The 127,211-nt window shown below is 37.3% G+C and overlaps 1 protein-coding gene and 1 long non-coding RNA gene across 3 annotated transcripts; one reads left to right on the top strand and one right to left on the bottom strand.

Moving 5' to 3' along the window:
- Positions 1-7,451: 7,451 nt before the first annotated feature.
- LOC131068255 (uncharacterized) lies at positions 7,452-7,900 on the bottom strand. Its single transcript, XR_009111965.2, has 3 exons — positions 7,812-7,900; positions 7,620-7,712; positions 7,452-7,533 (listed from the first exon to the last, which is right to left on the bottom strand). It is a non-coding gene; the product is annotated as an uncharacterized LOC131068255 (long non-coding RNA).
- A 6,994-nt stretch (positions 7,901-14,894) lies between these two features.
- Positions 14,895-93,548, top strand: LOC131054548 (uncharacterized). Of its 2 annotated transcripts, none has more exons than XM_057989085.2 (6): positions 14,895-16,036; positions 32,395-32,683; positions 81,320-81,376; positions 81,618-81,653; positions 91,309-92,481; positions 92,622-93,548. In XM_057989085.2, the coding sequence occupies exons 1-6, from the start codon at positions 15,378-15,380 to the stop codon at positions 93,198-93,200; spliced, it is 2,793 nt and encodes a 930-aa protein (XP_057845068.2). In that variant the 5' UTR covers positions 14,895-15,377; the 3' UTR covers positions 93,201-93,548. The 2 variants fall into 2 exon arrangements, with proteins under 2 accessions (XP_057845068.2, XP_057845067.2); XM_057989084.2 differs by having other exon boundaries at positions 14,897-16,036; positions 91,309-92,496.
- Positions 93,549-127,211: the final 33,663 nt, after the last annotated feature.

The raw sequence follows: 127,211 nt of genomic DNA, 5'->3' as shown, positions 1-127,211 counted from the left end.
TTGTTTCCCTCTAATGTCCACTGTTGTATGATGTTCGTCTTTGCATGAGTACTGTATGACAATGGCTAGTTGATGGTTGATTGAAAAAAATGTTTCATTACCTTTGTGGTCAATTACTTTCCCTTTAGAACTTTCTAGTCAAAAGTTTCACCTTTTCTGCTTTCTAGTTAAAAGCATACCCTGAAAAACCCCAAATTTACATCATAAGAGGGAGTTGTACCTCTAAAATTCAAAGGAAAGTTTGAAAACATATGCAACTTCTTCAACTGTTGTTAATAGTTTGTTCCCTGGTCTAGGGCTAGGAGTCAATTTGTTATATTTTTAAAAGGGAACAAAATCTATTAACCAACACTCTTTAGATTTCCACTTCAAGACGCTAACAAAAAATCAACAAAGACAATGGAAATTCACAACATATATATGTCTAAATATACATATACATATGTATATGTATACATAGATATATATGTCCATAAGTATAGCCACAATGAAAATGCAGACAATGCAAAACCAAAATTAATTGTGAACATCATTTTTGGGGATGGAAGGGACAAAGACAATGGCCAAGGGCACCAAACACGCTTAAGGACAACCACATATTTGGAAATACATATATGTTACTTGTATGTTTACACACACACACACACACACACACACACACACACACACACACACACACACACACACACACACACACACACACACACACACATATATACACACACATATATATATACATATATATATACACACATATATATATATGTGTATATATATATATATTTATTTTTATTTTTAATTTTCTAGGGGTGGAAGGGATTGACACAATGACCAAGGGCACTAAACATGCTTAACGCCAGTTGAATCTTTAGTAATACATATATATTAGTTATATGTCTAAATTTAGATATACAAATGTATATGTATACATAGGTATATATGTCCATAAAGCTAGGCACAATGAAAATGCAAACAGTGGTGAAGGATACCAAACACGCTCAAGGGTAGACAAATTTGTAGCCACATTAAATACAACATGTTCATGTCACCGCCCAACACATCAACATGTAATATGCATGGTGTCCATGACCAGTGTATATGTCACTCCATCACTTCAACACTGTCCAACACATCGATGGAAAATGTGTTTATTGTCCTTGCCTAGTGTGCTTGTCATCAACAAAACACGTCGTTGCTGAAAAGTAGAGACTGATTTCAAAGTGGCGGAAGACTGGTGATTACTAGAAGGTTGACACTTTCACGGGCAAAAGCCTGCATAGATAGCCTATCGACTAAATATAGTGTTTGTATACAAGGGAGACAAACCTTTTTCATTTTTGCTTCAAAATGCAGAGAGAAACTGATGCACACAATCAAAACCAGATGTGCATACATCCTTGTCTGATGAACTTATAAGGAATTGAGAGGGGGGGGGGGTGAATCAGTGATAGTAAAAACAATACAAAACTAAATATCAATTTCACCAACTTAAAACTCGATAGACATGTAAGAAATAGCACCAAGTATGCAATCACCACATAAAGCATAAACCGCATGACACAAGAGTTTATACGTGAAAAACCCAAATGGGAAAAACCATGGTGGGAGTTAGTACCCACAAGATCCACTATTTGCAGTATAAAGATCTGACTGGTTAAGGTCTACAACACCTGGTTAGGGTCACACTCTGTTAGAAGTGTCTAAGCATGGTTAAGAGCTTTACAAAAAGGCCCGCGAGGAACAACCCTGTTAGGAGCTACCCAAGTGATGAGAATTTGCAAACACAAGTTAATGTGTCACTTGGTTAGAGGATTTAATGATCATAACTGTTAGGATATGACTACACCATGTTAGGAGTGACATTGTAAGATGATTTTCTTGCTGCAACTGTTAGGGAGACAACAAGTACAAATGATCTCAATATAACACCTTTTGTGTTTGATAAGATCCGCTTCAGAACATTACAACATCACAAAGACTTCATCTCTCAACTCCTCTGATCTTCGCATTATCAGAAATACAAAATTCTCTCATCACATATCAAGCTCATATATATATATATATATATATATATATATATATATATATATATATATATATATATATATATCATACCTCATCACACAATTAAAAATATCATAAGGTTGGCTAGAACCTTACTACAATTCCCTAGGTTCAATGCATCTAGACAATCTTGCATTGTATACTTTAGTTATGTTGGCCACCGACATAACAAATCCAATTCTGTGTCGTTTTATTGATCTGAGTGATTTTCATCACTACCGGTTAGGTCTCCATCAACTAATCTGTTTTGTCAAACAAATCTCGTTCACTTGAACGGTTCAACATGTGCGGTCACAAACATATCTTCATCTGATAGTCTTCAATGCTGTTGAAAAACCACATCATCTCAATCTTCATGATTTTCATGTATCGGTTGTCAGAATGTAACATTGTCTGTCATTTCCTGGTTGAAGTCCTAACTACCGGTTCTGATAAAAATTGTCTCTGCTTTACTGGTTAAATCTAGCCGGTTGAACTGTAGGACTAAGATGACTCAAAGAAACATAGTTGCCATCAATGACAACATACAAAATAGTCATCATACATAAATCTAATCTCTATGCACAACAAACATATATCGGTTGCATCAAGCAAACACACATTACCGGTTTAGTACAAATGATCAAATGCCAACACTTGTCCACTTTTATTTTTGTTCTTTCAGACACATATACGAACATGGCTAAATGTGTGTGTATGTGTATGCCTATGTGCATGTTTCAACTTTTTTATTTCACTATGCTTATAAGCATGGCTATGTACATGTGAATGTGAATGCCTAACATGTATTTATCTATGTATATGCAGAAGCATAAAAAATAAAAATATTCACACACACATATAACTATACACATGCAAATTCTTTCCTTTATGCCCAGCAGAACACATAAATGCATGACTTTCCTTATCATTGCAAAAAAAAACATATTGGTATGCATCCTACAAAGATAGTAGAGGACATACTGTGTTTTTTTTTCTTGATTTCAATAGATTTATTACCATGGGTATATGTATGTATTTGTGTATGGCTAACATGTATATATCTATATGTATGTATAAGCATACAAACAAATAGACTCACACACATTCATATAGCTATATTTGAAGAGCTGATAAATGACTTGCAAGACCAAGACAAAGCAATGTTTCAACTTATAGAACCGGCTCCAAGACAAAAATCTACACACACACACACATATAGCTATACACAAATACATATATGCATGGCTTTCCTTAGCGGAGCCCCATCACCGTCCAACCCATCGGTAGAAAACACGTTTAGCATCCTTGCCCAGTGTGCCTTTCATCGATAGAACATGCCATTGCCTTAAAAATGGACACTGATCAGAAAGTGGCCACAGTTCTGACATCTCCCAAAAGGCAGACACTTGCACAAGCAAACATACATGTGCTTGTATGTATGTATATGTATGTTTATAAATATATTGTTTGTATACAAGGGAGACACATTTTTTTTTGTTTGCTTAATAATACAAAGAGAAACTGACACACACAATAAAAGCCAAACATGTATACATCATTGTCATTTTTTTTCTTGATTCAAATACATATATGAACATGGCTATATGTATGTGTATGTGTGTATGCATATGCCTATGTGCACGTTTTCATTGTGAATGTGTATGCCTAACATGTATTTATCTATGCATATGCAAAAGCATAAAAATAAAAAGACTCTCTCTCTCTCTCTCTCTCTCTCTCTCTCTCTCTCTCTCACACACACACACACACACACACACACACACACACACACACACACACACACACAGAGCTATACCCACGTACATTTATGCATTGCTTTCCTTATTGTTGCAAAAGAAAACATATTGGTATGCATCCTACAAAGATAGTAGAGGGTAGAATATGTGATTTTTTTTTCTTAATACATTTATGAGTATGACTATATGTATGTATTTGTGTATGGTTAACATGTATTTATCTGTGTATATGCATAAGCATACAAACAAACAAATTCACACACGTGTTCATATAATTATATTTGAAGAACCTAAAAATAACTTGCAAGATCCAAGGAAAGGCAATATATTAACTTACAGAATCGACTATAGGAAGTTGTTGCAAAGCACCTACAGAGCTTGTGGTGGTTGACATAGCACTAAGTATTCTCTAAACTAGAGCGATTAAATTTTGTTTAAAAATTGGAACAATGCAAGCTCTATGTCACAATAACAAAGAAGATTTTTTTCCCAAAGCTGTTACCAACAAACATTCCACACAAAATACAAGAGCAAACCATAAAAAAAATAAGTAAGGAAGATGTCACAGTTTCCACTTTATGAATGACATTTTGATTTAAGCATAGAAAAAAACATGGTAATTTTATTAGAAAATCAGCAAAGACCTTTTCCAAATTGAAATGTAGAGAACAAGGCGAGAGACATGATGAAAATGCACACAATGGAAAGCCATATTTAACTGCGAACTTCGATTCCCCGGATGGTAGAGACAGAGTAGCCAACACACACAATGAAAATGCAGAAAATGAAACACCAAAATATAATTTTGTAACATTTTTATCACTAGGATTTTTGTAATTTTATAACCCACAAAACCCTCAAGCCATCAACTATATAAAGGCACAAAGCAAATATTCTTACAAAATCCACACAACCACAACAATGCATCCAAAACATGAAAGATAGAATTACCTTGTTTCTCCACCAACACATTTTACCTGCAAGCTTGTCAGTCTAAACCAAAACGAAGATAGAGAACCAACAAAGACCTCACACAAAATGAAAATACATGCAATAAAAGACCCTAAATTAATTAAGTGATAGACTAGCCGAGACAAGGAATGAAAACCCTAAATTAATTAAATGATAGAGTAGCCGAGACACACAATGAAAATGCAAATAATGAAAACCTCTAAATTAATTAAGCGATAGAGTAGTTAAGACATATAATGAAAACGTGCAAACATTGAAAACCCCACATTAATTAAATGATAGAGTAGCCGAAACACACAGTGAAAACACAGAGAATGAAAACCTCTAAATTAATTAAGTGATAGAGCAATTGAGACACAAAATGAAAACATAGACAATGAAAGCCTCAATTAATTAAGTGACATAGTAATTGAGATACACAATGAAAAAATGCAAACAATGAGACCCCAAAATTTAATTTTATAACTTTTTATCACCACGATTGTTTAAATTTTATAACCCACAAAACCTTTAAGCCATCAACTTTAAACCAAATATTCTTAGAAAGTCTCCATAGCCACAACAATGCATAAAAAACATGAAAGATAGAATTACCTTGCTTCTCCAACAACACATTTTACCTACAAGCTTGTGGTCCTAAACCAAAATGTAAACAAAGAACGAAGAGAGAACTTTCCCAAATTGAAGCATAGAGAACAAGGTGACAAACACAATGGAAACACAAATATTGAAAAACAGATCTTTCCCAAATCGAAACACAAAAAACAAAGCGAGAGGCACAATGAAAACCTAAAACTAATTGTGAGCTTCATTTTGGGTGATGGAAGTGACAATCACACCGTCGAAGGACACCAAACACGCTTAAGCACAATCAAATGTTTAGCCACATTAAATGCAACATGTTCACGCCACTGCCCAATATATCGGTATAAAATCTTCTTGGTGTCCTTGCCCAACGTGTATATCATTTTATCACGGCACTGGCTATCCAGGGGAAAATTTGCACTGCCTGGATAGCCGTGCTTCCTCGGTCCGTGCCCCTCCGCGTTCGTGTCTGCCCGCCTGCGTGAAAGGTGCCCGTGAAAGGACGTCGCCTCAAACCGCTCGCCACACCTCTGCCGGTCCGGATTTCCCTTTTTCCTGCGGATTCCGGTTCCCTTTTGACACTGCGTTTTGATGCCACCGAACTGCAAGTGATAAATATCATAAATGCTGCAACTACGGACTCCTTTCCGTGCCGAATTTCGCTTCCATTGAAACTAAATGCATCCAACAACTGCAAAACTCCCGCCCGCTTGCAATATTTTAAATGATATTATATATTAATAATGATATTTATAATTTAACTCTTTTAATAATTACGTCGAAGGCATCTTATTTGAAAGAGATGACCTCGGTTTTTCATTGAACGGTGGATAATGTTGTAGAAGAGAAGCAAGACCATCGAAACGATCTTTTGGGTTCAATTTTATCAGTATTATTTAACATGTCATTGATTTGTATTTGTCCGATACTTTAGTATAACACTATACTTTGTTTCTTTTTGGTAAAATGCACTCTCGCACATTCATTTTTAAAAAAATTTATTCCCACGTGTTTGTACATGGCCTTAGACAAATATTGGCATAAATTGCAAGTAAAAAAAAATCCCCTAACATAGATATGTTAGAGAGACATTAATGTGCATCACAATGAGGTGTCAAAAATATATGAAACCTACAAAACATGAAAGCAACTTCCCCTATAAAGGTCAAATGCGTATGTAAAGATAGATATTGTTTGAATGTCAAATTCCCCTATACCCTTGAAAACTTCATTTATGATCAACTTTCAAATGGATCAATAAATTCCCTAGGAAGGCTCAAATAAGTGTGGTAGGAAACAATGAAATTCTAACCTTTGTGAAACGAATCTACACCTTCTACATGTTAAATTTGTCCTCTAATTTGAAATCTTTTCAAGACCTTATGAGATTTAGTAAGCAACATCATTAATATAGCTGAAATATGGAAGAGCCAAATATTTTTTGTTAGAGAATAAGAATAAGAAGAAGTTTTAACAAATTGGTTATTTTTTAATTTATATATATAAATTTTTTATTCATAATTTATATGCCTAATTTTTAAAATATCTTTATTGTCCATTTTTCAAACATAGATAAATAAAATTCATACCTAGATAATCTTCAAATATAAATACCACCCCTTACAGAATACAATAGATTGAATGATGAGACAATGTTGAATGGGAAGTGGGAGACAACATAAATACACCAAGATGATGAATAGATATAATATAGAAATGAAAATATAAAGCATGATAGAGCTACCACCATGATTGGAAATCAAATCCATTGGAAATGCACATATCATTCATATCAGTTATAGTCACAATATGAGAGAACTCACACTACCAAATTTGTTGTCAAATATAAGCATAGGAGATATATCATTGCAACTTTGTATTATATATATAATAATAAATGTGACCATTGTGGAAGTGAGTAAGTCACTACACATAAATTTCACAAAAGCTTACAAAAGGATGAGCCAATTTTTCACATATACAATAGTAGTCTAACTCAAAAGTACAATATACAAATAATGTCTTTATCTTAATTCCACAATCCACTCCCTCCAAGCTCTAATTTTAAAATAGAGTTAAAGTACTTAACAATTAATACATTGGAGAATAATACACTATAGTGATTAACCAAAAAAGTGTTGATCATGATCCTCCATATGAATATCATCAACACCTGAAAATACATATGAGGACATTATAAGATTAATTTTCAAATTGAAGACTCAAATTTGATTGAAGTTCATTTCATAATTTACTTACCGTTTCCGCTTTGCATTGTGTCCATTATTGTCATCATTTGATTAAGATCAATAGAAAATGGTTGCATGTTTTTTTGAGAGTTTTGTTGGCCATCTAAAGTTGCAATAACATTCACATTAATATATCACGTATAAAATTAATTTATATATTAAAGACTGAAAATTAATGAAGTTCACTTCACAATTTCATTACCATCTCTAGCTTGCATGGCATCAACTATTGTTGTTGTTGTCTTCTCAGGATCAACAGAAATCGGTACCATATATTCTTGATTTTTTTGATGATCTTCTAATGCTGCAATAACAAGAACATTCAACACATCAGCTTAGATAAAATTAATTACAAACTAAAGACACAAAATTGATTGTTTTTATTTAATAATTTTGTGACCATATCTAGTTTGTATTGCATCCATTGTCATTGATGTCTGGTTAAGATCAATAGAAAAGGGCAGCATATGTTGTTGATCTTTTTCTTTATCACCTGAAATTGCATTGAAGTACACATGTAACACATCAACTTAGATAAAATGCTCAAGTATAAAATCACATTACGTAATTAATCTAAACAATATTAAAATTCATAATTACCTGCAACAGTTTGTTGAAATGTTTGAGCTGAAATAATACTAAGCATTGATGGTTGATCTCTAGAAATTGTATCTTTTTGTTTAATTAAGTACAAAAAAATGGTTAGAGATAGGAATTGAGTATTTTTCAATAAAAATTAATAAAAATGTTTAATATTGACTAACTTACTATCTACAGCTTGTATTTCATCTGTTAGCATTTGGTTTAGATCAATGGAGAAAGGCAATCGACGTCGTCGAGTACTTTCTTGATCATTCAAACCTATAATAAACATATGTTTAACATATGAAATAAAAATAAGAAGTATTGATATGTGAATTACTCAAATACCTATGAATAAATGTACTCACCTTGCTGCATGATAATATCTCTTTCTTCTTGTATTGCTATGCCTGAGCGATTGGTGACCTTTTTTTTCTTTTGCTTTCTACATCTTGTAGAGGGGAATAGAAAAGTTTCATGCTCCTCAACTCTTTCATTTAAGTTTTCAGATATGGCATTACGTCTTTGATGAATAGAATGACGTTTGTGCATTTTGGTTGGACTAAACCATGGTGATATTCGTCTAATAGACATGTTCTCTGAGCCAAGGATTGATCTAAATTTGGAAGATGAAGCAAGAGATGCATTGATATCTTTTCTAAACCTCTCAACACACTGACTAAAAATGTTTTTTTCATCTTCACTGGTCGGTAAATTTTGGAGCAATGAATTTAAATAATCAATGGAACTTTGAAATCCATCATTAGAAGTATTAGATGATATCCAACCATCTGTAATAGAAATAATAGTGATTAAGTCAAAAAATATTTAAAAACAACGCATATTTCATTATAAAATGATGCTTTTAAGAATTACCAGTTCTTTGAGCTTCACCAACGACAACCCCATGCACATCTTGATCTTCTGAGGGTATGCAACCATCTACAATTGAAATAAGAATTAATCAATGATATGAATCAAAAAATCATTTTATACTTAATTATAAACATCATATCAACATTACCAATGATGTCAATTTCATGACTAGAATTCCCTCTAACTTCATCAATATCATCAACCAGTGGAGTAACATCATCTACAATTCAATAAGATTAATTTAGTTAGTATTGAAAAAAAATTATAATAATTAAAAATATAAATATTAAACTTAAATATGAAATGACACTTACCAACAACCTGGTCTTGCTCATTTGGTTTGTTTCTTTTTAGAATATCTAAGACCTTCAACACATGTTTGCATGTGTTTCCTCTTTTTGCCCAATCACAATCACACACATGCAAATTTGGTTCAAATTTCCTAACAAAATACCATTTTGTTGGAATTGTTTGGCTTCTTATCCTATATGTGTTAGGGAGGAGATCATATAGAAAACAATCTGCATCTGCTATATTTTTTGATCTCTCTAGAGCAGTTATGTAATATCTTTCCTTTTTGAAGTTTGTGAGGAATCCAGATAACTGCAAATATCTTTTATTTTTGTAGAATGGTTCTACTCTATGAAGAAGTGTATGAATAAGCCAATCCATTCTCCTTGTGCATTTCTTAGAACGATCACTTAAATAGTGACTCTTAATGTGGGAGTGGTATGACTCTATAGAAGCATTGGTTTCTTGATTTGCATGAGAGAAGTTTCGAAAATGTTTTGCCCACATTGCTATACAAACAAACATAATGAAGTCTTAGCATATACAAAAAACAACTTAAATTATGAAAATGTATACAAACAATAATTGATAACTTGATTATCTTACCAATACGACTCTCATCATGACACCAAGTATTTTGAAAGTAATCAATAAATTTCTTCTCTTCTTTGAATTCCTCCATAAAATTTTTGATCGATTGAGTAGTGATGCCTTGATCATCACTTATTTCATACATTATCTCACCCAATCTATCAAATATATGTGTTGCAACATCCTTATTACTAACATACCTGGATTACATAATAGAAGATCAAATTATGAAGTTGACGCGTGTAATTTACCATATGTTTTAATTAAAGATTGACTTACCTATACACATTCTTCAACCATGCCCTACGTACATGCCAAATGCATAACAATACTTGACAATCAAAGGATAACCTACAAGTTACATCATCAAAGTTTATAAGTGGGATTTTAACAAAATTAATTGTTAAATTGAAACTAGTTAATGTTGAAAATTAGGGAATATAAATTTTGATAAACTAAATATTAAGAAATTACAATCTCATAAACATAAACTAAGACTAATAAAACCTGATTGCTTCAATCTCTGCACTAGCATCATCTGTCATGAATGCATTGACATGCCAATCTTCTTTATCTTGTTTCCCTCTCTTGTAAACCTCCATCAACCATTCATTTATATCTTCAACTTTATTTCTTGAAGATATGGCCCATGCAACAAGCACACCAGCCTCTTGTTCATCAAATACGAGCAAGGAATATAATTGATACTACACATGAATAAACCATTGATAAGTAATTTTTTAGATAAAATAGACCACTAACTAAATTAAGATCCACAAATACAATTAATATGGTTCTACTTACCCCATATTTGTTTGTTGAAAATGTGGAATCCATTGCAATAATTGAGTTATGTGAATGTTTCACCATCATCTCCCGCATCCATGGTGTTTGAATGCCTATGATAAATGGAACATTTTCCTCATTGTTTGGTGTTTTATAGTAGAAGAAGTTATCTTTCTCCTCTTCATGCCACAAACATACACTTTTTGCATCATCTTCATTTTTTTGTGATCGAAGAGAGCGTACTCTTTTCCATGCATTCAATACATCCTTCCTCAACAAGCATGTGTCCCTCTTATTCATCAACTTTGTCAAACCACGATCCAAATAGTGTTGTTCACATATTGTGTCAATTGACACACCCATCAACAATAAGGATTCAATATATGATTTGCATTCATTTGATAATCTTGGTGCAACACTACTTCTTGGATCACCAGAAGGGTCATCCTTTCCATGACAAAATTCACCATTAGCATCTTGATGGCTAAACTCATTATATGTGATGATTGCAACATTTGGTCGACCATACATAACCTTAACATAAAAGTGGGCTTGACAACCCCTTTTTTGAGTAAACCTTCGTATCCTTTGCATTTTTTCAAGATTGTTTTCAGGTTTATTTCTTCTATCCTCAGGCCCATAAGCACAATGATAACTGTTTATACATGTACAAAATATATATTAATTGATATAATTAATGACAAATATAAAAGGTGATGTGCTTAATTAATTTATTATATCTAAACAAACCTTAAATACATCTTGGTGGCGTGGTCATTAGGTTCTGTCAAATTGTACACTTTATGCTTTTTAATTACAAATTGTGTCTCAGTGTCATCCAATAAACCTTCTCCTTGGACAAAGTGAGAGAGTCTCTCAAAAGGGATAGCAGCACATAAGTCTATATGTCGGTTATTATCATCTCCAATTGGTGTCCATTCAAGGTCTTCACTTGAGAAATTATTTCCCTCGTTGGAGATGTCTTGCACATCTAGCTTGATAAGTGATTCCCATTTATTCTTTCTACCCATTCTGGATAATATTAATATGGTTAGTGGCCCTCTAGCTTGTTCAAATATCTAGTAACAACTACATTGATACCATTTTATTTGTATCAATATCCTCAACAATATATTTTACTAATACCAAAATCATATGAAAACCATCATATCATTAATAAAATAGAATGCCACATCTCATGGTTGAGACACCTAAACCTATATTGGAAATCAGACACCTAAGCTTTAACAAGATAATTTGAATCTAAGAAAACAAAAACATGACCTTTTTATTCTCTAATAATGATTCTCTTATATTTTAATTTTTTTGAGTACTTACACTATAAAGGAGACAAAATATAATAAGAAAACATACAAAATAAGACATCAAAATTTTAAAAAAACTAAACTATTATATCCAGTACAAAATTTTGAACATTTAAAAGAGAAGTTAGTATGCAAAATTTAATCTAGTTTAACGATTGTTGACAAATATTATACAACAAGAAACACACTCTAGACAAATTTACCTGAATTTTGGTGTGCAATATGAGGAAAAATCTTGGTCCACTACGTGTCCTTTGAACTAGTTTTCAAATGCCTACAAATAATTTAAAAAGTGATTAATTAGTGGTTTGAAATTTGTTCACATTTTCATGCAAACAAATTCTTAAGCATTCATATATATGAAATCCAAATTTGATTAAATCTTAATTATATCCAAAAATAGAAAAGTGTTATGGAAGTGTGAATATAAGTATGACATTTAGGAAGAGTGAAACATTTTTTGGGTGTGCAAATATTGAGTTTACTTCGATGATGCTCATCACTATCCAAAAGATAAAATGATGGCTTTGAGCTCTTAACTCAAGTATTAAGACATGGTCAAAATTTCACAAAATCGTGATTTACTATTAAGAAGCTTGACAAAATCTACACATATGTACACACACATACATATATATACATATACATACATATATGTATGTATATATATGTATATATGTATGAATGCATATATATATATATATATATATATATATATATATATATATATATGTACATATGTATATGCGTACATATATATATGTACAGACACACACACACACACACACAGACACACACATATTTGTACATATATATATATATATATATATATATATATATATATATATATATATATATATATATATATATATATATATATAGCGTGTGTGTGTGTGATGAAGACCTCAATTTTGTAGAAAAATGTATAAATTTTTTGTCAGTCAAGAATGAATTAATTAATGAGAATAGAATGAATCTCTTGAAAATTCACAAAGAGTTGCATGCAAATTATACAAATTTTGAAAAATTTATCATGCAATCGATAGACCTTGACCTCTTCTTTAACAATAAACATGGGTTAAAAACTCTAAATGTTATACAAATAACTTGGAAGAAAAAGATGGAATTAGATTTAAGTATTTCCCTAGGTGTGAATGAAAGTATACTAGATATGCATATGTACATCAAAGTAGACTTGAAATCATTGAAAGAGGATCTTTAGAAATTGGATAAATGTGTCTAACCCACAATGTTTCTTTGAAATTGCTAAGAAGTTGAAGAAGGTTCACCCCACAATTTTCACTAATCATGAGACCTTATTGAAAGACTTTTGGGCCAATTTGCATGAAAATTTTGAAGTCAGGAAGAGGTGATATTGTAGATTAATTTCTTATCAATTAAAAGATTTTAGAATAAGAGATGACATTCCAAAATATCTCTCAAATAATGGAGATATTTTATATATTGTATATAAGGTAAAAAATATAGTTACTAAATAATTAGACCTTATTAATTCATTTGAAAAGGAAGGAGTGTCATTTAATGATTTTTTTAGAACATACTAGGTATAAGCAACAATACCTAAATAAAACTTAAAATAAAGAGTTATCAAACAAGCGTAAAGAGAAAGACACAAAGATCCATTGAAGTATCTTTATCTTCTATTCCACAAGATTAGAAGATATATATATATATATATATATATATATATATGTATATGTATATATGTATATATATACATATACATACATATACATATATATATGCATATTTATACATATATACATATACATGTACATACATACATACATACATAGATATGCATTGCACCTACTTGTTAATGAGTGAGGCCAGAATGTGATTTTGAATGGGGAAGAAACTAGTGGCTCACTGTTGTAATTCTGATCAATCCCTTCTGTGCTGCCTACACAAAAAAAAATGGTATATTGGCATTGGTATGTAGAACAAGAATTTTTTTGGGAAAAACGTGGCTAACCTGTACACACACAGCGGCTGCATGAGAAAGAAGAAGATTATGCGTCACGATATATTGAAAAAACATACACAGCGAAGGCGAAACGTAGAGAAAGAAGATGAGAAAAATCATTTCGGCGAGTGTTATATTGCAAGCGGGCGGGAGTTTTGCAGTTGTTGGATGCATTTAGTTTCAATGGAAGCGAAATTCGGCGCGGAAAGGAGTCCCCAGTTGCAACATTTATGATATTTATCACTTGCAGTTCGGTGGCGTCAAAACGCAGTGTCAAAACGGAACCGGAATCCGCAGGAAAAAGGGAAATCCGGACCGGCAGAGGTGTGGCGAGCGGTTTGAGGCGACGTCCTTTCATGGGCACCTTTCACGCAGGCGGGCAGACACGAACGCGGAGGGGCACGGACCGAGGAAGCACGACTATCCAGGCGGTGCAAATTTTCCCCTGGATAGCCAGTGCCTTGCTCACTGTGCCTGTCATTGGTAGAATACGTCATCGCCTGTAAAATGCAGAATGACCACAATGTGGCTAGATGTCTGGCGATTAACAGTTTGGTGTCCTTGTCTAGTGTCCCTGCCATAGACAAGAACATGTCATCGTCTAAAAAACAGAAACTGACCGTAAAATGGCCGGAAGGCCGGTGACACTTTCACGGACAAAAGCCTGCAAAGATAACCTATTGACTAATTATAAATAATATTATTAATATTAACAGTAATTAGTTTTTTTTAATTTCTATTGCAAAAGTTCAATTTTTATAAAATGAAAAGAAAGAAAGAAGGTAAAGAGAAGAGAGAATAAGAGTTTAAAAATTCACGTCATTACAACCAGTGGATAAATTCGCGAGGATGGTAGTCGGCGGAATAAAGGTGTGAGTTTCTTTGTTTTTAATGGCCCAAAGAATTATGATTATGAATGGATCTAAAAGAAAAACTGTTTACTTACAACGGCCAGAAAATTTGATATTGGCTTGAAAAACTTTGAAAATTGTTCCAGAGAGGAAGGTGAAAGGAAAGAAATCACATACACTGGTCCCTCCACATCTTCGCATTTCATTCTTATGCCCACTTAAGCAGGGACCCAGTTTGGCTTCGAATAGTACTTGCACTTGGGTCTTAATTTTTGTCTAATTCTTTTTTAGTCAAATTGGCATATGCGCTTCCTCTCGAAGCAAAACAGGACTTGCGCCGAAACTTGGTTTCCACAGTAGGGGTAGAAAGTAACGATTTTAAGATTTATTTGGGGCTGGGCATTTGTAAAGCTGCTTTTGTTGTTTGGCAATGCTTTCTGAGACTCTACTTTTGAAAACGCAGGAGTCAAGGTTTTCTCATGGAGTTATCAGGAAATTCAGGTTCCTCTTTTAATCAGCACAAGGATGCTTCTGAAAATGGTTTGCTTCCAATAAAAAATGAAATGTTTTCATTTGGGGATGGTGAAGTTAGTTCTCCAAATCTAAAAACTATCCAATTTATTGCACCATCTTCTTCAGCAGGACTCGAAGCGCCAGCTTCTGATAATTGTATTGAGGCCCAAGATGAACGGGGAAATCTGACAAGTCCTGCCCAAGAAATCTTCGATTCATCCAGAGAGATTGAGGAAACCGACAATCGAATATTGACTAGCTCATTGGAGGAACTGAATACTTCAGTTCTCGTTAGAGGGAAGCAGATAGCTTCAGCTGATTATAATGAAAATGGCGCTTGTTGCGATAAGGATATTCTTAGAAACGATGATATGCTGAGTGGTGAATATGGAGGTCAAGAATTTGGTGAAGAAGAGATCAAATCAGAGGCTTCATCATGTAATGATAAGGGTTTTACCAATGCTTGCGAGTCTGTGGGGCAGGATGGATTTGGGTCACATTCGAGAATGGAGATATTTGACCGTGGAGTGGGTCCTGCTCAGGAGGCAGTAGTAGAACCCAAGACGGCTAGCGTGGCGAATTTAGATTCTACTCCTACCGATAAGTTTTCAAGTTCCCGTCTAAGGTCTCTCTCTCTCTCTCTCTCTCTCTCTCTCTCAAGTCCTCATCGAAGGCCTTTCTCATCAATATGAATCCTCTTGATGAGTGCTTATTAAAGAACATTTGTGTTTGTATGCTTGGAGATCGATGATTGTTTCAATTCTAATTTCTTAACTTATTCCCTCACCCTTCCATGATTAAATTCAGGTATTAATGTAAATCAGTCCATTGCAAGGAATTGCATTATGAGATATGCAATGGTACTGTACTGTTGTTTAAGACTGATTATTGATTAACTTTAGTACCTATTTCATGATTCTTGCAGTCCTGAGAATTTCAAAATATTCTGCTACAAATTTTGCTAAATCTGGAAGATCTTATAAGTAGAAATTTGTCTGGACTAGTACCATATTTAACAACGAGGCTAATGTTGTATTGTGACTATTTTTGTTAGCCCATTGAATAAGTCCCGTTAAAAAATAATCTTTGCACACTTCTAAGTCTTAATTGCATTAGGGCAGGATAGAATGAGGTCCAATGAGTCTAACTGGCACAACATTACCATGCAAGATGTATTATCACTAAGAGGATCTCATTAGCACTAGAAATAAAATACTGGTAATGATATTAGTTGTTACCTTGCATACTTCCCAAAGAACAGGGAATCCTTTATCTTGCCACGACTTTGATGTAATGTAATTCTGCAAGTGTTACAAGCTTGAGTACTTGAGATTCTTGCCTTTGACTATTTAAGCAAAAATGGTCTTCACCGTGAGCTTCATGCCGAGGGAATATTAAATTGTGATTGACTAGAAGCTTTGGATATAGATCATCATATTTTTGTTTCTTTGTTCAATGATTACCTTATGAGGGAAACACCTCAGTTCAGATGGTACGTTGACAATCTCTCCTTCCTCATACCACACCTTTGATCTATATCAAAATAATTATAAACCTCTGATGTGCTCAATGAACAGTTTTTACCTGACATGAAATTAAAGTCTCACACAGTTAACATTCTATTAAATAACTGCTGACTGAAAACTTATTTTAACAGGTACAATAAGTGGTTCGATTGTTGTAAAGTCTGTTATACATGTATGGAGATAAATTCACTTGCATCAAAGTTCTTAGTGTAGTTAGGGACTGTGCTATCCCACTAAAAAGGTTACTTTTTTAGCGAGACAATTCTTGGAGAAGTTGTGTAGCCCGCTTAAATCTGAATGACAAACATTACCTTTTGAGGAGGTCTCATATGATATACCCAAGACTCTAGTAATGCTAATTTGTAGAATGACTGCCAGGACACTGTGGTACAACTCAGATGTCAGAACTGCATTGACAAAACCAGCATTTAGGGGTCTGTCCTACTATGAGATAAAAGTGTAGTTCCATTATGTCTATAAGAGAGGATGTTATCAGTCTTTATAGCATTACCATTCTCTTGATGACCAGCTGATCTTCAATTTGAATAAAGGAATTTTCTTGTTATATAAATTCAGCGTGCAATTGATTACCCTGGTCTAGTCTCAGCGGTTCTGTGGTTTCGATACAGTTTTAGTAGAATGAACCAAAAGAGCATGTAAAAGGTTGTTATTGAACTGGGTAAAGAAACTCGACCCTTTATGATGCTAACAAAAGATTTGCTATGCCCCCAAATGAGTGAGTGTCTTCTAGCTATGGTTTAGGTCAATAGTGTCTAGCCCAGCTCTACATTTCTTATACAGTTATATTAGACTGTGTGCGCTAGACTATTAAATCCTTGTTCACCTGGCCCTCATAAACTTGTTTTCTTGTTAAGGACACTACCTATTTAGTGTACCAAACTTAGGGTCAAGGACATTACTCCCAGCTTGAAAGAGAAATGATTACACTTATGCAGGCAGAGTTATGATGAATCCTAACGGCATATGAGGGGTATCACCATGATGGTATAAAGTTACTTATTAGCTTGTAACAGCCCTCTATTCGGGTCCCATGTGATCAGTTCATTTAAGAGAGTTATCACGTTCTTAGGTGAATTGTGATATAGAGGACTGCTTGTATAGGACCAGACCTTTGTTTGGCGAAGTGGGGATTTACATTCTGAGTGCAGTGTTTTTTTGGTGGGTGGGCATGACCAAGGAAAATCACTCAGCCACCCACTCATCCACACAACACACAGCTACTCAATCATCCACTTGAAATAGTTTATTTTTGCCTGTAATGTGGCTTTTCCAAAGTGGAGTAGAAATATTAAGCTTGTGACATTCCTCCAATTGGGTTCTTTGAGATCAATTTATTTAATAGAGTTATCATGTTTTGAGGCTACACAGGGAACTGCTTGTGTGGTTTCTTTTAGTGGGTGGGGGAATAGGCCACTCAACTACCTTAATTAAATGCAAGATGTCACCTACCTAAGTAAGCTTATTCTAAGCTGCATATAAAAGCAATAAAAATAAGCTAAATGCAAAAATGATAAAATGCATTAACACATACACACATAGTCTTTCACTGAAATATAGTCTTCTACCTTTGGAAATGAATTAGTTTTCAGTTGATTTTTACGTTGTTGTATTCTACCAATTGGGCAGCACTGCATCACATCATTTGAGAGAGTTGCAAATAACCTGTAGACCACACAGGGAACTGCCAATCAATATAACTATTAACAATTGATTTGAACACATTTTTCATTTGGACAAGTAGGGAGTCACATAGGAAATCTAGACTTTTTTTTTTTGGAGTGGAAGGAGCATGAAGAAGAACTTTTTAAGTATAGAATATTTGGCTTTACCGATTGGGAAATTCTAGTTATTGAACAAATGCTAAAAAATTAGCTTTTGAACATTATACTTTAACTTGCTCATTGGTATGTACTATGAACGATGGTGCCAAACTGTAGTCACAAACTGTACTATTGTGTAGCAATCAACCTTTATCATCGGATGCAAGCTTGTCTTTGCCCTTGGAAAATGGTGGGGACCTAGGATGAATATTAGATGCATAGGAAATATATGAACAATTGGTGATTAGAGTGCTGTAGCTCAGATTCCTTGCTAAAATCAATAGTTATATGTTCCAACAACCTTGAAACGGAGATGTGAATCCATTAGCAAGCTTCAATGAACAACCTGAAAATTCAAACAAGTGTTCTAATCAGCACAATTGCAATTCTTGCTAGAATTGCCAAGTATGAGGTGAGGGATTTTGTCCTAACCTTGGAGGATGCAGTCGAGGGTTTTTATCCCTAGGTGCCTGCTCAAACTTGAACTCAAATGAACAATGAAAAACATTAAAATTGGATGCCAAAATGAGTGGTATGACTTGTAGAAATACCCCATTTGAATAGGACCCATAAGACCTATTTTTGGGTGACCAAATTTGAAATTGTCTTATTTTATATTTATTACTTCGTATTCATATTATATAATATCAGGTTAGAAAACAAATATTTTCAATTAATAATAATAATAATATCATTGGCGGGAAAAAGGGGACATGACATAAAGGTCCCTAAATTATTTATAAAATGGTTAAAAATTAGCCCTAAAGTTTTTACCTACTAATTTTCCTTGCATGTTGAAATTTGATGTAGAGTAATGTCCATTCTTGTCTCCCTTAGATTATTTCATGAGATATGCCACTTCATGCCTTTTCATTTTATGAAGTGGATGGAGTTTGAGTTAGTTAATTTGTAGCATCCTAGGTATTGGGTAGCATTATGTTTGTTCATTTGAGCGAGTTCTTATGTTTATAGGCCACATACTCAACTGCAAATCAGATATATTGTTTCCATAGATACATAATCTCTAAACAAAGAAGCAAGTATTGACATGCGGACCATAGTCATTATTGATATTCACATGGGGAAATTAGTCTTTATTGGTGGATACAAATGCATATACACACTCGTAGAAACACACACATGCATTCTTTTTTTTTTGATCGGTAAGTATTTATATTTATATTAATAATTATAAGAAATATTACAAAAAGAACTTCCCAGCAGTGGCTCAACCCACAGATCAGCATGGAAATCCAAACAAAAGGCATAGAACGAGTCTCCCAACAGAAGCTAAACCATAGATCATCTAGAATATCAACAAAATCCTACTTACTATCAAGCTATTTGTATACCTCTACCACAGTTCCATAAAATATTGTCCAACCCATACATAGACAGCTATAATAACAGAAATACCCATTCTAAAATAGTCTAGCCTGCTGAAATTCAAACAAAACAGAGAAGTTACTGGTCTTGAGCTTGTTCTTTTGCCTTCCCACAGGTGAACCAGTAATCCCCCTTCTTAAAAACAATCTGCTTCTTGACTTTCTTGGAATCCTCCGATCCCTTGGCTTGAGGCTCCTGCACCCGGCTTCTCATATAATTCTTAATGTGCTCCCAGCCTCTCTACACCTCCGCTCGCCTTACTTCCCTATCCATATCTGCACCCCACAAGAGGAACAACCGAAGTGGTGGAATAAATTTGGCATAATGCATCCACTCGCCGCACTTGGTCACAAAACCTTCTCCAGGTTTGGCCATGGCCATGAAAACATCCATCCTATTCTTCCATTCTTCTTTCACACATTCCCCTATGACCCACTAGACGTCTTCCTTTGTGCCCAGCTCCAACCCCAAAGCAAAAAAATATTGATGCCAAATCGACAATGGTTCGATACCTAAACTCTGAATCCATCTACTCCTTGCCAAGGAATAAATCCACCATATGAAGAAAGTGCAGATCCTCTATCTTAGACACATTGCCATAGTTACCAGGAGACTCGTCTCCTACCCTTGGAGACGCGTCTCGGAGATGGATATGCATCTTTGGTACCGGAGATGTCTCTAGATACTTCTTGACGCATAGGGTGCTTTTGGCTGCCGTCTCCTGTCGTCGCTTGTAATGTCCCCTTTTTGGGATCACCTTCTACTTTGCCCTAAATTCACAAATCTAGAATGAGACAAGGGCAAACATAGTTAGGGATATAATCTTCATTTAAGAATAAGATGAGATAAGCCTATTTTTCGAAACCCGCAATGAGATTAGACAACAATGTAGATATAATTCATGAAATACATCCAATTCTAGGGTTAGGATATGTTTTTATTAATCTACACAACCAATAACAACAATTAGATGGAAACTCAACCATAACAAGGGTTGGGTTGGAAGACATGATGAGGTACCCCAAGTATCCTCTACCCTAGGCCCAACATCAAGACCTCATCCTCTGTGGTCTCATGTGGTCCTTAACCAATGTTCCTTAACAATAAGGTGCCTTTGATCCTTATCTAGTCATCATCCTAATACCTTAACGATTTTACTTCTTTTATTTGTGAGCCATGGTGGAGGGGAAAGATTGTGGAGATTGAGAGTGCCCTAGAAACCATCTCTTCCTAGTCCCAAAGATCGTAACCTTTGTACTCCTTTGGCCTCTATGGGCTCATCTTGTCCCACTTCGAGGTGGTGTATCTAGAAGGATGCTCATACGCTGCACCCCTCCCACAATATGTTCACCATTTCCTTCACCATGTCCACAAACGCTTATTAAAGTGAAGAGTCAAAATACATATATATTTGTATTCATTATAATATTATTGAATTATTTGTTAAATCCTTTTAATAATTAATTGTATTGGATATTGTTTATTATCAGCTCATATTATCTTATCATTTATGCTGTAACATCAGCAATATTGACAGTGTAATATTCCATATGATATTAGCACTATTGTGTGTTAGTAATATTGACTCATATTAAACACTTTTTGTCGTATTAGTAATGTTAGTTTCATATATTTTCTTATTTCCTATCAGCAACATTATTGAATCAGATTTACTTTATAATCTTATGTCTGATATGAATTTAAGAATGATTGTTAATGACTGTTGTATTAGTTTTTATTCATCATATTAACAATATTAAATCTTATTATCAATATTAATTGTATTAATAATATCAAATTGTATTAATTATATTAAATTATATTAACAATATTGAATTGTATTAAGTTATTAACCATATCAAGTTGTATTAGTAATATTAATTTATATTAACAATACTAAATTGTACTAGCAGCATTATACAATGTTAGCAATCCTATATCCTTGTATCCATACCCGTAAGGATTTGCTTGTGACCGCTGACGTTTCTATTTTGGTCTTGCCTTATTTCCTCCCTACCTTTTCTTCCATATTCTCCTTGTCTTACTTTCCCGTGATCCTATATTAAATGTCTCAACGGGTTTGTCCTTTCCCAAGAGATGTGTATAACAGTATGACCTTTGACCGTAGTCTTTGTAGATTAAAACAAGCATCGGTCAACATGAAACTTATCAATACTATTTAATAACTTATTATTTAAAAGCAAGTATTATTGATTGTAATTATAAGTGTAATTAATATTTCTTGTAAATATTATTGTTTATAATCATAAATATAATTAATATTTCTTGTGACTATTAATAATTAGTGTGAATATTATTATTTGTAATTATAAATGTAATTAATATTTATTGTGTCTATTTAATAATTATTGTGAATATTGGTTAATAATAAATTTAGATTGTGACCATAATGCAAATCAATATTTATTTAGTAATTATTGTGAATAATAGTTAATAGTAATATATATGAACAAATAGTTTAGATCCTCTTCAAATAGAATGTAAATACTCAAAATATAAGGGATATTACATCGCTGAAGTCTTCCTACCAAAAATTGATGTCTCCTACTAGAAAAGTAAGGGCAAAATGCACTAAAAAGGCAAAAATGTAAAGCAAATAAATAAGATGAGCTTGCAGCAAAGCAAAGTTGTAGGGAAATGACTAATAAGGAAACCATTTTGCAGGAAGACAAAAATCCATGCAAAGTTATAATGATTGGATCTATTGACAGTGTAGACTTTTTGAGAGGACCGATTTCTTGTCATTGTAATAGTCTAAAGAGAAATTGCCTTTACTATTTAGCCAATACTATTGAGTGTGCTAACACCTATATTATCTTACTTTCACTAAACAATTTAGACTGGCTATGGTATCAACAATATAAGCAATTTTAATTTCAATTTTTGTTCAATTTTAAAGTTAATTTTAAACTTTACCTTTGTTTTTGTTTTCAAAGTTCTCTATCATGATATTTTTTGGAAATTATTAAATTACATCAAAAAAAAATTGGCGTCTCCAAGTACCCCATTCTCCTATTTTTGAAAATTAGTTGTACCAATACCGATACTAGTCTCTAGAATCTCCAAGTACCCTCGTCCCCTAGTAACCTTGAACATTGCGCATATGTTCTTCTAACATAGCACCCATGAAAGCTAACTGTTGTTTGTATGCAACCAAAGAAAAATTTGGCTCCATTGAAACCATCCAAGACCACCTACACCGCCTACATTTGGAAATCTGAAAATGCAAGTGCGAAAGCTTTTCAATGAAGTCTTAACCCACCATGTCACATCTCGCATCATTATCATCTACCTCTACATAATTGCTCGCACCTAGGAACAACCTCTTTAAATGCGGAAATCTCTTCAATCTTTCGTGAGGCAGCGGTGGCATACCTTATGCAAATATGGATGCCAAGGGTGATAATACGACGGCCCTAACGGCAAGGCCATCCCAAGCACTTTGATTATGTCAAATCAGGACACCTACCTGTTGTGACTTAATCACACATCACCCCATTCCAAATGGGGATCACCTACATATTTGTCCACTTGGTCTTTTGGTTGTGGTCTTTTGGGTAGTTTGGCAGCAGTTTCTTCGATCTCCTCAAGTCCGCAAGTGTTTTGAACAAATTTGGCCAAATTTGGAAGCTTGTATTGTCTATTTTAGGATTTTTATCTTTTAGACAAAATTAGAGTCAGTAGCCTAGGGTTTTGCGAAATCTGAGCGAAGCATTGAAATGAGAACCCTACAAGGAAGCTACCAATGAAATTTGAGCGAATTTTGAGGACTTACTATTTTGTAGTAAGTTTCATTGCTGCCCGGATTGACCTAATTTTGTGTTTAAACAAACTTACTATTTTTAGCAGTGTCTTTGTGTCTCAGTTTGCCCTAATTTGGTGTTTGGAAGAAATGATTTTTATTAAGTATATTTTTGGGAAGTCTATCTTTGGCAACTGGCAGGGCATTGATGGCAGAACATTCTTGAATATCCACTTCTAAATCCGGAAAAGTTGAAAAGTAGGTAGATGATCATAGTTTTGGCTAAGTCTGGAATCCTTCCCTGAAATGACAAGGGCATGAAAAGTCTGTTGTTGGGCACAATTTCCAAGAACAGGAGGAATCTTTCAAAACTCAAAAAATCCTCCACCTCAAAAGTGCACTCAAGATAGGAGATAGGGCACAATTCCCTAGGCATGGAGGAATTCATCCTCCACCCAAAATTCCTCCACTAGCTCAAAAATGCACTCAATGCAGGTAGGAGGGCACCAAATTTATGTCAATGAGGATTTTTCCTCTTGAAAGAAATTCCTCCACTACCCCTCAAATGCGCTCAAAGCCAAGTGGAGGGCGCAAAACACAAGCAAGGAAGGAATTTTCCATTTTCTGGAAAATTCTCCACTTCACCCCAAGTGTGCGGTAGGTAGGAGGGCACCAAATTTATGTCAATGAGGATTTTTCCTCTTGAAAGAAATTCCTCCACTACCCCTCAAATGCGCTCAAAGCCAGCTGGAGGGCGCAAAACACAAGCAAGGAAGGAATTCTGGAAAATTCTCCACTTCACCCGAAGTGTGCGGCAGGTAGGAGGGCACCAAATTTATGTCAATGCGGATTTTTCCTCTTGAAAGAAATTCCTCCACTACCCCTCAAATGCGCTCAAAGCCAGGTGGAGGGCGCAAAACACAAGCAAGGAAGGAATTTTCCATTTTCTGGAAAATTCTCCACTTCACCCCAAGTGTGCCCAAGACTAGGTAGAGGGTGCAAATACATAGTTGAGGAGGATTGTTTTTCCTCCCAGACCAAATTCCTCCTTCCATGCCAAAATGCTCCCAAGTATGCAAAATTCTTGGAAAGTGAAAAATTGTCCAAGTGTTGAAAATTCCTCTCCTTTGGCCTTCGGACTCTAGACAGGACAAAATTCCTTGAAAACGAAAAAAGTGGTTGTGTCAAAAAATTCTTCCTTCAGGACAAAGCACGCATGAGCATTCACAAAACATGTAATGGCAAATTTTCACAAGGAAAGGAATCTTCCTTCTCCAAGATTGATAGGCGTTCAAGAATTCTTTAGAAATGGAAAACAATCATAAAATTCCTCCAAGGCAAGAAAATCCTCCAAAATATCCCTTGTACACCCAAGATAGAAAGAATCTTGGGCAAGATGAGTTGGCAACATGCATAATGGAATATTCCGCATTAATGGAGCATAACTTAAGAGACTATGGAAGTTCCTATTTTTGAACTCAAGAATGACAACAGGGTCGACCGGGATGGCAAGTTGTCTCTTCCTCATTCAGGAAACATGAAGCGTGATTGGAATAAATTAATGCAGATGCTAAAATTATCACATCACCAACTTAGTAGTTTGGTGGACATTTTCTATTTAAACAAGGATTTGGAAGTCAATCTTCACAACACGTTTTGGAGAAATTGAAGCAAGAGCAAGGGTGAAGAATAGCTAGGGTGAGATTTTTATTATTATTATCTAGAAGTTTTTATTTTTGAGGTTTTTATTTATTCCAAGTCTGGAATTGACAGCGTGGAATTCTTCCCTCGGTAGATTTCTAGAATTCTCTTGTCAAGAATTTGATGTTAATTATTTTAGTTTGCAGGAATGCGGAATCCAGCAAGGTGGCAAATACTTCCCGCCAAGCATAGATTAAGAACAAGCAAAGAGGATTCCTCTAGAGAAATTATTTCAAAATGGAGAGGAGTCAGTGATACCAACTTGGGAACTTTCAAGTTGGGAGAATTTAGAAAGAGAGTATTTGGAATAGACGAACATCCTCCATTAGCCACCGCCAATAAGATAGTCAGAAGTGGAATTATAGCAGCTATCGGCTTCCCTCTTGCCATCCAGTGCCCAGAGCTGATCATGGAATTTGCAAAGCATTATGATGCTGAAAGAAGAGCATTTTTGGCACCCGATGGCAAGCTCTTGGCAAATCTCTTCTTAATCATTTGGTGAAGCTTTTGGAATATCAACATTCCAGTCCATGATGTATAAGACCAAGGAAAGAGCAACTTTTATTTATGATTCTGGCTTTGAGAGATGCGCTGGAATCATCAATAGAACATGGATGTGGAAGCCAAAGCCTCACATTTCAAAGATGCCCAAGCAACTCACCAACATGGACTTCAAGCAAGAATATGCTGTTCTTGTGCTGATGATGAGTTGGGCTATGGGATGTGCACAAGCCTACATCTTCGTATCTTGGATGCTTTACTTCAATGACGAAGTAATGGATGGCATAAAGGTGGTAGATTGGACAAGAATAATTAGCAACAACTTGGACGAGCAGCTGAGGAATTTAAAGCAATTCCAATCTTTCTACATGAGCTCGTATGTTGTCTACATGTTGGCTAAAATGGGCAAATTCAATGGGCTACCAGGCAAAGGACCCATGGGATGCGGTTCAAGACAGCTAAAGGTCCATGAGTGCTATCCACAATTGCACTTATACGACCCTACTTCTTTCAAGAAAGCAAGCGACACCTTCACTATACATATTGCTAGATCTTTGCAAGGATGAGTTCACACAAGGTTGTCGCAAGAGGCAAGGAAGTTGGCAAAGAAGTATGGGGTCTGGTACATTCAATTTCCAAAATTTACTTACATCTAGGTCCAAGGATTCTCTGCTCAGCCATATAAACTCCCAAGATATCCAACAAACAAGATGATGCTTTTGGAAGTAACTAGACAACTAACTGCCTATGACAAGATTTAGAAGAAGAAGAAGATTGGGCTCAAATTTCCAATTGTCATGGGCGATTATGATGAAATGTGTCCATCATTGGCGGCTGTGGAAAAGTCAGCAGATGAATTGATATTCTACCACCTAGCACCTCATACCGCAAGGACATTCTTTGATCCGTATGATAAGTTAAGGATGTTAGCTAGTGTTAAGCATAGGCACAAGATTCAGTTGGAGGATTATTGGGCTAATGCCAAGGATGACTACGAAATCGGAAAGAGGATGTTTTGCAGGTTGCCTCTTAAGCTGATAAGAATTTGTGGAATCATACAAATGTCGGACCAGATAGAAGAAGATGTGAATACTGTTCAGCCAAATTATGAAAAGGAGAAGGATATGCCAATTTAGACGCCTAACTGGTCAGAACCAGAAGTTGATGATTTAGATGTTTTGAGCAGACCAGTTATGAAGTTCACTAGGCATTGGGTTGAATGACACATCGCTAAATTGAAATCAAAGAATGTCCGCTTGACTTACAATCTGATGGGAGACTTGGAATCCTAGGATGAGGCCATTGAAGGGTCATCAAGAGCTTAGGTTCAAGAAGAAGCAATTCCACAGGAAAGGATAGAGTGTGGAAAGGAGAGAAGTGTTCCTTGATAGGCAAGGAAAAAGAAAGAAGTTCCAAGGGAGGAACCGTAACAGAAGAGGCCAAGGTTGGAAGAAGCACAATCGTTTTGTTAGCTCCTCAAGCGTGCATGAAGTTGATATGTTCACAGGAGAAGTAGCAGGAAATCAACCATAGGGGGAAGATCATGACATTTCACAAGCACAGGATATTCTCAGTGTCAGTGCCTCCCAAAGACCTATTCAACAGAGAAATCAAGAACACGAACTTTCTCCAAATCAAGAACAACAGGTCCAAGATTGTTTTAGGGAAATAAACATGAGAGACTTAGGACCTTTTGAGGAAGTTTCACAAGAACAAGTACAACTGGGGATGCAGGATCAACAAGCAACCGCTAGATTGGCTGAAGGAAAGAATGAGGAAAGAGCCAGAGGAAGAGATGGATATTACACTTGAGATTGAAGAATTTCTGAACAACATAAGCAAGCCAGTAGAAAAGAAGGTAGTGAAGAAATTCTCCAAAGTTACAAAAGATGAATCAGGATCTAGGACTTTGCGTATAGCTGTGCCCAGGGTCAACAAAGATAGAAACAAAATCACTCCTGATGAGTACGATGTTGCATTAGTTGACTTGGGACGTGCCTCTAAGTCACAAGTAATAGATGAGTTTGATTAGTCTTCCTTAGCATTGAAGGAGCGGATGAAGAAAGCAAAAGAGAAAAACAGGAAGTTGAAGAGTGAAAACAAAGCCTTATGTGAGTATGTGCAATGCTTGATGCGTCCATTCAGAGAGGAAGATTAGACTTTTGTTCCTCCCTTTTCTCTTCCGAAGGAATTCATGGATGGGCTTGAAGAAATAAGAAAAATGGCTCAATGTTCTAAGGAGTGGGTGGAAGACATCTTCACTACAACTTGCAAGTTTGTTGGAGGACTTGGCTCATTTCTATTGGAGGATCTTGGTTATCCTTGGCAGATTGGAAAGCGTGGACAATTCATGGGAGGATGCACATATTTATCAAGACTTGACAATTCCACACCTTGAGGCACTAATGGAAACTTCTAGGGAAAATGAAGCATATGATTTCCCTCGATGGTTCTATGCAGTAAGCACTGGAAAAGAATTCTTTGAAAGGTCCAACAGGAAATTAGAATTATTGAGGACATCGGTCAAAAAGGTTCAAGAGGAAATCCTCAATGCTGTCGAGGCTTTATTTGCAAGAAGATTAACTGATGAGGAGTTGACAGTAGACAACTCGAAGGATAGGCTGCTTGAATTTTTCTTTGTGGAATCCTTCTCGAAGGAACATTTGGAAAATGTTTCTTTGTTCTCAAGCAGAATGCGCAAGACTTAGGGGGCTGTGCCAAGATGGGAGAAGTTTTTCTCCAAGTGTGAGAAGGATACTGCCATGCTGGAATTCGAACTGGAGACTTTGCCAAGTGTCTCCGTAGGAGAGCTCGAGGCCATCGTGACTAGATATATCGCATTTGCCATCAAAGAAAGGGATAATGGTCTTCCTATTTTGGATGAGAATCTATTAAATGCATGAAGGCATGATGAATCATTTATTTCATGGTGGATGCCATATTTAGGAGTTAGTGGGCATTTAATGCGAAGTGGGTGAGATTCTTCATTTATGACCATAGCCACTACTTGGCGCTATATTTGGTCATTCCTAGTCAAACCCTAATTTGGGTTTTTCATGGGCAAATCTTAGCCGTAGATCTTATTGTAATCTGGGGTGTCCATTTTCATTTTGGGGCCTATAAAAGGGGTTCACCCCTTCATTTGTAAATGAGGGAGAATTTGTAAGAAATTGTTGCTTAAGGCTATCAAGATAATATGACTGATTTATTGATTTTGGTGATTACTTGATTTGTTTTGAAGTTGCATGGTTTCTCTTCCTCACTTAGATTATATTTGTTTTCAAGCACTTAGATGAATGAGAGTGATAGCATTGTTTTATAGTGAAATCATACGCTCATACCTTTTGTAAGTAGATGATTTTTACTTGTAGTGCAAGGTTGGATTGGGCCTTTGGAATGTGTTTGTTTAACTTCAATCCTTGAAAGGATATTGTTTGTTCGTCTTGATAGTATTCATTGGCGATATGAAAATCTTATGCACAACCTTTGAAGATTGCACCTCTCTTTGCGTAGTTGTCTAATGTTGGTGAAACAAAGGTTGGTCGATTTCGCTTAAGCCTTTGTTATCTTTTGAGTTCCTTAGATTAGATTAGAATCTCTCTAAATCTTTCCTATTTACTTTCCGCATCTTTATTGAGAAAAGTTCCAAAAAAGAGCTATCTATTACGAAACTATTCCCAAAATCTCCTTGAAATCTAGGTTTGTTCAAGTCCTTTTCACTTCACATAAGCCCCCCTTGGATTACTAGCAAAACACAAGCCAAACGAGCTCATATCCAACGTAAAGTCGCAAGTACGCAATAGGAACCTTGGAGTCGCCTCTATGATCTTCGCAATCTTAGCATACGAGGGGTCTTTGATCAAGAGAGGATAGATTGACTGTTGGAAACTTTATTTTGTGTTGGTGTGGTCATAAAACACCCGTCAAAACTACCCACTTCAACCACATCGTACACTTGATGCCACGTGGGTGCCCACACAGCTGTCCTCATCATCCACCTCCCACTACATTTTCTACCACCTGCATGTCATGAAGATCCTCTCACCATTCCTCCCCTTGATCTTCCTTAAAGGCACAGCCCTAGTTTGAAAGTAAATCTGCCTCTCAATTGCCTTCTCTTCGTATATGAGAGACCGTGAAATTTTGAAAGGAATTTAACCTTTGGTTAATTAGTTTGATAAACTTGTTTATCTTCCAATTCTGCGCCTCACCCTTTGAAATTGCATCCAGTATAATCTGAGAGTTACCTTCTAGACGCAAATTTGATATTGTAAGTCTACTTGCTAGTCTAATTGCAAGGAGTGCTGTTTGTACTTCTGCTTCATTATTTGTCCCTACTGGCAGTTTCTTTGCTCCCAGCGCTAAAACATTACCAAATTCATCTCTCGCAATACAACCCGCCCCTGAGGGTCTTGGGTTTCCTTACGAGGCACCATCAAAGTTAACTTTAATCCATCTTGAATTTGGACTCTGCCATTTCACCAATTCCTTGGTGTGCTTCAATGGATAAACCCTGGCCTGCCCATTAGTGGGCCAAAGCACACATGCATTCTTACACATACATGTGCACACATGAACACATCCATATGTACACATGTGCACACATGAACACATCCATATGTACACATGTGCACACACATGCTCATACACGTACATGTGCATGCACATGCACACCCCCATATGTACATGCACACCAATACATTAAGAAATAATAGAAGGTTTCGGTATTTGATTCAATTTTTTAATTTCTTATGAGTACTAATAAGCTTTTGTATTACACTTTGGCAGATGTTTTCTTAAGATATCAGAATCTAGATTTCAAAGAATTTCTAAATGAATAGTAGATTGCTAAAGATTAGTCAATAAAGCTTTCCATAGGAGTTTTCCTTTTCTGTTGATGGAGAGTGATTATGATCCTTTTTCCTTGTAAAAATGGTTTTGTTTTCCCAGATATTTGACAGTGAAAATTGTGATATAAACAATGTCTCGGCCTGTGCAATTTTTTTGATGATTTTTACCTGAAACATTTCAAAATTTGTGATAAACTTGTAGAAATATTAAAAAATTGTGAGTTTGACTGATCAATCCTGTGTTTGACCAATTTTTGACAAGTTGCGGCGTTTTTTTTGACATAAAAATGTTCCCTTTCACATTTGCATGGGATTTTTTTTAAGGGATCAGAGCATTTTGTAGTTGGGTTTGGAGAATTTTGGGACATAAAAATGTTCTCTTAATTTCTTTCTACATCTGCATGGAATATTTTGGGGGAATCAAGGCATTTTTGAGCTGGATTTGGAGATTTTTGGGGCTGTAGGATGCAAACGTTAAATTATTTTCAGAGATTTTTTTTCAAAGATTTCTCAGGTTTTCAAATTTTTAATAAAATTCTTCCCTTTTTTATGATAAAAAAATTTACAAAATATGGTCTATTTAATTAAGATTGAAAGGCCGAACCCCCAACTCTAAGCACTGATTTCTTTTCAGCAGTGTTTAGGGTTAGGGTCAGGACTAGTTCTTTTTATCCAAAAAGCCCTAACCGGAATCGTAAATGGTGAATTTTTCAATATTTTTGGTTAGGGTCAGGGCTTTTTTATATTTACTAAAAAATTGACACTATTAGTATGTAGTTATCATTTATGCATTGCAGCATGCATTGTGGAATGCAATGTAATCAGTGATATGAACATAAATGACAAAATCCATCGTCCAAAATATTTTTGGGTAAACTCTCATTTTTATTTGCTCTCTATATCTCTGTGTGATTAAAATAGCTTTTTTTAAATTAAAAAAGCAGCAGTTTTTTTTCTTTTTTTTCTGCAGTTTTTGAATATCCAAAACTTTCCTATTAAATCCTTCTTTTTTTGAAAAAAATCTTTATTGGTTTGCCAATATATTCTTGTGAATGATTTTTGTTGCTATGGTACTACTATGTCTAATGCATTCTAGAGCCTTGTTTTCCTTTGGCCCTCTTTTTTTAGGCTTTAGTTTTTTTTGCGAGGGGCCTTCATTTTACATAGTTGTTTTTATTAACTCTTTTGTATATATTTGTTTCCCTTGGTTTGCCCTGACTTGGTGCATTTTTCTCCCCAGTTTTAGATATATCTACTATAGCTTTGGTTGTTGAAGTTCTGTTTAGCGCTCATGATTGTCTATCATAACTTGCTCTAATTTTGAGCCGCATACACTACTTTGGTCATTTATGGATATTAACACATTTTCAATTTCTCTGTCTTACATTTGAGCATTTAATCTGCCTAAAATGCAGGAATAGTACTATGAACTATGTGCGCGAGGGCACAAAGTTTGCAGCTCTGTTAGTGGAGAATCTGCTTCAACTGCTCAGTATATTAAAGGGTTGGGCTTCTCAAGCATTGGTGAAACCAAGAGTTATTCCCACTTTGATAGATATGGACAAGAATGGAGCTGACAAATTTGCTTCTGGAATTGCAAGCAACATCAAGGCACAACATGAAAGAGGAAATATTTATACTGAAGACCTAGTAGGAGCTATTGGTTTTCATTTTGGCATGTCTGTAGCAACTGTTCTGGCTGAGGTAGGGCTCGACTAAATGCCTGTTGTCAATTCCTGCTTTATAGAATGCACCATAAAGTTCTTTTATATATAATGAAGCTGATGAAGATAAAGATCGATACTGTATAATGAACTTCATTTCACTGGAATTTATAAAATATCTACACATTTTACAATTTTCTCTTATTCGATTGGGTTGGAAAATGTTTTAGGTTTGAACTACAACAAAGTTATGATGAAATGTTTGATTGGCTGGAAACTGATTGACTGGGATTTTCCATGGAACAATTATTTATTAATATTGAAAATCATAGTGATAGTTCTCAATTGCTTTTATTATATACTTGAACTAATGATGCACCATAAAGTTCTTTTACATGTAATGAAGCTAATGAAGATAAAGATCGTTACTGTATGATGAACTTCATTTGATTGCAATTTATAAAATATCTACACATTTTACAATTTTCTCTTATTTGATTGGGTTGGAAAATGTTTTAGGTTTGAACTAGAACAAAGCTATGTCAAAATGTTTGATTGGCTGGAAACTGATTCACTGGGATTTTCAATGGAACAACTATTTATTAATATTTAAAATTATAGTGAAGTTCTTAATTGCTTTTATTATATACTTGAACTATTCTGTGCTGTAACTATTTGCTAAGTCGATTCTAAGTAGGATTATATATTTTGGATTTATTCATGAGTACCTTGTTCCAGAGTCTACATTTCTTTCTTGTTTGATTAGTTTAGTGTCCCCTTGCCGGGTCTCCTTCATCTTAGATGCCAGGACCAAGGGTTATCTCTTTCATTAAATTCACCTAGGACTTGCACCTGGCATCCATTGGGATATGCCATATTTAAAATTGGATCTGGTAGTTTACCCAATTTAACATTCAGTGTTTGTACATTTTAAGACATTACATGCCTTCCAGGGAAACCATAATGGTTTACCTTTTGGGCTCATCACATTTGACATTTCACCGTGTGCATTTTCATTATAGAGAAATGTATTTTGAATGTATGTTTCTGTAAGCAGCAAAGACCTTTCCAATATGGTCAAATGCATTGTACATACTTTGCTTTCAGTTTGTTTTTCTTCAATGGAGAAATATTTAGGAATTTCCAATTGATAAAGGCATCTATTTTATAGGTTAGCCATGCTTTATAATTTTGATTCTATAGTGGCAATGCTGGAAAGTCTCTTTGCATTTGATTTTTCTTGTTGAAAGGAAGATTTTATGCGATGAAATCTGGTAAGATAGACTAATAATCCAAATTGTGCTCTATTGGTGCATGTTTTATGACACACCGAACACAGAATAAAGATGCCCAAAAGACACTTTATCCTCTCTTGTATAAAATCACCGTGTATGCTAAGATTGCAAAGAGAAGATCATATGGCGATTCCAAGGTTTACGATGCGAACTAGCGACTTTAATGTTGAATATAGCTGGTTTGGCTATGTATGCTGGTAATCCAAGGGGCAATTGTAAATTTCAATGACGATGAAGACTTTCAGCTTTATATTTTTTGGATTTTCTCAATTTCAGACTTCAAAAAAGGATAAAAGGGAAAGGGTTTAGGAGTTCTACACTATTCCTAAGAACTTAAGAGACGATATAGTTAGGTGAAACCAATAACCACGCTTTGGTTCGCCACACTAAGGACAACTACACAAATTAGGTGCAATCTTCAAGGGTTGTGCTAAAGATTTTCATACTGTGAATAATACCATCAAATGAACAATATTTATCCAAAGTAGAAGTTAAAGCATCCACAAAATAAGCTCAGACTAACTTTGCATTATGAACAAAAATCATTTGTTCATAAAAAATTTGACTACTCGCTGAAAACTCGGCGAGTAGCTAAAAACTTGCGAGTTTTTCTTAAGGGCGAGTTTTTACGACTTTTACTCGCCATAAAACTCACTGAGTTCTTGGGAAACACTCGCAGAGTTTTTGGCGAGTTTTTCACAAAAACTTGATTGCTTTAAAAAAAGAGGCCCAAACATGTCAAAAAATTATCTATTTTTTGTTTTCAAGTCAGTTTCATTCTCTTCATCAGAATATATACATGAAATATAACATTTAAGTATAAGAAAGGAAAAAGACATATTCCTTTCTTATACTTTGTTATATTTCATGTATATATTGGCAGGATGTTTGAGAGTGGTTTCAGATCTCTAGGAGTTATAATGCAAATTCTAGGTTTTAGATCTTTAAAATTTTCAGACAGTCAAATTTCAGTAATGAGTATGTTCCTATCAACATTCTCTCTCTCTCTCTCTCTCTCTCTCTCGATCTCACTCACTTTATCTGCCCCAAATTTTAAACCTATCTATCTCCATATCACTCTTCCTCTATCCCCCTCTCTGCCATTCTCCATCTCACTCTCTCCTCTCTCCCCCAAGATCTAGATCTATCTCTCTACCCCTCTCTTTCTCACCCTCAGATCACCGCGAGGGGTTCTACCCTCAACCTATTTTTATTTTGCAAATGCTTGGTGGCAAAGTTGGGTTGGAAATACCCCAAATTAAAAACATTTGCCCTCAAAATCTTATGTTAACCTTGTAGTTCATTTAGTTGTGAGTGCAATTGGAGGTTGTTTGAGGCCATCCACACGAAGAAGAGGAGTAAGTTAGCTCAAAAACGCCTCAATGACCTTGTCTTTGTGCAATATAGTCTTCGGTTGCGCATAAGGAAGGTAGAGGAAGTACTAGCTGGTCCAATTGATTTGGATGATATAGATCCTTATAGTGATTTGACATCACAGGAGCAACCTCCATTGTTTACAGAGGATGACATCAATGATTTGGAGAGGCAAGCTATGTAGGAGGGGGGTGGATTTGGTTTCACACTGGATGACATTATGGAGGATGAGGAGTCATTGCCAGTGCTAGGTACAGCTAGAGGCAGAGCTACATCCGGAATGGAGGATGAGCCACAGCCTGAGCCAGTCATACTGAGCGAGGAGGCACAATCACGCCCACAATAGACTTCTAGGACTAGACCCTCTAGTTCTACCACCCCCCTAGTTTTTACTAGAGTTGGGAAAAGGAAGATGTAATTGTATTGATTTATTTACTTTTGGCTCTATAAAAACTATTTACTATTTTGCTTCCAGCCATCAACATTCCTCATAAGGATGCAATTTTGTACCCATTTTGCGTTTAAATATATCTAGACTTAGCTTGTTTCTTTTGTGTTCTCATTTATTCACTCATGGGATGCATCTTCTCATTGAATTTTGCCAAAAAAAATGCATTTCTAATTAAATTTAAGCAATTTTTTAAGTTCTCGAGTTTATTGCCGAGTACTGATCGAGTTTTTCCCGAGTTTTTTTTTCAAGCCTTGGCGAGTTTTTGGTTTTGGCGAGTATTTCAACTATGATTTCACCAATCTATACTATCAAATCTTTCATTCGTCTAACAACTTTGTAAAGCAAATCTATTCTAAGTCGAAGAAAACACAAAACCATGCAACCATGTGATAATAATAAGGTTTCAAAGAAAATGCAAATGAACTTTCATTATCAAAATTGCTCTTATCAACAATTTCATAGATCTTTCCACACCACAAAATGAGGGAAGAGGAGTTTGTATATTGTTTTGAAAACAAATGAAAGGCTGAGATCAATCAAAGATCAACGATCGAGATCAAGACACAACTACCCTAATTAGGGTTCCCGTAATAGCAACAAGAACAAATGCATGAAGGACAAGTGGCATGTGGAGCTATCTTCTAGTAATGTGTATCCTTATCCTCTTGAGTGGCAGTATGTTCCATTCCGTCCAAGTCATCTGCATACATGGCAAAAGCATTCTCCCATTTCGATTCCTGCTTTTGGAAGGCATCCCGGATGGGAAAGAATTTCAATGCCTTAGTAAAATTTTGCTTCAAGATTGGTTCAGCGACAGTAAAGAAGTTTTCCTGAGCCTTGACCTTCAGATGTTCCACCTGCATTTCATTTTCCCGAATTGTTTCCTTCTCAAGTAGATCAACGGCCACAAGGAAAATCTTGTTTTGGGTTTCTCTAATCTGTTCTTCAATTTTGATACCATTAGCCTTCACCCTTTCTAGGACTTCACTTCGTACAGTTAATGCCCAGTACCATGTGTTGAAATCATATGCAGCCCTTGCTGCAATTACCTTTCAAACAATTGATTCCTGCTTAGGAATTCCTTTCAACACCCTTAGGCATGGGATTATTCAATCTTGAGCATCAGGCAGGTCTTCCCATACTGTTGCCATGTCATGAATCCTAGAGATAAATGCAAAAGTTTGTCCATACGTTAGTATCAACTTCTCCACAAAGGTGGCCACTTCCTCATTGCTATTCGTCATCCATTATTTTGCCTCCTTAGCTGTTGTCTTCCCTTCTTCAAAATCTCCAATTGCTTCCTGAGGAAGAGTCAAAAGTGGACGAGCCACTGTATCACCTTGATCAAGAGGCTTGGTCAAGTGCTGAATATACTTTTTCAGACCCTCAATTTCTTTCTTGTATTCTCTTTTCTTACCTATTTCCTTGTCCAACCTTGCCTTGATGGAAGTGACTGAATTGTCCAGGTCTTCAACTTCTTGACCCTTGGTGGTCAGACCTAAGTTGATAGTGGTAATTTCATACTCCTGAGGAGTAATGTCTTCCTTTGCCTTATCAACTTTTGGCACCACAATCTGAACTGATCAATAGCTGGTTTCATCCCTCTGAATTGTGGAAAACCTCTTGGCTATCTTCTTTGCGACCACCTTCTCTAATTTGGCCAAGAAATCAGCCGTGTCATCTTCTTCCTAAACTTCCATAGGCGCTTTTATTTTCAATATTTCTTTCAACCGATCAGGAATTGTAGTCTGTTCAATACCTTCTTCCTGATTACTTTCTTCACACTGATTATCCTCAACCCCATGAAGAGCGAAAATCATCCCCTCTTGGAATCCCTCATCTAGGATATCCATCTCATCAATATATGACTCAAGTATTTCTGTGTTTGAAGGAGGTGGGGGGGTTCTTGATCCTCCTGCTAGATTGATTCAAGATTCTTCTCATGGATTGGAGAAGGAATCCTTATCTTGGCCAGTGATTCATCCTCAAGAATCAATATGTTGTTCAAATTCCTAGATGTAGCGGAATGGGAGGGGCTTGTTTTCTACCTCTTTTCAGTAGGTTCCTCATTCACAATTTTCTTCCCCTTTGACCTTGTAGAGTCATCAACTGCTTCCTTCCTTTTCCTTGAATTAATGCTTTCAATTGGTCCAACACTTTGAGATGCTCCTTCATTAGAAGAATATGATTCAATTACCCCCATTAAGTTATAAGTGAGAGTCATATGCTTTCGCTTCAGCTCCTGGACTTGCTAATCAACCCACCATTGTGAATACTTGACAACTAGCCACATCAAGGTGGCTAAATTTGCGAGTTTTGGTTCCAACCATCTCACAAGAGGAAGAGGCGTATTCTCATCAAAGCGTGGTTGATCGTATTCTCCATCATCCTCTAGCTGGTTAGGTACACGGAAAAGCTCAGCTGGTCTGATCAAATGTATAGGTAATCTGGACCATTGTCTTTTCCTTACATCAAATTCGTTTGCAACATTTTCCCAAAAGTCCTCAAGATCCACTCTGTGCCTGTAGTTCTCTCCATTCACCAATCCAATGTGATTGTGAGGGTCAAAATTAGCCCTAGATCGATAGAAAATGAATGGATACCACTGCATCTCCAGCCTGCACTTTCAGTTGCCTGTGGCGATGGGCAGGATTCAACCATTTTTCCAATGAAGAATGGAAAAGAAATAGCAGTCTTGTGTTTTGCTCTTTGGAAGCCATCATATGTTTCCAATTGCCTAAGAACTTCAAGCAATATCATTCGGTTGGTGGGATAAATCGGAAGTCGGTAGGGACATCCGGTAAATCCTTGGACTCTCACATATGTGAATCTTGGATATTGGATAAACCAAGATCCATACTTGCTTATCAAGTCCTTGGCTTCCTGAGTTCCCCTCTGATGAGTTCCCCTCTGCATTATCCTAGTGATGTACATAAAAAATGCATCATTCACTGTAATGCCCCTTCCTTAGGCATCTTAGACTTGAGCGGAGGTTGGCCTACTATTAGGGTCCCGTAGGTCAGCAGTGTGGTTTGGGGACCCAACCGGGGGTTGTGGAACTCAACCAAGAGCTTTTCGAGCCTTTCAGATTGGAGTTTTGGGGTTGAATCCATGGTTAAAATTGAAATAATAAAGTTGGCCTTATGTGAATAGTAAAAAGTGAATAGTAACAGAGAAACATAAGATGAATAGTAAAAAGTGCCCCACATCCTAGTAACTTAAGTTGTTTTTTAAAAAGGGGCCAAGTTCACAATGAGAAATTAGACCCTCAAGGATATTTTATGATTTAGGGCCAAATAGTAACCCCAAAATAGATAAAAAGGCATTTTGCCTATCATTTGGATTCATTTTTACTTCTCCATTTTCAGATCAGCAGCTTGCATGAGGGTTTCAACAACTTAGGGCTTTTAGGAACGCCAACTTCTGGAATATTTGGGGGATTTGGACGAAAACCCATCTCTCCGGGTATCATTTTCCATCAGAATACAACTTCAGTGTGCATATGACAGCCTTCTTTGAGGATTTATGAGCAGATCTATTAGTTTGAGGGCAGATTTTCTACAATTGGTTACAGGGCAGACCTTATAGAGGTCATTACTATCCATTTCCAGCTCTATTTTAGTCAACCGTTACATTGTGGGATGAAGGATTTCAAACTCTAGAATATATTTAGGGTTTTACCATTATTTGGAGCTGATTTCTATAATTTTATTGGCTGGAATTTTACATCAGATCTATGAGCACATGTGATTGGTATGTTCATTGTTCTTTTAAGCAAAAATGAAAGTTCTTGATTATCTTCCTTCTGTGTTATGCATTTTGTTAAGTTAAATCAACAATCTCTTTTACATAATATTCAAGAATCTTGCTTAAACTTCAAACCCAATCAAAACAAAAACAAAAACCAGTCAAACCCCATCCAAATTTACGCTGGCCAAAGACTTATCAGCAAACAAGCAATGCACATAACTTCATAATTTGGATCAGATTGGGTAAAAATTGGGTTGGGGATCTTTCATTCACTCGCTTGAAATGGGATTTCTCATGAAGCTGCAGTTGTGGATAACGGTCATAAGCTTTGAACTTATTCTCGCCATTACCTACTACACCTTTGCAAATCAGTCCTATGTATCTGTAGTTTCTTGTTAGTAGGTAAATAATGTAGGAGCTCATGTAGACCTTGTCCTTTCCAAATTTCTCAGTTGTTCATCTAGGTTGTTACTGACTATTTGAGACCAATTGAACATTTTGACCCCTGAAGTGATATCGTCAATAAAGTAATAAATCCAAGTCTCAAAAGGTGCACCCTGAGGGCTGCCCATTACTCTATTCAACAACAAAATAATGTCCCCATAATCCTCCTTGAAATCAGTGCGAAGCAACTTCTTTGGCACCTTTTTGAGGGTGGGCCTTGGCTTCTCCAGCCACAACTTATTGATAGTTGTCGTGCAAGGCTCAAGCTGGTCCTCATAAATTCTTTTGGTTTCCTCCTTGGTTTTGAATGAAGTTTGGTTGTAACTTGGAATCCCGAATCTTCTTGGATGGCCAATTTTCCGAGATAAGACAACACTCTCCCGTCTGGCGCAATGATCTGCCTTTCTTGGGCATTATAGTGCATAGCACATTCAACTTTAACTCAACACATTTGATAGCTGGTGGAAATCCAGCCGCCTAGACAAGGCCATTTCTCATCATTCATTGAGCAATTGGTGTAGGTAAGAATCCATCGTGCCTGTACATAATTTTTTTGAAACCCTTGAAATCTACATGACCAGGGTTGGCGTCTCCAACCTTTTTCCACTTGGAATTGATTTTGGATTTAGGCTGCAACCCTTTGCTAGCGAACTTCATCTAGACTTTTCTTGAAAGCCCTCCTTGAGTGGTCATCAACCTGCAAGAAACATGAAAAATTAATTTTTTTTAAAGTAAACTTCAAAGTTTTAACCCTGGTTTTGAACTCTTTTGCCTTGGAATTTCACCTTCAGTCTGTCATTAGATTAAAAATCTGTGAAAAAACAGACTATAAAAGTGAAAAAAAACTGTCCAAAACTTACGAAAATTGATGAAATAAGCGTTTTGGACAGAAAAAGAACGAAATAAATCAGTCAAAACTCATATTTTGAACTTTTGAAATTTTTACTTTAGACTGATTCCTGGTGAAAAAACCTGTCCTCTACTTCTGAAAATTCTTGATAAATTCTTCCTTGCTCAGAAAATTCACTTTTATCTTAAAAAATCCTCCTTCGAAAATCTACCTTCCTTGACCTTGAGAGAGAGAGATCTTCAACTTTCAAACTTGAGAAAGAATGAAGTGAAAACGACAAGTTAAAGCTGATATAAGGTTGAAGAATTCGACCATTTTAGCAACTTCATGTTTTACCTTGGATTCATCGAACCTAGTCTCTTTCTCATTTTCTCCAATATGGTAACTTAATCTCTTCGAAAGCTTTTCAAAGAAAGTTTCTATTTTCATTCTTGGCACCACTTCACACTTTAACGTCATCTTGTCCATGTGTTGGCAAGGAATCTTCTAGATTCTTCATTGTTTTAAGAAATTTCTCTAAGTGTTGGGCGTATTTTCCATATATGTTGAAGTTTTTTCTTAGTGTTGGATAAATTTTCTGACTTCCAAACTCGATTAAACCTTCATTCAAGGAGGACTTTGCCATGGGTTGTGCCATTTCACATTTCTCTTTGGCAAATTTACTACTTTGTCATGCCATTTTTTCTCTCTTCTTGGTGAACTTTGCCATGTTTAATGCCAAACCTTCCTCATGCTTGGCGGACTTTAAGTGGTCGGTGCCATGCTTCTCTTTGGCGGGCTTGATGATGTGTTAGGATTTTTTGTTTTAGCCTTGGCGGACCTCACCTTCGGCAAGCCAAACTTAATCTCCCCTAGGCAGAGTAGGCCTTGTGTTGTGCCATTTTCATGCTATCATGGGTGGAGTTCATCATAGGTTGGCCATCTTCCTTCATTTCTCCTTAGGCAGACTTGGCACATCCATAAGCCATTCTTGGCGGAGCTGGCACCTGATTTCAACTTTCTTTCAATCCACCAACACTTAGCTGAATTTTTCCTTCATCTTCCTTGGGCGGATTTGCTTCTTGCTTAGGGAATTTCCTTGACACAACCAAATTTTGACATTTTATTCTCCAAGGTATCAACACTTGCTAGTTTTTTGAATTTTTTTCCCCAAGGTATCAACACTTAGCCAATTTTCTTATCCTCTCCTTGGGCGGACTTTAGCATGTCTCAGGACGTTGTTCTCTCCATGATGGGTAGAGTTTGCGTACTGTTAGGACATTCCTCTTATGATGCATGGCAGACTTTGCACTTGTCCAAGAAATGGCCATCTCCCTCCTTGGCAGACTTTGCACTTGTCCAAGACCTTACCATCTCCCTCCTTGGTGGCTTTTGCACTTGTCCAAGACGTTACCATCTCCTTCCTTGCTGGAGTTGGTACTGGCTTGAGACATTGCTATCTTCATTTAGAAACTTTTCTCTGTGGCATAGACATTTAATGGATTTTCTTGCTCATCGCCATATTTGTTTGGAACTTCTGGATCAACGCCCGACCTAGATGATTTTCCCTTGCTTTTCATACTTGGAGATACAAACTTTTCATTTCAAACACAGGAATCCTAGGTCAACTTTCAAAAAAGCTGAAAAAAGCAAAAAAGCAAAAAGCAAAAATGTAGGCAAAAAAGCTGCTTCCTGGATTGGTGCCAAAATGCCAAAATTGAAAAAGCAGAATCCCACAAAAATAGGAAGTTGTCAGAATTGACCCTAAGTGGTTGCGTTTTTCGTCCTTTGGGCCTCTTCTGAGCACTTTGATGGTTTCCAAACACTGTTCTGATGATAAGTTCCTTGACTAACTTGGATGACCTCTTAAAAACTCTTAACTCCAGACTCTCAAAGATTGGCGGCTAAGAACCCTAAAAAATCAGAAACTGGGGGTCTTGTTGTGACCTTTTCACACATCGCCCTATTACAAATTGGGACCCTCCTTGTTTTTGCTTTTTAGGGTTTTGTTAGAGCCTCACAACCCTTCCCAACACCATTTTGTCAGTTTTGAAAGGTCCGAGTTTTGGAAGTCATAAGTGAGTCTATGCAAGCCATGGTAAGAACAGAGTCTAGACACCGTCGGTGTGCATAGAAAGTCCGAAGGACGAAGATTGCAATCGATTTGGGTCAATTTGGACAACTTTCTAGTTTTGGAAAGTTTTGCTTTTTCACTTTTTCCTATTTTTAGGAAGTTTCGTTTTGGCACTTTAAGCACGATCCCCGAAATGGCTATTTTTAGAAAGTTTTCCTATTTTTTAGGGATGCTTGCTCTTTTCTATTTTTGGAAAGGGGATCTAAGGTTTGCGCTGTTGGCTCTGAGTTACATTGAAAATGATCGAGAATTTCACCCAAAATTCAAATTTTGTCTGGAAAAGCTAGGTTCCTAAATTTGAGGAATCCAGAGGAATCCAAAGGCATAATGATGTGCAATTTTAAAATCTCAAGAAGATCTGAGTTAAAATGCATAAGTTATGGAGATTTCAAATCTGGTTCTCATGGAGATCATCTCTCTCCAAGTCTGCCCAGCAAAGAGGTTCATATGGTCAAGGGTCTCTTGAAGTCCGCCCTCATGGTGTATAAGAATGATTAAGTCTGCTCACACTTGGTACATAAATGTCATGAAGTCCGCTTTGGAAGGGATTTAGCTTGGTCATGGAAGCAAGGAAGTCCGCTCATGTAGAAAGGTGCAAAGACATGAGCAAGTCCGCCATGTGGTAAGAGAAAAGACATGACTAAGTCCGTCTTGAAGAAGATTGAACATGGTGCAAAGGTGTGATCGAGTCCGCCCAAAGGTTTAGGAAGACAGAAAATAAGAGGTGCAAAGAGTTAAGGAAGTCTGCCTAGAAGTGTGTGGAGATAATAAGAAAGAGGTGCAAAGAGTTAATGAAGTCCGCCCTACAAGACACTTCATCAACTTGGCTAAGGGAATGAAATGCATAAAGTCTGCCCTCGTTGGGAAAGAAATCTTGCCAAGTCTGCCCATGTTAATAGAGAATGAACCTCTTCAAGTCCACCCTAAGGAAGTAAAGAAACATGCTAAATTCGCCGTGAACAAGAAGGAAAGAAATTTGATTGAAATCTGCCTTGCTGTCAAAGAGATTTGATCAAGTTTGAACTAGGAAAGAGTTTTTAGAAAGTTTCAAAATTGGAAGAAATTAAAGATAGAGTTCGATTTGTGAACTCGAACTCAAATTAGAAACTTTCTGACTGAACTCAAAATAAAATCAGAACTTTCCTAAGGGCTAAATTCAACGAAAATAAAAAATAGAAACCTTCTCAATGAACTGAAATTGACAAGGAAATAAGATCATGAGAATAGAAACAAGATAAGTTCGATATGGGAAGGATGAATCGTGTTTCTAAATGCAGATATTGAACTCTTTGTGAGTTTGTACTTATAATGAATTGTTCATTCATTTCAAAGGTTCAAACTTGGAGAACAAAATACTTTTGGATTTCAAGAATTTTCAAAAGATTTCAGGAGACTTCAAGAACAATTCGAAAATTATCAAGAAGCCAAGGCATGATTGTGGGGTTTTCAATCCCCTTTTCAAGATTTTTGGAGTAGATTTTCGGGAAATTTTGGTCTGATTTTCACATACTTTCCAAAATTTGAATCTGATTTCAACTTTAATTCACAGATTTTGGGTACTGAGTTTTTCATTTTCAGGTTTCTTGAGGACCAATTCCAATTCCAAATTCACAAATCAGATCAAGTTCTCTGAGTATTTCCAAATTTTGAAGTGCTTACAACCTATCAAAAACTCTCAGTTACGAGGAATTGGAAAATCAGAGCACGCCTTGCCATCAAACCTTCAAAATTTACACTCAAAGATAGAACCTTAACTTAATTTCTTTTGGGTTTTGCAGATAATAGATGAGAGCTAAGGCGAGATCATCGCAGAAAACACAAATGGAGTTTCAAGCCAAATTCAGAATTGAAGACAAGTCTACATGCAAGGTTCGTCTGAGCATAGAGATGGCCAAAATTTGGCTAAGTATGAGAAATACTTCACAAAAACAAATCCAATTTCCTCCGTTATGGCGAAAGCCCATAGGAATTCTTGTCCAAATTCAAGGCACTTGAAAGAATCTCAAGGCATCAAGAAAGAAAAGTTCTCAGACTTGGTGAAAATATAGAAAAGAATTTTGGGCTTCTTGGGGGATTTCATCTACGATCCCAGACCTATGGAAGCAATTAGGACAACTTCTTGAAGGATTTCATCTCCTGAAGAATTAAAGACAAGCTCCCAATCAGAATCAAATGGTGACAAGAAGAATCAAATTTCCATACTTAGACAATTTCTTCACACAAATTGGAGAATTCAGGGAAGACATCCAACACGTTGAGGTGGCGCCTCGTCATCTTCCAACCAATCAGATTGCTCCAAGTCAACATGTCCAGGTTCAATGAACCTGACTTATCCACAAAAGCTTGTTTTGCTCCATGGGGTATGATTCCGAACATTACAGAATGCGAGCAGAACAGAATAGTACACATATGCACGAAATGTAGAGAACAAAGAACTATATATTCATTAATGCCAACATTACAATGTATCTTCAGAATGACATAACAACATCAACATAATCATAATAGTCTCCAGAGATTGGGGTACACAGATATATATACACGTGTGTCGACCGACTGCCGATGCCAACCGTCAGCAACCATCGACCAACCGCCAACCCCTAACATTTACTAACAAATACTAATTTTCTTGACAACATCATCCCCCCCAAAAAAAGAGAGTCGTCTTTGGACGACACACAACAAAATGGGGATACCATAATAACAACTACAGAAAATAAATCAAGGAGCTGGGGGCCGAGAAAGCGTCCCTGAAGAAGGTGTAGGAGGAGGGGTCAGTGTAGATGCAGCCAACTGCTCTCTCGACTGGCGAACCTGCTGCGTCCTATATTGGAGATCCCGCTCGAGTACTAGGTGCCACTCCTGCGAAGTCTTCACCATGAACACCGCCTCCATGACTTCCTTATGTTTCTTGGCCAACTCCTCCAAAACTGAAGTGAGGCGAGTCTCTACTGCTGCTCGTGTAGTCGTCTCCTATGCCAATTCCGCCTTTGCCTGGACCAACTCCTCCAATGCTGTCACCCGAGACCTCTGCCGTAGGAGCTCCTCCTCAATGCGCTGCAGCCGAGTGGCTAGCTCCTCCCGAGCAGTGATGGCTGCCACCCGCTTTGCCTCCGCCCCAGATGCCAAATGTTGTGCACGTCGGAGCACATAGTAGTCGTCTCTTAATGCCTGCTCCACTTGCAGCAACAACAAGTATGTCCCACTCTCACCAGTCGGCGCCTTGCACCTCCAGTCCTCCAACATGGCAGGCGTCTCTATTGCAGGACATCCCCTCGAATCGAAACATCTGGCAAACTCCTCTGCACATCCCCCTGTGGCAAATGCAAGCAGATCCTCCATTGCAAGCTGTCCAAGAGCCAGTTCTTGAATTGAAGCCACCATCCACCATGCACTGGCCTCCACATCTGCCAAGGCAACCATCCTCTATGCACTGGCCTCCATCTCTACCAGAAACTGCTCTACTGCACCTGCCTCACTCTGCATAGAGGATGCTATCTGTTGCTTAGGCTCAACAGCCCTATAGTCCTCTCCAAACACCTTATCCTGGAAGACATGCATAGCTGACTCCTGCTGCTGGTGAGAACTCCCCTCTAAATTTACGATCTTTGGCGACACCAATGGCTGAGGTGAAGGAGGGCGAGACCCAACCGGTTCCATGGGGGTTGCCTGGTAGTGGTCCAACCATGCATCCCATGTGTGGACCGTACTCTCCAACTCAGCCTCTTTCTCTCTAGCGGGCTCCTAACTTGCAGGCACACTCTCCAACTCGGCCCCTTTCTCTGTAGCGGGCTCCTGGCTCACAGGCACACCGTGTGCTGGTGGGGCGACACTAAACAGTGTCTGTGTTGGTGGAGGTCGTAATCGCCCGAATCCTGGCACTGGTATAGCTCCCACTGTCATCCCCGAAGTAGGGAGTGGAGTCAGTTCACCATCCACCTCCAGCAAGGCTGGAGCGTGTTGTCCTCATTTTTGTTTTAAAAAATGGACCATTACATAAAATTTTTGTCAAAAAATGAAAATTTTACTCTACAACACGCTTCCCTAGGCAAAATTTTGCTTCACCCTTGGACCGGCTTAATCCTCAGCCATCCTCGAACTACATTTTAAATTTCATCGCTTTCTGGGTTCGTTTGCTATGTCTTTCCTTCAATTTCAGGTTTTTTCTCCTTGACTGCAGGTGGGAAATTTTCCTTAAATTGCAAGTTTTAATGATTTCCTTTGTTTTAGTCTTTGTAGGGAAATTTTTAGCTAATTACAAGTGCACTTTATGAAAAAAGAACTTGTAACTTACTTTTTATTTCCCCCTTGATGCTTTTTGGCTTTTTAAGTCATAATAGGGATTTTTTGGATAAGTTACAAGTTAATTTTAAATTGCATATTTAAAAAGTCCCTTGTAATTCCTTTATAAAATTCCTATTTTAGTGTTTTTACTTGTAATGGGGATTTTATTCCCCTATTACATGTGAAGTTATTAAAACTTGTTGAAGGGATTTTATTTTCCCCTTTACAAGTTATTATAACTTGTATATCTCTCTCAAAAACCCGATTTTGCTTAGAATGGAGAAAAGTGACATTTTATAACTTGCAATTGAGTTTTAAAAACCCAATTTGCTCCATAAAGGGAAAATGAAGGCATTTTAAACTTGTTAAAAGGTTTTTAAAACCCGATTTTGCCTTGTTGAAAGAAAAGTGAAATTTTAAACTTGTAATATGAAAATAGAAACCCGATTGTCACTATTACATGTAAAATGAAACTAGTCATTCACTCCCAAGAACCTGATTTTTCTCTCCTAAAACGATTTTGCCACAAATTCTTCCCAATTTTTGTGGAGAGATTCATGGATCAAGGAGGCGATATTATTGCAAGGCGATTTTTGTGAGATTGGAAACACGTTGCATTTGATTTGGTAAACGGTTTACACTTCATTTTCTGCGTTTTACTTCTTCAAAACCGTTTTCCATGTGATTCTTCCAAGCCACATATTGGGGTTTTGGTGCCACGATTTCACTTCACCCTTGGGCGTTTGGCTTTGGGACTCTTAAACGTGGTTTCTCCTTAGCAATTTGGCCCTACTTTCTTGCATCTTCAACCACATTTTTGCTGCTAAATTCAAAAACATGGCTAGGGTTTTCAAGTTTGTTTATTGCTTACTTAAGGGGTTGTCTTCTTCAATCAAAGATTGTTCATCTTTTGAAGAGGCATTTCGAATTGAAGCAAGGTATGTTTTCTTTTCTTCTTGTTTCATTTTCTTGTTTTCTTGTTTTTCCAATCTAGTTGTAAATTTGTGTATATGTTGGTTTTGCCCCAAAAATTGGTTTTGTGAGAGAGATTTTCCCCTTTGCAAAGCAATTTGTGAATTGCATTGTTCTTCCCCATTTTCCCTCTTTACTTGTATTCGGGATTTTAAATCCCGATTACAAGTTGGATCAAAATAATTGATCTTCCCTTATGGTTATAAGAATTTAACCATCTTTTGTTGAAATCCCAAGTTGCAAAGATGAAAAACACCCATCCTTCCAAAATCGGGTTTTTAGAACCAGATTTGATGTCCAAAGTTCTTCCCATTTTCTTGAAAATGACATTTCCAAAACCTTCCCATTTTTATCCATTCATATTGCCTATATCCGTACTTTCCGGTCACGTCATTTCCCACAAGTCTAAATCTCACTTTTCACTCATCTCTCCATTTTCCGTTTTACAAGTATACTTGCGTTCGGGTTTTAAAAATCCGATTGCATGTTCGTTCTTCCCAACTTGTATACTTGTAAAACTCTCCCCAAGATCCAAAATTGGTCGAAGTCAAATTTCCACCATTCCCATTTATCTCCCATCTTTCTCTCACAAAGTTGTGAAGTGCAAAGGCTGGAATTCTTCCCATTTGAAGAAGGAAAAATGTTAGTTGCAGCTGATTATGATGTTGCCTTAACACTTTTAAGTCTTCATCGCAGTATACCAGGTTGTCCTTCAATGTCAGATTTACCATCCTCTCCTATTCCAAAGAAGATGAAGTATAAATATGACAAGTACCAGAATGAAGTTTCACCTTCGCAAGTTTCCTCTCCTTTGGATCACATTAAGGACACTGAAATAGGGCATGTGGACATGTCAGAATTCATTAAGAGAGTGGAGGATCCATAGGATAGTAATATGCAGCGGTTGTTGGACAGCCACATCCATCATGCATCTTCTTTTCCAGTGGCTGCCCTAGAACCTGAATTTGTTCTCGCTTGCGCCCATCACTTTGACAAGGAGACGAGAACCATTAGAAATGATGATGGTGAGGCAATAATCCGCCTTGATGCAGATACAATTGAGAAAGTCTTTAGAATACCACCAACACCTATTTATATGGAAATTTCAAAGGATAGTGCAGCTGAGTACTATGTCAAGAGGGAAAAGGACTGCAAACGTCATATTAACAGGTGGATTCATGAGCCACGAGCCGCCTTCACAAGGTGGGCTAAGTTGTACTGTTGTGACTTTAAGTGGGAAATTGGAGACATCATTACTCTCTTCAGCAGGATGATGGGTCTTGAACACTCTAATGTTTTTGAGCCCTGGATGTATCAGTTTACCATGTTCATAATGCAATCCCATCATATATCATGGGGAGAGATTATCAGTGATGCTTTGTGCGAGCAACTTGCAGTAGTCCCTACCACCATGACTTTCTACACGAATTCATACTTGGTGTATCTGGCAGCGTCACTCAGACATTTCCCTGGTCTTTCTACCAAGGGTGATCGCTTGCTTATACTTGTGTGGGAATATTATGATCATCTGTCTTTGAGACCCAATAGATTACATTTCAGAAGAGTTCAAGATGCATTCTTTGGTTACTTCATGTGCCAGTTTGACAAGACTCTAAAGAACAAAAGGGTGTCAGATGAAGCATGGGAAAGAGTCAATGAGTATGGGTGCTTATTTCTCCAATTCCCAACTTTCATTTATGTGAGAGTCGGATGCTACACTGGGCAGACATACATGCTCCCTAGATACCCAACCAATAAGATCATTCTTGTGGAGTTGGGAAGACAGATCATGGCTGTGCATGCTCATCAATCTATCAGACATAAGGTCGGAATGGGGATTTCTACAACAAACCCATTGAAAATTGGCCGGTATTCTCTTGTCACATTCATCAAAGCCAAAGCTATGGAGACTGAGATGCAAGAGATTAAACTCAAAAGGTTTAAGTCCAGGGTGAATTTTGATTACCGGGGTATGAAGGAAAAGATCAAAAAGTCCTTCGTGCAGATGCATCATATTGAGGATATCTGGGTAGATCTCCATACAGAAATGGAGATTCTCAAGATGGACTACTGCAGGCTTACTGTTGAGCAGGCTATTGATCTGAACCTAGTGGACATTCCACAAGGAATGATTGATGATGGGAATGTGCTAGATCCAGAGTACGTCTCACGAAGAGTTGAAGAAGCACCACTTCCTTTAATCCAATGGTCGCATAAAGAATGCATGTCCATTGTTGAAAGATTTCAGCCTATCTTGGCTAACACCAACACTTGGCTCAGAGGTAATGGTGTTAGACTAATCAAGATCAAGGTTGGGAAAGAAGATGACTCTACGGGGCCTCTTGGACGTAAGTTTGAGATTCAGATTGACACCAAGGAAGGTGCATCATCTTCGGGCACTAGGATCAAATTGCGGGTTAGTTGGGCAATAGTGCTTCCTCTCGAGGAGGCGATAGTTCGTGGAAAGGAAAAGTCTTGGCTTCATGTTCATGTGATCGATCCTGATAATCCTGAAGAAGGACAACAATCAGATGATGCTTCTAAGTCACTAGCTTCGGACTCACCTCATGATATTCCTTCCTTAGTTTCCATGGAGATGCCTCTTTCTCTTCCTGACATAATATAGGGGAAGGGTCTCCTCAGAATGCCGTTCCTATTTCAGCAGTCGAGCCACCTCTTGATCATCAACAAGAGAGTTTGCTGGAAATTCTTGAGGATACTCCTGCATGTATCCATCTGTCAGAGATTGATACCTCTACATCTGGCTTCGAAGAATTTATGAGGCAATCTTCATGCCCTTTGGTTACTAAGCAAAACTGTTCAAATGAAAACTGCTTCTCCTTCACCTTCAACAGCTACCAGAGGAGAACTAGTTGTTTTACCTCCATGCCTTAGTTTTTTTACCCCAAAGAGGAAGAAGCAGGAAATCTCTCTTGATGTCTTTGATTATCAGCAACTCAAGCAGTCTAGGCCCAAGGTTGCTAAAAAGGCCAAGACAATCTCAAGAGTAACTGTTGACAGCAATAAGATGAAAGTGGCAGAAATTGTTGAGCCCCTTGTGGATAAGCCACGTGAGGAAATGTGAGCTGCTGATTACAGGTTTACAAGGATAGAATTGGGTAAACAAACGCATGAAGTGGTCAAACATGATGCCCAACAATCCGTAGCCTCACTAGTTCAACGGTATGATGAACTTCTAGCAAAAAAAGACAAGCTAGACGAGGAGAATAGGCAACTTGTTGCAGCTGTTCATAAAATCACAAAACTTGCTGGTGAAGGGAGTAATCCTACAAGTTCTTCCGGTTCACAAGAATCAATTTGGGGAGTTGAAAGAGCTGCTCAGAAAGTACAAGCGTTGGATTCTTGGGTGGATCAACTTCATGATCTGTGTGCACAAGTGCTGAAACACATTTTCCAAATGATGTCTAAGTTGGAGACCATTGAAGAAAAATTGAATCACACCTCCGAGACTTTCAAACAGAATTTGGAAAGGGTTGAAGGTAGTTTGACAATTTGCCGCACAATGCCACAATAACAGTTGAGTGTTCTTCAGGAGTATGCCATTATTTCTTCTAGGGTCATGTACTTGGAATTTGAAGAACTTCTGGAGAATAAAGCCCTTGTTCTCAAATCCTTATTGAGGAGATTGATGATGCAATGAGATTGCGAGTTGAAGTATTCCAAGGTGTTGTTTCCCATTGTGAGAAGGCCTCTTGCAACATAATGAGTCGGAATGGAGAATTGATACCAGAAGAAGAAACGCTTGCAGATTTATAGATGAAGATACATAATGAGTGGAGAAGTGAACGATTTTCAGCTGCCTCAATTCAGGTTTTGTTGAAACATCAAATCGTTTTGCATGAAATCCAGTCCACTTTGGAGAAGAACGACTCTATGCTTCTTCGATGCCATGGCGCCATTGTGAAGACCATGGTTGTTGCTAATAATGATCATCCAAAAGTTCGAAGGATTCATGTCCTCACACGCTGCAGCTTAAGTGTTTTTCAACACTTAGTTGTATTTTTCCAGAATTTTAATCTCTTAGTTGTAGTTTTTCTTTTGACAAGTTACATGTAAAAACCTTTTGTAAATTGCAAGTCAAGTCTTTACTTGCACTTTTGTAATTACATGTAAGGCAACTACAAGTTGTGTTCAGTTAGGACTGTAGTTGGAATACGTCATAGTTAGTTATTGAATAAGTCTTGGTGGTTGAGAGAATCTCTCAAGTTAGTTAGGATCCTCCCACTTTTTTCTCAAGACTCCTCTTCTATAAATACTTGGGTCTATTTTAATCTTTATCTTTTATAAAGCAAGCAAAAAACTCTGCCAAATTTACAGCAAAGAAGTCTTTGAGCTTTCATGTGTGTATTCAAGAATTGAAAGAAATAGAAGGAAATTGCTCAAGCTTTGAGTCTTTGTGCTACATTCTTGAGTTTGTGTTCTATATTATCTTTCTTGCAAGTGTTTCTTCAAGAACTTAATCGAATTTGATTTGCAGTCTTTGTGCTGCAAGTATTTGAGGTTAATACAAATTAGAATAAATATTCTTTTGAGAGGAGCTGTAAGACTTTGTGTTTGCACTTATTCTTAAGAGAGTTTAGAAGCAGATTTTGTAAGAAATAGCTGTGAGTCTTTGAGCTCGTACTACTTCCTACTGTTTTATGTATAAAAGAATGAGATACTTCAATCTTTGAGCTGTTATAATTTGTTCTTGATAGCGTTAGTATAGAAAAGGGTAGACAGGACTTCACATAATCAAGACTTTGAGCTTGATATTGCTGTCCCGTCCCGAAGGAAGTGACGAAAGTCTTTGAGCTTTCAGGAAACTTCATTTCCTTTCTTTCATTTCATTTCAAAAAGTTGTTACTGCTGTTTTATGTTAAATTGCTATCACTTTTTTGTGAAGAGAAAAGGATATTGGCTTTCTTGAAAGAAGAAGAAAGACTGCTTTCCCATCCCATTTTATTTTTAAGTTGTAGATAGATAGGGGGAGCCTTCCCTTAATTAGGAGAGTTTTACTCACACTGTGGTTGAATCCACAATTTTGTATATTTCCCCAAGTACACAAAATTTTCAACTAACAGAGCGAAAATAAGTCGTCTAGTCTTCACCTCTCTCGAAGGTCTGATCCCCCTCGATGGTGCTACTCCAACGTACCCGTACGACTCACGGGTGCACCCATGACACCTTCTACGCGTGTACCGCCACCAACACTATCCAACGTCTCCTCTCCATGGCTCTGTCCCACTACTCCTCGACTAGCTAGACGGAAGGCATCATTGTCGCCACTGCTGCTGGAAGAGGTATCCATTGACCCTTCCCCAACATTGCTCTCCTCCTCTTCAGCCGACTCTAGCTCACTCTCCAAAGCCACCACCTGCTGCTGCATTTGCTTCCTGCTAGGTTGGACGTCCCCACTTCCTATGAAGGTATCTAGGTGAGTCCAGTAAAAGATAGGTGGTCGCGAGGGGTCCACTTGGTTTTGCGTCTTCCACACATGTCGTTCTGAGGGTACCTGTGTTCGGACGACCTCCAGAAAAAGTCCAATGGCATGAAAGGGCATCTAGAAGGCTTTATGTTTCAGCATGAGGAATTCATGAATCCTATCCGACAGTATAGACGCCCAATCATACACCATACCATTCCTTAACCCGTTCATCAAAGCTATCATGGGTACAACAATGTCTGAGGCTCGGCTAGCTCCCATAAGTCTACTCTTCATCACATGGAGCAGACGTTGCTATTCGCCTGGCACAGTGTAGAACTTCTTTAGCCCTCGCATTCAGTTGTTCCCATTCCTTTGCTGTCAAGTCATCGCGACACACTAACTGTAGAAGTTTCTACCTGTTTTCAGCTGACATCTTTGTGGCATTTTTATCAACTTTCTTGCCCTCGCTAGTAATGCCGAATACTCTGGTAAATGCTTCTGTTGTAAATGACACTGTTACTGTGCTCTGCTGGTAGGTGAATACAGATTCCCTAGCATATCTGTCATAAGCAGTAATCATCATCCTGAGACATGGCTCAAAATCTCGAATAGCAAACACAGGCATTTAAATTGCCCAATGCACTCGTGCATGCCGAAGGGAATCCTTGATGGGGTGATTGTCTGGAGTCTCTAGCCACCACGTTTTACATAGTGCCACTAAACCCTTTGAAGGTGATGGTATCTGCTGTGACCTTTGCCGACATTGTCTTCCCTTTCCCAACTTTGCCTGTATCAGTCCCGCTTGCAACCCTCACTCCTGACGGCAATGTTCTTTTCCCTTTGTCCATGGCTGCATTGCTGGATTCTGCCATTGTTGCTTTCCTGGACGGTTGTTGTTTTGAAGGTTGTAATTGCTGCAACTGTTTCCTCCAATCTCGTTTTGCCTTTCCAGAGTCCATTAATTAATCTTTCTTAATTGGTGTGGCACTTATACTTATTCACAAACCGTTATTTCTTCTTTCTCCGTTATGCCTACTCTTTTTACGATTTTTGTCCTTACAGTGCAACTTGTACTGATTTCCCCTCGCACTATGTACGACTCTCTTTGGCGATTGGCTCCTCTGCTCGACACTCCTGAGGTGTACAGATTTGTTGTACGGACTTTTCAGAGATGCACAAATTCCACCTTGCAAGTATAGTACGGGTTTCGCCTTTCGTTGTACGGATTTGGTAATCCACTGCTACACTTGATGCACAGATTTCGCATACCTCTGCCTTCTTATGTCATCGCACAGATTTGTTACTTCGCTTGCTACACCTGTCAATGTACGGATTCCTTCGAGCGATTACTCCTGAGGATTCTTTTGTACGGATGCCAATGTACCACCCCTTCACTCGACACCTTGGGGAGATGTACGGACTTCTTGCCTCCCACTGTACAAAATTCTATTCACCTGCAGCCATACAAAAATCTGCTTATTCTACCACTGTACGGATTTTGGATTGCGCTTGTTTTAATCGTACAATTCTCCCATTGTGGCCATTGCTTCATATCGTACGGAATGGTTGCATCACACAATATATATACAATTTTTTCTTTAGTCGTACGGATCAGATGGTTTACCTTCATCGTCGTACAACTTTTGGCACTTCATTCTCCTATCCATATGGTTCAATAAAACAATCGTACGTTGAGTTCTCATTTTTTTTTTTTAAACTAAAAATAAAATAATTACCTTTTCGATTTGTCTAGTTAGGCCCCGCCTCCGAACGAACTGGTTCATTTCGCTACTGCCTGCGGTTTTATACATTTTTAATTTCGACCCATTCACTGTCTCCTTGATTGGCTGGTCGTCCAACGTTGACAACTTGATTTCTCCATTCTCCGCTACTTCTCGGACTTTGTAGGGACCCAGCCATCTCACTTTAAATTTCCCAGGTTTTATCTCATTTTGGCTGTTGTACTTCAACACCCATTGGCCTGGACGAAATTCCATACGTCTAAGATGCTTATCATGCCAAAACTTCCGTCGTTGCTGAGCTGCTTCAGTGACCCATTGGGCCATCATTCTTCGTTCGTCCAGCTTACCTAGTGCGTATAGTCATTCCCGCAAACTCTCCATGTCTCCTAGTCGGTTCTCAATTGCTATCCACAAGCTAGGTACCATGAATTCTGCCGGTACAATGGCCTCCTGACCGTACATCAACTGAAAGGGTGTCTGCCCAGTTGTCACTTTGTACGTGGTCCTGTACGCTCACAGTATGGACGTTAGCTTTTCTTCCCAGTCTTCTTGTTCGACCCCGCATGATTTATAGATTACCTATACCAATATTTTGTTAGTGGCCTCTGCCTGGTTGTTGGCCTTGGGATATTACAGGCTCTACAAAGAATGAAAAATCTTGTACTCCGTCGTGAGCAATTTAACTACGTTATTTACAAAGTGCCCACCTCTATCACTTGTCAATTGGATAGGAATGCCATACCTCGTAATGGTTTGTTCATAAATGAACCTTGCAGTACTCAAAGCAGAGTTATCTGGCAGTGCCTGTGCCTCTGCCCACTTTGTCAAATATTGAGTGGCCACCACAATGTACCGACACCTTCGTGCACGGCTGGCCTTCAATGGTCCGATAAAATCTAGACCCCATCGCTCTAACAGTTCTTGGGCATGGGAAGGATTTAGGGGCATAAAGTCCCTCTTCAATGGTTTTCCTGCCCTCTGGCAAGTATCACAACCCACCACCCATTCAAGCGCATCATTATACAGGGTAGGCCACCATAGTCCAGCAAGCAACACTTTTCGCGCCGTGGTGTCTAGTCCCATGTGACCACCTGCAGGTCCTTCATGTGCTTCCCTTAGCACTCTTGGGATCTCCTCTTCCATAACACACCTTCGCAGTACTTGATTAGGGCCCAGTTTGTAAAGTAACCCATTAATCAATTGAAACGTTCTGCTTCTCAGAACCAACTTTCTTCTTTCTCCTGGTAGCATGTTTGCTGGAAATCGAGAGGTTGACAAGTACTCCCCTATGCTTCCGTACCATGATGGTAATGCAGCTATTTAAAATAAATGGGCATCGGGAAAATTGTCATTGACTCCATCGGGTGGCTCTCCGGATTTAATCCGTGATAGTTGATCAGCAATGACATGGCTCTTGTCGGGACGCACAATAATTGTGAACGTGAACTCTTGAAGTAGGAGAAGCCACCGACTGATCCTCCTTTGAATAATAGGTTTGTTCACCAGGTACATCAATGCCTGATGATCAACATAAAATGTAAACGGGGTCGCCAGCAGATAATGGCGAAATTTTTGCACAACATAAACGATCCCGAGGGCTTCCCTCTCGGTAGTACTGTAATTCTTCTCTGCCTTTGGCAGTAACCGACTAGCAAAATAAATGGGGTGGTCGAGCCCATGTCCTCCCTCCTGTGCTAATGTGGCATCAATTGCATAGTTAGAGGCATCCACATGGACGTGGAATTCTCTCTCCCAATTAGGGTAGGCAAGAATGGGTGCAGCCACCAGCCTCGTCTTTAGTTCCTCAAACGCTTCTTCCTGCACCGTCTCCCATACATATGACTTCCCCTTCCGAGTGAGTTTGTCCATGGGGTGCGAAATCTGCGCGATGTTTTTAATAAACTTCCGATAGTGCCCTATGTGGCCGAGGAAGGACTTTATTCCTGACACATCTGTTGGAGACTCCATCTCCACTATTACCCTTACCTTATCCGGGTTTGTCTTCAAACCGGCCTTACGACAATGTGGCCGAGCAATTTTCCCTGAGGCACCATAAACCTGCTTTTCTTAGGGTTCAAGGCTAGTCGGGCCCTCCAACATCGTTCCATACATTCCCGTAATGCCACCAAGTGAGTGTCCTGTCCACTATAGATGGACCAATCATCCAAGAAGGCCTTGAAATTCCCTACAAACATTTTGTCGAAAATATGGAGAACTATTCTTTGGAATGTAGCAAGAGCATTACACAATCCGAACGACATTCGGTTGTATGCATATACATCGTCTTCGACCATGAATGTGGTCTTCAGTTTGTCCTCAGTTATAGAGATTTGGTTGTATCTTGAAAAGCCGTCCAAGAATGAGTATATCTCATGTCTGGCTACCTCCTCAAGGATACTGTTTGTAAAGGGTATCGGAAACAGGTCCTTTATGGTGACCACATTGAGACACCAAAAATCCACGCAAATGAGGATTTGGTTGGCCTTCTTCAGTGATATCACGATCAGTGAGACACACTCACTTGTTTCGACCCGGAATATGATGCCTGCCTCCAACATCCGCTCAATCTCTTCGTTCACTCGGGCAACATAGTTTTTATTCGTGCGGTATAGTCTCTTCCGTACTGGTTGAGCTCTTGGTACCAATGGGATCTGATGGACATAGTTCTGGAGGAACTCCCTTCAGGTCTTTATAGGTCCATGCGAACACGTCCTTATACTACATGAAAATCTTGAAGGCCTTCAACACTTGGTCCCAGTTGTCCCCAACTAGAGTATTCTTGGGGCTTGTTTCATCCCCCAAATTTGTCTCCTTCAGGTTGGGGTCCTCGTACCTTATGGGTTTGTCTTTGGCAAATTGGTGCACCGGGGTGTCATTAACTTGAGCGACCCCTTCCTTATATTCTCTATACTCAGGTGGGAACATGTCCTTCTCCTCTGGTACTTCTTCTATTTGCAACATGTGACATGCAGGATGGAAGACTTCATAATCCTCCATCTGCCAGTGGAAAAGTCCATTCAGCGAGCCCACCTCATCTTCAGAACAACCCTTCAGCTCTAAAACACCTTCATCATCGGGCTCCATCTTTTGTTTGCCCTCATCGATCCCAGAAGGTTCTTCTTCCGATTCGGATTCTGAGGAGGATGCCAACTCCTCACGCACCATCTGCATCCTCAGGTCGATCACAAATTTCCGACCCCCACTTTCCATGGATAGCGTATTATGCTTCCAATTGTGTTTTACCCTGGCCGCGATGAGGCATCCTCTCCCAGGGATAGCATCATAACCTTTCTTTTTAAGAGGGATAAATACAAAGTCCAAAATGAAGGGCTGGGTGCCAATGGTTACCCATTGTGCCATGAGAGTCTCGATTGGCTTAATGCCGTGCTGATCAGCCCCTACCAGGTTAAATGTTGACCACCACAATGTTGGCTTCCCCAATTTCCTCCATGTTTCTTCAGGGAGCACGTTCACCGCGGATCCTCCATCGACAATGGTGTCTGTGGGGATCGTACCTAGTATTCAGGGAATACTACAGTAGGGCGTCTTCCACTGTTCACAACTAGTAGCATTGGGTCCGCCAAAGGGCTGACCGGAATCTCCGTGTGGAGTGCCGCCGTACGGATGGGCACATCTATGGCGCTGGTAATGGCCTCCTTCAGTCGTGGCATAGTGCTGAGAAGGTCCCTATTTTTTATGGACACCTTTGTTTGCAATACTTGTCTGAGGATATTTTGTTCGGATTCCGTAGAAGTGCATGTGGCCTCATTCGTTGTTTCCCTTTGCTCCTTCATCTCCCTTTCAACATTGGCCTTAGTTGCCTGTACCGTCTCCTTTTCCGTACGAGGGTCTGGGTATGTAGCCTTTTTTGCTTGCGCCCGTGTGATTGCTAGAGTCACCTCTTCCTTCGGTCTGTCGATGGTCAATAGGTTCACTCCTGACTTCGAGGAGTACCCATCATCGTGGTCACCTAGACCGCACCATCTACACAGGTGTTGCGAACTTCCTCCCTTCGGGTAATCCCTGGCAAAATGGCCCCATTTGCTACAGGCTCGACATTGAATCATTGGTCGGCCTTTGGCATCATACTGTATCCGACGGCTATTATTGTTGTTTTTTCCTCCCCTCAGTTATTTTTATAGCCACCAGATTATGTAGTTGTGTTGGTCGGTTGCTGTGGGGTGGCCGTTGTTGCGGCTGTTGATGGCTGCTCTTGGGTAAGGAGTACTTGTGCATCTTTGGCCTTCATGTTGTATGGGCACTCCTTGGTGGAGTCTCCCAACACCTGACAAATATCGTAGAAGGCCTTTTTAGGGCACGTGCCTTTAGTGTGACCTTCTTTGCAATCAACACACCATAGTTCCCCTTCATTTTTACTACTACTTCCCTTCGTAGTTGTAAATTCCTTCATCATTCGATGCATATCTTTCTGTAGGGCTTGTACCTTCTTGCTTGATTCCTCGTCGCTGCTGCTCCCCTCAGACGAGTCATCATCCGACATGTTTTTCTTTTTCCGGGATGTTTTGTCTTCGCTCTCTATATCCATGGCCCTGTTATAGGCATCTTCATAGGACGTAGGGGGAACCACCTTCATTTTCCTCTTCAAGGAGGATTTCAAACCCTCTACGAACCAACGCTTCTTCAATTGGTCGGCTGGTTGGTTTTCCATCTTCCGCAACAACTCCTTAAGCCGCCGGTTGTATGCCCTCACACTTTCATGTTTATTCTGCTTTGTACTATAAATTTCGGCTACGATCTCATTATCGTCTCGAAGCAATTTGAATTTAGCCTGAAACACTTTCTTCAGGTTAGTCCATGTACCGACCTTGGCTTTGTCAACTTCAGAGTACCAATCTATCGCTACTCCCCGTAGCGTAGTAGGAAACTGGGTCACCCACTCATCTTGGTTTGTCTGCCCATTCGCAGACCAAATTGTTTCGCACGTTCTACAATGATGTACGGGGTCCTCCGTTCCATCCCCTGTAAACTTCGACAATTTTTGCTGCTTCGACATTGTCCTAACTCCCTGTGGTAGCATGCTTTGAGTGCTCGGTCCGGTTGGAATTTGAGACCCACTCTGTCTGCTAGGTCCTGTTGGAATCTAAGACCCACTCTATCTGCTAGGCCCAGTTGGAGTTGCTCCCTGGTTCGGTGCACTAGACCCGAAAAACGTTCTGGCTACGATGCTCTAGTGTCCTCCTGACACTCTCAGCCACTCCCGTATCCCTTACGCCTCTGTCTCCGGTGTGCTCCTCACTCCGTGTCCTTCTAGCCTCGGATCCTCTTGAATCCCTTCGAAACAGTGTGTACGGTTCTACTCCGCTATCGTCGCCAATCTCTTCGAACGTGAGGGTCAGGTCCCCCAAACGACGTCGGGTGTTCTCAATCAATTCAGATACTTGGTCATCTCCGACCATCACCGCCATCACGGTCTCCTTCGGTTGCTCCTTCGGCAAGTCTCCATAACCGCTTTCTTCATTCCGCTTGCTCTTCCAACCTCAATTTTCTCTGGACAACCTCATGCTCGTCCTCTTGCCCCATCGGTACATGATTCCTATCCTTATTCAACGTTATTGGCATCAATTATTTTCTCCGTACGGGTTGAGGATCCTTTGTCGTCGATGGCTCTCGTCACGTTCCTCCTCTTCACGTCGGGTCCTTTCTTGGAATCGTTGCAGGATGTGTTGCCGACGACGTTCACTATTGGTCTCTTCCCTTTGGTCTTGGAGATCAATTAAATTTCTTGCCACCAACCTCGGGAGGCTCCCTAAAAGATCGAATACAGGTGTGTTGACGGTGAGTTCACTTCGTACAGTGTCTTCAGGAATGGCTCTCTCCCGAGCCTCCCTCTGGACGCACTGGGAGACGGAAACGTCCCACAAGTCTACCAAGTCCTTTGTCAACTGATTCTCTCGTGCTTCGGCTTGGTTTCCTCTTCGTGTGTATCACTGTCAGTAACAATCAACTGTTGATCAAATGGTCGGCCCATTAGTGCCTACCGCTCGTCCCCATTGATCTTCGACATTCGAACGTCAACAACGCCAAATGTTTTGCCCCATGGGGTATGATTCAGAACATTACAAAATGTGAGCAAAACAAAATAGTACACATATGCACAAAATGTAGAGAACTCAAAACTATATATTCATTAATGCCAACATTACAATGTATCTTCAGAATGACATAACAGCATAATCATAATCATAATACTCTCTAGAGATTGGGGTACACAGATATATATACATGGGTGTCGATCAGCTGTCGGTGCCAACCGTCAGCAACCGTCGACCAACTGCCGACCCCTAACATTTACTAACAAATACTAATTTTCTCGGCAACAAAGCTTCTAGAGGGCACACTTCACAATGCAACAACCTTCTATTTTTATTATTGGTTCATATTTAGCAAGAAGGACAAGTGTCCCCAAATGTAATTTTCTCATTGGTCAAGTGGCAGTTAGTTGTAACAAACCCTAATTAGGGTTTTGATCTTTCAATTTGGGCCCTTGATCACTGTTTGATCTCGGTCGTTTAAAACTTTTGTGTGCCTATATAAGGTTTCCTCCTCTCATTTGGAGAGTGAGGTTTTTGAAATATTGTTGGGAGAGGTCATTTTTGGATAATATATTACTTGTGTGCTTCTAGGCTTTGTAATCTCTATTATCTGAATGATTAGCAAGGTTTTCAATTTCCTCAACACAATAGTTTAGATTTTATTTCATGTATGTTAGACGAATGCAAGATCTGATAAGTATTGATTTGAGGTGAATCTCCGCTCATACTTTTGATGAACAAATGATTTTTGTTCATTGTGTAAAGTTAGTCTTAGCTTACTTTGTAGATGTTTAACCTTTGTCTAGATAAATATTGTTCAATTTGAGGGTAGTTATTCATGACGTGAAAATCATAAGCACATCCCTTGAAGATTACACCCACTTTGTGTAGTTGTCCTAAGTGTGACGAAGCAGAGTGTGGTTATTGAGTTCACCTAGTCAATACCATCTCTTGAATTCCTAGGACTATATTAGAACTTCTAAACCCTTATCTCCTTTTCAGTTTTTTCATGATCCAAATCCCAAATGATAGAGCTTCATTGTCTAAACCTTCATTGTGAATTGAACGAGCCAAGCGTAAGTTCCTTTGTGTATTACCAGCATATCACAATGCCCATTGAGCTTATCCACACGTCAAGACTTGACAAAAGAAACCTTGGAATCACGATATGATCTTCTTGCAATCTTAGCATAAGCGATGATTTTTCAAGAGAGGATAGAGTGTCTTTGGACATTTTATTCTGTGTTCGGTGATTTATAAAATGCACACCAACAGGTCCTCATTTGCAATGGGGCGAAGTGTGAAAAATGTCACATTGATGTTAGTCCATATGTTTTAGAATAGTTTGTGTTTATGACAAGGGATCGTTGATGATTTCTATTTTATTTTGTTTGTCTACAGTCCTAGTTAGTGCTATGTGTTCCTAAGTATCTTGGGAATATGTTATGTCCTCTTTATCCATAAGATTACTTGATGTTTCTTAAGCCTATATTCTATTTCCTGTAGGCTTGGGAAAATAAATCAGGGAAATGACTTTGTTATAATTTGCTGTGTACTATTGTATGTGTGCTTAAATTATTGTGCCCTTTGCGTATTATGTAATCAAGCTTTATTCCTTTATGTGTTGCTGGCCAAGGGGTGTGTGTGGGGCTGTTTGAAGGAGAAAAGAAGATTTGAATTGGAGGGAAAGTGAGTGTTCAATTGCTTATTTAAAGCTAAGTCAAAATTCAGTGACATCATCCAGTTTTTATGATATTATTCTTCAAACAATTTCGGCTTCCTATTTGTTTGTCATTGGAGATTGGAGAATGAAAGCTCTCTGATCCGCATAGCTGGCTAGTGGATGAAAGCCACTATCTAGTGTTAAGCAATGCCCGCATCTGAGCTTCATTGAATTGTTGTTTGGGCGGCTCTTGTCAAAGCCTATTTGTCTGAGTTAGGTGGCTCTCTCTTAGTGCCCATGGATTATAATCTGGTGGTGGCTTTTGTAGCACCCTCATTGCTGTGAATTTGTTATATTTCTGGTAATAATATTTCTATTGTTGTCTGGCATCTGAATTGATTTTTAGTGTGACCTTTCATTCTAATAAGAGGAATAAACGATTAGCTGTTTATTTGCAAGGGTTTACAATTCATTTCTGCTTATTTTGTTAAGTTTATTATCTATTAGGATAGATCTGATTTGAAATAAGATCCAATCATTGGTATATCCCTTGAAGTGAAATCAAATTGAAATATTGAACATCCCTAATTGGGGATATAACACGTCGTCTCATAACTGGCAATCTCTTTTATGTGGAAATCTAAGTTCTTTCCAAAATTAGGTTTGTTGCATATGGGCTCATTGGTCTTGTATGCTTTGTTCTATTCTAAAGTGAGGTTGTATGATGTGTCACCATGAAGCTTGTAAAATGATGTTCTCTCTACATAATCATTGTACCCAAACTTTTAATTGAAATTTATCTTTGACACTTGAATTCTGTATAATAAGACAATCCTCTTAAGATTTTCTAAGAGAAAAATTAGCGTGTATAACTAGAAGTCTGGAACAATGTTTCATCAAGTATTCTCAATGCAACAATTTATTTGCTCCAATTTTTTAACTTTCTCATTATTCTATTGGCACAGCACAATTTATTTTGTTTGATGCAACCATTTATCCGTTAGCTAAAGAATGATAGGTGAATGGTTTTTATTCTTGAATCTTCTCATGAATTTGATGTGAATTTTTACCATGTTCCCGGTGCAACCATGTAGTATGTCTTTTCAAATGTTGTACATTTTGATCTTTGGTGATCATCTTTAGCTTTGATCTGATGAAACATAACAACTATTATTTATTAATTTAATAGTTTGGAAATTATATACGGAATTTGATGCTTCCAGAATATGTCCTCCTACATCCATAGATATATTGCTTATTATGTGCTTGGGAAGCTAAACGATTGGTATACATTGTTTGAGTACTGTTTATATTTTTCCTTGTTAATTATCTGTATTTTGTAGTCTTAATGTTCTGAAGATTGAATGTATATTAGTATGTGAATGTATGCTCAACGTGATAGATTCATTCCCATCAATAATTTGTTTTTTATAGCAAGATCCTTGGAATTGCTTTTCCATTGACTTGCTTAAAAGTTACAGGCTTAGCAATCTTTTAAAAGCTACATCCTTAATTTTATTGTAATTTGACATATTTTTGTCATGTCTCTTTTCCTCTACAATATAATGTAGATATGATTTTGTGTAACTCTGAAATTTCAAATTCTTTGCAATCGTAGATAATTATTGAACTATTTTGAAAACAGTGATCGATATGTTAGGGCTTTGTAAAAATCTTCAAAATCCGTTGTTTTTGGGGTCCTATTGTGCTTTGATTATATGCTGGTTTGCGGAGGGCTGTTTTGTTTGTCAATCTTGTCTCCTCTATTCATGATCTTTGACCTTGGCGTGAAAAGTGAAGGAGTTGGTAAATTGTTTATCTTTGTTGGTGATTTGGTATGCTTTGAGAACCTCCCTAGGTTCTTGAAAATAGTTCGACTTGTGATGGGCTTCGCCAACAATGAAAGGAAGAAATAAAATTGATGAAGTGTCATGTTGTTGGCACTCAGGGTTGGTTTTAAAACTAGTGTCAGAGTCTACAAGGTTTCCATAAACTCGTTGGCCTTTGATGCTACTTTTTTAACCTGTTCTATGTCCAGGAGAAAAGTTTTTATTATGTTATCAGCACTTTGTTGAGGTTTTAAAACTAGTGTTAGGAGTCAACAATGTCTTCCTAACGTTGTTGGGGCTTGACATTATTTTCCTCACCTTTTCGTTTTCAAAAGAAAAGCTTACATTGTTCGTATATTGTGTCAATGATTGGAGGAGGTTGTAAAACCTGTGTTGGCTCCTAGCCAAGGTTCTCCTAACTTTGTTGGTGCTTGACATGGTTTTCCTAACTGTTGATGTGTATTTTGTACACGACCAAACACAGAATAAAATACCCAGAGGTATCTTATCCTCTCTTGAGTAAAGTCTCCGAATGCTGAAGATATCACAAAAAGGATCAATCGGAAGGACTTCAAGGTTTTGCTTTGTAGGATTTCTACTCGCGGATAAGCACCAGTGGTTGTTGTGTTTGCTGTTTCTTCAAGGGGCCTTACGTACTTTCAAAGAAAGCTTGTCCGTGCTACTATCTTTCCAAATGAGAAAACAGGATTTTCCTAATACTAACAGATTTTCAAAAAAGATCAAAAGATAAGGGTTTCGAGGAAGAGATACTTAAACTAATCCTAAGAATGACTTAATGAAGACTGGTCTTGATAAGATTCTACCAATTTCAGTATCGCCAAAGGATTACAACTCCACTGGAATTGGTGTGATCTTCTAAGGGTATTCAAATATTTTCAAATCACCAAGGAGATAGATACTATCAGGGAGATACGTACCAATACTTCCAATGATAATTGAACTCTTAATCAATTTCAATGTTTCCGGTTGACCACACAAGGCGTTCTTACCATCAGTAAGGAGCTAGTGGTTTGGAATGTGAGTCTTATCAAAGATCAGGCACAACATTCGTCCTTCAAACTTAAAATCTAAATGCTATTTCTACTAGGAGTGATTCAAGAAGATAAACAACCATGAAGATAGCCACAAGGATTGCAACAAAACACCATAACTTCAATATTTCATTGATCTCATAGCCAAATAAACAACAATTGTTGAACTTTCTCTCTTCACTACTCAATTTTGCTACTAACAAAATTAAACTTATTTTTCTCCAACTTTCTAACTTTTCTAACCTCTCTCTCTCTAACTCTCAAAATGAAATGAGTGAGGGCTTATATAGCATCCTCAAATACAATGAACGATCCGGATCAAAAGAAGATCAATGGTTGAGATTTTGACACCTAAACCCTAATTAGGGTTTGTTACAAAAAGGTCCCCATTTAGATAAACATTATTAATCCATAGCCAATAAAAATTGGCACAAATAACGAGGAGACATAGACCAATAGGAATTAAGCTGCCACATCATCTTATAACAACTTTTCATCTAGAACTTTGTTCCCTTTCCTATGCTCTTTCCTAGCATATTCAATGAATTTGGACACAATTCCCTCAATCTCAGCAATGGGAATCTCAGGAAGATTCTTCATTCATTCTTCCAAGTGAAGGACTTGATCAAAAGCAGTGAGAAGAGTCGTCTCCCACCCAGGCTCAAGTTCTTTGGTCTTCTCAATCAGGAACATAGTAGCATACATTTGATCTCGTTGCCTTTCTGTGACGATGTTCTCTTCCTTACAAAAGATGACCTTGATTCTGTCCTCCAACTCCTGGATGTCCACATCGGTCTCGATCTCAATCCGCCTGTCAAGGATAGTACACAACACCTCAAACACCTTGTCTTGAACTGGATGGATGGTGCCTTCAACTCGGCTGCGTCTGGTGTTGACGTCCTCAAAAAGAACTTCCTTCATCTGGAGCAGAGCTGACCACTGCAGGAGGCTATGGGTTCCTCCATCCATTATATTTTCTTGTGCTAGAATCCGTCTTGGTGTTTCTCTTATCACTTGTAAGACTGGGATGATAAAATCTCTAGTGTGAGTGAATGCAGCTACAGTTATCATTAGATAATGGATAATCTCAAGGACATGGATAGCTCGATGAACTGTCTTCATCATTCTTGTTGCAAATTCGATGGCTATCTTGTAAGATTCATCAATCCAAGAACTCATGAGTTGAACTAGGCTCTTCACCCTCTCTGCCTCACTTATTGATTCAAGAGGAAGTGTATGTAAAGGAGATATTGCTGGATCCTGTCGTCTCAAAGGCTGGTTAAGATGGCTAAAATAATTCCTCCAAGCACTGACCTCCTTTTCAAGCTTCTTATTCTTTTCCACTTCCTTTTTGAGTTTGTCTTTGAGTGCTTTCAGTGAATCAGTTGCTTCTTCCATAGCCTGCTCAGTGGTAAGTGGACCAAGATCAAATGTTTCTAGATCATATTCTTCTGCTAGAATCTCATCCTCATATTTGTCTACCATTGGTGTAGCTATCTGCACTTTTCTGGATCCTGTCTCATCTCTAATTACCTTTGACATCTTTGTGGCCTTCTTCTTCTCTATTACTTCATGAGAATTTCCTATAAGGCTTTCCAAGTCAAATACATGTTCTTCCTCTTCAACCACAACTACCCTTGTTAGCCTCTCTTTCAGCCAATCCGGAATGGCAGATCTCGTTTCCCTCACTTGTATTTCTTTAGGTAGAGGTCTATCTTCCCGGAAAGGAGATGTTGCTTCATCATCATTCTTTTCTTCTTGTTGCTCATTAGCACCAACTTGGGGAGATTGACTTGATGAATGCTGAGGTTTCTGTCCTTTTCCTTGTTTATCATTCTATACCATGGATTCCATATACTCATCAATTTCATACACTATCTGCCTCTGATCTTCTCCTTGACTTGCTTCCTTTTCATGCCTAGAAGATGTGCTTGGTGGGCGATCAGGATTTATTTTCTGCTTCTTTTTGGAAGGTTCTCTCTTCTCAGGTCCTTCTTTCCTCTTTGAGCCTTTGGAATGAGAAGTATTCTCACTCACACTTGCCTCTCCTTCTTCTGGTCTTGCTTCCAAGGTGAATGTCATAGATACATTTTGCTCCTTCAACTTTTGATGCTGTACATCCACCCATCTGTAGGTGCAAGATAAAACGGGAGCCATCAAAGCTCTTAGGTCTAAAACCTCGGGCTCATTCCAATCTACCTTCACTTCTTTATCTTCCTTCTCATAGGATGATTGGAGGTATCTACCACTGTCCTGGGCTTGATCGGCTACTCTATAAATTTTGCATTTCCTGATGAGATCCAAGGGTAACCTGGAATGCATCTTTCTTTTGACCTCTACATCATCTTGGACATTCATCCAAAAGTCCTCCAGCTGAAACTCATGCTTGTACTTCTTCCCGACTGTTTCTTCTATATGACCATGAGGATCAAAATTCTCTCTGGAGGCAAAGGATGTGAATGAGTATAGAGATAATTCCTTCTCTGCATCTTCCGCGGCTTGAGTATTAGGACATACTTCAATTGAGTTCCCTAGTATGATGGGTACTGGAATTCTATTTCCATGCTTGTGTCTTGATGCCTTTGCATAAGCTGCCAACTGTCTAGTCACCTCAAGTAGTACTATCCTGTCTGTAGGATATCTTGGCAACATGTAGGGAGGCGAAGGACACCCATGAACTTTGATGTATGTGAATTTTGGAAACTGAATGAACCATGCACCATGCTTCTTCACGAGCTCCTGTGCGTCCAGAGACAGTTGATTGTGAATCCCACCTTGCAATATCCTGGTAATATTCATCGTGAAGGTGTCATTGACTAGCTTGTAGTCACTTCTTGGCGGATGATGTAGTTGAACATGAGAATCACAAACTCTCATTTCTGTGGGTCCTCTTCCAACAACTCCTCTGCGAGGTAGTCCTCCATACTCAAAACCTCTGATCAAGGCATATATAACATATGAACTCATGTGAAATGACTTGGTAGGCCTTAGTCTTCTCAACTGCACGTCCAGGCTGTTGCTAATGATTCTAGCCCAATTGAGCATTCCCTTCCCTTGGACAATAAGTTGTATGAAGAAGAACATCCATTTGTTGAAGAAGAAAGCTTGAGAGGCACCCGTGACCCGATTGAGCAAGGTTATCAAATCCTTGAATTCTTCTTGGAAGTCGATTCTGTGCGGTGTACTGGGAATCTTGTTCAGGCGAGGTCTGCTCTTGAGTAGCCAATTCTTGTTAATGAAGTTCAAGCAGGAATCGGGATCATCCTCATAGATAGATCTAGCTCCTTCTAGACTTTTGTAGATCATGTCTCTATGTTCCGGGAGATGAAAAACTTCACTTATAGCTTCCTCCGAAAGATAGGCTAAGATAGTTCCATCCTCGGCTACGATCATCCTTGAGTGTGAATCATAGTGTCGGGCACACTCAATCATCAACTCATGACATTTGACTACAGGAGGGAAACCTGCAGCATTGATGATGCCACTCTCAATTATCTTCTTTGCAATAGGTGACGGCTTGCCGATGTAGGGTGCTTCCCGAAACTTCTTCACATTGAAGTTTCCTAGATTGGTGTCTCCGATATTGCTCCACTTGGACACGATCCTGGTCTCCAATTCGTCATTCCTCTGATCCTCCTTGATGAGAGCCTGTCGAGTAGTGGATCCTCCAGCCTTGGGGGTCGTCATTTGACACCTACACAAAAGCTTAAAGTTAGGGTTTGAGCATAATATCTTCATTATAGGAGATTTGAGACCTTTCAAGGAAATAACTAAATATTAATTTGAAAATAATTATAAATCTAAGAATTATGAATTTTCAAATTAAATTAAAATCAGATTGTACAAGACTTAGATTTTTCAAAGGATTACTATGGAAAATCAAACTAAATCTTGAATAAAAATTTCAAAAATCTGATTCTTCATACCTCTTCCTTGAATTTTAGCTATCAACCTTGAAAAATGAATGAAGGGAGATGAGAATTTGCTGGACAAGGACGTTTGATCTGAATTTCAGGTCCTCCTTTGGATGAATTATGCTTCAATCAGCCTTCAAAAGAATTTCGCCTTCCACTAGCCTTCAAATACCTTCCTGTTGTGCGAATCGCACACCCATCACCGTCTTGGACAGGGACCCCCCCAGTTCGTGCCTTTCTGTCCTGCCCTGAAATTTAGCTAAGTCTGGAATTTCTTGACCCTGAAATTTGGCTAACTCTGAAAACTGAGGATACCTCCAAAAACTAGAATTTGCAATATAACTCCTGGAGGTCTAAAACCACTCTCAAACATCCTGAAAGTATATATGGAATATAGCTTAAAGTATAAGAAAGGAATTTCTTATACTTAAATGTTATATTCCATTAAATGATCCTTCGGCGAGAACTTCACAAACTTGCCCAAGTGCCCAAGCTCGCACTTCTTGAGAAAACGTTTAAAATCGCCCAAAATGCCCAATTTTGGGCCTTGGGGCCAAAAAGTGAAAAAGTTGACAAAACTGGCAGGAGGTCCGAAAAAGTGAAATGTTGCAAAAGTGCCTTCAGGTCCGAATTTCACTTAAAGCACCAATTTCGGACCCTAGGGCCGAAATTCGAAGTTTCTTCTAAATTTGCAAAATGTGTTTATAGGTCCGAAATTCTTCTGAAAATTACGAAATATGTCTTATGGTCCGAAAATGCCTTTCGGCACCAAAGTGCGAAAACTCCAAAATCGCAAAGGCAGAAAGTATGCTAACACTCCGAAATCTTCAAAATCGCGAAGGACGCCTTAAGGATCCGGAGTTTGCTATAAATTGGCGAAAGTCTCCAGTTCGCTAAAACACCTTTGCTCCAAAATTTGAAATAATGGCAAATCACAAAAGAGGCGTTGAAGCTCCGAAATGTGTAAAACCCTCTATGTCTGAAATTTGCCTTAAGCCTCATTTTCGGACCTTGGGGGGAGGTAAATGGAAAGTGTATCGAGTTTATAAAGGCGCGTTTAGGTCCAAAGTTCCTTTTAAACTTCGGCAAAAATGTTCTGAGGTCCGAAATCACTTAAAATCCTCATTTTCGGACCCTAGGGGCGGAATGTGAAAACGCGAAATCTTGCAAGGCTCCTCCAGGTCCGAAGTTCGCCTTAGACACCCATTTTCGGACCCCAGCCCCAAAATTTTAAAAACCCATCAAAGTTGCAAATAGTATGAATGCTCCGAAAATATCTCCAAGGTTGCAAAACGCTGGGAGCTCCGAAATTTGTTTAAAATTCGCAAAATATGCTTCAAACCGCTGAAAGCTCCAGAAGGTAAAAATCGCGAAAAATACCTTGGGCACCAAAACGTTAAAACCTCCAAAAATCCGAACTTCAAAGATTCGCAAAAACGTTGAATGGTCCAAAACCCTGGACAAGTTGTAAAAGGCGCCTTAAGTTCCGAATTTGGCATTAAAATCACGAAATTCCAAAACGCCAGGAGGTCCGAAAATGATAAAGTTGCAAAAAGTTCAAACAATCCGAAATTTCCCAAAAAGGGTGCTTTAGGTCCGAAAATGCTTAAAAGTTTGTATGAAACCCCAAGAGCTCCGAATTTCACCCAAAACATCAATTTCGGACCATGGGGCCGAAATTTAATATTTGGAAGGTTTGTAAAAAATCCCCATAAGGCCCGAAATTCGCCTTGAGTCTGCCAATTTCGGACCTTGGGGGGCTAAATTGGAGAATATGATGAAATTTCAAAAATGTCTAAGTTCTCCAAAATTCACCAGAAAAGCATGAGTGTTAGAGTTTTAAAATCTGCAGAAGCTCTTCAAACCTCCAGAATCGCGCCATAAACCCATTTAAAACGTCCAAGACTCGAAAGGTAAAAACATGCAGAAGTAAAGACCAAGGATCAGATTTCACAATCGAAGAGAAGGAGAAGCATTTTCAAGATACATCTCACAAAGAGCTTCTCAAGCCAGACGTCGTAATTAAATTTAATGTTTGTTAAATTAAATTATTTAATTTTCCAAATTAATTTAATTAAGTGAAATTGGTTGATCGCAGGACGTCATCGAAGAACCAGGAGAAAGACCTGAAATGCAAATCGAGGAAGGATCGCAATTCAAGGCCAGGCACTGAAGATTGGAAAAGAAAAGATGCAGGAGTGCAAGAGCAACCAAGCATTGGGAACCGTGCCGTTGAACATAAATGAAGTCCACCGGCGAAACTGAAGGCAAAAAGCAAAAGAACACTCAGTCTATGCATTCTCAAGAAAGTGCATAGATGGATTTAATTCCAGGAATTCAATTCCTAAAAGCTGAAATTGCTTTATTGTAAACTGCCTATGGGTCCCGTGCAAGATATTTTTGTGGATAACTATTCCCAACCACCAAGAAGATTGGATAGACCTGAATTAAAGCCAAATAGTGGCAGGTAGTTGAGATAGTTGCTGGTTGGATAACTGAGAATTGACTAGGCATGGGTTAAAGCTGTCAGCTTCTGGAAGACAGATCAGGGCCCTTGGATGTAGTCCATCCTGGCCTCTGATTCAAAATTGTAATATCTATAAAAGGCAGAGGCCTTTCTTTTGTAAAGGGTTAGAGAGATTGTTAGAGATTGTTAGATTGTTAGATAGTGAGATGGTTAGATAGTTAGATTTTAGAGTTAGAATAGGTTAGATCTTAGTAGTAGCATAGAGATGCTGCAGAAATTGTTGTAATAGGCAGTTGAGATCAATATATAAACATTGATTTGGTGTTTATTGTCTTGTTTTCATCCTGTTTGCATGATTTCTTTCAGCATTTTAGATAGATCTTTCTATTTTGGGTGTGCAGGTATTTGATAGATTCGGGCTCATACCACTGAGGATATACTGATTGTGTATCCTTTTGTGTGGTTAACCTGAGCCTTCGATTGTGCTTAGTTCAATTGCAGGTGTCCATCTGAGTTGCGCCAGAATTGGGTGCTTAGCCGTGCGTCTCCAATCTGAAAATCTTCCAAGTTCCTTTGAAGATTGCACCGTTCCTGCAAGGTTGTGAGCTATTCTGGCCAAGTAGGAATTGGTTATGTTGAATCTGTCTACCCGCATACCCGTGTTGTTAGTTTTAGATCTCCTAACCCTTTCCTTTTGCTCTTTATTGTGTAATTCGAGAATCACAACAGACTAGCTTGTTGCAAATCGTAAGTCCCCTTGTGTTTCCAGCATAAACACATCAAGCCACTGAGAGATCCCGCAGTCAAGACCTGACAAAAGAAACCTTGAGGTTGTCTCCTTTGATCAAACTTAGAAAACAGCATTAGAGACTTCCTTATCTCAAGAGAGAGTAGGATAATCAGTCGGCTATTCTATTCTGCGTTGGCCGTATGGAGTTTGCAGCAATGCGATTTCATCCACGTCAACACTTCCAAATTCTGGAAATTTGCCTTCAACTAGCTCAATTTCGCACCTCCAAATCTGCTCTTCAAGTTCGCATGAGAGATAATGAATGAATGATTTGAATTTGTCAAAATACACCTCCCTTATATAGGGCGCTCACCTTGATTTCCTTCAAGGCTGACTTGGCAAATAGGGAATAAAATAAAATAAAACCCCTCTTAAAGGATGGTTGACTTGTTTGTAAAGGCAAAATAATGAAATATTGAGCGCTCAAGCATAATTTTTTTAATTTTTTAAAATTAATTCCAAAGCTTAAAGGTGGATTTTTCATGTATTTTAGGCTTAAAAATTAATTAATCAAATTATAAATGCCTTAATTTATGCGAACTTGTTTCAATCTCTCAAATGTGCTGTAATAGGCAAATTTAGTGAAAAATTATGGGCTAGCTTAGGAATGTTAAGGCTTGATCAAGACTTGATGAATTTTTAATTCTCCTTAGGCATTAAAAATGTTCAAAGTGATGGAGGCTTAAATTATTTCAAGGCTTAATTGGACCTCTCATCTAGGCTTGTTTGCTTCATGAATCAAAATCTTCACAACCTAGGTTTGCCATCTCCCATGCTCTTGCCCTCAAAATTTTGCAACTTGCCTTCAACTTAGCTTAAACAAGGTGAATAATAGGTGTTTTCAAGGATTTCGCCCTGGACCCTTTGGAAGGGTCAGGAGCGATTTCCCTGACTAGGCCATTAATACCATATTTTCTTCACTTCAAAATCCTCCGGAAGGCGAGCTTATGCTTGTTTTGGCCTAACAAAGTCTTGGATTTCAATTTTTTAGCTCTTCACATGAGTAAATTGGGTGAAAATAGGCATTTCGCTCTGGACCCTTTGGAAGGGTCAGGAGCGATTTTCTCTTTTTAGGTCAAAATTCACCTTTGCTTGATCATTGACCTTTTTCAAGGCAATCTCCAGGGTCTATTCATCTCAACCACTGACTTGGCTCAACAATATTTTGAAGGAAACATTGCATTTTTGGGAATTTCGCTCTGGACCCTTTGGAAGGGTAAGGAGCGAAATTCACTCTTCAGGCCAATTTTCCAATCTCTTTCACTTCAATTCATCAAAATTCCTTCAGTTTGAATCCACTTCTCAACTTGCTAGCATTGGTTTGATCTTCACAAGGCGAAAAAGGTCAATTTTGCTCAAAAACCTAGCCAGGGACAGGACCTATCCAGAATTTCGCTCTAGACCCTTTGGAAGGGTCAAGAGCGAAATTCTCAGTTGAGCTCAAAATTCACATTTTTTGAAGGTCATAATTTCTTCAAGGCATTCTAAATAGTCTCTTTCACCTTTGTTTAGGCCTGGTTTAACTCAAATCTTGAAGGAAAAGGTGACTTTAGGGTTTTTCGCTCTGGACCCTTTGGAAGGGTCAGGAGCAAATTTCTTTGATTGTAGCTCATTTTTCATCATTCCAACTTCAATCCACCTCACAAGGCTAGGAAATAGTTCTCTTCTTTCACCCAATCCAAGTTTGATTTGATTTTGCAAGGCAAAATAGGAGTTTTTAGGATTTTCGCCCTGGACCCTTTGGAAGGGTCAAGAGCGATTTTCCTCCTCTGGCCTAGAATCATCACTTTTGGAGACAAACATCAACTCAAAGGCAATCTCAAGGGCATCCTTTACCATGGTCTAGGCATAGCTTAGCATAAATTTGAAAGGAATAAGTAGATTTTAGGATTTTTCGCTCTGGACCCTTTGGAAGGGTCAGGAGCAAAAATCCTGTTTTAGGGCTATTTTGCCATCCTTTCAACTTCAAATCTCCTCCAAGGCATAGAACATCTTGTCTCACTCCTCTCTAGGGTATAAAAACCAAAATCTTGTCTTGATTTGCAAGGAAAAAGGGGCATCTTAGAAATCTTGCTCTGGACCCTTTGGAAGGGTCAGGAGCGAAATTCTCACTAGGCTTCAAAATTTTCATTCTTGGCAACCAAAATCCACTCTAAGGCAATCCAAATGCCTTCTCACCCCCTTGTCCAAGCTTGGCTTTGCTCAAAATTTGGAAGAAAAGATGATTTTAACGATTTTCGCTCTGGACCCTTTGGAAGGGTCAGAAGCGAAAATCACTTCGAGGCTCAATTCCTTCATCTCTCATGGTTTCTAGCAACTCAAAGTCACTCTTAGGGGCAACTTCCTCTTGATTTTACCTTATCCCACACTTGACCTAGCAAAAATTTGATAGCAAAAAGAGGTTTTGAGAAAATTCACTCTGGACCCTTTGGAAGGGTCAGGAGCGAAATTTTCATTCTTGACCAAAAATCATCATTTTTTCAACTTGAAACTTCTTTGCAAGGTAGGATTTCATCCTTCATTGTCGTAGGAACAAGGTTTCATGTCCAAGAAAGGTCGAAAGGTAGGTTAATAAGGAATTTCGCTCTGGACCCTTTGGAAGGGTCAGGAGCAAAATTTCCTTTCCTGGCTAGAATCCTTCATTTTCACAACTTCCAAATACTCTCAAAGGCTAGATCATGTTCATTCTTCATCTCATCATGCCTTGGACATCAAGTTTTGGCCAAATAAGGCAAGAAATGTCTCTTAGAGAGATTTTCGCTCTGGACCCTTTGGAAGGGTCAGGAGCGAAAATCTTTACTTGGGCTAGATTCTTCATTTCTCCCTTTCAAAACGACCTCAAGAGGCAAAGACAAGTTATTTCACTTCCATCCACGTCATAACAAATCAAAAACTTGACCTTCTTCATTGCAAAAATAAGAGCTTTTTGAAATTTCGCTTTGGACCCTTTGGAAGGGTCAGGAGCAAAAATCCTGTTTTAGTCCAAAATCCTTCATTTTCATATGCTTTCAAACCTTCAAAGGCAACAAGGATGTCCCACCTTCCTTCCAAGATACCCTGCAAATCAAAATTTAGTCAAACAAGGAAAGAAAATGAGCTTCAAGAAGATTTTCGCTCTGGACCCTTTGGAAGGGTCAGGAGCGAAAATCTCATTCCAGGCTAGATTGCTCACTTTTCAAACTTCAAACCACTTCAAGAGGCAAGATTGAATCATTTTCCAACATTAGGAACAATGCTTCTAACCCATTCAAGGCAACAAACAAGGTGTATGATGAATTTCGCTCTGGACCCTTTGGAAGGGTCAGGAGCGAAATTTTCCTTTAGGCCTAAAATCTTGTTCTTCAAAATCAATCAACTCCATCTCCAAGCAAAAACATATCAATTTATCCTCAAACATACCTTAGAAAAGAAAACTTAGCCAAAACTGAGAAGAAAATGAAAGCAACAAGGATTTTCGCTCTGGACCCTTTGGAAGGGTCAAGAGCGAAAATCATGTTTTGGGTTTGATCCTTGACCTTTTGAACTTCAATTCTCTTCAAGAGGCAAACATAGACCATTCTTCACGCATCCCCATCAAGATCTTGCCTTTAGCCAAGTAAAAATGAGAGCTTTCAAGAATTTCGCTCTGGACCCTTTGGAAGGGTCAGGAGCAAAAATCTCCTCATAGACTAGCTTTCTTCATTTCAAAGCCTAAAAACTCTCCTTCAAGGCAAAAATGTATCAACTTTCTCAATTATGCCTCAAAAGTCAACAATCTTGGTCATATTCTTCCAAAACTCCTTCAATCATCATCAGGTGCCTTTGCTCATCAATTTCTGAAATCACCACTTCGATCTCCTTCTGATCACTGACTCTGCTCAATCAACTCAGACCTGGAAGCAAACAAGACTCTAACAAGAAAACCATCAAACTAGACCTACCCTGACCTTAGACCTATTCACCCTCTTCTTCAATCTCACCATCCTGATTCTCCTGAAAGGAAATACTTCATTAAGGCAAACTTAAGGTTCCAGGCAGACAACTAATGACCTCTCAAAACTAGGCCAGACTCAGCTAGAAGGAAACCCTAAAACGAGCCTTCAGAGAGTAGCCCTAATCTAGCCAGCCCAGGCAACCACTCACTCACTCAAACCCAAGCAAGCAGAGAGAAAAACTAACTAAGGGAAAGCAAAACCCTAAGAAAAAGAGGGGGTCCCCATTCTGATAGGGCGATGTGTGAAATGGTCACAACACTAACCTACATATTTTGAAAGGAAAACTTTTCAAGGAGTGTTGGCGAGTTCGGCAGGTTCTGAAACATGCGTTAGATGTTGACAAAGTTTTTAGTGAGGCATAGCGTTTTTCAAGAGGTGAAGAGCATAGTGTTTGTTAGAACTTTGTGGTAGTTTTGAAAACACCACAAATTTTCGATATTGGTTTTAGCATTGATGTCAGGTGTTGACACACAAAAGAGCTTAGGCAAATGAGGGGTGGTTAGTTTCGGTGGAGATTTGTCATAGTTCTATAATCACAGGGAATTAACCAATAGGGCATGAAATGCCACCATTCATGTAGTATGCCATGGAAAGAGTATTGATACACGATGGAAAAAGTGTAAGACTAGTAGTATATTGTATGCTTAGGCTTGGCATCTCAAATTATTTTATGGTTGTGACGTCATTAGAGGATGCTTGAGTATAACATGTAAAGTGGCTTGATGATAGTGTAATGTGAAGGCATTTTAAACATTGCTTTGAGTGCCAAATATAATGGCGCCTAATTTCTTTATTTAAACCTAATCATCATTATTGCAAAGTGGCTCTCCAAGCTACCTTGTGAAACTCTTGGTTTCTTTCTCACATCCAAGGCTTCTATTATCAACATGAATGCACCAGGGACTTCAGTTTTAGGTTACTTCAATATTGCAGATTAGCAGATGCCTGATTGGGTATATAGATAAGTTTTTGGTCATTCTCAAAGGAGTTGGGTCTTTTGTGGGGTCTCTAGACATTTGAAGGTTGCTAGTGTGGTGAAGGGTAACTAGAAATTCCATTCTAGTTTGTTTTGTAGGGTACAAGCCAATGGAATTAAGAAGATCAATATTGCAAGTGATTTTGTAGTAGAATGTCCCTGTGGCCTTACGTATATCTATAGGAGGATTTCTGAGTTGCAGCTTGGATTCTCCTTTGTCACATTTGTTAGCACAAGTGTTATGTTCGGTTAGATGAATGTAATAGCATTCTGAAAACATTGCAAGCCTTGTAATGATCTTTCTCATTTGATCAATCTCACACCATCAAAACAAATGCAAGCATTAAGCAGTAGTTTAATAATAAATCAATCCTTTCTGTGCACCCATGACCATCAATCTAACTAGGGAATCATTCTTAAGTGAACATTTAGTAGATCTATTTCATGTGGGTTATGATTGTGCACAGTATATATAGGGGGTTTGAGATGGCTAGTTGTTCTTGGTTTAGTAACAAGCTTTGGGGCCAAGTCAATGGTTGGGTTTGGTTGTCTATTTTGTTTAATTTTAATACTTGTTCAGGTGTACCCTTGAGAATACCCTCTTGAGTCTATGCTAAGCTTGAAGAGTAGGAGATGAAATTCACTCTCATAGAGTTGGCCTTCAACCCTTCATGATTTGTTGATGAACTGATTTCACTTGCATGATGTGTATTTTGATCTAGGAAGTGGAGCTGTAGTTTTGGGACTCAACACAATATGCTTGTAATATTTTTTTTCTAGCATGTAGTTTAAAAAAGTGGAATTTCTAGTTAATGTATTATTTCAATTGTTCATAGTACTACTAGATTTTCTGTCATGAAGATTTAGTGCTAGGACAGTTTCCTTTTTCTTTTTCTTGTTAATGTATTACCCTATGTTGCTTGATGGCACAAATATAGTGTAAGGTTGTAGATAAAATTTTAGTTAATGCATGTTTTGAATATTATTAGCACATATTCATCTTAACATGGATCTGACATGTTTTTCGATGGATTCATGAATACTTGCCAGAATCTTGACTGTTGAGTTTCAAAGAAGTTACTTGCTGGCCACATATAGCTTGTGAGTACTCGTGAGTTGTGCAAGTTTAGAAACTATTGTCTCAAATCTGTCACTTGTAGTACATTAATGGGCAATATTTTTTTGTGGATTTCGAGTTAGCTTCTGACTGTTTAATAAATGAATATTTTTTACTACACTTCAAAGTTCTTGTAAAATTTTTTTTACTACCTTGATGCTAGCTTATTTTTTGTTAAATGTGAAAACATTCATGGAACTTAATGAAAGAATGAAATAAATTAGTGTCTACATTAAGTGACCAATGTAGATTAATGCAACTCAACAAATACATTATAGCATGTTGGAGAGCCCCCAAAAAAGCTCCAAAATCATACAACACCAAAAGACCTAACCAGACAGAAAAACTCTATCTGCCATGGGCGGACCATGAAAGGTACCCCTACATGCCAAAGTAAATTATAGATTGTCAAAAATATGAAAAATGTTACAAATATTATGATTGGCCACGTGAAAGGAACTTCTGTCACCATAGATGTTGATCAAGTTGAGAAAGCAAGTGGGGGTGGGAATTGGGGCCCTTGCAGGTCTACTTGCGAATCTGAGTGTGGAATAGAAGGAATAATGCTGACATCAACCACCATGAAGGAGCCACTACATGACCTGTTAATGTTGTGGCACCTGTCTCATACTAGACTTCTCTAAATATTATTGAAGCATATAATATAGTATATGTTTGCATTTCTAGGTTGATGCCTATTTTCCATTGAATAATATACTAATATATTGCTTAAAGATATTGTGATATCTAGGAAGTACATTCTAATTTTGTGGAGCACTTTTTACAGTAGAAAAGGCCACAATAAAAGACATACTAATTTTCATGTAATCATACCCTTTTGAAGATGACCTGCCTGTAGAGAACTGCTTCCTGTCTCTCCATTTATGAGTTGAATTTCCATATTGACCATAAATGTATGCAATATTTTTAAATTTATGCACTATAGAGTATAGACTATAATTAGTGATAATGGGGAATATTTGAATATTACCTTGGATAACATATTTATTTTGCTTTGTTGTGCTTTCATATACAGCTCTTACTTAGCATTCTATTTAACAACAGGTCTTTTATGAAGTTGATGCCTACAACTACCAGGGAGAAAATTGAATAAAATACTTAATGATTTTTTATGCATTATGTAGCTTTAGCACAAATAATTTTTTATGCATTATGTTGCTTTAGCACAAATAATTTTTTATGCATTATGTTGCTTTAGCACAACTTGTAGCTAACATATCATTTTTTTAATAATTCATGTGAAGCCTAGCTACCATTATTGTTATGAGTAATCGCAAGATTTAACGTTGAAGCTGTAGTTGAAAAATAATGAAATGGGATTGCTTTGGATTTCTACGAGTGACTGTCTCATTATATGTTATGAAAACATTGGAGTTTCAAATTTAGGTAAATTAATGTGTGAATTTGTCATCTTATTTACTGATTTGTGCTCACTAGGAGACAGATCAATGAGACTATTGTTATTTTAGTGAGTGCCTTCTCCCTGCCTTCATACCGTGCTACAAGATGATGATGCACAATACTAGTTTTTTCATTGCTAAGAGAGGTTCATTTGCCTTGGTGTTAGGAGACACTCTAGAAGGAGGACTCAGGAGTCTCCTAGGAATGGTCAGCTAGGCCCCCTGAGGCTTTAACATTATGATTTTTCTCGGGCTCTTTTGTGATGATAGATGGAGATAATATTGTTTCTTCAGGTTTGAGTCTGACTGCCAAAGTGGGACATCATTAGTCTCCTTTCAAGTTCCCCTGCTTGATCTTCATCGACTCTGTGTGTCTTTGAGGATTCCTTCCCTCACAGGACATTTATATTGTTGCCGTGTCTTATGTCTGCGGTCTTTAACCACTTTAGTTTTACCATCTCTTGCCTTGGTCTTTACTTTCTGTGTACATTTTATTGAGTTATTTTACCTTTTTACCTTAGTATTTCCCTTCTATAGCTGATTGTATTTATGTGTTTCAACTTTCAATGGTCACTATCCATGAACATTAACATCATTTGTTTCTTTCTTTCTGAATCATTCTGCAATAATATGCATATCATTATATTTCATTCATTTAAGACTTGGGAGAATACACTTACATATCACTCACATTATTAGCATTGTATTGCCGTACAGATTCTGGCAAGCAATTATTGTTTGAAACAGAACTTCTCAGCAGAAGAGATATCAGAGGTACCAGTTTTTTAAGCATATTCCATTGTAACATTACTCCTGGAAAATAAGTCCTGGATGTTAATAAATATTCTTTGGCAGTTTAATTTCTCTTAAGGTTTCCCTAATTATGGTTTAAAAGTTTTCTCTCTGAAATACGTTTTCTCTCAGTTTGCATGTTTGCTCTATCTATAAGTTTTCTAAGAGTTGTTTCGTTTAGTTCAGTAGAATTTTCATTAATTATACTGATCTTTTTTTGCAGCTTTTGGGTTTTGCAATAAAGGAATCTCTAAACAAGGTTAGTATATCATTCAAAATAGGCTTCAAAAACAAAATTTGTTCTAAAGAGCTACTTGCTTCACTTGAATTTTTCCCCTTAAAGTAACCAAAAAATCTTGAATTGAGAAAGATCAACTAAAAGTTTAAATCTCAATCATAAATCTCATTTTTCTATCTCCAAATATCCATCTTATATTCTGCTCTATAAAATATAAGCATGTTCAGTTAGTACTATACATTTAACTATTTAAGTGATATAAATGTAAACAGCAATTTAAAAGATTTTATGTTGTATTGCATTTGTGAGCTGAAAATTGGATTCAAATGGTAGAACTTCTTAATTCAACAAAGACAAAGTTGAGATATATATCTGGTGATGGAACCAAAACCTTGACTTCACCACACTTAACAATATGTAAAATATTGAAAAAATGGCATGAAGAGACTTCTGAAGGTAAAATTTGAAGACAGATTCTTGTGGCATAGTTAATTGAAACTCTCTTTGAACAGATGAAAACATGGGAAAAGTGGTGGATCCACTTAACAATAATAACACAGGCAATTACTTATCATACAGAGTTGCATCATGATCACCATAATTTTGAATTTGGATCCTGAATTTGAAGTTGTCGAGATTGGATTCCCCTTGCTGACTTAATAATCCAACACATCTACGTGGGCTGTAAAAGTATCCTACTTAGGTCACAAAAGCAGTTACTGAAACTAGAAATATAGTCTTGTTATAGAAACAACTAGAAGAATCACCACAGTTTCAAATGGTAGAAACTTGTAGCCTACTAAAATTATTAAAAGTCTCATACATGTTATGACTGTGCCCCTGACTAGGTAGCCTGCTAAACCTGCAAGACACATTTAAACAATTGGCCATTATAAAGCTACCTGGCTGTCCATTACTCAAACACAATCAGCTTGAAGATGCAGGCCATGCTCTAGAAAATGATATGCATGAGCAGGAACTGTTTCCAAGCCTGCAAATTGCAAGGAACACCATTCCATCCACCAGCTTTATGGTAACCAGGGCCCTCTAAAATGTAATACCTGGTCAATTAGAAGGATGCTTAACTGCAAGGGCCATGCAGTTGGAAATGTTTAGCCTTGATTCTTCTTTGTTACCTTATCAGGACTCTCATTCATTCATAGTGTCTTTCAAGGAGTTGAAAATACCTGAAAAGGATTGCCCTGCCTGGTTTCTACTGACTAAGATTTCTTCCTGAAGAGATCATAGGTTCAGGACATGGACTTCCATTATTCTGTGTTTTCACTTCCTTAGATTGGACGTAGTTTCTAATCTCCATGATCTTTTCCTGAGTGTTTTTTTGGAGGTCCCAATTTTGGCCCTTAAAGTGTAATGGGTCTTCCTCCAAGCTTTTCAGTTTAACAATGACCGCCATAAATGCCAACCATCCTTCATCTTGCATTTTTGCTGAAGGAACAGTGCTTATAGGAAAGCCTTTTGATTGCCCAGCAAATTCAGTATAACGCAGTGTTCCATGGGGACGTGGAAGGGATGTACCCTCCAACTCCCCCTTTTGCTTAGATTTTTTCATATCCTAGGAATGCCCTAATCTCCCATGTCAACTGTTCAAAAAAAGGAGAAAAAAACATCTTTTGTGGAAAAAAAATCGGGCCATTTTCAAACATTATATTCATAATCTTTGAAAATATGACAAGCGATTATTCATACGATTTCATATTCATATTTCAACATTTCAGTGAAGTTTGAGTCTCAATTTTAAATGGTCAGAATCAGATGTAAAGTTTTCAATGTCCAATGTTATAGATATTATTTTTTGAGTTTTATCTGTTTAGAATGTTTAACATGTTTAGCGGTTTAATTACACCATTTTCAAACATTATATTCATAATCTTTGAAAATATGACAAGCGGTTATTCATACGATTTCATATTCATATTTCAACATTTCAGTGAAGTTTGAGTCTCAATTTTAAATGGTCAGAATCAGATGTAAAGTTTTCAATGTCCAATGTTATAGATATTATTTTTTGAGTTTTATCTGTTTAGAATGTTTAACATGTTTAGCGGTTTAATTACAAAATTTTCAATCTATAAATATATAGAATTTTTGCGCTCCCTGCTGTCTCCACTGCCTCCAAACTTTCGGAGTTTTTTCGCTTTTCCAGAATGCACTTTCACATTCCCCTGTACCTGTTCTAAAAACTTGGACAAACATTTGTAAAACTAGAAGCAATACTGATAGCTTTTTTGACAGACTGGTCAGGATTTGAGGATCTCATAATCCTTGAAAATATGACAATCGGTTATTCATACAATTTCATATTCATATTTCTACATTTCAGTGAAGTTTGAGTTTCAATTTTAAATGGTCAGAATCAGATGTAGAGTTTTCAATGTCAAATGTTATAGATATTTTTTTGAGTTTCATCTATTTAGAATGTTTAACATGTTTAGTGGTTTGATTACAAAATTTTTAATCTATAAACATATAGAATTTTTGCTCTCCCTGCTGTCTCCACTGTCCCCAAACTTTGGGAGTTTTTTCACTTTTCCAAAATGCACTTTCACATTCCCCTGTACCCGTTCTAAAAACTTGGATAAACATTTGTAAAACTAGAAGCAATACTGATAGCTTTTTTGACAGACTGGTCAGGATTTGAGGATCTCTCACCTCAAGCATTCACTATACTTATTGCCGGGACTGAGTGTGGTGAGAGCAGGGATTTTGACAATCTCCTCACAGGAGCTCTGAAACGCAACAGTGTTCAAGGATGCTATGGTCTTGTTACTCTGTTCAGTTAAATACACATAATTACCTTCCCAAAATATCAACATGAGCTTATTCTGTACCTCGATTTTCCTATACAAGTTCTTAATCCCAATAGAAATGATTATGGCAGCCTCATTGGTGTTGGCGGGCTTTGATAAAACCATTGCTATGGCAATAGGTGGTGTCAGCATCCTCTTAAGTTTTCTCACTGCATTTCCAAGGCCACCTTACTGTCACATTCAGCTTTCTATTTTCGCATTTTCTCCAAAATTTCTGATGTTTCCATGTATCTATTGTTGTGTTTGGCCGTCTAGATTCTATCCCAAATTTTCTTCTTTTTTTTCTACAGTGACTTGGGCTGTTTAGAAATAGATCCACATGTTATAGCTGGTGACATCACCCCTAAATCTTTTCAGTCCGTTGCTTCTAAGGCCAGCTCACTGTTAGATTTAGCCCTCTAGATCAAATATCATAGCTGATTGAGGGCATAGAAAACCATGGTAAAAATACAGATTGAAAGTGGATCCAACAGATCAGAACAGAGATGAAATTTCAGAGAAATTGACTGATAATACAGAGGAAGGTGAGATAGCAATGTAAAGAAAGAAATTGATGCTCAGAATGCTTGATTCTCTTAGATGTGAGAATATAAGTAGAGGAATTACCCTTAATCTTGTCATAAAAAATTACCTGCTATAAGATAATCATTGAATACTTAGAGTGCCTTGAGAAGACAATGGACGGTCTGATTACAGTGTAGGATTGGCTATTTCATGTGTAATTGCATTCAAATATATCTTGTTTTACTGCCTCTGACACAGAAATCTGAAAGAGATTAGTATGATCTGTATTAGACTCTGCTTTTGCGATCTCCTAAACTGCCACCATAAGTGTGGAGCACATATTTGAATTTAAGGTAGTGACCTGAACTAGGATAAAATAAGAAATTGGACGTCTGAACCGTAGATTTAGATAACCACACAAAAAAAAAATGAGGAAAATTTAGATCTTGTTCCTGGCTAGTTCCTGAATAACTTAGAAGCAAAGGCATTGTTGTGGAGTTCAGCAACTATCAGAGCCTTAAGTGGACAAAACCTTGCAATTAAATTTAAGGCAGGTGACCTGGATTGGGATAGAAATTGGATGGCTGAACTGTAAACTTCTTAATTCTTATATTAGCACATGCATTGTTGGAGCTATAATGAGACACCTGTAATACATTTTGAAAACTTTTTCTCAAAATTGAAGCCTATTTATCATTCTACAAAGGCCTTTTTTAGTGTTTATACATGTTACACTAATGACATCCTTATGCTTTACGTCTGTCTAAAATAGCATTAACTTATTTTGTTGAACTTCTCACTGGAATCCTCAAGTCTATTTTAACTAGGCAATCATCCTTTCTTGTCGTTTGGTTATCTCTTTTCACTTGTTATCATTGAAGAGGTGGTATATCCAGTGAGTGTTTCTTCACTCTGTCTAAAGAGAACGTTAACATTTCAATTTGTTATTTGGGACAATCCAAAACAGAATAGTGTGTGAGATATAACCTTTCTTTTGATTAGAGAGGGGAAACCTAAATTAAAAGCCTAGAACTCTGACTATGGAAATGACCTTTAGCTTTTGTAGTACACACAAATCAAATTCTGGGTTTTCAGCATGTAATGACAACAGACTAAAGAAACTACCCATCTTTTAGTTCTTCAGTATAAGAACAAGGCCAACGACACACAAGGGAAAGATTTTATGTCTTTATGATCAATACAGATAATCTACACTATAACAGCTGAATACACACACACCCTTTCTGTTAAAATAAGCAGACACCAGAAACAGCGTGTACACAATGATATGATTTGAAACAAATACAAAATTCTGCTAATCAAATGATAGATAATTGCATACAAAGAAACAGCAGCTGTGATAACGAAAACTACAATGCAAAGCCTGTAATAATCACCAATTTAACAATTTCCAAAGCAATTTGTCATAAAATTACTATTGGCTAAACTAAGTTCAAAAACACTTATATCTTTTTGTTCTTGGTGATGAGCAGAATTCCACAACACTTCCACACACAAGTGGAAAAGAAAGAAAGAAATTATATTAATGTCCACAGATGACCAAAAGTAGGTCAGTTTACAATAGAAAATTCTAGGAAGAGAATCCTAGACAAGCCCCGCAAAGGGGAAGAACAAAAACAAAACAAAGAAATACAAAACAATAGAGGAACACCAACACAGGTGGTCAAAAGAATAGTACTAATAGCCAAGAATGGGGAAGAAGAACCCTGAAGAGAAAAAGCTGAGTAAAATTGGAGATCATTGAGTATCATTGTTTGGGCCAGAAATGGTGAAGTTACTATTGTCATCATTGATCACTATAAAGTATAAAGGGACTGATAGATATTTAATAATGCTCATTAGGGAGCGTTCAAGGTCTGGATGGTTAAGTACTCCCTCAAGGAAAACTTTAACATCCAAGGCTGAAGTAACTCTTGCATCAATAAAAAAACTTGTCATATGCATTTGCCTATATGGTTGGGGGATGTATTGTGGGGACTAAATCTTATGCTGGTCAAAGTAATACCTATATTAAATGAAAAAGTTCATACTATGCATCTCCCCCTACGGTTGGGGGGTGGCTTGAAGTAGATCAATGTTGATGAGTCAAACCATGCTATCAATAAGTAGGACCACGATGTTGAGGGGGAACATGTTGAGGCAGAAGTTGTATCAAGGTCTAATTGTGTCTATAAGAGAAGTAGCAGTTCATTTAGAGCTGGTAGTCTCCTGGATGCGATAGAATGCGATGATCAACTAGTGGGGGCTTTAGAATCCCTAGAGATCCCATGTAAGGATCTACACAGAAGGGTGATGGCTTCTTAAAGATAAAGGGCCAAACAACACTAGTTTGGATATATAAAAAAAGTAGAGAGGTTGTTGCCAAAGTCCCTATAAATGCAATAATATCTCTCTTGGATTTCATAGCAAATGGGGCATCTGCAGTTGGCATGTTCCTTGGTCTCTACCTCTTGGAGGGATCAAAGATGGCAAATATGAGGGTGAGGAATATGATTGTCCATCTTAACTCGTAGCTGGTGAGAACAGAACTTCAACCTCAAGCCACACAACTGATGACATTGTAAAACATAGTCTAGGACTAGGGATCAAATTAAGGATGCCAATCCCATCAGCTTCTAACAACAAACCTAGTGAAGAAGAACAACACTTGGAGTTTGTTCTTCATTTAAATCAGTGTACAATGACAACAATTAGAATTTATGTCCTAGAGTTCAGATTACTACTTATCATATTGGCACTTCTTGCTAGCATATAGAATTTCAGATTTTCCCCATATGGCTGCCTTGGTAGCTTACAGTGATCAGTCTCAAGTGAAGTTACTTAAGTCACCTCATTGCCACTAGGACTTTAAAAAGTTGTCTAATTGCTATCCTGGAGACATACTACGACATTCAGAAAAGAAAACCCTTAAAAACAGTAATTCAATAATATAGGTGGAAAGTTATCAGCTGCAACATTAAAGACCTTTTCTTCCTTTCATTGCTGTTTAGTTCATCTAAGATGGTTGTATTAAGCATGTTAAAGTGGCTGATTTAAGCATCATAAAGAGGTTGAATATCTACATGGTAATTCCATATTAAGGCAACTCAATTTCAGATTTGCATACAATTTTCAGATTTTCATATTGTACTAGTTTATGCCTTGTATCTCACCAATTGGTATCATAGCATGAATGGAGCTTTGATGATCAACAATTGGATTAGAGACTGATTTTTTATCCAACAAATTTAAGGATTCATTCAGGAATATATGACCAGCTAAGTTGCCGGTTCTGGTATGGGTTCAGATACAGGTATGGGTTTCTAGTACATTTGTATGGCAAATTTTCTCTTGGATACAATACGTTTGGGGTATGACTGTATTATGTGTGTGTGTGTGTGTGTGTTTGTGATCATTAGAGCTTTTTTGCAATTGTGTACTGGAACCATTGTTGTCCTATGGTTGAGCCCATATTACACCACCACTCTTGAAAATTTGATAAGAGCTTGAGGTTTAGTGCAGCTTGAAAAAATTGTTCCTGTTGGAATGTTGGTGAGGTTTTGGACTGTTGCATGTTCGAATCTGAGAAAGTTCTATGCGTATCTATTTGTGTTTTTGTCCTTGGTTCTAAGTGGAGGATTGGATGCAGTTGTTAACTGTAATACCTATTAATCATTGTAAGTGCAGTTGGAACCCAAGGTGGAAATAGTAATTTATATCAATGTTTCACCTTTTTCTTATCAATAAGGGCATGATCAATGATTTGTTGAGAGTGAAAAGGGGTATAACTAAAGGTAAGGTGACAAGGTTTTGATCAAACAAACCCTAGCCAGTCATCAACTATAAGGTTTCAGTCTTTCAGAGTTTAAAAACCACTGTTTAAAGCTTTTTTGGGTGTGTGTTGGCTTTGCTCGCCTGTGGGAGCACTTGGGATCTTTTGGGATCACCTTGGGAGCGTCCCAGCCACTCTGGGTTCTCTGTGGGTATGTTGTGGCTGGGACACTTCCAAGCACCTCTTGCTCCCAGGCTGTTTTGGAGCGGGCATGGAGGTTCAGTGGCTTACTTTGTCATACCTTTTCTTCTTCAAATTTGTCTTGAACATAGATAATCTAACCTATAACAGCTGCACACACACACATGCTTCATGGCAATGAAAGCAGACCGCAGAAAGAGTGTGTACACAATTATAGGATTTAAAACAAAGACAATGTTTTGCAAATCAAATAATAAAAAGTTGCATATAAAGAAACAACATCCATGTTTTACCAAATCAACACAGAAGACAATACATAAGAAGCTTGAGCAATAATTTCAGCAGCATTTCATCATAAAATTACAATTGGCTATAATCTAAATGCACACAAGAAAAATCCAAGTGCATAAAACGCTGTAAGTGCTTGCAACAATTTGCATGATCATGCAATCAATAAATCTACATATTTTGCATGGTGATTGAATTTACTGCTGATAAATACAATTTCTTTTTAACTGAAGTTCTCTGCTGAAAAGAGTGTGCTTGCAAACAAAGCAAGCTCAAAATACAATTTTTTTCAAAATAGCTTATATCCAGAAAGTAAATCTACAAATGTATTTCAGCTTAAAAGTTAAAACAAAACTGAAAATAAATTCTTGCAAAAGCCTTCGCTAAACAACAACTTCCAAAAATTACTAGTCTCAGATGTCAACAGGCTCAGCAGACTCTTTATGTTTCTGAGATTTCTGGAACCTGGAAATGATCTGTTTTACTTCTGATACTTTGGGCATTGTGAAAGAACTCATCCTGATAACCTTATTGCCAAGGATGCCTTTCTCTTCATAAATAATTTCCCATTGGAGTTGTTTTTCATATATGCTTATAGGCCATAGCTTCATATCCTTCACAACATTGAGTGCTAGATAATCTTGGTGACTTGAATCTGAAATGGCTTCTTCACCCTGCTGAAAACCCTAGCTGCAAAACTCTTGGGCATGGGCTCTGAAAATGATGTTCTTCCTGCACATGAGATCCTAGACCATAAGTAGCTTTCCTGATGTTGTACATGGGGCCTTAGAAAATGATAGTATTTCTGTTCTAGATTTAGGTGCCAAAATCCCTAATTACTTCCATGCATCCTTTCTATCAACGATGAAGTAAGTCCTTGATGCTCTGAAGATTTGTGAATGTAGTAAACTCAACACCTTTTAAGCTTTCGGAATATCTTCATCTTTTCTCTAACTTTCTGTAAGTGGAGGTGATGCAATGACTGAGCAAAATTTGAAACTTGTTCTTTATAGGTAAATGCCTGTGATGGAACAGGAGCTTTTTTTTCGGCTTTATGCTTCTTTGCAAAAAATATGCCCATGCGTCCCTCCTTCACTTTTTGACACTTATATTTCTGGTAGCATGAATGATGAATTCATCACTTAGACCTTGAATCACACACAGCATGCTAATGTGCCTTCCATTATCACCTTGACAAGCTTACTTTTTAGCTTCCTTGAGCCCAATTGCACATGTTGCATGCCAATGTGACATCTTTCACCACTTTTGAGAAGTGTCAACCAGGCCCCCAATCATGTGCAATGTGCCTTTATTAGAGATTGCAGATCTTTGGCTTCTGTTGATGCTTTTCTCTCCTTAGAAATATCTTCCTAGTTTGAACTCCAACTTTTGCTTAAGTTGAAGTATTGGAAAGCTTTTGATTTTTGCTACAAGATGAAATTGGAGTTAAAAAATGCCCAGAAACAAGCAGGAGGCACAAGGATTTCACAATAAAGGGCTAGATAGGAAATGACCATTATGGGTACAATAGAACATGTGGTAGTTGATGTTAGAAATCAAATACGCACAAGCATGTTGATTTTCTCACATTTTTAGAAACTTTATAGCTTGGGACTGTTTCTATCATTATATTGGAGAAAGAAATTAGAGTATAAATAGCAACTTTAGCAACTCTATCAGAGCTACATTGTGCTTCAAAATTCTAATTTACCATATCTCAACTAGGCCTGGAATGTGGCATCCCTGGTGCTGTGACATTCAAATCTAAAACAGATAGACAACCTACTTCTTGGTCATTATAATTCTACTTCTCATCAGGTACTTTCCTCTCTGATTTCTTCTTCATAGACAACCTACAAATTCCCAGCATAGAATCATTGAGGTTGTGAAATATTTAATGTGCACAGACCTGTTCAGGGCTTTCCTGTGTTCCAAAAAAAAAGAAAAGAATTGAGCAACCGTACCAACCAATTCCCACTTTTTGTATATTTGACAAATCTGCAATCTTTTTCTATTTTCTGATAATTTGTACAAAATTTACTGAATTATTCTTGTAGTAAACATTGACTGTTTATTTGTATAGGATTTGGGCAGTCAGTGCAATCATCTTGTAAGGGACTTTAAAGCAGCATTCACAAGCACTTACAAGACAATCACAATGGTCAAGCAAGCACATTATGAGAAAAAAATGACGTCTTGTACCTCAGGAAAGAATACATTAATTTCAGATGGCCGGATGCCTGGTTCAGCTACAGAAGGTTCTGCTAAGAATACACTAGTAGAAGATGCAGATACCTTGGAAAACCCAGAAGGAAAATTCAGAGAGAATACAGATTGCAAGTGGCTTTTTAAACAAACTTCTGGCAGTTTGGGTTCTGAACAGGGGAATGGAATGAAAGGTGGAGTTCAGCAGTTTCACAAACTGAGATTTACAAAATCTGATGTGCAGATTACTTCAAATGATAAGGATGCCCTTCCTAAAGAAAAATATAGAGTAAATTGTCAAGAATGTAGCTGTATAACGGAGAGTGCCAAAGTCAAAGACCAGAATAATTTCACTTGCCAAACAAATCAGTGTCTTGGAAATGTTTCACCATCTCATTTTGGAATGGATGTTGTCAATAATGAAATTGAAGAACTTAGTCAAAAACTGGAAAATTTGATGTTTGATTCTACAGAATGTAAAGATTTTCCCATGGGAAATATCCCTTCTGTTGCAACTGATTCAACGGCTTGCACAGGTGCAAATATTGAAAAGAAAAATTCTGATTTAGAAAGTGCAATAAATGAAAATGGCATGCCATCCAGCATGTCAAGTGCTAGTCTTAATCAGCAGATTGTTTTAAATGGACAATTTGAGAGACAGCCAAGGAACACCACAAGCAGCATAGTGCCTCTTCCTGAGTGGACTCATTCAAATTCTAATGTGTTTGAGAAATCTCTTATGGAACAGGAACGGTGTAATAAACTAAGAGAAGTTGAGATTGCACTAACACTGAGGCGTTTGCGTCTCAAGGAAGAAAAGATGTATGTGGATGCAGAGTCAAATAAATTAAAGAGGCAAAGTATAGCTATCAACCAGTCCAAAGCATCATTCAGTGAGAGCAAATTCATTGATAAAAAAATGAATAGTGCATATGTAGATCTGAATAGAACATGTGCTGACCATTTGGTGGCTGGTTTGATGCTAATGCTACTTGCTCTTGCATATGGTAGCTGGAAGTACTCACATGTAAATATTTCACAGGCAGTTCAGGTGTGTCATTCAAAGGTAATGCTATTATCATGCATTAAAATTTGTCCAGGAGAGACATAGCAGCATTGCAGTTTTACTTTTTATGAATTAAGATGTATTCATCTAAATCTGAATTGTCTCTTTGATGTCACTATCTTCAGGAATCACAGAAATCTTCATGGTTCTACAACCCTGTAAATTCGGTGATGGCACACATTCAAACTCTTATATGTGAGATTATTGTGATTGGGCGCATATTGGTTGGTTTGGCAGTTATTGCACTTTTTGCTTCTTCTCTACTACACCGCACAGTTTCAAGTTCCAGTCAGAGTATGCCCACAAGCATAATCTTGATTGTTCTGGGACTAGTATGCGGATATGCTGGTAAGTTATCTGTAGATAGCTTGGGTGGAAATGGATTCTACTGGGTAGTACAGTGGGAAGTTCTTTGTTTATTGCATGCCTTTTCTGCGTACTCTCCAGCATCTGTGCTCCGTGTTCTGAATGGCCCTCCATCCACCAATGAGGAGGTCAAGGAAAAGCTACATCTGTTTCCCCTGCCTCTTCGAAAATTTATTTTTCATGCCCTTCTCTTTGTTCTTCCGGTGATGGCTGGTCTAACACCCTTTGCATCTGTAAGGGAATGGAAAAACCATTTTTCTCTAGTTATATATGATAATATTTTGGTACCTGCAAGGACAGTTGTTAGAGACAGTCTTGAGCAGTTCCTTGGTGTTTGATTCTGGAGTATATTTTTCCCGTTTTACCCTATGGAATTTTGCATATCCGAGCAATCGTTAAAGCTGACTCAAAAGTTATATTTGGCTGAAAACGGAGGTGAATAGCAGAGTTCTTTCTGAGTTATTCTCATGATATTGTTTCTTTAAAATTTTAGATTGGTCTGAATGCTATATAATCTTGTATTTGGTAGTCAGTATTTATGGTGAACATAAGGAAAATGACCATGTATTTGTATATTATAAAGTGAGAAAAGCTAATGTATATCTTCTCCGACTTCTGGTGGATAAATTTTGGATCATGAATATCCTTTTTTACAAGATAATAGCAGCTTCTAAATATTATTACTAGCAGTGCGTGAATTTCACGTCTTATGGAAATTTGCAAAATACATTTTGGAATTGCAGTATGGTTTTATTTTGGAGCTGTCAGCTAATATCATAACATATATTAAAACAGTTAGAAAAAGATTAATTACAATTTATTCAACGCGGATACAAGTATCTTCTAAAAGACAAACTACATTATTCATATCATTAAATCAGTTAGAGTAAATATAATTCTGTTCAAAATTGAATGTTACTTGCATTATATTTACTTTTAATATTTGTTAAAACAGGAACATACAAGACATCATCTAACTCAATTAAATCACCTGAATCCGTGCCAAAAGAGACAAAGCCTGATCCAATAACTATATAAGTGGCTTCATTGCCCAATTCCACCTATATGCCATCCTCTCATTCTTGAAGTCTGTTAAATGCCTTCTTGTTGAAGTTAGTCTGTCTGAATGATTCACTTTCCACATACCCTACACCAAAAACAGTCTAAGTAGATGAGCATGACACCATGAAAAAAGTTATCTCAAATTAAGATGGTTACTCATCCACTCCAGCCTAAGTTTCTGCACTCCTTGCAAAATATTGATGCGTATTCTTGGCTTTCTTCTTCTCATGATGCTAGGATGCATAGTGGCCCGGCACTTGAAACCACAGGAAAAACTTGTGAGATCTCCATAGATATTAGATTTCACATCGGAAACTGGTTTTTAATTGGAAAATTCAAGAAAAAACCATGCCTATGTCAGAATATTTCATTGACCTCATTTTTACCACCCTTTTCCCAAATCTTCCCAACATTTTAACCTATTTCACAATTTTGTCTAGTTAGCCTGATAAAATCCGATTTATTCTAAGTTTTTCCACACAAATCAAGTTTTTTGAATTTTCCATTTTTTTCACCTCATAAGCCAGAAAGCTGCAATTTATTTCACATTTTGACTGCCTACGGTTTGATTCTTTCTAAAATGAATCTGGTTTGCTGTTAGGGTTCAAAACTAAGTTGCCGATCCCGGCACAAGCTCGGGTTCAGGTTTGCTGTTTGGCCAATTTTTTTTTTGGAATATGGGGTTTGTTAGTATAAAAACACATAAAAATTAAAAATATATCCATGTATGCAGCAGTAGTTAAGTTCAAAATACACCACTATGCTAATAGTCAAATAACATAGCAAAATACACCACTGTATATTAAAGTTTTAGTTCAAAAAACATAGCGAAAATAGTAAATACACCACCATATTAATGTTTTAGCTCAAAAATAATAATATCAAGCTACAACAATCAGCCATCATTGATCAAATATCATATGGGTCATAAAAAATATCATCCTCCTCCATATGTTGTGGTAAATTAGAAGAACCACAAACAGTGCCATTGGGAGTGGCATTCACTAGCACTGGCACTATCACTGGCATTGGCACTAGCACTGGCACTATCACTGGCATTGGCACTAGCACTAGCATTGACGGTGGTACTAGCATAGTCAGGCTTATGATCACTAGGTAGCTCATGGTCATCATCAATTTCAAGTGCAACGAGGTGGGCGACTAAATCATCCAACTTGGCACGCTCTGGATCAATATCCCACTGCTTTGTCTCCCCTTCTTTGTAGGCATTTTCTTTGTGTGTGAGGAGCTGCAAGTTTGAATGGACAAAGACCAAGCCCTATGCCTTTTTGGAGTGTAGTCTATTGCGCTTTATTGAGTCGATGAAGGAGTATGTGCTTCAATTCCTCTCAGATGAAGATGAACTAGCAAACTATCAAGATTTTGAAATTAGAGAGTTAAAGAGTTATAAATAAAATTTAAATTTAAAATATAAGCAAGATAGAAGATTGTTTTTTGATAACTAAGAATTTAGAGAGACTATATTTCCAAAGTCCACTGTGATTCGTATCTTTTGCTATTGGATTCGACTGTGTAGAACTTTTTTGCATCAATGCTTGGAATCACACTCCATGATTCATCATCAGGATGAGAGAGCTGTAGGAGGAATTTTTTTTCCTCCTACAACTCTCATCTTGACGATGAATCACAGAGTGTGATTCAAATGTTCCACACAGTTGAATCTAGAAGCAAAAGATACGAAACTAAAAACTTACTTTCTATAAAATTTTGATGGCATTAGGTTGTAGGTGCTGGTATACTTCTCCATGAAAGTACCACGAGTAGGAACCCTACTCTTGTCATAAAGAGCTTCAAGACCACAATCACTTGTGCTTGAAAAACTCATGAATTTAGCCCTCACCTTGGGCCGTAGGTCTTGGGGGAAGAGTCTTTGAAGGGCTGCCTTGTACCCTTGAGCAACTTCGGAATTCCTATATGGGGCAACTCTTGTGTCAGTAAGGAGATCCTGCTGTAGAGGGATGCCATCATATACCTCACCCAAAAAAGGCTTATCCATGTCAATGTAACATATCATGCTCAATATAGGCTCAGTGAAATTCAGGAGGTACTCAACACGATCCCACCAAGAATCATCGAGTATCATTCTCTTAATGTTTGCTGCCCTTGTAGTGCTAGATTGCCTCCATATGCTACAATTAGGATTGATTACCATGCTAGCTAGTGTCGCATGAACCTTCGAAAGTTGTCTCAACACAAGTGTGTTGGAAATAAAACGGGTCGCAACAACCTATTTCAAAATCAAAATAAGAAAAAAAATAATATTAAAAAGTTTACTAAACATATTTATTATTTAACTAAATTTAAAATTAACTTTCCTTCAATAGCTCCAATCTCGAGATTGTCTAAATATGCCTTGTGACATATGGTGGCTGGTGGTAAACATTTGGATCTCCTCAGTCTCATCATACACCTATTTGATCCAATCAACTTTGTTGCCAATTTTTTGTAGTATTAGGTTGAGCGAGTGGACCAAACAAGGTGTCCAAAAAATGTGTTGTTACCCATCCTCAACCAATAACCCAACAACCCTACAATTTTTCTATTACCACGAACAACATTTCCTTAATGGATTGGTAACGAATATTAGCAATGAATCAATTGTCCTTCACTTGCCCTTCACAATCCATTGCTCTCAAACACATTACCCCTTTAGGGGGCATTGCAATAATGTTGATCAATGGGTGATTTCTTGCATCTTTCCATCCATTAGATATGATGGATACCCCTGTTTCGAACCATGAATCCTTGATGAGCTTTAAGGAGTCCTCTACATGTTTCACCTCTTTCTCCAATAAGGATGCACTCACCTTCTCATAACGTGGGTCCTTGAACCCTTTGCAACCACATTAATTGATCTCACTGTTTTTTGCCAATAAGATTGTCATGACTCTATTTTATAAATTATAAAATAATTCATACTTATTTATTTAATTATATTTCTATAAATTTTAAATAAAATAAAATAATAATTTTATTTATGTATTATAATTACTTAAAGACTTTATCAACATATTAAATATTTAATTAAAAAACTTTAATTATATATTAAAAATTATATTTTCAAAACTTAAAAAAAATATATATACATGGATTAATATAAATATATATTACATTGCATGTTCTCTTTTTCCAATAAATGTTTTAATTAAAATATAGTTTAAATAATTTAAAAGAATTAATATTTGATGAATTTATTTATTATAAAATAAAGTAAGTCTTATACTTTTTAACTTTTTGAAAAGTTAAGTCTTATTTTAAAATGGAATGTTAGTAGCAAACGTTTTATTTTGATACACAAAATGTAAACTAAAGGAAATGAAAGATTTTAATGATGCCCACGAGACTAAATAGTCTATGGGACTAAAGATGACATCCTTAATTAATCTTCAAATTCTTTTCGATGTCAAATCTTCTACTATTGATTTTGACTAGGAGGCTTGCAATTTGGTTAATTCTATCTTCCACAAATAACTGGTACATGTTGTCAATGCTCAAACCATTTTTGTAAGGGAGTGCAGATGTCCTCATAAGCTGTGCATTCTATCATGAAGTGCCATTTTGTTTCCACCACCCTTTTATTGTAGAATATGCAAGCTTTTTCCTCCCATGTTTCTTTGATAGTCTTCCACCTAAGATGGTGTGATTCTATTCTCAATTGTGCAACTAGCATCCTTGCTTTCCCTTTAATGGCCCCTAAATATTTTTTTTTACCATGGTCTTTTGCTAGGTTAAACTCTTTAATGTAGTATGCTTTCTTTTGTCCAATCTGCTTTGTCCACATGCCAATTTGAAATTTTTCATCAACATAACTTTTTATTTCACGGTTGGTGCTAGGACATTCATGCAAATGGATGTCCCACTTGTTCATCCAATTGTTGTTCTGCTTCATCCGGGTTTCTTTCTCTGGTTTATCGTCTCTTCCACAACCATTTTATGACAGTGATGTTTATCCATGTTTTCAACCTTCTTTAAATAACATATCAATCGGGTTATTGTTGATGCCTCCAATGGAAAAGTGCTTGCTTCGACTAAAAGAATTTCATACAAGACTGTTCTTTAACTTTGAGATTGCTTGTTATTAGATGTTCCCAGATTCTTTCTAATTTTCTCCATCTGCAGTTTGACATGTTGCTTCCCCACACTTACAACCATAAAGGACAACCGGTGTGACTAGTAAACCAAAAAGGGTTTTCTTGGTCTTCCAATCCCAAAGTTCCGCTTTTCTATACCTATACAAGGCGAGCATGAGAATAAGAAAGGACATGTGTAGCGAGAACACGAAGAATAGAAGAAGTCTTAGTGTGCGGTCTCATGGGGACTTAAGCTTCTATTTTTTAGGAAGAGGTCGTCTCATGGAGGAAAAAAATGTGCTGGAGGGTTATTTGGAACCTTTTCTTAAAAAAAAGCTCATACTTTTTATGAACTTTTTCTTAAAAAATAGAAGCTCCTACTTTTTAGGATTGCATATTTGAGTGGGTGAAAATGGGGTGGGGCTAGAAATTACCCCATCGGTTTAGGAATGTTATGTGCCACTTATCAAACATTTAAGTTAAAATTTTCATTAAAAATATGTTTTGAAAATAAAATAATTTTTTTTTAATTGTTTTATCCCTTAACATAGTATAGAAGACAAAGGTAATATATTCATGAGACCACCAACTTTGATAAAATGAGGATCTTAAACTTTTAAGCTGAACTCCATTACAAAATTCATAGGACCAACAACTTTAAAATTTTCTTACAAAATCTCAGCAACTCCAACTCTATTTTTTAGGAAGCCCCCCTCCATGAGACCCCAGCCTCAGAGCTCTCCGAGACCACAACAATATATGGAAACAGAATTGAGGAAGCCATAATTTGACTTTATTAAGTTAATCTATAGGTTTTAAGTGCGGTCGTCATGGAAATTGAGCATCGAGTTGGTTGAAGAGTCGACAGGAAGTGTTGTTATTTGTGTATCACTAATAAATTGTACTCAGATATGTACGAATTATGACAACTTTTGAGGTATGTCTCTTGGCTCATTCCTCTTATGAATATTAGAACATGTATCTCCCTCTGATCTGCAAACCCTTGCAACAATCTATTGACCTTGCATTCTATCCGTTTTCTTTTGCGTTCTGAGAGATTACATTGTTGGAGTCTATCTACAAAAAGTTGCCATGTTTTGTCTATGCTTCCAACTTCTGCGAACATATTCTTCAGAGCTTTTCCAATCATAATATTTGACTAAAATCCACCTTCTATTTTGCTTTGATGTATGTCAATACCCTGTTTGAAAGCCTCCATTTTGGGCACATGCAGGTTAGATGTTGGAAAGAATTTGATTTCATACCTGCCAATCACATTTGTTTGAAAGTTTGAAGGCCTTTTTAACAAATCCATTTTATGCAAATATTGCTATAAGTTGGGCGCTAATCTTGTAGGACTCCTCTTGTACAAGAGTTTAGGCATCGCCAAGGGCATTTTCTTCGCGCAGTCGAGTGGAGGAATCTATCAATGCCTTGATTTGATTTTGCATCCAAGGTCAAATGTGCTCATAATAGTTCACCCTTGCCCTTCAAACAACACTTTCAATGATTTGTTTATTACTCTTTCTAGTTTCCTAAGATGCCAATTGCTTCTTAGGGCAAGAAATCGAACGTAATGTATGCAAGTCAACTTTTATGTTTTTCACTAATCTAGATTGTCTTAACCCTTTTCACGAGCATGTCTTAAGTGCCCATCCTTGCATTATATCAACCAGCTATACTGCATTGTGCATGGCCTTTTGCCTTGGTGTCAATGGGATCATGTTTCCTTTGGGTAAGCTATCAGTTCTGTTTAGAGTTAGTGAATGACAATTGGGTTAAAAGTCTTTAGTTTAATCACTCATCATACAATTTGCTATATTGTCAAGAGTAAATGAAAAAAATAGGAGACTGATAAAGGAGAATGCTTAGTGTAGACATCTAAAATTGTCCTAGCTTAATTAAATATATATTTTATTTATTTAATTATTTTATCCTAAGCCTTCTATTAATTAAATAGATTTTTATTTATTTATTTAATTCATTAATATTCTTCTAGCCTTTTCTCATTTAAATAAGTATTTTTATTTATTTAAATTATCCTTTCCCTAAATTAAATATGTATTTTATTTATGTAATTGGTTTCAATTCTTCTATTAATTAAATAGATTTTTATTTATTTAAACCGACTCCCCCATCTATTAGAACACATTTAACTTGGTATTTATAAATTAGGACTTAAATATGAAGCAGAGCATTGTGTGTATGACTCAAGGATACATCATCTTTCTCGTAAAATGATAGATAGTGAGGTGTGGTTAAATGTCCCACCATGGTCGGGAATTGAGTGGTATCCGAATTGGTGGGTACTGTGGTATCTATTAGAGCCTTCTCTAGAATGTCTTTGTGTGCGAGTGAGATTTTGAGAAGCTCTAATATAGATATATGTGCTGGAGTCTTTTTTAATTGATCCACTATGTTGTATTGATTTGAAGGAGGAGATGCTTTGGACGTGGTACCTTTCAAAATGACTTTAGCTTGGTCTCTTGTAATCACATTTACCAGTGTGTTTTTTCATTTCTCTTTGATTTTGATAACATCTATTTATGAGTCACATACTGAAAGGTGGTTAATCACATTGTCATAGACATAGTTTACCTTGGCCCCTTTGTTGTTTGATGAAGAATATTCTCCTTTTTTCGTAATTTGGAAGAGGATCTTTAAAAGCTCCATGTGCATTGTTTGTCTTATGTCCCTCAACAGTTATGTCACCTTTTATCTCTCAAATCTTGTACCAAATATTTTAATCTTTGACAATCATTTGTTCTATGCCCCTTACTTCTATGATAATCACAATAGTTTGCATCATTCCACCATGATGGTTTGACCCTTGGTTCAAAATTGTGTGTATCAGGTAGTGTTATGAGATTATTTGCAAGGAGTTCTTTAAAAGCTTATTCAAGTGACTGCCCCAAAGGTGTGAATTACTTTCGTGGTGGATTAGGGGATGGTTTCGGTCGATTGTTCTCTTGACTGTTCGTGGGTGTGGTACTTGATAGACTTAGGATGAGATGTTTTGGTTTCATGTTGCGTGCATCAACCACACCATCATTAACAATATTTTTGTTCCTTGTCCAAAATTTTGATTTATCATTGTGAGGATTATTAGAATAGTTTGCCCCTTCTTTCAAGATCTTTATTTCCCCTTTCTTTACCAAGGCTTCTTCGATTTTGATTCCATTATCAATGAGTTTGTTGAAGCTAGGTGGACGTTGCATTTGAAGAGCATAGCTTATCTCATCGTTTAGGTTATGGATAAAAATGTCCATCTTATCTTGTTTTGGTATGGGTTGAGGATATTTAGTAGATAATTATCTCCATCTTTGTAAGAAAGTGAGGAAAGGTTCTCCACTTTTCTGTCTTACATTGCATCGATGAAGCATGGTTATTTAATGTTCAATGTTGTATGTGTTAATCCTATGAGGATCCAGTTAATACTAAGGAGGAGGAGGGGGGTGGGGGACGGGGGGGTGAATCGTTATTAACACCAATTTAAAACTTTAAACCCAAATCAAACTTCATTTACCACATATGCCAATTCATTAAATAATATCAGTAATCTCTGATAAATCTCTATAACCGGTGTATTCAGAAATAATGAATAAACTAAAGATAATCAATAACATCACATGAAAATCATTTCACACATGAACACCATATATTTGACGTGAAAACCCAAATAGGGAAAAACTACGGTGGGAGTTAGTACCTACAAAGATTTGTACTCTTTTGAAGTACGCCCTATTAGGAGCTTACAATACACCTTGTTAGGAGCAGACCCTGTTAGGATTCACCTGGTTAAGAGATTTGGATGTGTAGCCTGGTTAGGAGCTTAATGACCTGTTAGGATCAACCTCATGAGAGGATTTACCACTCTTTTTTGAGAGCTACCCTGTTAGGGGATTTACAAGATTAAGGCCTGTTAGGACCTACCTGGTTAAGGGATTTAATCTGTTGTAATTGTTAGAGAACAACACTGAAAAAGTGATCTATTACTTGCACTTCTCAGCTTGCTAAATTAGATCCAGTTATGCTTTGCTATTTGCAACTCTTAGGTAGACCTAACTCTTCTTTGGTAGGACTTCACACTCTTCTCTAAGATCAAATACACAATAAACATCAACTAAGCCAACATAAATAATGCTTTCCATTGGGTCAACCACTAAACCCTAAATTACATCATAGATTATCACAGATTTTTACAACTTATTTCAGATCATCATGTGGATCATTACAATCAATTACAAATCAATATCAGACGTTGAATGATCATAAGTTGTCACCGCAAGTCGATTTGGTACAAAGTCAAACCCTTAGCTCATTCCACTAAGCACTTTGCACATTCCCAAGAAATTCGCTCTTCAAACGTTCCAAACAATCTTTCAAACATTTCATGCGGTTTGTGTTAGACAATTCAAATAACCGAAAGACAACTGAGAGGGGGGGAAGGTGAATCAATTGTCACAGATTACCATAACCATTAGTAATTTAAACTTTAATATTGGAACCCAAAACATTAATACCAGAATAGAAGATAAACCAATTAAGCATAAACAATGATCACAAAATAAATACCATCCACATAACACCAAGATTTGTATGTGGAAAACCCAGTAAAGGGAAAAACCACGGTGGGAAGCCTACCCATAGTCAGATAATACTTCCGTAGTAAGTATGTGAATTACAATTGAGGGGCCTACACTTGCAGGAAGGCCAACTGTTAGGATTCCCACAGATACTGAGAGGGGGGGGGGGGGTGAATCAGTATCTAACCAGTTAATTGAATTTCTTAACTTAAAGCATGTAGAACATATTATAACAATGTACCGGTATGCAAGAAATAATGCAATAAACAGAATTAAAAGCATCCACATGAAAAACACACCATGACACAAGGATTTAATGAGGAAACCCGGTGTGGGAAAAACCTCGGTGGGATTTGTGACCCACAATATTCACTTACTGGCCAATAAGAGAATATTACTACTACAAGAGGGGCCTGCACATGCAGGAAAGCCAACTGCCTAGAGCTCACTACTCAAATACAAAATGGGAAGTCTCACTGACTTACAATGTGGATTATACAAATCCAATATCTTGTACTGCTTTACAATAGCATCTATAATGCCAGATCCAGTACCGGTTTCTGCTCTGTTCTTTACATAAAACTTTTAACCTATATTTTGCATAATAGGTCTGCCTAATATTTTTTTCTTATCTCTTCGCTTACCAAATGTCTACAATGATCTCTCTTATATATAAGAGTCATTTTACAACTTGCCAAGTCGGCTTACAAAGTTTTTACAATAATAAACAAAATATAATATATCAAAAATCCTGTCGGCCTCTGTGCCGGTATGCTTCCTTTCTTTGTGCCGGTGCCGATGTAGAGTCTGATCTTGCTAGTGCCGGTGAACTATCTTGCCGGTGTAAGGCCTTGCCAGTGCCATAGGATTGTAAGGTTGCCATCAATGACAAAACCTTCAATCACCTACCATGTTTCATTGGAGTGTGCATTTGCCAACAATCTCCCCCTTTGGCATTAATGGCAACACTCATGAGAAAATTCAAAAGTGTATCCAAAACTGTAATCCAAAAATGTTTCCAAAAATATGTTACCAAAAATATAAGAACTCCCCCTGAGTAGATAAGTCTTTTGCCAGTTATTTTCTCATACTACTACTCCCCCTTTGGCATCAATGACAAAGGTTGTCAAGATGTCAGTAGAGTTGTAGTCTCAACCTTGTAACTGGGTGGTTACAATTTGAAAAAGATCTCCCAAAATCAAGTTTATACTTTCCATAAACTTCTTGCTGTCCTTTATTGCTGTTTCTGTTATTTTAACTGTACCGTTGAGGTGTTGCATATGCTCTGTCGGTGTTTTTTGTCCCTGTACCAGTGCCTCAGATATTTCCTTCCATAATGATGCTAGATAGTCCAATCTTGGACTCAGTTTTAGTCTCAAATTCTTTGCCTTATTTACTATTCTCTCCTTTTCTCTTTCTAACTTAAGTAACTCTTCCTCAAAACTTGTTATCCTTTGCTCAAAAACTGATAATGTAGCAGGTGAGTTAACAAAATTATCAACAAGTTTATTGATTTCATCTTGTAACTTGCTCATTTTCTTATCTATGTCTATTGTCAAAAAGCTTGTCTTGCAGGTGTCTTTGTACAAAGTTTTGTATTCTTTTTGCTTTTCAATTTCTACCTTATTCTTCAATGTCTCTTCCTTTATTTGCTCAATAGTCACTGTGTTCCCAGTGATGTATTTACACAAAGTATCAAGTTGTTTTAAAGAATCCTTATTGTCTATGTTACAGTTATGAGCTATTACCTTCAAAATTGGGATTGTATCATCTATAGCTTTATAAGCCTGTGAACTACAATCGGTTATCCTTTTGATGGAGTCCAATAGTACTTCAGTTACATTTGTTGATTTGTGGCCTGCTGAGGAGGAACCAACATTCTGAATTCTACCGGTGGAGGAAGTAACCAAGCTTGTAGTGACCTCTTGTAGGCCAGTCTGTGTTTGCATTTCCTTAAGCAATGGTTTGTGTACTTCTCCTGTTGCCGGTTGTACTGTTTCCTCATGACTCTGTTCCTGTTCCGGAGCCTTTTGCTCTTCTTGTTTTTCTGTTTGTTTCTCTGTGTTATCATCTGCCGGTTTCTCTTGTGTTTGATCAGTTTGCTCAGTTACCGGTGGCTCATTAGCCATATATGTTTTGCCGGTTGTATCTTTGTCTATCACAATGTTGACCTTTTGTGTATCAACATCTACTATGTATAGTACCTCAGGATTAGGATTAGTATCCTTTATGTCCATACTCTCATCTATTGATTGATCTTCAGTAGTTTTTACCAATGATACAATTTGAGGCGGGGGGGATAAGTTATCTTTAACTTTGATGCTCAAAGGTCCACCAACCTTTCCTTTACCCTTGTATCTTTCCTTCTGATATACCTTTATTGGATTGAGGTTCCTGTATTCTTCCTGTTTTTCTTTCTCAACAAGAAATATGTCCCATGCATTTTCTGTTTCTTCAGTTACCTCATTAACTCTTCCAACCATTAAAGCAATATGCCCGTGTGCAGTAGAGAATACTGACCGGTTGGCTTCAGCAATTAAGTCATCTATCTCCTTAGGTGAGTTTACTGGGTAAACAACTAGTAACTTTTCAATTTTGATTTTCTTATCAAGCTCTATAACAACTTGTCTTCTTGCTTCCAGTCTTTTGAACAGTTCATCTGGTACTTCATCTATCACTTCCATCAAAAATTTCTTATACATGTCCATGTGCAAAATAACACTGTTTTCCACTTGTTCTTTTTCATCTACTGTCAAAGTGTCATAGACCTTTCCTATGTTTTTGAGTTTCCCTTCCTCTATAATTTCATTTAGCAATATGTCAAGAGGGGCCAAGTTTTGTTTTGTTCTCTTCTTCTTCTTGGGTGTCAACTTTTTCTTTGGTGTTGTCTTTCTAACTGGAGACCTCACTGCTTGTTGTTTCTGTCTAGTTCTCCTAGGTGAGGTTGTGGTTGCCAGTGAAGGATCTCTTTTCCTTACAACTCTCTTGAAAGTTGCAGGCATGTCACTCTCCGAAGAAGTGCCTACCGGTGATAGGTGAGTTTCAGGCTGTGGGGCTGCTAACTCATCCTCAGTGATGCCGGTTTGTTTCAGTATATCTTCTTTAATAGCCTTTGCCTGTCTAAAACCTCTTCTCACAACTGCCTCAACCTTTTTCACTCTCTTCTTAGATTGTATTTGACTTTCTATGGTCTCAGCACTACCAAATACTTCTTCCTTTGGTTCATTTGGGGCTTCCATAAGTGCTTTAGCATAAGTCTCAATTATATGATCATCAGTCTCATAACCCATCTCTGTTACCCGGATTGTTCTAGGGACGACTGCTTCCATCCAGATCTCATCCTTTTTTATTACAAATATATATCATCCTTGTATTTGTCAACAATCTTCTGTGATAATCTGATTCTCTTCTTCATTTTGGCCTTAAGTGCTTGAAAGTATTCATGGATATTCTTTTCCTTGTCTTCACCCATGTTATTCAATAGTTCTGTTAACTGTTTTCCTATCGGTATATCAAATCCAAGTACTTTATAACCTATACCGAGAACCTGTTTGGTTATGTGTAGCATCAAACATACAAGCAGATTACCAAACCTAAAAGTTCCTTTCTTATCTTTCTTTATCTTGCCTAAGTTGTCAATTAACTCATCTTTTAACCATTCACATATGTCAATTTTCACATTGTCTGTAACCATATCATAAGCACTCTTAATGCATAAACTTGAAACTGAGTTGAGTCTATTTGCATGAGTAGCTTTATACCCTAAAATCATGCTAACAAATCTCACATTTATATCTGTTACATCATTTACCCTCAAGGACCTTCTGTCGGATGTTGCACCATTTAAGTTCATTACTAGGTCATTGGAGACCTTTTTAGTCTTGTCTGGTCTTTTACCGGTGGAAGGTTACCCTGTGACAACTTTCACAGCTTCCTTGGTAATTTTGTGAATTGCATCTAACCAGAAAAATTCACCATGTACCCTGCTTAAGACTATCCTAATCACATCCTTGGGAAATTCAGGAATGCAGAGGATTTCAGTAAATCTTAGGGTTTTAATGATTTTATGTTCCGGTTTTACATTTTCGAAATTATCGCATATGACAAATTTATACATTGTTTTGATCTCTTCATCTCCCAATGCCTCTATGTTACAGTGAATGTAAATTCTGGGGTCTTCAGCATAAACAACTCCTTTTGGTATTTGAGAGAAAGCACCTTTATTGTCATCTTTCTTTGCTACCTCGGGAACTAGTTGAAATACGGGCCTAGGGCGTTTTATAACCTCGACTACAGTAGGGTTTGCTATATATTCAAGTGCAGAGGTGGATGCCATGGTGATAAATACTTTTTTCTGCCTTTGGATGAATTGATTGCTTGAAGTGCTTCACCTCTTTGCTCGAAATCCCTTAGCTCTGCAAATATCGCGCTCTTCGAATGTTTGAAATCTTGGTGAAGTTAAATGGAGCCAAAACCACAAATTTATAATGTTTATTTGCCATCTACCACATTCAATGCATGCCGGTTAAGTAGTCACTTAACATTGTCTGCCGATAATGAAGTAATTTCCAACTTCTCACCATTAACCGAGGGAATAATAGCACATGTGTCATTAGATTGCCAAACCCTCAAGGAAACTTTCTTCAATTTGATGAAGAACTTCCTGCCGATGGAGCACTACTCTGTCCTGCTGGTGGACTAATACTCTGTCCTGCTGGTGGAGTGTTGATTGGTTCTACCAGTGGAGGAGTATTCTCAACATTTAGATCAGCTTTTCTAATCCATTGTTTTGAGAATTTTTGTTTTACCTCTTCAACTTTTTCTTTCCCTTTCAAGCTAGGACCTTTGTTATCTGTTGGTGATCCTTTACTTCTACAGAATTTTGCAATATGCCCAATCTTGTTACATGCATAACAAGTCACATTATTCTTCTGAATAGCTTTTCCATAACCTATGTCAGTTTGTGTTCTACATTGATTAGATAAATGTCCAAATCTTCCACAAACATAACATCTCACATTCATTCTGCAATTTTCAGAGTTGTGACCAACTTTGTTGCATTTTGAACATTGACCGGTGGGTGTGTTGATATTCTGATAATTTCTAGATCTACATTCATTTGCTCTATGACCATACTTATTATAGTTAAAGCATTTTCCATTGAATTTATAAGCATTAGGTTGCCTTACCGGTTTACTATGATCCTGTGTATTTGCAGTACCGGAGCTTTCACCAGCTTCAAAGCCAATTCCAGAAGTGTCACCCTTAGGTTTTTGATTCTTCAACAAGGTGCCAAGTTCCTTTGAGCTTTTCTTGAATTTTTCTTTATGTTGATTAGCAGTTTCTAGTTCTCTTTCTAAGACTTCTTTCTGCCTCATCAGTTCATTGGAGTCATTCTGAGTGTGCATCAGATCTGTCTTCAATAAATCATTTTCATAGCTAAGTCTTGTGTTCTCATTTCCTACATCACTTAGTCTTCTAGTCAATTCTTCTTCATTCTTCTTCCCATCTTCAATTTCCTTACAGAATCTCATAGTCATATCCTGCATCTCATTCTTTGTTGTCATGTTCTCTTGTTTCAGCTTGTTTATCATATCATTAAGTGATTCCTTTTCATCATTCTCATTTTGCATCTTTTCACAAAGTTCTCTTCTCTTGTTTCTTGTAATAGTAAGATTCTCTTGAAGTGCTTGAATGATATCCTGTGCTGCCTTTAGATCATCTTCTAGTTTGATATTTTTCAATTTCTCTGCATCATAGTCTGAAAGAGCTGCTTCAAGTTGCTTCATCAGGTTTTCCATATCTACCGATGTCAAGATCTTCCTCAAGCTGTTAGGCTTTTGAAAATAGAGGACCAAGCTCTGATACCAATTATTAGGATTCCCACAGATATTGAGAGGGGGAGGGGGGGGTGAATCAGTATCTAACCAGTTAATTGAATTTCTTAACTTAAAGCATGTAGAACATATTATAACAATGTACCGGTATGCAAGAAATAATGCAATAAACAAAATTAAAAGCATCCACATGAAAAACACACCATGACACAAGGATTTAATGAGGAAACCTGGTGTGGGAAAAACCTCGGTGGGATTTGTGACCCACAAAATTCACTTACTGGCCAATAAGAGAATATTACTGCTACAAGAGGGGCCTGCACATGCAGGAAGACCAACTGCCTAGAGCTCACTGCTCAAATACAAAATGGGAAGTCTCACTGACTTACAATGTGGATTATACAAATCCAATATCTTGTACTGCTTTACAATAGCATCTATAATGCTAGATCCAATACCGGTTTCTGCTCTGTTCTTTACATAAAACCTTTAACCTATATTTCGCATAATAGGTATGCCTAATATCTTTTTCTTATCTCTTCGCTTACCAAATGTCTACAATGATCTCTCCTATATATAAGAGTCATTTTACAACTTGCCAAGTCGGCTTACAAAGTTTTTACAATAATAAACAAAATATAATATATCAAAAATCCTGTTAGCCTTTGTGTCAGTATGCTTCCTTTTTCTGTGCCGGTGCCGGTGTAGAGTTTGATCTCACTAGTGCCGGTGAACTATCTTGTCGGTGTAATGCCTTGCCGGTGCCATAGGATTGTAAGGTTGCCATCAATGACAAAACCTTCAATCACCTACAATGTCTCATTGGAGTGTGCATATGCCAACACCAACAACCTAGAGCGCACTGCTCATCACAAAAGGAGTCTCGCTGACTACATATAAATCGAAACTACAATCTGGAGAGGTGTTGAACTGCAAAAGATAACATCTCCTATGCCTGAGTACCGTTCTGATTAAACTCAATATCGGAGGACTAAATCATCTTACACAAACCCAATTCGATCTCCAATGATCGACCAACTCCTTTGCTTGAATGATATTACATTATTCGCACATTAACCATGATGATCTACAATGAGATCCTACATCTATATATACAAATCCCTCGACCATAAATAATCAGGTCGGCCACTAGATAATAAACTGATTACATAATTACAAACCATGTCGGCCTTAGGCCAAACAAATAATATCATCACAAGACATCCCGGAAATACATCAATAGGTCCTATCCACACATTACATTAAAGTCGGTCCATAACCTAGATCAATCGGGACCAAGTATAGGTCCATACGCTTCAACAATGATCTCCATCTGCCAAGTATCGAACATGATCATCAACAACATCCTGAAACTCCACCAAAATCTACACCAACACCACTTATGCAATTCATCAAAGATTTCCACCAAAGGCCCTGCCAGTGAAACCCTCGCCAGAACTAGAAAACCAATCTTCTAAGCAAGCAGGATAGCATCCGATCACCAGACTAAAACCAACTGACCAAATATGAGCATGAGTATCATGAACAAGCCAATTCCTTAACCAGACTATACTGGAGCCTACCGGATCATGTCGGATCCAAGTTAACCGGAAACCACTCAACTTACCAGGACTAGAAGGGTGCCAGTAAAACATCTAAACAACTAGTGTTGGCATCAATGACAAAACACCAATGCAACACATAATCAATTCCACCAAATGGCCAACAATATCCCCCTTTGACATTGATGGAAACACTAGATGTGAAAAATATCTAAGTACCAAGAAATGCCAAACAAGTCTCCCCCAATTGAAGACAACCAACAAACTCCCACATATAGTTCTGAATATCAATATCTCCACCTGTGAATAATATCTCTGTAAAGCTATGCATTTCTTCTTCTTTTTCACATCAATATCTCTCCCCCTTTGACATCAATGCCATAAATTTGACAAAAATATCAAAGCAAAAACATAAACCATAAAAGCTGACTACTCCCCCTGAGCAGTAGCATCCCACATTAGTGTCAAAATGAATAGTATTTCTGATAGTGCATGCCAGACTGATGCCAAACCACATCAATCAAGTCTCTATTGGAGGGACAAAAACTCCCAATCTATGTCTCAGGTACTCAAATGATTCCTTGGACAAAGTTTTAGTGAAAATATCTACAATTTGCTCTTTAGTGTTCACATAAACTAGTCTAACTTCATTTGCTTACATCTTCTCCTTCAAAAAGTTATACTTGATAGATATGTGTTTTGTTTTAGAATGAAATATCGGATTCTTTGATATATCAATAGCAACAGAGTTATCACATTGAATAACTACTGGTGCATCACAATCCACCTTTATATCTTTCAACATTTGCTTCATCCATAAAACTTGTGTGCAATTAGTAGCAGCAACAACATATTTAGCTTTAATAGTAGATAAAGAACTACATGACTATTTCTTGCTGATCCATGAAGCCAACTTCTTTCCAAGAAAGAAAGCTCCACCATAAGTACTTTTCTGGTCATCAACATCTCTAGCCCAATCAACATCTGTATATGCACATAAAGTAAAGTTATCATCCTTAGGGTACCACAAACCATATTCTGATGTACCTTGCAAGTATCTAAAAATTCTTTTCACCGCCATCTCATGATTTTCTCTAGGATCACTCTGAAATCTTGAAACAATACAAACATTATTCATAATGTTAGGCCTAGTCTGAGTCAAATAAAGAAGACCTCCAATCATAGATTTGTACCTTGTAGGATTTACTGGTGCAAAAACATATTTTCTTGTCAATTTCTCACTTGTAACCATATGAGTACTTACCGGTTTAGAATCTCCGATACCAAATTTCTTCAACAATTCCTTAGCATATTTAGTTTGACAGATGAAAATACCTTTGTCAGTCTGAGTAATCTGCAAACCTAAGGAAAATTTCGTCTCACCAATCATAGACATCTCAAATTCTTTCTCCATATTTTTAGAAAATTCTATGCATAACTTATCTTCACCTCCAAAAATAATGTCATGAACAAATACTTCAATAATCAGTATGCCATCATCAATGATCTTATAATATAAATTACTGTCAGCACTGCCCTTAGTAAAACCAAGCTTTAAAAGATATTTATCCAACCTTGCATACCAAGCTCTAGGTGCTTGTTTCAATCCATATAAAGCTTTCCTTAACCTACAAACCATGTTTGTATCATCTGATAGTGAAAAACCATCAGGTTTCTCAATATAAACTTCCTCATCAAGATCCCCATTCAAAAATTCACATTTAACATCCATCTGATAAACCTTGTAGTTCTTATAAGCAACATATGCAAGAAATAATCTTACACCTTCAATCCTAGCTACATGTGCAAAAGTCTCTCAATAATCAACTCCTTCCTTCAAAGAATATCCTTTACAAACCAATCTAGCCTTATTCCTTATAACTTGACCATCCTCATTCAATTTATTCCTAAAAACCCATTTAGTTCCAATAACATTTTTATTTTTAGGCCAGGGAACCAAGGTCTATGTGTTATTTTTCTCAATCTGATCTAATTCTTCTTCCATAGCTTTCAACCAATATTCATCTTTACATGCCTCAATTACAAATACTATTTCAACTTGTGAAATTAAACATACCTCATTAGTTGTCAATCTTCTTCTTGTCATTACTCCATTGCTCTTATCCCCAATGATCTGATCTTTTGAATGATTCAATCTCACATACCTAGGAGTCTTCTAACTTTCTGTTCCTCTTCCCTGTTCTTTAGTTACTGTAGAATTTTCTGATATTGCCGGAGTAACTGGTTCAACTCTTTGTTCTGGTAAAGGTGCTATCGGTTTAGATATAATCATTTCCATTGCCGGTTCCTTCTCATAAACTATGATTTGATTTCTCTTTAGCTCATCTACTTTGACATTAGCACTCTCCACAATTCTCTGCAATCTCTTGTTATAACATCTATATGCTTTGCTTTCATTAGAATAACTAAGAAATATGCCTTCATCACATCTAGGATCAAATTTCCCTATAATATCATCTCTCCTGATATAACATTTGCTACAAAAAATTCTGAAATACTTAATTGTAGGTGTATTGCCAAACCATAATTCATAAGGTGTCTTACCGGTTTCTCCTTTGATATGTACTCTATTGAATGTATAAACTGCTGTACTCACTGCTTCTCTCCAGTAGATATGAGGTAGACTAGCTTCCATCATCATTATTCTAGAAGCATTTAAGATAGTTTTGTTCTTCCTTTCCACAACTCCATTCTACTCAGGTGTCCGGGGAGCAGAAAATTGTCTTCTTATACCATGCTTGTCATAAAAGTTGTTAAACTCACCGGATGTGAATTCCCCACCATGATCTGATATCAAACACTTAATCTTCAATCCTATCTCAGTTTCCACTTTAGCCTTAAAGATTGTAAACTTTTCAAATGCTTCAGATTTTTCTTTCAGAAAAGTAACCTACATCATTCTAGAATTATCATCAATGATTAGCATGAAATATCTATCACCTTGAAAACTTTTAACTCTATCAGGGCCACATAAATCAGTATGAATAAGATCAAGAACATCATTTGATTTATCTTGTATACTCCTAAAAGAGGTTCTGACTTGTTTACCCATTTGACATTCATTACATACCGGACTATAGGGCTTCATAATCTTAAGTATATCCCTAACTGTCTTAGTTGAACTGATCTTCACAATGCAATCAAAATTCACATGACACAACCTTTTATGCCATAGCCAACTCTCATCAATCTGTGTAATCAAACATGTCTTCTCACCAGAGTTCAAATGAAATATATTACCTTTTGTTTGTGTACCAATTGTAATTTCCAAGTCAGAGTTGTTAATGATTTTGTATTTTCCATCCTTGAACTGTAGTTGAAATCCCTTATCTACCAATTGTCCTACACTCAAAAGATCATGCTTAAACCTTCAATATAATAAACATTGTCAGTATTGTTCTTACCATCCAGTGATATAGTTCATTTTCCTTTGATCATACATGTCTTGTCATCTCCAAATCTAACTAGACCACCATCAAATTCTTGCAAAGACAAAAAATTCCCTTTATCTCCATTCATATGATGTGAACAACCATTGTCAATTACCCATTCATCCTTGTCTTCAATTTTAGCAGAAAGTGCCTTCTCTTCAGGTACATTCTCTTCCAGTGCTAGATCATCTTCTTTGATAGCCAGGAATATCCATTCCTTCCCTTTGCCGGATCCACTAGCAGAGTCTTATGCCGGTTCATCATCAGAATTAGTAATGCCTTCCTCATCCACTAAGTAGCATGATTTGTATATGTTTTTGTTGTACTTATACTTGTTCTAATATCCAGGGTTAGGCCTAAATGATCTTCTAACTCTTTCTTGAAATCTTGAATTTCTTTCAGGACCTTTAGATGCAAAATGACCAATCTTATTACATGCAAAATATTTAAAAGGTGTTTTTCCTTCATACTTACTTCCTACCAGTCCTTTAGGTACTCTTCTATCAAATAGTGTTTCTCATCATCTTCTCTTTTCATATCTTCCAATTCCTTTGCATACAAAGCTTTCCAGTCTTTCTTACCGGTTGTAGATGTAGATGCATGAAAAACAAGTTCAGACTTCAGAGCTCCAGAAGGTCCAAGTTCTTCAAGCTCAAAAGCGGATAGTTTCCCAACCAAAACATCTCTGTTGACAAATGTATTAGCCATTATTCTTAACTCATTAATAGCAATAGCCTTCATTTTGTAAGCTAGTGGTAGGGCTCTCAGGACTTTAGAAACAATTTTATCTTCGCTCAGAGTTCCACCACAACATTGAACTCCCATAACAATCTCATTTACCCTTTCCATGAATGCAGTAATCCTTTCATCTTCTTCCATCTTCAGGTTTTCATATCTCACCCGGTAACCATCAAGTTTAACAATCTTTACTCTATTGTCCATGAATGTCACTCTGTATCCATTATCTTCCAGTGCCAATATAGAGACTAGATTCCTTTTGATGCCTGGGACATATAGTACTGCTTCAAGCCGTAAGGATATGCCTATCTTCAATTTGATGGTGCAGGTTCCCATTCCTTTGACTGGATGTGTGGAGTCATCTCTGATGGTTACTTCCTCATTACAGCTCCAAAAGAACTGGATGAACTTGAACAATCAGTCACCATAGGATCTTCCTCGAGCGGTTAGTATTTCAAAAGAGAGGACCAAAGCTCTCATACCAATTGTTAGATAGTTCAAATAACCGGAAGACAACTGAGAGAGGGGGGGTGAATTAGTTGTTACAGATTACCAGAACCATTAACAATTTAAACTTTAATACTGGAACCCAAAACATTAATACCAGAATAGCAGATAAACCAATTAAGCATAAACAATAATCATAGAATAAATACCATCCACATAACACCAAGATTTGTACGTGGAAAACCTGGTAAAGGGAAAAACCACAGTGGGAAGCTTACCCACAGTCAGATAATACTTATGTAGTAAGTATGTGAATTAAAATTGAGGATCTTGCACTTGGAGGAAGGCCAACAACCTAGAGCACACTGCTCATCACAAAAGGAGCCTCACTGACTACCTAGAAATCCATACTACAATCCAGAGAGGTGTTGAACTGCAAAAGATAACATCTCCTATGCCTGAGTACAGTTCTGATTAAGCTCAATACTGGAGGACTAAATCCTCTTACACAAACCCAATTTGATCTCCAATGATCGACCAACTCCTCCACCTGAATGATATTACATTATTTGCACATTAACAATGATGATCTACAATGAGATGTTACATCTATATATACAAATCCCTCGACCATAAACAATTAGGTTGGCCACCAGACAATAAATCGATTACATAATTACAAACCATGTCGGCCTTAGGCCAAACAAATAATATCAACACATACGACATCCCAGAAATACATCAATAGGTCCTATCCACACATTACATTAAAGACGGTCCATAACCTAGATCAACCGGGACCAAGTATAGGTCCATACACTTCAGCAATGATCTCCATCTGCCAAGTCTCAAACATGATCATCAACAACATCCTGAAACTCCACCAGTAGATGCACCAACACCACTTATGCAATTCATCAAAATCTCCACCAAAGGCTCTACCGGTGAAACTCTCGCCGGAACTAGAAAACTAATCTTCTAAGCAAGCAGGATAGCATCCAATCACCAGACCAAAACCAACTGACCAAACATGAGCATGAGTATCATGAACAAGCCAATTCCATCACCAGACTATATCAGAGCCTACCAGATCATGCCAAATCCAAGTTAACCAGAAAGCACTCAACCTACCGGGACCAAAAGAATTCCGATAAAGCATCTAAACAACTAGTGTTGGCATCAATGACAAAACACCAATGCAACACATAATCAATTCCACCAAATTGCCAACAGTTTTTGCCGCATTATCATCAACACATGAACTTGTTGTCAATCACTGCCATACCAAAAATCATTACCGGTTTGATGATTTCATCACCGGTTCTAAAACCCTTCTTAAACCTTGGCAAAACTTCATCAAAAATTAGAAACATGCCTTCCAATAGTCATCACAAGATGCGGTTCCGGTCAGATACTCATTACCATGATAAAAGCTTATATTCCAAACCACAAATCACCAATAATCACCAATCATCCGCTTCAAGTAAAACATCGCTGCATATACCGGTTAAAGTCATATTTCCCAGACTTATGTATATTGCCGGTAAACCCTGTCTCTGGTAGACTGAATCACTTAGATGACAAAATAATCACCAGGAAACATCAGTTTCCATCAATGATAACACAAATAACTGATCAATTCATCTAATCACAAAATCTCAATCTCTTCATCACAAATAGTCTTTTATCCTCTACCGGTGCAGCCATCAGTCTTTAACTGCATCACCTCATTTGTATCAGTTATGCCAATCATGCCAACAATCTCCCCCTTTGGCATTGATGACAACACCAATCAAATATACCTATCAGATTGCAACACCATCCTTGCTACTTGTTGCCGATATCAATCATCTGTCAGTCTCTTTTTGTCTTCTCCCCCTAAACCAATACTTCTTAAACTTCTCTAATCCTTTTCTTTTCTCAAATCTGATCTTGTTCTTCTCCCAGATCTGATCTTGTTCTTCTCCCCCTTTGACAACAATGCCAAAGGTGTATGTGCATCACCAATCTTCTGTCATCATCATCTCTACTAACCAAATCAGAATATTATATCCGAGTTGCTCCCCCTATGGAGTAGCTTGCACCTCATCAATCCTTAGTGAAGAATAAACATTATATCCACAAGATTGATGCATCTCCATCATTCTAGTTTTCCGTTGTAGGGGTCTAACCCCTAGTTTACCTCTAAGAAACTCAAAGGTAGTCTTCGGTAAGGGTTTAGTAAAGATATCAACTATCTGATCTTTACTCTTCACATATTCCATCTTGATCTATTTTTCTTGAACACTTTCCCTTAGAAAATGATACTTCAATTGAATGTGCTTGGTTCTAGTATGAAGTACAGGATTCTTAGAAATATTTATTGCACTTGTATTATCACAATAGATTGTCACGAGTTTAGACATATCTATTTTGAATCCTTCTAGCACATGTCTCATCCATATTGTTTACGTACAATTCATGGATGTAGCAACATACTCTGCTTCAACTGTAGATTGAGAAACACATGTTTGTTTCTTGCTCGTCCATGCCACTAATCTTCCACCAAGAAGAAAGGCTCCACCGATTCTATTTTTTCGGTCATCCACATTACCTGCCCAATCTACATCAGTAAAGACATCCAAATTAAAATCTCCTATATAAGGATACCATAAACCATAGTCTATTGTGCCTTTGAGATACCAAAAAATTCTCTCCACTGCCGCCAAATATGTCTCCTTAGGCTCTTTCCCGAAATCTGGCAACTAATCCAATAGCATGAACAATGTTCAACCTACTATGAACAACATAGTGCAACTTACCAATCATAGACCTGTACTCTTTTTCACAAACAACAAGAGAATCATCTTGTTTGGACAAGTTGCAGCCTGTCACCATCAGTGTTCCCACCGGTTTATAGTCTTCCATGCCAAATGTCTTCAACACCTCTTTGACATACATTCTCTGACAAATAAAGATACCACCATCCAGTTGCTCAACTCGTAACCCAAGAAAGAACTTTATTTCACCGATTAGAGACATTTCAAATTCCATTTTCATTATATTAGCAAAATCCATACACATATCATCATTTCCACCAAAAATTATGTGATCTACAAACACTTCTGCTATCAACATCTTGTCTCCATCAGTCTTAAAATAAATTTTGTTGTCCACACTGTTATGTTGGAATCCAATTTTGATCAGATGTGCATGTAATCTCTCATACCATGCTCTCAGTGCATTCTTTAGACCATATAGTGCTTTATGCAATTTACATACCATGCATTCATCATCAGATAGAGAAAATCCATCTAGTTGTTCAATGTAGACTTCTTCTTCTAGAATCCCATTAAAAAAGGTTGATTTGACATCCATTTGATAAACTTTGAATCCCTTATATGTAGCAAATGCTAGCAACATTCTCACTCCTTCTAATCTAGCAACAGGTGCAAAGGTCTCTCCATAATCCTCACCTTCTTCCTGTGCATACCCTTTGCAGAATAACCTCGCCTTGTTTCTTACAATTTTTCCTTCTTCATCCAACTTATTCCTAAAGACCCATTTTGTTCCAATTACATTCTTATCCTCCAGTCTAGGAACAAGTGACCATGTCCGATTCTTCTCAATTTGATCTAATTCTTCATTTATTATATTAACCCAATCATCATCTTTTAGTGCTTCCTTTACTGTTTTGGGTTCAATTGTAGATATCAAACATGAGTTTTCTCTTGTTTTCCTCCTTGTTTGCACACCATCATTCCTATCACCAGTTATATGCTCTTGTGAATGGTTTAATCTGGCATACCTGGGCAATACTGGCACTGGTTCTGTATCTTCTTCTTCTTGTTCTTCATTTTCTTCATCGTTGTCATCACTTACCGGTTGAGCACCTAATTCTCCATTTGATTCTTCATTGTTCAATGCTTCTGATTCAATAATCACAAGTTTCTTATCATCTTTTTCAGGCTCAAATCTACTGGTACCTTCTAACTTTCCAAAGAGATCATCTACCTTCACATTAGCACTTTCAATAATATTTTTAGTTTTCTTATTGTAACATTTATATGCCTTACTCTTAGTAGAGTAACCAAGAAAGATTCCTTCACTATATTTTGCATCAAATTTCTTAGTGTAAATATCTTTCTTAATAAAACATTGACCCAAATTTTTTGAAACAACTTACACAAAGATTTTTTCTATACCATATCTCATAGGGTGTTTTATTGTTACCTCTTTTTACTAGTACCCAGTTTAAAGTATATACAACAGTGTTGATTGCTTCTCTCCAAAAAATGTTAGGTACATTACCTTGTAATAGCATGGTTCTAGAAGCTTCAACTATTGTTCTGTTCATCCTTTTTGCTATGCCATTATGTTGTGGTGTCCTTGGAGCTGACATCTGTCTCTTGATACCCTGTTCATCACAATGCTTAACAAATTCATCATATGTGAATTCTCCTCCCCAGTCCGATCTTAAACACTTCAAGTTCTTACCGGTTTCATTCTCAACTAGAGCTTTAAATGATTTAAATTTACTAAATGCTTCTGATTTCTCCTTCAAAAATATCACCCACATCATTTTAGAATAGTCATCGGTGAAAATAATGAAATACCTATCATTGTAATAACTCTTTGTTCTCATAGGGCCACATAGACCAGTATGTACCAAATCTAAAATATTCTCAGAAGTACAATTCTTGCTCTTGAAAGAAATAGAGGTCATCTTACCAATTTGACAATCTTTGCATATCACACTATCCAGTTTAATAAGTTGGGGTAATCCTCTTACAACACTTGACTTGCTTATCTTAACCAAATTATCAAAATTAACATGACAACATCTTTTATGCCACAACCGTCTTCCATTCTTGCAACCAAAAAATTATTAACATTAATATTCAAATGGAATAAATTACCTCTAGTTTGCTTCCCGATAGCAATCGGTTCATCATTACCTCCAAGAATTCTGCAGACTCCACTTTTAAACTCAAGCAAATAACCTTTATCATTGAGTTGACAAACACTTAAAAGATTATGTTTTAGACCATCAACCCAAAACACATCATCAACATTACTCTTCCCATTTAGAGAAATTGAACCTTTACCTTTCACCATGTAGGGAGAGTTATTTCCAAATCTAACAACACCACCATCAAATTCATCAAGGGTTATGAACTTACTTTTATCTCCGGTCATATGGTGTGAGAAGCCACTGTCTATAATCCATTCATCACTATTTTGCATATGAGATACCAGTGCCTTTTCATCTGTCAGTTCCTCCTTCGCGACTACAAACACAATATCCTCATTGTCATCTTCATCTTCAGACTCCTCATCAGTCACACCTTCATCTACTGCAATATAACAATGTTTCTTTCCCTTTCCTTTGAATCTCCTAAAATTCTCTTTCTTATTAGTGTTAGGGCAGTTAACAACAATGTGTCCAATTTTACTACAAGAGAAACATTTCAAAGGTAGCTTTCCTTTATACTTACCGGTGCCTCTTGGAAATATTTTTGCTAACATTGCCTCAAGTTCCATCACTTGATCTTCATTGTCTTCATTTCCCCAATAAATTCCGTGACTTGACCTGTACTCATGATTTTCACATATATCTTTTCCTTTTCTAGTAGATGAACCAATAACAAAAGCTTTAAAGGCAGATTCAGTAGATTTTGTCACACAATTGTCAAAACTGTTTAATTCAAAAGATGTAAGCTTACCAATCAATGAATCAATAGTTACCTTATCCTTTGAAATAGATCTAAGTTATTGGATTGCAGATACTCTTATAGCACACTGAGGTTGAAGAGTTCTAATAATTTTACTTACTGTTGCGTCATCATCCATTTTACCTCCAACACTCTTTATGCGACCAACAACTTCTTTGATTCTCTGACCATACTGTGCAATATTTTCTCCTTCAAGCATTCTCATATCATCGGACTTTCCTCTCAACCTTTCCTCTTTGACTCTTTGTAAATGCTCATCTCCTCCATAGATTATATCTAACTTTTCCCAAACCTCACTTGCGGTTTCCAATCCTTAAACATCAATATATTCTAATTTAGATAAAGTACTAACAAATGTTATCTTGCTTCTCTTTGAGTTCATTTGGTGTCAAGGGAGTAGTACTAGGAGCAACATATTTTGTTTCAACTTTCTTCCAATATTGTGCACCAAGACCTTTGATGTAGATTTTAATTTTTTCTTTCCAGATCTTGTGGTTATCCTTGTTGAACTTAGGACCCTCTTTCTTCATCATCTTGACTTCCTCAGAATCTTTCCCTTAAGCGGTTAGGCTTTCTACACACAGAGCACCAAATCTCTGATACCAATTGTTAATCCTATGAGGATCCGGTTAATACTGAGAGGGGGGGGTGAATCAGTATTAACACCAATTTAAAACTTTAAACCCAAATCAAACTTACAACAAGTCTAACTTCATTTACCACATATGCCAATTCATTAAACAATATCGGTAATCTCTGATAAACTACTATAACTGGTGTATTCAGAAATAATGAATAAACTAAAGATAATCAATAACATCACATGAAAATAATTTCACACATGAATGCCATATTTTTGACGTGGAAACCCAAATAGGGAAAAACCACGGTGGGAGTTAGTACCCACAAAGATTTTTACTCTTTTGAAGTACACCCTGTTAGGAGCTTGCAATATGCCCTATTAGGAGCAAACTCTGTTAGGAGTCACCTGGTTAAGAGATTTCGATGTGTAGCCCAGTTAGGAGCTTAATGACCTATTAGGATTAACCTCGTGAGATGATTTAACACTCTTTTTGAGAGCCACCCTGTTAGGGGATATACAAGATTAAGGCCTATCAAGACCTACCTGGTTAAGGGATTTAATCTACTGTAATTGTTAGAGAATAATAGTGAAAAAGTGATGTGCTACTTGCACTTCTCAGCTTGCTAAATCAGATCCATTTATGCTTTGCTATCTACAACTCTCAGGAAGACCTAACTCTTCTCTTGTACGACTTCACAGTCTTCTTTAAGCTCACCAACACAATAAACATCAACTAAGCCAACATAAATAATGCTTTCCACTAGGTCAACCACTAAACCCTAAATTACATCTTATATTATCACAGATCTTTACAAATCATTTCAGATCATCATATGGATGATTACAATCAATTACAAATCAATATCATCTGTTGAATGATCATAAGTCGTCATGACAAGTCGATCTAGTACAAAGTCAAACCCTTAGCTCATTCCACTAAGCACCTTGCACATTCCCATGAAATTCGCTCTCCAAATGCGCTAAAACATCTTTCAAACATTTCATGCAATTTGTGTCCCTTTATCATCAACACGTGAACTTGTTGTCGGTCACCGCCATACCAAAAATCATTATTGGTTTGATGATTTCATCATCAGTTCTAAAACCCTTCTTAAATGCTGGAAAAAATTCATCAAAAATTAGAAACATGCCTTCTGATAGTCATCACAAGATGCGGTTCCAGTCAGATACTCATTACCATGATAAAAGCTTATATTCCAAACTGTAAATCACCAATCATCACCAATCATCCGCTTCAAGTAAAACATCTCTGCATATACCAGTTATCGATCTAAGGTAGATTGAATCAATTAGATGACAAACTAATCATCGAGAAACATCAGTTAACATTACTTAACATTAGTTGCCATCAATGACAACACAAATAACTGATCAAGTCATCTAATCACAAAATCTCAATCTCTTCATCACAAATAGTCTTCTATCCTCTACCGGTGCAATCATTAGTCTTTAACTACATCACCTTATTTGTATCAGTTATGCCAATCATGCCAACAATATGAGTAGTGAGTGACAAATTTATCTACTAATTGTGCAAATGTTTTGATATCAGGAGTATGTTTTGAGAACAATTCCATGGCTTGTCCTCCTAGGCTCTTTGGAAATAACCTCATCAAGTGTGTTTCATTGTGTCATACCTCTATGCTCGCTGCACAAAATTCTCTAACATGGTCTTGTGGATCTGTTTTGCCCCTGTATTTTTCATATTTAGGGGTTTCAAAATTAGGAGGAAATGGAATCATTTATAAGCTCCTATCAAAAGGATATGGACATATGTCTTCCAAGAAGTATGTCTTGGTTGTTCCTCTTTGTATGTCAAGCATTTGTTATTGGAGGGATTGAATTTGTTGAGTCAAGACATCTAACGAATTGTTTTCATTATTCCTCGAATCAACATCTATTTTCCTTTGATCCTCTTTTAATTTGGTTACATCAAAATCAGAGGGTAGTTTAACACCTTGATGTGCCAACATGAGGAAGTTCTTTATCAGATTGTAGAACCTTTTCCATGAATTTATGAAATTCAGGATCTTGTTGAGCTTCTTGAATCAGTTCATTAGTTATCTCCTCTACCTCTGAGTCTTGATATTTGTGAAGAGGATTCCCTTCTGTACCTTCCCTGGTTGGTTGTTTTTCTCTTTCCTTCTCTTTGAGTTTTTGTTTATGAGCTCTCGTCAATATGAGCATGCAAGTGATTCAATTGCGAATGTTCTGAAATGTTTTTGATTGCAAATACTTGTTTGTATCAAGTTTACAAAGTCGAAATAGGAAATTGTGATGTTTTCCTATTGATGAGACTATGTATGTCAAGATGTTAATGAAGTTTCTTGATTTAGGATGATAGATGTTGATTTTGAAACTAAATTGTTTTGACTGACACGAAAGGATGAAAAAAGTATTTGGTTTTTGTTTTTTGAAGTGTGCAATTGGACCACTCATTAGAATCAGGTTTTTTTTGCTCAGAAAATAATTCCGTGATGATATAAAATGAAAGAGGACTGAAAAGTGTACATGAAACAAGTTTTTTAATTTTTTATAGAGTGTCAAGAAGTGTCCTCTATTTCAAATGCACTAGAGTATATGCGCTAACAGAATTGGTAAATGCACCACGACACTTATCAAATGTGCTAAAGAAGTGATCACTTGTGCGACAAGAATGGTCAAATGTACTATAAGATGGGTTAGATGCATTGTCAGGTTGGTCAAATGTGTTATCAGGTTGGTGAAATGCACTATCTGATGGGTCAACTATGCCAAATAGAGATCAAATGCGCTATAAGATTGGTCAGATGCACTGTAGAAATGATTAAATGCGCTAATCTGCTATTTTTTTGAATTTTTTAAGTGAGTTTTTCTAATTTTTTGGCTTTTTAGGAAGATGATTTTATGATTTCTGACGAAACGCAGTAAGAAGACATGAACAATCAACATGTTTTTCACTAATCTAAACATCAAGTGTATGTTCTAGGACCTTTTCAAATCCCATTGATTTCCACATGTTTTGCACAATTGAAGACAAATCAATCATACTCTCCTACTTTCAAGGATCATCATAATATCGCAACTCACAACTTGGAATCTCCATCAGCTCAAACATCCTTGTCACACCCTAGGTTGCGCCCGATATTTTGCCTTTTGCTAGAAGTTGATCCAAAAAGACTTTTTCCTGAATTAGATCGTTTTCTTGGGAGCCTTATGGTGAATATCTTGGGGGAAAATTCTTCCCCACCCTTGCATTGTGATATTATAACGTTTGGATACTTACTCAACTAGATTCTACACTTATGGCTCATAGTAAGGATTTCCATTTGGTGCATCAATGATAAAATCCCTCAAGAGGCCTCCCAACCTTTAGAACAAAGGCTTTACGCATCACAAGGATACTAGGGGAGGGCTATCAATGAACACTACCGCTGGAGGTGATTGTTGGCATTCTACACTCTAGTGAGAAATGATGGTGTTGTCATTGATGGCAACCTACCGACAACCTACAGGCAGCCACTCGGCAATCATCTGGTAAATCACCGGCAGACACTTCACCGACAGCGACAACAATGTATACCGGCACCCCTGCCGACAAGATTTTGTTTATTATATTTAATTGTAAATATCTTTTGTAAATCCAATAAGGCATATTGTAATAAGACTCATATATGTATGAGATCTTGTAAATCATTTTGATATAGATAGGATGGACGCATGGATAATATAAAGGTGATGAGCGAATATTAAGGCAAATTTTGTATAAGGGTTTATGGTTATAGTATGAGCTTAAACCGGTACTAAACCTGGCATAGAAGATGCTGAATTATAGCAGTACATTATATTGGATTCTCATAATCCATTTTGTAAGTCAGTGAGACTTCCTTTTGTAATTGAGAAGTGAGCTCTAGGCAATTGGCCTTCCTGCATGTGCAGGCCCCTCATGTAAGTAATATCTATTCATTGGCTAGTGAGTGAATATTGTGGGTCACAAATCCCATCGAGGTTTTTCCCACACCGGGTTTCCTCGTTAAACATCTTGTGTTATGGTGTGTTTTCTATGCTATCTTTACTGTTCATATTTACTACATTAATTCTTGTACCGGTACACTATTTTGGAATGCAAAATACTTAACTAGGTTAAAGATTCTATAAACCGGTTAGATATTGATTCACCCCCCCCTCTTAGTAGCTTTGGGTCTATCATTAATCCTAACAATTGGTATCAGAGCCTGGTCCTCTATTTTCAAAAGTCTAATAGCTTGAGGAAGATTCTGACACCGGTACATATGGAGAACTTAAGAAAGCAATTAGAAGGAGCTCTCATGGACTATGATGCAGAGAAATTGAAAAATATCAAACTTGAAGATGATCTAAGGACTGCACAGGAATTCATTCAAGGACTTCAGGAGAATCTCACTATTGCTAGAAATAAGAGAAAAGAACTTCATGAGAAGATGCAGAGTGATGCTGATGAAAAGGAAACTCTTAATGAGCTTGTAAGTAAGATGAGGAAGAAAACATGACTTTGAGGAATGAAATGCAAGACATGACTATGAGATTTTGTAAAGACATTGAAGACAGAAAGAAGAATGAAGATGACTTGACTAGGAGACTCAATGCTGTTGGAAATGAAAATCTAAAACTCAGTCATGAAAATGATATGTTGAAGACAGATTTGATTCACATGGAACATGATAAAACCGAACTTATGAGACAAAAGGGAATTCTGGAAAATGAGTTGGCTACTGCAAATCAACATAAAGAGAAATTCAAGAAAAGTTCAGAAGAACTTGATGGTATGTTGAAAAGTCAGAAACCTAATGGAGACACTAATGGACTTGGATTTGAAGTTGGTGAAAGTTCTTGTACTGCAAACAATCATGATCACAGTAAACCGATAAGACAACCTAATGCTTAAAAATTTAATGGGAAATGCTTTAATTGTAACAAGTATGGTCATAGAGCAAATCAATATAGATCTAGAAACAATCAGAACATTAATGCACCCACCGGTCAATGTTCCAAATGCAACAAAATTGGTCACAAATCAGAAAACTGCAGAATGAATGTAAGATGTTATGTTTGTGGAAGATTTGGGCACTTATCTAATCAATGCAGAACACAAACCATCATAGGATATGGAAAGGCTATTCAGAAAAAAACAATGTGACTTGTTATGCTTGTAACAAGATTGGACATATTGCAAAATTTTGTAGAAGCAAGACTTCACTAGCAAACAATAAAGGATCCAGTTTGAAAGGCAAAGAGAAGGTTGATGAGGTAAAGCAAGAATTTTCAAGACAATGGATTAGAAAGACAGATCAGAATGTTGATGAGACTATTCCTTCACCGGTAGAACAAAGTATTACTCCACCGACAGGAGACTCTTCATCCAACTAAAAAAGTAACCCTTGGGTGTATTGCAGGAAGTTGAAAATCATGCAAGTTTACCCTCGGTTGATGGTGAGAAGATGGACTTCTTCTCTACCAACAATTTTGTTAAGTTTCACTTAACCGACGAGTATTTAATGCGGTTGTTGGAGGAAAAGACATTATAAATCAATGATTTTCTCTCTTTTTCAATTCACCGAGCATTCAAACTTTCAGAGAGCGTGAAATTAGAGTGAGGGCATCCAAGGCGATTAAGTGAAGCAATCTCTTTCAAGCACTCAAACCATTATCAAGCAGATTAAGGTATTTATCAATGGCTTCCTCCTCTGCTTCGGAATTTATTGCAAACCCTACTATTGTAGAAGTTGTGAAGTGCCCTAGGCCTGTTTTTAAGATCATTCCCGAGATAGCGAAACAATATGATTGCCTAGGTGCTTTTTCAAAAATTCCAAAAGGTGTTGCATATGCTAAAGACCCTAGAATCTATATTCATTGCAATATTGAGGAATTAGGTTCAGAGGAAATATTGAAAATGTTTAGAACTGTTATCTGTGATGAAAATGGAAAAGTAAAACCCGAACACAAGGTAACTGAAACTTTAGGTTTTGTGGAAATCTTGGACATCCCTGATTTTCCTAAGGCAGTAGTAAGAATTATCCTTAGTAGAGTTCATGGTGAATTCTTTTGGCTAGATTCTATTTGTAAAATCACCAGAGAAGCAGTTAGGGCAGTGACTAGTTTACCCTCCATCGGTAGCAGGCCAGATAAGACCAAGAAGGTTCCTGATAATACTGTCATGACATTAACAGGAGCAACCTATGATAGTAGATCCCTGAGAGTAAATGATGTTAAAGATGTGAATGTCAGATTTATAAGCATG

The sequence above is a fragment of the Cryptomeria japonica genome, chromosome 10 (assembly GCF_030272615.1).
Source record: "Cryptomeria japonica chromosome 10, Sugi_1.0, whole genome shotgun sequence".
In the NCBI taxonomy this organism is placed as follows: Eukaryota; Viridiplantae; Streptophyta; class Pinopsida; order Cupressales; family Cupressaceae; genus Cryptomeria; species Cryptomeria japonica.
The sequence above is the reverse complement of the archived record's forward strand: the minus strand, read 5'-3'. Positions and strand labels throughout refer to the sequence as shown.

Coding starts and splice junctions, on each gene's coding strand:
- LOC131054548 (XM_057989084.2), top strand. CDS start 15,378: ATGGAGTTATCAGGAAATTCAGGTTCCTCTTTTAATCAGCACAAGGAT. Junction 16,037..32,394: donor TTTTCAAGTTCCCGTCTAAG/GTCTCTCTCTCT, acceptor CCTAAAATGCAG/GAATAGTACTATGAACTATG. Junction 81,654..91,308: donor TAAAGGAATCTCTAAACAAG/GTTAGTATATCA, acceptor TTATTTGTATAG/GATTTGGGCAGTCAGTGCAA.